Source organism: Thalassophryne amazonica, chromosome 11, assembly GCF_902500255.1.
Source record: "Thalassophryne amazonica chromosome 11, fThaAma1.1, whole genome shotgun sequence".
Lineage (NCBI taxonomy): Eukaryota > Metazoa > Chordata > Actinopteri > Batrachoidiformes > Batrachoididae > Thalassophryne > Thalassophryne amazonica.
Window position 1 is genome coordinate 49498019 of NC_047113.1, and position 126499 is coordinate 49624517.

Below are 126499 nucleotides of genomic sequence, written 5' to 3' on the forward strand. Positions count from 1 at the left end.
CTGGTGTTGGAGCAGGTGGTCAGAGAAACGTGGACTTTGAGCGAGTAAAGCGAAGGAGCTGAAATGGTATTCCACTCACCTTGAGCATGTAAAACACTATCCCTGTGGAAGCAGCATGAGGCGTTGGAGGAGGAGGAGGAGGAGGGGGTCAAACTTTTCTCCTTTGCCTCCACTAGATTACATAACTAGGTCAGCATGGGCTCCTGCTTCAGCTGCAGAGGTAAAACACCTTCTTTTGCACATTCATCTTGATGCTACCTTTAAATAAACTAAGCAGCTGTTTTGTTTTGTTTTTTTTATTTAATCAACATCAAATTACAAAGAGACTGGATGCATATGTGCTCCGTGCAAGGTGACACGTCTTAGTGCAGTTCTGATTAAATCAGATGAATGGCTGAATCCGCAGACATCACTATCTTATTCATTCCTCGCTAACACCCGTCACTGACCTACGTGTCAGTTTGAAGCAGCAGCATTCGAGGAATGTAACTTATGTAGTACGCGCCTCGAGGTCGCCACAGAAATTAAGCACATAGGTGTAAAGAAATGCCAGTCAGCCTCTCCATAGTTCCTTCAGTCCTGCTCCTGGCAGCGCACTAGGGAGGTTCAAGCCCAGGAATGCTGCGCCCATCTGTCAACACTGAGATCCTTTCCCGGGCAGATGCCACAGAGAGGAATTTGTAACCTGGCCCTGGGTGAATTTCATAACCTGGCCTGGTCTGAGTGCTGCAGGAAGATGACAGTATACGTATGTAAGATAAGATGGAGCTGCATGTGTTTGTTGTGCATCATGCATGAAGACAGTGGTTTGGACTTCAGGATTGTGGAGAGTTGACCACATGCCGTCAGTGGCCCATTTATTAGCTACCAGTCTTTAACTGCTCATTCGAGCAAGCGTCTAATCAGCCAATCACGTGGCAGAAATGCAATGCATTTAGGTATGTAGACGTGGTCAAGAAGATCTGCTGAAGTTCAAACCGAGCATCATAATGTGATCTAAGTGACTCTGAATGTGGCTTTGAGGATTTCACAAACTGCTGATCTACTGGGATTTTTACGCACAACAGACCATTTAATGGTCTGAAAAAGAAGACACAGTAGTCACAGAAACAGGCATGAACGCACAGCTAACTCAGCCGCGAGTGTAATAAACGCTAATGATGTAATTCCATTGTTGCAAAGACGATTCTAATAGGTATCAATATTTTAAAGCTCACATATTATGCTCCTTTTCAACAACTTTACATCAACCTCAGCAGTCCCCAAAACATTTCTTGCTAAAAATCAACACCGATCCTGGATTTGAAGCCGGCCTGTAAACCCGCCTGTTTCAGTCCTGCTCGGAACAGGCTGTTTCTGTGTCTGTAGCTTCAAATGCAAATGAGTTGTGTCTAACTACACCCCTCTTCAGATGAGGATATGGTTACAGCTAGTGTGTGTGTGTGTGTGTGTGTGTGTGTGTGTGTGTGTGTGTGTGTGTGTGTGTGTGTGTGTGTGTGGTGTGTGTGTTGTGTGTGTGTGTGTGTGTGGTGTGTGTGTGTGAGAGAGAGAGAGAGAGAGAGAGAGAGATGCACATCAGCAGCAGAAGTTGAGCAGCAATTCTGAAAGTGCTTTAGTTGTAAAAATAGCCAAGCGCATCAGCGCTGGCAGTCAAGCAATACACACGGTGTATTTCAGGAGCAATAAATGCATGCATGTGCATCAGTGGCGGCAGTCGAGTAACATGCACAGTGTTTTTCAAGAGTATTCTTGAAATTGTATTTATTATGTATTTTATATTTATGTATTTATGACTTAATACATAAACACACATCAGCGGTGGTAGCTGAGCAACACACACGCAACACAACGTGCGATGTGTCTTTCAGGTGTAACTTTACCCACATTAGCTCCCATGCTGACAACAGATTATTATTGTACACAACAGTAAAGCAACATAAAATTTTAAAACGTACAGCTCCCACATTTGAAGTTGGGTCACAGACAGTCGGTACTGATTCATGTTTTAACTTCAGAGTTGTAGCTAAAAAGTTAAATGGTTACTACACACAACACTTTAGGAGTTGTTGTGTGTACGTTTCCATCATAAGTGAAGTTAATACACTTGGTGTTCTGATCTTCTGACAAAGGCAGCAAAAAAATTTTTAATTCTTTTGCACAGCCAATGAGACAGAAGCCAGCAGGAGTTGCTGTGCATGTGGTAGTCAATAGGTCTCACTCCCCCGACAACCAAAGGAAACTCTGGCCATTCAAGCCAGGACCTGGGTTTTGGTCTTCTGGTTAGAAAGTCTGCCTCTCATGCCAGAGATCATGCGTTTGTGTCCCGAGGGGAGCAAATGGGAGGAGTCACAAACACAACACAATGCAAAGAGAAGCCGCTACATTGGTGCCGTGACCCGGATGGGAGAGTGGTTCAAGAGGGTGTGCGTGTGATGGAGGCCAGCAGGAGTCGCTGTGCAATAATAGTCAGTAAACCTCACTCCCCAACAGCTATTATATAACGGCTGAGTGGATCCTTGTCATTTGATTGGTCCGTTCTATGTCACATGACATGGATTCATTTGTCCCATTTGTGTTGCATTGCATTTAGAGCGCAGTTTGGTTCCATACATTTGGTACCATTGCACTCTGCACACGTGCGCACACATACATGCACGCACTCACGTACGTGCTTATGCACACATATGCGCGCACACACACACACACACACACACACAGACAAGTTCACTGTACTGTCTGGAGACTGTTAGCAGGAAGAAAAAATGAAAAGCTGGACTAATTTCTGACATGTTTTTTTTTTTTTTTCGCTGTACTGAGGATGTGCACAGTGTTTTTTTGGTAGTACACGCGAGCACAAGCGTCAGCCCGGTTGCATGTGTGCTCGCACGCGAGGGACAGCGATTGATTGAGCTAACTGATGCTGCTAATTCTTGTAACACACACATACAAAATCCACTCCGCTGTAAGCTGTCTGGATACATGAAGAGCTGTTCAGATGAAAAGCTGGCATGATTTTTGGCTGGACTGAGGAACTACACAAAGTCTTTTTTTCTTTTTTTTTATGGAAGTCCGAAGTCAGTGCACAGCATCACTGGACTTCTACTAATGTCGTTGATTGTAATTTGTTTTCTTTAATATGTTAATTTCACAGTGTTCTCTGCTAGGGTTATGCATATTTCTATTTTCTAGTGCAAAGTATAAAAGTACAACCCCAAATCAGAAAAGCTGGGACCGCTTGCAAAATGCAAATGTTAAAAACATAAAACCTTGCAGTGATTCTTACATTTACTTCAACTTCTATTTCACTGCAGACAGTATGAACCCAAGATATTTCATGTTTTGAGTGGTCAACATCATTAAAATCTTTAATATACATACATTTCTGCATTTCAGGTCTGGAACACATTCCAAAAAAAACAACTAGGGAAGGGGCTATTTAGAGCTAGTAATGAGGAAAAAAATTTATGTTATTTCAAATGCGTGATTGTAATCATGATTTGGTACAAGTGCAGTATACACAAAGGGCTGAGTCTTTGAGGAGAAAAGATTGGCAAAGGATCTCCAGCTCATCAACAAATGCATGAGAAATTTATTCAAATGTTTAACCCATTTATGCCCAGATTTTTTTTATAAGTGGAAAAAGTTGCATTAGTACCTTTGAGATTTTGTTATTGTGAGTAGAAAATGACAGTGATACACTTCGGCAACAATTGTTGCCAATGGGCCAAAATGGATTAATAATAATGCTGCTCAAAGAAAGATGGGAAGGGATTTGCATATTTCTCCCTATACAGTGTATAATATCATTAAACAATTCAAGGAACCTGGAGGAAATTCAGTGCGTAAAGGACAAGAGAACAAACCTAAGATGAATGCCCATGTGCTGTCCGATCTCTCAGACAGCACTGCATCATGAACTGGCATTCATCAATAACTGATATAGCCACATGGGCAAAGGATTACTTTGGGGAACCTTTGTCAAGTGCTACAATATGGAGTTACATTCACAAAGCTCATTTAAATCTTTACTGTGCAACAAAAGAAGCCTTATGTTAACGTCGTCCAGAATTGGCAACTTATGCGGGCTTGTAGGCATCTGGGTTGGTCCATCCCACAGTGGAATGTATTGTGGTCAGACAAATCAGTATTCCAGATCTTCTTGAGAAGAAATGTGCTCCTGACCAAAAGACAAAATAGGACCAACAAGATTATTCTGACCAAGACGCCCAAAAGCCAGAGTCTGCCATGATATGGAGTTGCGTCAGTGCCCTTAGCAAAAGCAATTTACACTTCTGTGATGGCAGCATTAATGCATTAAAGGACATTGAGATTTTAGAGTAACATATGCTTCCTTCAAGACTGCATATTTTCTAGCGACGTCCATACAGGCTTTTTTTAACAAAACAATGCAAAACCACATTCTGCGCACATTATGGAAGTATGGCTGTGGATGCAGAGGATATGGATACTGGACGTGTCTGCAGGCCCCAGCTGTAGAGCAAGTGCAGGGAATTTTGAAACGAAAAAATGCAATGCCAACAATCCCATACTGTTCTACACTTAAAGACATGAATGAAGGATGAATGGAACTAAATAATACCTAAAATGCTTCATTGCTTATATCTTCAATGCCAAGACATATTTTAAGGGTTGTGAGAAGGAGTGGCAGCATCGCAAAGTGGTAAAAACTGTAGCATCCCAGCTTTTTTTAAATGTGTTGCAGGAGTGGATCTGAGGAGTGGATCTTTATAAGTTTTGACCATGTTGTTAAAAACATGGGTTTATGCATCAAATAAAATAAACAGCAACATCAGTTCAGCAGTGGATCAGGGTGAAATGTAAGTTGTATGACCTGATGTGATGCTGTAGTCCAATTACCATTCAATAACACCTTGCTGAAGTTGACCTGCCATAATAAGTGAGGATTGGGTCTCCAGACAAGACTAAGTGGAACAAAAGTCCAAAAGGATACTTTGCTGCCTTAAGATTGTGTCAAACGTCTGCTACACTGAGGATGGTCTGTGCTTTTCTCCTGTAGCGCTGTGTGCAGGACCGTGTCCTCGGAGGGGAGGGGAGAGCCGATGATTCTCTCTGCAGTTCTGGTGACTGAGTGAAGAGATTTCTTCTCAGCTTGGCTGGTGCTGCCAAACCACACAGTGATGCCATTGGTGAGAATGTAAGTGTGGGAAGCCATCAAGACAGCTATGACAACTGTGAAGGAGTTACAATCTGAAGCCTCCAGAGTCATCATGGGTGTTTTGATGGCTTCCATATTAGGAATTATGTTGTGGGAACAAGTTGTTATGCTGGGCGCAGGATAATAACTTGTTCCCACAACATAATTATCTTGTGTACTAGATAATAGCTTGTTCCTGCAATGTGCAGCTTGTACACACAAGATTAGAAAAAACAATACCAGCCTGTGGGACTTTAAAGACTCTTTGTAATTGTAACATTTTGTGAAAATTTGTTTTTATTTTGACATGACATTTTTCTGCGTAAATAAGCCTGGCTTTTTTTCTTTTCTTTCATTAAAAAAAAGTCCAAGGGGCAGAGTACTTTGCAGCAGTCAACTATGGTGTATAAAGTTTCTCAGTTCTTATGTATTTAATGGCGTTAATGTCAGTATTACAAGCTCACAGGCAGCATGGTGGCTTAGTGGTTAACACGCTTGTCTCACAGCAACAAGTTTGAGGGATTAACTTTCTGTGTGGAGTTTGCATGTTCTCCCCATGTTTGCATGGCTTCACTCTGGGTGCTCCGGCTTCCTCCCACATCCAAAGACGAGGTTAGGTGAAATGAAAACTTGAAATTTACTGTAGGTGTGAATGTGTTTTTCTGTCTATAAGTGGCCTTGAGATAGACTGACATCCTGTCCAGGGCATACCCCGCCTCACGCCCTATGACTGCTGGGCTCCAGCCCCCCGTGACTATTAACTGGAGTACAGGTATATGGGGCATCTGGAAAGTATTCATAGTGCTTCATTTCAAGCAGAGGGACACCCCTTTGAGTCTGGTCTGCTTGAGGTTTCTTCCTCAGAGGGAGTTGTTCCTTACCACTGCTGCTCTGGGGTTTAGTAAGATTAGACCTTACTTGTGTGAAGCACCTTGAGGCAACTCTGTTGTGATTTGGTGCTATATAAATGAAAATAAATTGAAACAGCCTTCCAAAATGGATGAAATTAATTTTTTCCTCAAGCATCTACACACAATACCCCATAATGTGAAAAAAAGTTTTTGTTGTTGTTGTATTTTTTTTTTTTTTTTTTTTGGAATTTTGTAAATTTATTAAAAATCTAAGAAATCATATGTACATAAATATTCACAGCCTTTGCCATGAAGCTCAAGATTGAGCTCAGGTGCATCCTGTTTCCACTGATCATCCTTGAAATGTTTTTACAGCTTAACTGGAGTCCACCTGGGGTAAATTCTGTTGATTGGGGATGATTTGGAAAGACACACACCTGTCTACATATAAGGTCCCACAGTTGACTGTGCATGTCAGAGCACAAACCAAACATGAAGTCAAAGGAATTGTCTGTGGACCTCTGAGACATGATTGTCTTGAGGCTCAAATCTGGGGAAGGGTACAGAAACATTTCTGCTGCTTCAAAGATCCGAATGAGCACAGTGGCCTCCATCATCTGTAAAAGAAAAAGTTTTTTCACATTGTCATTATGGGATATTGTGTGTAGAAATTTGAGGAAAAAATGAATTTCCTCCAGTTTGGAATAAGGCTGTAACATAACAAAATGTGAAGTGCTGTGAATACTTTCTGGAGATACTGTACTTAACATTAGTTAGTACATACTACCCAGCATTAAAGTGGTACATACCAGTGGTATGTGAATAAGTAGTAGGGACACAATTTGGGTGTACAACGCTGTCACCATTTTACCTGTCCTTTGACAGGTGGCGCATATGCACATACCCAGATATGCCGCAACAATTATTTTAATTAATGGCGAATGTTTTTAAATGGCTCCTGATGTATAGTCGTGCAATGCCGCTGCCCCTCAAATGCTACTATTTCTTGCATGTACGCTAGCTTCTTTGAGTTCTTCTTTGGTTATCTGTCTACAGATGCATCATGGGATAGCGTTGTGTGCATTGCAAATGTAAATGCACATTCAGACGTCCTGTGTATTGCACTACGTACTGTTTTTTGCCTGCTTTATAGTAAGCTAGTATGCCTATTTGGATATGAAGTTCATGCAAACTTTACTGGCTGAATTGTGCTTCACTTCTGTCTCCGTCCCTTGAACTTAATCTGTCCTCCTCCTCTTCTTCTTGAATCACTGCCCACCATTCCTGCTGTCTTCGTGCAGGTCGAATACTTATAATGAATGCCACTCTCTGTGTGGGGCCTGTTATATGCGTGGTGGAGCTGAGGGAGCACCACCTTAGTGATGGGAACACAGGGTCTTACTGTGTTAGTTCTCTGTGGCAGGGGCAATTAGAAATGTCCAGACGGCGCACAAGCTCTCTTCTCATAATGTCCCCATTAGCGAGAGTGTGGGAGAGAGACAGGCAAGAAAACAGGGAGAGGGAGAGACGACACATTAGCACACACACTGTAGCCATAGATTAACCTTCCATAGCCCTGTGCTAAGCTGGCTTGCCGGCTCAAAGCACAGAGGAGCATTTACAGCAGAGTGCATTATATTTAGCATTATAGATTTACAGCTTTTTGTGGAAATATCCTGAGCCATATTCCTAGCTTTCACCTGAAATCCCATGATCCTTTGCACAAAGACTATATCTTCTGTGAAAGGTTTTGTTTTGACAGCGTTAACAAGTGCAAGGACTTGGGAAACTCAGCATATTTACACTTGTTGGTTGTAAAACTGGCATGTGTGCACACGCAATACGATTTATCAAGGCGAAAAGCAATTTCACAGCTTGAAATGGCATTTGTTATTTAGCACATTGTTTGGTACATTGTTGCGCAGTTAATACAGACAGATTTTAAGTTAGTCCCCGTGAGCTATTTGGACATGCATTTCTTTATTTTAAATTTCTTTAACAGACAAATCCACGATTAACCCCTTAACGCCCATCGTCGCATATATGCTACAATCTCTGACTCAAATATACAACTTTCCAAATTGACCTGTATGCCCGTTGTCACAAATTTGCAACATACCATCATTATTATTATAACATTATAACATAAAGTCATTACCAGAATACCCAATATTACTATCTAGTTTTTGTGCAAAAGTGAAATTAATAATCTCAACATTATTTACCATCTACTTAAAGGCAAAAACACACACAAAACATTTTTTTATATACAGCTATATAAATTTGGGCGTTAAGGGGTTAAACATTAATTTATTGTGGCCTATTTTTAACAAACCATCTGCTGCCTAAAAAAAATTAAATTTGACATTTATCATGACTTTCTATGTAGTAGAAATATTAAGTAGAAAGTTCTGACTGTCCAGCGCAGCCCCTGTGCGTGACAGTGCTAAAGTCTATGGTCAGGACCATAGACAGCAGCTGTGGACAGCCAACTACATCATACATAGATGAAATCATACATAGATGAGTCTTATTCAATATCACATTCTCTGCGATTATGAGACTGTGAAATGAATACATTAACCCTGGAGTGAAATACACCCTATCATGGAAACACACATTTGACGATCGTAGTCTTAAAGCATCAGTTAAAGGTGAGCAGTGCTGAATTTAGACTTTTGCCAAACACTGCACATATCCTGTGACAAACCATTTTCAAGGCACATTCCTTTTTTGATTTCATCATATTCAATAAACACCATTTTCAGTTAAAATGTGCCCTTTTGTCTTATGCTGCACATGGCTGCAGGTGGATGATTAAATTCCATTTTACACTCATTAACACAAACAAAATCCTTATTTACATTATGTTGTCTGTGTCATGTTACCACCTGCTGTCATGTGAGTGATTATTCTTAGTAAATCAACCCATAAAACATTCATCAACCCAACTTGCAAAAGTTTGGAACACCCACATAATTTAGTGCTCGTTATATGGGATCTTAGTAAATCAGGCCCACAGTTTAAAATTTTGTTGCCAGGGGCCTCATGTACAAATTGCGTGGATTTCCTACTGAAACATGGCATATGCCAAAACCCAGAAACTGGTGTAAGCACAAAAAAAAATTCAGATGTATCAAAGTGTGCGTACGCATGGATCCAAGCACATTCCTGTTGTACATCTCAACCAACATGGTATTGAGCACACATGCAGACGTGCCAAACTCCTCCCTGTCCATGCCCCTATTTAAATATGCAAATGTATTTAAACAGGCCCTTGCACCTGGGGATTTCCCTCCCTGTCCGGAATGATCACAACAAGAAAAGGAATTTAACCGAGTCTGAGCTATAGATGAAGTGGAGTAAATCAAGCAAATGAAGTAAATGAAGTGGAGATACACAGGGATATTTAATTTGTTACCCTGTCAACCGGAACAAACATGAAGCCGAAGCAGCGCGCACACACTAAATGTGCCACGGCTGACATCACAATTATACACATGCATTTATTGGCAAATACTGAACACAGGGAGACAATTGGGGGCCTGTTAAGAAGCTCTAGTTTCACTATCAAAAAACAAAAATAATAATAATAATAACAAAAAACATATTTGAATGAACACATGCACAAATGTGCCTGGTTTCATTCAGAACAATTACACAAATAAGCTATTTACTTATCATGCATGTGCTAGACAGGGGCACGAAATGCAGGGTGACATGGAGGTGGATCTGGGGAGGTTATGGTTAGGGTTAGTGGAAGGAAGACAGAGTTTAGAAATAGTAAAATGAAAATACACATCACGAAATGTGGGGTGACATGGAGGTGGTTCTGGGGAGGTTATGGTTAGGGCTAGGAAAAGGGGTTAGGGTTAGAAATAGTAAAATGAAAATCTGCATCACAGAAATGCCACTCACTTCGTGACAGGAGCACGAAAACAAAGCATGAGACTGGGCTGCCCCAACCACGCTGTTAGTCAGGATGAATGATTCATGCGTTGAACCAGGCCACCTCGCCACGATGTTAGTTACACTCTAAAAAAGGAACCGCTGTCTCAATGAGAAAAAGTGATGTAACAATTTGAATAGACTTTTTCTCGTTGAGACAGCGGTTCCTTTTTTAGAGTATATGATGTCCAGCAAGTTGTTGGGGATCTGAAGAATTTCAGGATGTTGAGAGAACAGCCTGGTCAAATGAATGAAAGGCTTTGCAAAAGTTAATATAGACTACAAAGAATCACTGCCAAAATTCACTCTTGCATTCAATGAGTACTTGTAGAGCTTAGCACAAACACACCCAATATATACTACCACTGAACTTAAATTTTTGCCATTTTGCCATGGATACATTGTCACAATTAATAAAACTGTAATGCTTTTGATGTCTTTTAAATATTGTAGAAGAGCAAGCCAGCTAGCATTTAGTGACACCTGGGGCTTCATGTACAAAGTGTGTGTATGTACAAAAAACATGGTGTATGTCCATCTTCACAATAACACTCAGATGTATCAAACGTGAAATGACCGTGGAAATGTGCGGTGCATCACACAAAAATCCTGGCTGCCGTGTGCACATTTCTACAGCTATTGGTCCACTGCTGACACTAGAGGTGATGGTAGGACACTAAGAATGTAAAAACAAGTAGTCATCAGAGTGATTTGCACATCAGAGACACACAGATGAACAATTAACACACCCACGTGTTTCTAGTTATATAGGTGAAAATGAAAACATGCCCAATTGATGTGTAAAATGGCATTAACAATGGCTGCATTAGCGTCACAGGACCTTGAAAATGGTGCAATTGGGTCAACCTTGAGTTGAGCCATGCCAGCTGTGTGGAATGCAACCATCCGAATGTCATCCAGGTACATCACATTCCAACATTAAAGCGCAATTTGTACCAAGAGCCAGTTTCCCTAATATAATTGGATCTATTGACTGCACACATAATGCAGTGAAGTCGCCATCACATGATGAATTTGTTTTTGTTAATAGGGAACTTTTTCATTCTGTCAATGTTCAAATATTATGTGATGATTTTTTTTTCATTTGTCTGAGCAACAAAAAGTGCATAGATTATTTTAAAATATTTCAACTTAACTAACGTTATTTCAACTTAACTGGAGAAGTCTTGTGGCATTAACTCAGTTGAAAGTTGAAATAACTTGAAGAAAAATCTATGCAATTTGTTATATCAATTTTTCTCGTTAAGACAGCAGTTACTTTTTTTAGAGTGTAAGATCCAGGAAATCGTTGAAACCTGCACAGGGAGAAATGGAAAATGTGCAGTACTTAGGGTCCTGCGGTCCAGGATTGGGAAACACTGTTGCAGAGAGATTCATTTATCTTTACTGTTTCTGGATGCTTTGAGCTTAAGAGATGCTTGAGAAGAACTTATAGAGTCATGAGGTCACTTGTCATCCAGGAACCAAGGTGGTTCCTCAGGGTAGTAGATGATGTAATGCACAGCAGCACTACATGCTCCAAGACCTGACCCAGAACTTTGTGTTGACTTTTATGGTCGATTTGGAAATGAGGCTAAAAGCTAATAAGAGATTATTTACTGTCAGCCAGAGTTGAATCCAGAGTTGTCCATCATAGAAAGAGATATCTAAATACGCATTATAGTTTCAGACTTTGGCATGGTAACAACTTTTACATTGCAAAAAATAGTGCAGTGTTAATGAACTTGAGGTGTGTTTGCACAAAGTTGTCTATCAACTTGAAGAATATGTAAAAGACCGATAACCTTACATTGAATGCTAGATGGATAGTTGTACCAAACTAGGCATCTCAATTTTAGATGAAGCTTTCCCCTGTTCAACTTAAACAAATGTGCTAAAAGCTAGTAAGGTAGTATAGTGCAAGTGAGAGTTGAACATTCAGGCCAGTTCAGGTCTGGCAGCATGCACACTATGGAATTGTCCTGAGTCTGATTTGACAACCACCAAGGCAGGCCATCGGTCCAACTCCTAAATGTATGCATCTCCTTGGCCTGGTGCTGGGATCCTCATGTGAGTTTTCTTAAGTAACTGCTCATTTGACAGAATGTTGTTCCAGTGGTACCCAAGGATCCTCTAAAGACATTTCCACTCATCACCTTTGGTCACTGGTCAACATCCAAACCTCACAACCATACATTAAGATAGAAAGCAGCAGGAACCTAAAGACTTGGACTTCCATTGTCCTGCAAACACCTCTGTCCAGGAACCTCACGACTCCATAAGCTTTTCCTAAGATTGTCTCAGCCTCAAAAGCCAAGACAAGGTCCCAGAGTAATGATATCTCCATTGAGATAAGTGAATCTCTCAATATGTTTGACACTTTCATCACAAACAGTCTGATGGCTGAGTAAAGGAAGTCACAGAAAGCCTTGATCCAGGACATTCACAAATCCAGATAATCCAAATCAAAGTCGCCACACTAAAAGGTATCCAAGATGCTGGACTCCACAACACCCACCAAACACCTATTCCATATAGGTACTGAAAAATAGAAAGCAAAACACATCCCAAACAGTTCCAGAATTCACTGGGAACAAGACAGACTTTTTGCCTGTACTTTGCACAACACTCATAGTACCTGTGTGCAAGCCAGCTTTGATGTATAGCAACTTAGTGGGCATACTGGAAATTTGGTTGATGCCCTGAAGTGCAGCTTGATCAAGAGAATTAAAGACTTGGCAAAAAATCTGTTTCAAATCAAGCTCTGCTGTTATTCACGTGTTTTCAGGCCAAGGATGCAGTCGACAGTTGACTTCTTGTTTGTGAAGTCTGACTGCTCTGATCGCTGACTGAGAAGTAGTTGGGAGTGAATCTAGTTGACAGTACCCCTTGCAAGTACTTGCTCATCACAGAGTAATGTAATACCCTTGCAGTTGTTGCAGTCCAGGTGATCACCCTTTCCTTTGCAGAGAGGGAAAACAAGTCCTTTCTTCCAGTCTCCTGGACGATACCTGTCTCCCAAATGGAAGCCAAGACTGCTTGCAATACCAGGAGAAGTGTGTTTGCACAGTTGTTCCGCTCTGATACTGCAGATCCCTGCAGCTTTGCTAGACCTCAGCTGTTTCACCACCTTTCAAATATGACTGACATGTGGTATTTTGCAGCTGTGACTAGTGGACCAACCTCCAGAACCCCAACACTGGAGAATCTGACATCTTGGCAGCAGGATCAGCCTTGTACACCTGCTCAAGGTTTAATACTGCATAATCAAAGGACAAAAACGTTAAAGACTAAGTAAAATCATTCCAGGTCGTGTAGCCCCCGGCTAATGCTTATCTTCAGTTTCTGTAGAGGGAATCAGATGAGTATGTGACTCCTCCTGGAATGGGTACTAGTCCAATGCAGGTTCCTCCCAGCCCATAGGCCGATGTCCACCTGTGTGGACAGGTATGTGTGGACAGAGACAGGTATTTTGGAATCATAGCATCTTCTGTTCATTTTAGTCTTTCACACATAAATTGCATTTTAGGCCACTGAAAACAGAGTGCTGGAAAACATTTGGGAGTTAACATCATTGCTGTCATTATATTTTGAATAATATTTTGGACAAAGACTGCGAGAGGTCACAGTGACCTGATGGTCTGATATCTTGCGTAATCAGGCAAAGAAGTCTTGGAACTGTTTGACAGTTGTTTAATAAATGTTCTGTAAAATTCCTTTCAGGGTGGAGAATTTAAAAAGGAAAAAACCCTCTCTCGGTGTCTATGTAGACAAGGAAAATGTAGTTTTTTTTTTTACTTAAAATGCATCATTATTACTTCATTGGAATCCACTGGTGCACATCATGTTGACTGGCATCGTGCCTGAGCTTTGTCAAATCCTGAAAGTAGTGGCAAGTCGAAGGATATTTCCTGCTCTGCAAAAAGTAGAGCCCAAAATTGATTCAGTCAGGCACTAACATGATAAGTAAATGATGTGTTTGTGTGCACATAAACAAACTGTACAAACCTGTAGTTGCATGCAACAGTGGCGTTGTGCACGTGACCCAGTGCACGTCTTTGAGATGCCTTCCCAGCGGCCTTTGTCTCCACATGAATTATCTATCAGGGCAAGTGTGGTAACCAAGCTGCTCTGGCACAGCCTTATTACAATGTTTGTCATTTATCCTATTAGCAGTGCTCTTACCTCATTTCTTGGTCAACTCCAGTTGCACGGAAAACAGAGCCGTCAGCATGTTAAATGGGTTTTAAGAAGGTCAGACAATTAAAGGACCAAAAGCAACGGCTGCTCATCAGAACTGGATTTGAGAACATCAAAGCAGGTCATGAAATGTAAACTGAGCCGTGTGAACAATAAAAGCATCATTCAAACAATATCATTTTTTTAAATGTGGTTGTTTGTGACACCAGCAGGATTATTCAAAGGCGGCGTTTAATATTGACAGTTGGCACACTTTAAACGAAGTCATCAGAATAACATGCTTATAATCAACAATGAGAATCAACAATGTGATGTGAATGTGGCACAACCTCTCTATATATTTTAAATCCTAAAAGATGTGACAGGGTTGAGTTATTGATGCTGGAGCATCAAGAAACTACTGGATGATGCTGCCCCCCTCTGGACAATTTGTGAATATCAGCTACATCCATTGTTTAATTACTTGCAATCTTGGCAAACAAAGCAATGTGAAATTGTGAATTCTGGTTCAGGTTAATTCGGGATTTTCCTTTCTTCGATTCTTTCATTTGATTAATTTTAGTAATAGAATCTCAGAGGTAGAGAAAAGAATGTCTGAAAGCTTAAAGTTTTTGTTTGTTTGTTTGTTTTTTAGCAGAGTTTTATTACTAATTCCTCCCTAAGTCTGCAGTCACCTGATCAAAGAATCTTACTGCAATTTATTTTGGCTCGAATATCATGTTGGCATCTAGTTTAGTGCAGTAAAATGAAGCACTGATGTTTAGCTATGAGTGATTTTATATATATAAATGTCCTCAGATGGCTGACAAAAATTCCAGTTAGGACAGTGTCAAAATGTGGGACCAGTGTTCATATACAGGAGTTATTTACAGTCAGGTACATAACTATTTGGAAAGTGACACCACTTTTGTAATTTGGCCTCTGTACACAACCAGAAAGGTGTTGAAATGATGCAATCAAGCTGTGTAAATTAAACAATTCACAAAAAAAACTGAATTAGCCATTAAGTACCCACAGCCATCTACCGTGCATCCGGAAAGTATTCACAGCGCCTCATTTTTTTTTTTCCACATTTATGTTACAGCCTTATTCCAAAATAGACAAAAAAAAATTTTCTCTTCAATTTTTTAAAAGTTTTTTTTTAATAAAAAATAAAAAATTAAGAAATCACATATTCACAATTTTGCCATGAAGCTCAAAATTTAGCTCAGATGCATCTTGTTTCCACTGATCATCCTTGAGATGTTTCTACAGCTTAATTGGAGTCCATCTGGGCTAAATTCAGTTGCTTGGACACATGGGTGCAATTTTGTGGGGGATAGGGGGGATATGTCCCCCCCCCACCTTTTCAACCAGGGGGGACAGAATATGGTATGTCTCTCCCCCCACCCCCACCTTCTGACATATATGTGTGTACTTGAGACATGCTATGGCAGTCTTATGTGCAAACCATGTCAGTCTTATGTGCAAAACCACAACACGTGTTTCTTGTTTGTCACATTCAGAATTTTCTGGGACTGCATTTGCCCAGATTTGAAACCAAAAATAGTTGCCTCTAGGGACTAGTGTCTACACATAAGTATCAATGGACCATATGCTAATTTACTAAATTCTGAAAGTTAGAAAAGGAAATCAGAAAAGCTATCTGGGACCTCAGAAAGCCCATCTGCAATTATTGCTTGATCTCCAAAATCAGTCTATGCAAGCGAAATTATGTTCAGTGTGAGTGTTGTCATTAGTGCCACTTCGAACATTAAATTCATGATAAGTAATTTATCCTAAACTTATGATCTGTTGTTTTTCAAACTTATGCAAAAACAAATCTTGAGAAAAAAAATACAGTATGCGATAGTTAATAATTATTAAGAGCCTGTTCTTTCATATTTATGAATACATTTTACTACATTGCAGTTGTTTTTTTTAATGAAAACTCAACCTATCATTCTTTCTGAGTTCTACACATGTGGTGATACCTTATTTACACCAGGATGTTAATAAAATCAATGCTGGCTATTCTCAGAATAAAGTACTTATATCCACAGTTTCAAATTGCATAAGTCAAATGGTGTCCACTTTATGGTCTTCTCAAAACATTAAAATTATTGTTCTGGATGCTCAGAATGCATCTGAGCTTATCTAGAAACTGCTGGCTTCTGGGGGCCTAAAGCGACCCCCAGACCCCCGACCTATGGGCTTCGGCCCTGCGGACCTCGCACTTAGTCCCCCCCACACACACAATTTCTAGTTCTAAATTGTGCCCTTGCTTGGACATGATTTGGAAAGACACACGCCTGTCTACATATAAGGTCCCACAGTTGACAGTGCATGTCAGAGCACAAACCAAATCAAAGGAATTTTCTGTAGACCTCTGAGACAGGATTGTCTAAAAGCACAAATCTGGGGAAGGGTACAGAAACATTTCTGCTGCTTTGAAGGTCCCAATGAGCACAGTGGCCTCCATCATCTGTAAATAGAAGTATGGATCCACCAGGACTCTTCCTTAGAGCTGGCCGACGTCTAAACTGAGCGATTGGGGAGAAGGGCCTTGTCAGGAAGGTGACCAAGAACCCAATAGTCACATAGCTACAGCATTCTTATGCAGACAGAGGAGAACCTTCAAGAAGGACAACCATCTCTGCAACAATCCACCCATCAGGCCTGTATAGTAGAGTGTCCAGACGGAAGTCACTCCTTAGTAAAAGGCACCTGAAGGACCATGAGAAACAAAATTCTCTGGTGTGATGAAACAAAGGTTGACCTCTTTGGAGCAAAAGGTTTGTTTGTTGGTGGTGGTGGTGGACTTAATAATGGTCTGTCTAGATGTGGCTCTGTTATATACTGGCGTCCTGTCCAGGGGGCACCCCACCTCACGCCCTACGATTGCAGGATAGGCTCCAGCTTCCCCGTGACCCTTAATCTGAGTCAGCAAGTATAGAACATGGATGGATAACTCCAGAACAGGACACACCTGGTCACTCAACAGCCTGTGTGTCAATTGTTAAATTACTTTTGGCCTCTGAAAATACCCTAACCCTTTGATCTTAGATCTCAGGAGACCTCCACAGGTCAAACGCAAGGTTATAACTGTTTAACGCCAACTGTTTGGAGCCAGTATGTATTAAACATGGTGCATGAGTTGTGTGATCGTCAAGGATAAAAACAGAGCCTGTCTAATGTCAAAACCACACAGAACCATGTGTTACTGCATCACTTAAAGCTACAGCATGTAGGATTTAGGGGTGTTTATAAGCATAAGTGGAACATAGCATTCATAAACATCTGTTCATTAGTGTGTAATTACCTGCAAGAACAAAGAAGAATCAGTGGCCACTCCCTTATGCACAGCCTACTGGTTGCTAGTGCAGGACAACAAGTTGAAGAACCCTAATTTTTGTGAAATGGAGGATCATACATATTGTTTATCACACGACAAGGTGAGGGAGCATGAATCCCCATTGCCAAGAAGCCACAACCTGAAGGAAATCAGTATCACGATTAGCAATGGCATGATGCATTCTGCAACCTCACCACAAGGTGACACTAAATCCTACACACTGCAGCTTTAGTCACAAAGAATTAATTTGTATAAATTGATGTCAAACGGGTAAGATGTGAGTGTTGCACTCTCTGGGTGTAAATTCCATGTCCATTTATTGCGTATTTCTCTGCACTGGTTGATGAACAACATGTATGTTAGCACTTGAAATTCACTTTAAAATGCATATTTGCACATTTTGAACAAATTGTGCTGCCTCATTGATGGAAAATTATGCAAAAAAAATACCCTTTGGCTGTGCCCCTGGTATCCTCCTTGTGACCTCTAACATCAGCTGTAGAAGTTTGTAGACAAAACTAAAGCAGGTGCCTTTTAAGAACCAGCCTCTTATGACCCCTGGGGGGCCGCGACACCACCTTGAACCAGCAGATGATTGTGTGAAGCTTTGCCAAGCCTGTGAACATGACCTGAGAGCGTGTGCGAGCAGCGGGGTGATGTCCCTGTGGAGGTAGAGGATGGAGTGTAGATGGAGAGGCTGCTCTTTCTACCACTGACAAGACAAACGACGCACAGACAGACGGCTCTCCACATATTCCGTTTCCAGTTACAATAACCCAACTGGTTACTTTCATCTAATATGATAAATGATGCAGCGTGCTGACCAATGAATGATCGCTGCCACAACACAACGTGTTCCAGTGTCGCTACTGTGTTAGGGCTCCAGGAGTGGCCACATGGTGGTAGTGGAGCTCAGGAGGGACAGGTGGAGTTTTGAAGTTTTAATTCTGTGCCCAGTAAACCACATTAGTCATGTCTAAAGAGAAGACAGTTCATCGTACCTCATCTTCAGTTATTAGCCCAAAAAACATCCAGAGGGCAGCAGAAATGGAGGTGTGAGAGCGCAGTTGGTGAGGCCTGGCCTTGGCCTGGAAGCGAAGCAGACCACAGCAGCCATAACTCACGAGGCGATATGACGCGCACTGGGAAATGAGCTCTTGAAGAGAATGAAAAAGAAACAGGTGGTGGTATGAAGGCCGAACGTATTAGAATACAGTTCTGGTGTGATATGTGATGTTACAGTGCGACCTGACTCAAAGTTTGTGGGTCATTCCCATGCATACTCTCATGCGCGCCACCACTAGCTTAGCCTATGGTAAGCTAAAAGTGGATGCTCTTGTTTTGGCTGAACAACTGTCCAGTTTCTGGACATTCTGTGTTAGTACGTGCCGACGTGCTTGATGAATTCCTGTGCAAAAAGTAGTTGCCAGATAATTAGCTCATCTAAATGAATTCCAAAACTTACTAGTAATAAAATTATAACGATAACTGAAGTTTTAAGAGTGGCCGTGATAAATATTTTAAAAACTTAAAGTTTACGAGCAACTTCACCTGTTATTGCTCAAGCACACTGTAAACATTGACACGATGGAGTTTGGTGCGTAAGAGTTCAGAAAGATATGATTGAAATGTTTTGATTACCATTTACAGTTGGCGGTGTAACACTTGGGTGTTAACTTCGTGTTAAAGTCAGAACAAGAAGCTGCACTGAAAGAGATCTATCTGGGACAAAGAGACACATTCTGTGTGTTGTCGCTCCAATGAGAGCAGCACACTGAGCAGTTTCACAAAAGTAGTCCGGTGAGCTCAATCTGTGGGCGCGAACTATCCCAAAATGCTAAAATAGCAGAGAGGTCGGTCCAATGAGAGCGGCACGTTGAACATGGTGATTCCCGTGTAGAGTTCTGCTCCTTTACAGCAATAAAGTTATAACTTAGACACTGAAATCTGATCATTTTCTCCTTGTTCAGTGGTGGGTGTAGTTCAGTGAATCAGCTAACAGCTAATTACGGAAGCTAACCTTGCCGTTAGCCAATTAGCGTGTCAGCTAATGTTGAAAACCATTAGCGGAGCAGTTAGCTTCATGAAATTTAGCTCCACTAACTTTAAGTCAGCTAATACATTTTGAATCAAACTTAATGGTCAAAAATGGTTGTAATCCTTAAAATTACATTTGTTGCTGTTGGAGCTTATATGTATGTGTGTAAATGCAACATGCATATGTGTATTTTTCCCCATGTGATTTTCAATTTCTTATTTCATACTTTCTGTACTGTGAACAAACACAAACAGTATGTTAAATGGAAACTAGTGTTTAATCTCATTTGTTGAATTAGTTATTTATCTAAATCTTAATCATCTGATCTTGGCATTGGGAACCTCCATGTTTACACTGTTTAGGAGAGGTGATGGTCTCATGGTTAAGCCTTGGGCTTGAGACCAGAGGATGCAGCCTGACCAGAAAATCACTAAGGGCCCTTGGGCAAGGTCCTTAATCCCCTAGTTGCACCCGGTGTGTAGTGAGTACCTTGTATGGCCGCACCCTCACATTGGGGTGAATGTGAGGCATTATTGTAAAGTGCTTTAAGGGTCTGATGCAGATGGAAAAGCGCTATATAACTGCAGTCCATTGTAACATATTAAGATTTCAGCTATTTTGGTCTGTTTTTCTGGGTTTTGAGCTAAAAAAAAAAAAAGCTAAAGCAAAATTCATGTTATAAAAGGTAGCAGTTATCATTGACTTCAGCCAAATGTTTCAACAGTTTATTGGTTTAGCGTTATCACAGTTAATTATCAGATTAACAATTATTGATGCTAAATTTTAGGTTAGCGCTCCGTGTTTCATATGACACTAGAGCATTTTTGTTAACATACAATTAAGGTCACAGCTTTACTTTGACTGGGACTATCAATTTTCAAGCTCAGTTTTCCTCAAATCCATTCATTCATTCATTTTCTGCTGCTTATCTGGGCCCGGGTCACGATGGCAGCAGACAACCCACTCTCACGGCAGTTTGTGGTGTTATTACATAAAGTACATTAATCTATGGGTTTGTGACGGGGGCACAAAAACCTGGTGCTTTTGGTGGAGGTCTGGGGTGTTATGGTTAGGTTTAGAGGAGGGGGACATGCTTGCACTATGTTATGGTTAGAGTTAAGAGAAGGGGGAGGATTATAAAGAGCAAAATGAAAAAAATTGTGTCATGAAAATGGGGCGCTTTTCGTGGCAGTCGCACAAACAAAAACATGTAACTCTTCCCGGGGAATCCGGAGGTTTTCCCAAGCCAGGTGGGAAACAATCCCTCCAACGTGTTGTGGGTCGTCCCTGGGGCTTCCTCACAGTTGGATGTGAGTGGTTGAGGTGTTTGTGTGCTCCAGTGATCCTGGGAGCTGTGTTGTCTGGAGCATTAGCTCTTGGTAGGGCCAACCTTGGAAAATTGGTCTCAAGTGAGGAAGCAGACAAAGGGCGACCCATTTGAGCATTTATGATGGGCAGACATAAGGATGGAGTTACCTCGCTGTTATTAGAGATACCGGGGCTGTGTCCTGTTGTCAGTGTTGTGAAAGTGTAGGAACACGGACCCACAACAGGGGGCGCAAATGAACGGACAATGGAGAAAGTCAAATAACAAAGCTTTACTGTTGTGAAACTTGCACAACAAACACAACAGATTACAATTTCGGGAACAAGCCGAATTCCAATGGTGTCGTGTGGGCAGGCTCGAAGGTAGGAGACGTCTGTCAAAGTCGAACCGGAACCACCCGATTTCCACCGCCACCGAACCCCGGGAATACTGGAGCCGCCAAGTCCCGAATTCCCAGGTGGCCACTGCCTCCGCTCGTCGGATCCGGTACTGCTGGCGAGGAACAGAAACAGTCAGATGTGGGTGCGGCTGCACCCAGCAACACGTAGGGTGGAAACACCACCTCCACCTCTCGTCAGATACAATACTGCAGTGTAGGAATGTGAGTACTTATCCAATAACGTCCAACACAGTCTTCAGCTGTCCTATACACAAGCAATAAGGTATTAAGGTTTTAATCAACAGAATGATTGGCTGAGTTCGTTACCTCCTTGGTAGTGCGATATCTCGGCAATGAGGTGGAGATGCCATCCTGCTGATATATCCCTGCAGATCCGGTGATTGATGACAGCTGTCGCAGGTGATGGGTGACAGCTGTCACCCTGGCTGCTCCTGTGAGGCGGCAGCGCCCTCTGGTGCCTGGAGCCCGCACTCCAGGCAGGGCGCCCTCTGGTGGTGGTGGGCCAGCAGTACCTCCTCTTCAGCGGCCCACACAACAGGACCCCCCCCCTCAACGGGCGCCTCCTGGCGCCCGACCAGGCTTGTCCGGGTGGCGGCGGTAGAAGTCGGCCAGGAGGGCCGGGTCCAGGATGAAGCTCTTCTTCACCCAGGAGCGTTCTTCGGGGCCGTACCCCTCCCAGTCCACCAAATACTGGAAGCCCCGGCCCATCCGTCGGACATCCAAGAGCCGGCGCACAGTCCAAGCCGGCTCGCCATCGATGATCCGGGCAGGAGGTGGTGCCGGACCCGGTGTACAGAGGGGTGAGGTGTGATGTGGTTTGATCCTTGACACGTGAAACACGGGATGGATCCACAGTGAGGCCGGCAGCTGAAGCCTCACTGCGGCGGGACTGATGACCTTGAGGATCTTAAAGGGACCTATGTACCGTTCTTGTAGTTTCGGGGAGGCCACTTGAAGTGGAATGTCCTTAGTTGATAACCACACCTCCTGCCCAGGACGATACGTAGGGGCCGGGGTCCGCCGACGGTCTGCATGGGCCTTTGTCCTCATCCGGGCCCTCAGCAAAGCAGAACGGGCGGCACGCCACACCCGACGGCACTTCCGCAGGTGGGCCTGGACCGAGGGCACACCGACCTCTCCCTCAACCACCGGAAACAACGGGGGCTGGTACCCTAGACACACCTCAAAAGGGGAGAGGCCGGTGGCTGAAGACACCTGGCTGTTGTGGGCATACTCGATCCAGGCCAGATGGGTACTCCAGGCCACCGGGTGCGCGGCTGTCACGCAACGCAGGGTCTGCTCCATCTCTTGATTGGCCCGTTCTGCTTGCCCGTTGGTTTGGGGATGATACCCGGATGAGAGACTGACCGTGGCCCCCAGTTCCCGGCAGAAGCTCCTCCAGACGTGTGAGGAGAACTGGGGACCGCGATCGGAGACGATGTCTGTAGGGATCCCATGCAGCCGGACGACGTGGTGGACCAGGAGGTCCGCTGTCTCCTGGGCCGTTGGGAGCTTCGGGAGGGCCACGAAGTGGGCCGCCTTGGAGAATCGGTCCACTATCGTGAGGATGACGGTGTTGCCCTGGGACGGCGGGAGGCCCATGACAAAATCCAGGCCGATGTGAGACCAGGGGCGATGAGGCACGGGCAGCGGCTGTAGCAGTCCTGAAGCCTTGCGATGGTCGGTCTTGCCCCTGGCGCAGGTGGTACAGGCCTGGATGTAATCCCGGACGTCGGCCTCTAGGGACACCCACCAGAAGCGCTGCCGGACAACTGCCACGGTTCTTCGCACCCCTGGATGACAGGAGAGCTTAGAGCCGTGACAGAAGTCCAGGACCGCAGCCCTAGCCTCTGGTGGGATGTAAAGTCTATCCTTCGGCCCGGTTCCGGGGTCCGGGTTTCGTGCCAGGGCCTCCCGGACGGTTCTCTCTACGTCCCAGGTGAGGGTGGCCACGATAGCGGACTCCGGGATGATGGGTTCCGGTGGATCCGACAACTCCGTTTTCACTTCATCTTCGTGTACCCGGGACAAGGCATCCGATCTCTGGTTTTTGGTCCCGGGACGGTAGGTGATCCGGAAGTCAAAATGGCCAAAGAACAGTGACCAGCGGGCTTGCCTGGGGTTCAGCCGCTTGGCGGTCCTGATATACTCCAGGTTCCAGTGGTCAGTGAAAACCGTGAATGGCACGGACGTTCCCTCCAACAGATGTCTCCACTCTTCAAGGGCCTCTTTCACCGCAAGGAGTTCTCGATTGCCGACGTCATAATTCCGTTCGGCCGGGGTCAACCTGTGGGAAAAATAGGCACACGGGTGAAGGACCTTATCGGTCTTCCCGCTCTGGGAAAGCACAGTTCCTATCCCTGAGTCCGAGGCGTCCACTTCAACCACTAACTGGCGACTAGGATCGGGCTGCACCAGAACGGGTGCAGATGAGAAGCGCCGTTTCAACTCCTTGAACGCGGCCTCGCAACGATCCGACTAGGTGAAGGGGATTTTTGGTGAGGTCAGGGCTGTCAGGGGGCTAACTACCTGACTGTAGCCCTTAATGAACCTCCTGTAGAAATTAGCAAAGCCGAGGAACTGTTGCAGCTTCCTACGGCTAGTGGGTTGGGGCCAGTCTCTCACCGCCGCAACCTTGGCCGGATCAGGAGCGACGGAGTTGGGGGAGATGATAAACCCCAGGAAGGACAAAGATGTGCGGTGGAACTCACACTTCTCGCCCTTCACAAACAGCCGGTTCTCCAACAACCGCTGCAGGACCTGACGTACATGCCGGACATGAGTCTCAGCATCCGGAGAAAAGATGAGTATATCGTCTAGATATACGAAGACGAATCGGTGCAGGAAATCCCGCAAGACGTCGTTAACCAAAGCTTGGAACGTCGCGGGGGCGTTTGTGAGGCCGAACGGCATGACCAGGTACTCAAATTGACCTAAGGGGGTGTTAAATGCCGTCTTCCACTCGTCTCCCTTCCGGACCCGAACCAGATGATACGCATTTCTAAGATCTAGTTTGGTGAATATTCGGGCTCCATGCAGGGGCATGAACACTGAATCCAACAGGGGCAACGGGTATCGATTACGAACCGTGATTTCGTTCAGTCCCCTATAATCAATGCATGGACGAAGTCCGCCGTCTTTTTTACCCACAAAAAAGAAACCTGCACCCATCGGGGAGGTGGAATTCCGGATCAACCCGGCTGCTAACGAGTCCCGGATGTAGGTCTCCATTGATTCGCGTTCAGGTCGTGAGAGGTTGTACAGCCTGCTAGACGGGAACTCACAGCCTGGAACCAAATCAATGGCACAATCGTATGGACGGTGGGGGGGAAGGGTGAGTGCCAGATCCTTACTGAACACATCTCCAAGGTCGTGGTACTCCACCGGCACCGTCCCTAGATTGGGCGGGACTCTGACCTCCTCCTTAGCCTGGGTACCGGGAGGAACCGAGGAACCTAAACATACCCGATGGCAGGTTTCGCTCCACTGAACCACTACCCCGGACGGCCAATCGATCCGGGGATTGTGTTTCAACATCCAGGAGAACCCTAAAATCACACGGGAGGTGGCCGGAGTCACAAAAAACTCGATCTCCTCCCGGTGATTTCCCGACACCACCAGGGTTACTGGTGGTGTCTTGTCAGTGATTGGAGGGAGTAGGGAGCCATCTAGTGCCCGCACCTGCACAGGCGAGGTAAGCGCCACCAGAGGGAGCCCTATCTCCCTGGCCCATTTGCTGTCTAGCAAATTCCCTTCAGAGCCCGTGTCCACCAGTGCTGGGGCCTTCAGGGTTAAATCGTCATAAAGGATTGTAACTGGGAGTCGAGTGGCAATGTGGGTGTGTCCCACGTGAATGTCTCGGCCCACCCCTAGCCCAGTCTCTAGGGGCGGGCGTTGGTGTTTAACCGCTCGGGGCAGTCTCTCAATTGATGCTCTATCGAGCCACAAACAAAACACGCCCGCGGTCCAGCCTCCTCTGTCTACTTGGTGCTCTAAATGTGGCCCTGCTCGTGTCCATAGCTTCGTCAGCAGGGGGAGCTGTAACCACACGAGGCGCAGGGGCCGTGGAGCGTGGGGAGGGCGGAACGCGATCAGAACCGGAAGGGAGAGGGACGGCGCGTGCCCGGCCACGCCCTTCGTCTCGTTCCCGACGGCGTTCTTCCAACCGATTGTCTAATCGTATGACGAGATCGATAAGCCCATGTAAATCCCGCGGTTCATCCTTAGCCACCAGGTGCTCCTTTAGAACCAATGACAGTCCGTTTACAAAGGCGGCGCGGAGGGCAGTGCTATTCCAGCCTGACCGCGCAGCCGCGATGCGGAAGTCGACTGCATAGGCAGCTGCGCTCTGGCGCCCCTGTCTCATTGACAGTAGCACGGTCGAAGCGGTCTCTCCTCTATTTGGGTGATCGAACACTGTTCTGAACTCCCTCACAAACCCATCATATGTCTGAAGGAGCCGTGAATTTTGCTCCCAGAGCGCTGTAGCCCAAGCGCGTGCCTCACCACGAAGCAGATTTATCACATAAGCTACTTTGCTAGCATCAGTCGCGTACATAACGGGACGCTGTGCGAAGACGAGCGAACACTGCATAAGGAAATCCGCGCACGTCTCCACACAGCCTCCGTACGGCTCTGGGGGGCTTATGTATGCTTCCGGGGAAGGTGGGAGGGGTCGTTGAACGACCAGTGAAACGTCACTGTTACGCACAGGGTTGACGGGAGGGAGAGCCGCAGCGGCGCCCGGAGGGCGCGCTTCCACCTGCGTGGCGAGAGCCTCCACCCTGCGGTTCAGGAGGACGTTCTGCTCGGTCATCAAATCCAACCGAGTCGTGAAAGCGGTGAGGATCCGCTGCAACTCACCGATCACCCCTCCTGCGGACGCCTGTGCGCCCTGTTCTTCCATTGGCCGTTCAACAGCCGGTTGACGCCCCTCGGGATCCATGACGTTGGCCGAGATATCCTGTTGTGAAAGTGTAGGAACACGGACCCACAACAGGGGGCGCAAATGAACGGACAATGGAGAAAGTCAAATAACAAAGCTTTACTGTTGTGAAACTTGCACAACAAACACAACAGATTACAATTTCGGGAACAAGCCGAATTCCAATGGTGTCGTGTGGGCAGGCTTGAAGGTAGGAGACGTCTGTCCAAGTCGAACCGGAACCACGCGATTTCCACCGCCACCGAACCCCGGGAATACTGGAGCCGCCAAGTCCCGAATTCCCAGGTGGCCACTGCCTCCGCTCGTCGGATCCGGTACTGCTGGCGAGGAACAGAAATAGTCAGATGTGGGTGCGGCTGCACCCAGCAACACGTAGGGTGGAAACACCACCTCCACCTCTCGTCAGATACAATACTGCAGTGTAGGAATGTGAGTACTTATCCAATAACGTCCAACACAGTCTTCAGCTGTCCTATACACAAGCAACAAGGTATTAAGGTTTTAATCAACAGAATGATTGGCTGAGTTCGTTACCTCCTTGGTAGTGCGATATCTCGGCAATGAGGTGGAGATGCCGTCCTGCTGATATATCCCTGCAGATCCGGTGATTGATAACAGCTGTCGCAGGTGATGGGTGACAGCTGTCACCCTGGCTGCTCCTGTGAGGCGGCAGCGCCCTCTGCTGCCTGGAGCCCGCACTCCAGGCAGGGCGCCCTCTGGTGGTGGTGGGCCAGCAGTACCTCCTCTTCAGCGGCCCACACAACAGTCAGGGCTTTGGGGCAACAGGGGGAGAACCTTGCAGGTGAGCGCCTGGTGGCCAGGTTTACAACCGTGTGACTCGATCGCACACCCACTCTGATAAAACAACACGTGTCACCTCCATGTACAGGCGCACCACCCCTGGAGAGTCTGGAAAGGGTCTGATGCACTGTTTTCCTGGCAGTGGACAGTGCAAAGCTGTTTAAAAAAATCATAGCTACAAAATAGATTTATTTCATTTTTTATCCACTGTTCCAGATTTTCAGTCACTGGTTTACATACACCAAGCTGACTGCCTTTAAAAATATTATGGAATATTCCATAATTTAGCATCATTACTTTTAAAATGTTCTCAATGATACAGTAAAGTACTCTGTGGTAATTCTTTTTAGAGTAGTCTCACTTCAAAAATAAGATTATGAGGCTGTTATTGGAGAAACTAGGCATGAGCCGCTTTTGTGTGTTGCTTCACCAGTTATATATTCATGGTAAAGTTAAGCAGAGAAGGTGATTATTACAGAAAAAGTGATCAAATCTAAGCTTGAATCTCCCTGTCCATCCATCTCCATGGCAAACTGAGATGTCACAGCTTGTTTTTGATTAAGTCCTTTAATCAGGCTTTTACAATCATTTCATCAATTAGGAATCAGTGCACCTATACAATGAAATAAGTGGATTTTGTGGGTTTTCTGTTTTATGTCAATAGTTAAAACAATATTTGATTACTTTGGAGGTGATGGTCTAGTGGTTAAGGATTTGGGCTTGAGACCAGAAGATCCTCAGTTTAAATCCCTGCCTGACTGGAAAATCACTAAGGGCCCTTGGGCAAGGCCTTTAATCCCCTATTTCTCCCGGTGTGTAGTGAGCGCCATGTATTGCAGCACCCTGACATCGGGGTGAATGTGAGGCATAATTATAAAGCACTTTGAGCGTCTGATGCAGATGGAAAAGCACTATACAAATGCAGTCCATTTACTTTGTAGATTTACAATAAATGTGTTTAATTTTTGTTGGAATTGGCTAAATTCATTTTCTTTTAACTTATTAAGAAAAAAAATCACCAAACTAATTTTTTTTATCAAAATATGGGAAAATGTGAAAATATAGAGTATGTAAGCAAAACTGCACAACACAACACTGCATGTGCATTTCTCTTTATCTCAACATCAGCATGCTCATATATGTATTTGTGTTATTGTAGTTACTGCATGTGGATTTATGCATATTTTAATTTAATTTGTGAGGTTTCCTTTAAAATTTCATAGGTTTGTTACATAATGTTTAATTTTACATATACTTCCCGTACACCCTTACACTGAGTGTGGAAACAAATCTCTACAACATAATACAAAATCAATATAAAAAATATTAAAGCCAAAATAATAAAATGCATTAGTTTGAACACTCTCTCGCAACTATGTGGTTGTGTGCTCTCTGGCAAACTGTAACTGACATTCCACTAATTCTTTTTAAGAAAAACCTTTTCTATGATGTCTAACTGTCTACAGTTAGATGTGTCACAAAGTACCACACTGTTTTATTTTTTAGTGATTGATGTAATTGAAGTCCAGGACCTACTCAGAGACTTTAAAATGTTATGTATCATCCCCTGAATTATCTAAAGAAAACTGGCTGTAAAAGTGATGATTATTTGTGTTACACTAAAGAGTGCCGATATCTATGCTACCTATGATTAGCAATTTCATACATTAATTTAATTTATATTATATTACACAGATTTGTTTTCACTATGGGCCTACAATGTATAATTTTAGAAATTTTAATATTGGCAGCCCAGATTTTTTTTTTTTTTTTTAAATGACAAAAACAGTTACCAGTGTTTATGCCCAACTGGATCCCAAACTTTTGTATGCCACTATATTTATACTGTATTTAGCATGATGTACTGTGAAACTTTTCTACTAATTTCTGTTTATCTATATGCATATGTTTGTTTTATTTTTGTACTCTGAAGTCTGTGCTGCTGTTATTTGAATACATTATTTATACACATCATATTGGCTCATTCACATGTAAATGAGCTCAACTAAATATTAAAAACCTTTTGCTTTTTATATATAATACAGTCCGATAAAGAACATCCATTAAGTATTAACTTAAAGTGCACAATAAAATTGAGTAAACACACAAATACAAGTAGCAATGCAAAGAAAGAATAACAGAACATTTTAGATAAAGTGATGTTTATTGCTGCACTTTTATTTTGTGTGTGTGTGTGTGTGTGTGTGTGTGTGTGTGTGTGTGTGTGTGTGTGTGTGTGTGTGTGTGTGTGTGTGTGTGTGTGTGTGTGTGTGTGTGTGTGTGTGTGTGTGTGTGTGTGTGTGTGTGTGTGTGTGTCACTGTACAACCCAGTCTCAGGGTCACCCATCCCATCCCAGGACCGCCTCATCCCTCACCTAATGTTATTGGTGTTTGTCTTTCGTCACTCCGGTACAGATCTGCATTGGGATTTGGTACAGGTTTTACGCAGGTGCTGTTCCTGGCACAATTCCAATTGCACATGGAGAAACACACACAGCCCCTGGTGTTCCCAAAAGGTCTCCCAGCCAAGTATCAGGATCTGCTCTGCTTCAGTTCTGAGATGTGACAGAATCAAGTGCAGCATCTTCACCAAATAACTTCAAGGTGTATTTTTATCATGACCAGTCCGGCACGTGTGCAATAATCATGCTGTTTAAGAAATATCTTGCCTCAAAGATCATCTTGGCAAATGTGAAGTGCTCAACACGGATCTTAAAAAAATGTGAACAAATTTCAATGAAATTAAACATTTTGTGTTTATAAAAGTCTTATTTACTTCAAGTCATGCAAAGGATAATGAAAATGTTGCATACGTTTTTTGTTTTTTTTTAGTACACTTAATGCAATCAGAACCAAAGCTCAGCACTCGGACCTTGACTGAAAAGCCAACCTTGTTTTTTTTTTTCTCTAATAACACACCTTTGCGGATTTTGCTTTTTAGTTATTCATTCATTCATTATTTATTTGCGTTTTCAAGTTGATACGATTTTTTCACCTACTTGGAGCATTTTGCAATTCTTAATCCGTCTGCTGCAAATACCACCTGATGGATCTAAGGTACCAAAATGCTTACGGGACAAAGAACAGTTTTAAAAGCACTCTACGCCACCAGACAAAACAGTTCTCACGTACACACACAGATCCGTCACACAGCCCTCAAAATACTCGCACTTTTTTTTTTTCTTTTTTGTGCTTTTGCTTGCAGCGGAAGTTTTTAAGCAGGCTTATCTGAGGCTTTATCAGAGTCGGAGATGTGCTGCAGAAAGACAGGTCAAAGGGGAGCACAGCATTAAGGAAATGAAACACATGCCAGACCTGTCACGTGCCGTTTGGTGCAGCTCGAAGGCATTCAAGCCGGGTTTTTATTATTATTATTATTCATGGTTCTAGCAGTTATTTCAGTTTATTTATTTTTACATTTAACTGATATTTAACCAAAAAGGTTCGTACAAACCAGCCAGCATTTTGTACGTTTACATTATTACACCAATTATTACAGCCAGTGTTGACTCTCACGCGCAACCGAGAAAGATTTATTACTACCATTCGTCAGTTCGCTGAACGCACACATCGTCTTTAAAACTGTAAACATGGCTCGGTCGGAGACAGGGGCCCCATTTAGCTCGTCGCTGCGCTAAACGCTGCAGATAAAACAAACGATAATACTGTCTGTCTCCTGTGAGCGTCTCCACAGGCATTAACAGCGCGCTTTGTGCCAAGAAGCGGTGCGTCATTGCGCACAGCTTTCTCCGCTCCTAACGCCACCCAACGAAATGCTGCGTGACCTCGAGTGAAGTCACTGACTGTGCTGCTGGAGAGCACGGCTGGAGGTCAGTAGGTGCAGAAAAAGCATCTAATAACATACTGGAAAAGTTTAACACGACTAAATGATGGTTTAAAACCTGTGAGTGCCACATGTGACACATTTTGGGATAAGTGGCCTGCAGCGTGGGGGGAGGGTGTGTGCACGTTTGTTGTCGTCTGTTATCGCGTGCTGATAAGACAGACAGTGGCTCCAGATTCTCTTGGAGGCAGACAGCAGAGTGTGTCGGGCCTGCAGGTTTCAGGTTCCCCGCTCGGAGACCAACACGTTGCCTGTTCCGTTTCCCGTCGGATGCGCGCGCGCCCAGAGGGTTATCACTCCCATTAACCCCATGTTTGACTCACTCAGTTAATATTATGCCCCATAATTGCGCACGCGGATGATGTATGAGGTAATCTGTTGAACAACTGAGACTTAAAACAGTGCAGTTACATTGTGCATAAAGACAAGTCAGTGAGGCTTTCATTTAAAGGGGTCATATTACACACGTGCAGCAAGCTAATATGTGTCATAAAAAATGAAATATACATTTGGAATTAAAACAGCCCCCAATGAAGAGATTGTCCTAAAGACAAGAATGAACCTATTTTAAGTGCTTGTCACTTCAAATTGAAGAGCTGCTCCAGAAAAGAGCAGATTACCACAGAATCCCATGTAAACAAAACAGGTTTTTATATATATATATATATATATATATATATATATATATATATATATACACATAACAGTGGAGTTAAACAGATCAAATCCGAGCTTGCATCTCTACCTTCTGGATTTTTTTTTTTTTAAGAAATCCTTCTTTATACCATTTCACAATGAAGCTCGATACGTAAAAGTAAGTCCCTTCGGCTGCTCCCTTGTTTGGACTCGGGGTCGCCACAGCAAATCCAAGGTGGATCTGCATGCTGAATTTGCACAGGTTTTACGCCGGATGCCCTTCCTAACGCAACTCCACATTACATGGAGAAAAGTGGCAGGGGTGGGATTTGAACCCGGAGCCTTCTGAACTGAAACCAAGCGCATTAACCACTTGGCCAAGCTCGATAAGTGGTGATGTAAAATGAAAAACTTGCACTATGCACAATTTCTCCAGTCACAGGCACAGAAGCCGATAACATCTTCAGTGTTGTCTTTTCGTCTTGGTGGCTTTCCTCTCTAGTCACCTTCTTGCACAATCAATAGGTTTTTGGGAACTGCCGCTTCCAGGCAGATTGCTCTAAACAGTACCATCCTGTTTGTATTTCTTAATATATGAAGTAAATGAAGTCCAAGACATAATTAGTCTCTTAGAAATATTCACGTCTCCCCTGACTTGTCTGAATGCAATTGGATGTGAAAAGGTGCACTATTCACACCATCATTTTGGGTTTTAGATGATTTATTTTAATTCATGATAAGCCTGATTTTTATTTATTTTTGACGTCATAAAAAATTCACACGTAAAAGCACAAGGGTGCACTAACTTTTCACATCACTGGATCTCCTACTTGGAGGTGGGCAATACCAACTTCAATGAGTCAAAGTCCTTACCAGCTAAACCAGCCGATTCTAATGAGTTCAACTCTTCATGCAGTCAGGTAGACGAGTCAATCAGTGAAATTATCTGTTTTAGGTCCACAGATAGAACCAACACATGGTAGGACTTTTACTCGCTGAAGCCAGTGATACTCACCTCTGCTCCTAGTTTCCTCCAGAGATGCAGACGAGTCCCACAGAGGAGTTGGTGTGTCTTTGAGTTGACAGGGATCCAAAACTGGACTTCTGTTACATATGTTGGTATGCAACAGGTTGGTAAGGTTAGACCTACTTGTGTGAAGCACCTTGAGGCAACTTTGTTGTGATTTGGTGCTATATAAATGAAAATAAATTGAAATTAAATTGAAATTGAAAGATGTCACAGATGGTGCTGGTTCAGGACAAAACACTACACTATGCTGGGAATAGGGCCCTTACTGCTTGCTATTACTTTTTTATCCACTTTTTCCATTATATGGCAATATTAGTAGTTTTTATTGTTCAGTTTTAGTCATTTTCTGTTGTTTTTCTCCCCTTGGGGGGGGGGGGGGGGTCAACCAGCCCCCCGGCTGGTTAACCACAATGGAAATAAATCTTGTACTTATGTTGACCTCAAATTTTACATGTAGCTGTTGAATGAATTTCCAAATAAATGTATTGATTGAATTTATTTAGTCAATTTCAGTGCCTACACCTGAAATAAACCTGCCTATACTTAAAAAAAAATAGGTGGATGGCACAAGAAAGTGAAAATACTTACTTTCATTGTAGTCAATAAATATTGAATGAATAAATCCAATTAAATATTTTTCAAATATTTGCTTTATTTTACATTTAATGTGATGTTTATTATCTGATGTTTGTGTGTGTAGCTGGAATTTCTTGTCATTCTTGTGCAAAAATAAATTGAACATGCTGATTAAAAGCTTTATTTATTTATTAGCATTGCAAACTGTGGGCCTTTACGTCATCTCAACAAATGGCTCCATCCAGAGGGTCCCACCGGCTCCCCCTCCCATCTCAGCACAATCTCACGCTTTTTAGGGGGGAGGGGGGGTTGCCCACCTCCATGCGTCACCAAGAGAGGGAGGCGAAGAAAGAAAGAAAAAAACCTTGGGGACAGAGTTGACATTCAAAATGCATGCTTCACTCAGGATAGGTCTTGTGCCCCAAACTGATACTTAAATCGTGTAAATATTACCAGGAAGGAGGTCGAGTCTGTTGGTCTCCATATGACAGCCCAATAGCTCTTGACCATGTTCCCAGCTCGAGTGCGTCCACTCCCTTCTCTGTCAAGGACATATTAAACTTAGAGCAGAGCCACAACGCGATGGTGTCTTCTGTGGATGTTTGTTCCCGGTGGGACTGCACCGTGCCAACCTCCTCCTGCATGCTGGCGCGCCTGAAGCAGGAGCCCCTCCGTGACCCGCCGCCCGCCGCGTCCCTGTTTGGAGAAAAAGTCCAGGAGGCCAAAAGCAGCAGAGGAACCGCTGCTGCCTTTTATGGCAAATCATTCCTAGAGATGGACATAGTCAAGGATGGAAAATCAGAGGGAAATCACTGCAGGAAAGGTGAGTTATGATCAGCTGTAGGCCTCATGTTCACTGAAGTCAATAAAATATTTAAGAAAAACGTAGATTTTAAGGTTAGAATTTGTGTGCATGTAATAATATTATAATATAATGGAGCTGACAATTTAAAACCTGATAATTTAGTTCATTTCAAATGTTTTAATGTAATTCGTTGCATAGTTAACTAAAATAATTCAAGCATTAAAATGTACTTAATTTAAATCCGATTCACTTGATTATTTTTATTTTAATCCTGCATAATTTCACTGAAAAAAATACATGACTTACAGCATGTGATCAGAATGTATCCAAATCACGTAATGTTCTTAAGTTCTCTCAATTATAGACAAGAGAAAACTGTTATTTTGGCACATTCTGGTCATGTGCAAGCAATATATGTACTTAAATCATGTAAATCCAACATACTTTTTCACTGTATGTTTGTAATTGAGAAAACTTAAGAAAATGATGTTATTTGGACACATGGAAATGTAAGTCGTGCATTATTTTTGTCAGTGTTGCTGCACCACTCCTACTGCAAGTACATAAACCTGTCCTCCCGCAAAGACACAAAACAACAAATTACATCTATAATGAATTATTTAAATCCTTATCAGGTAAAAATTGTGCCGGGTTAGCATGCACTGAAAAAAAATAAACCCTGATAAAACCATGGAAATTGCTGACAATTAAATTAATTAGGTTTGTCCAAATTAACAGCTTAGTGGTGTAAACATTAACAAAATCTGGATGGAAGTGTTCCCAATTGATGCACTCTTTTGTTTAGTACAGTAGGACATCTGACTATAAAACCTTTAAACTTTTACAAAGGAAAAAAATTAAAAATCGCCCCCACATAGAAGTGACAAAAATATGTCCTTATGATTATGTCACTTAATTCAGATCAAATAGATATTAAACATTCCAGATTGATTGATGCATATATATTGTGAATTAATGCAAAATATTTCAAATTACATTACTGGGTCGTATGAATTATTGTAATAAAAAAAATCAACTTCATTTTATGTTAAGTGTTTTAAGCAATTAGTTTTCTCTAACACCGAGATGAAGGAACTAATCAAGTTTTACAGTTTAGAATAACAAGACGTTATTACTGGATGGTTTAAGAAGTTAGAATAAATTAAAAAGTTTAAATAATAAATGTGCGCTTCTCTGATCGCGTTTGCAGGAATGTTTTTAATTCCTCTTTTTCTGGTTTGATCAGAGGAGTTCACTTCTCCGGCCAGCCGGTGACGACCTAAAGTCCGAGGATCAGGGCCGAGCCAAGCCTCGGAGGCGCAGGAAGCCCCGGGTCCTCTTCTCCCAGGCCCAGGTGTACGAGCTGGAGCGTCGTTTCAAGCAGCAGAGGTACCTGTCCGCCCGGAGAGAGATCACCTGGCCGGCGTGCTCAAACTCACCCCGACCCAGGTCAAGATCTGGTTCCAGAACCGGAGGTACAAGTGCAAGCGGCAGCGGCAGGACCAGAGCCTGGAGATGGTGTCTCTGCCACCGCCGCCCCGGAGGGTGTCGGTGCTGGTGCGCGACGGGAAGCCGTGCCTTGCGGAATCAGCGGCGTATAGTCCGTCCTACAGCATGGCGCACATCAACCACTTCACCTGCAACAACTACACCCCGTTCAGTAACTACACGGGCCCGGCCTGCAACACGAACTACCCCTGCAATTATCCTGTACCCGCGATGCAAAGCAGGCAAACGTCTCCGGGCGACGGCTACGTGAACTTTGGGGAGCTGAATAACGTGCAGAACACGTTCAGCTCCAGCAGCGGCGTTGTCCTCGTTACACGGCATCAGGACTTGGTAAAAAAAAAAAAAAAAAAACTGCGTTAACTTGGTTTAACTATTGCATGTTTTTGTGGCAAAACTTTGTGGAGTCTTGTGGTATTACATATTTACTACTTTTTTATTTTAAGGCACCGCTTTTTGCCGAAATATTGTTTCATATAATTTCAAGACATTAAAAGCAAAGTTATGTCATAAGTTGATCAAGTCTTTAGATAGCGAATTACAGGTTACAGTTTATCCTTAAGAAAATCTGTTTATTGGCCAACAAGGAAATCACAGCCTATTGTTTTCTAATAATAATAATGTCTAACAATTTAAATATATATTATTGCCTAGACAGCCATCTATTGGCAATATATGTATGTGTGTGTGTTGGACGGAGGGTATCTGACACAAAACATATGACAGGGCAGTACCACTGCACCTCCCCCTCCCCCCAAAAAAGTTTTAGGCATCCAACAAAATCCGATTTTTTTTTTTTTTAAACCAGTATATTAAAGGAAATTCCAATTTGGATTGGGATGTCCATACATGCCTGAAAAAACTTTAAATAAATAAAATGTTTAATTACTAAGTTGCAAGGTGTCACTTAAAAAAACTGTATTTCTTTGTAGGTGCACTGCACAGCTAAAACAAAAGTAGTTGCCAATGATAATGGAATCAAAATTAACAGCTGTTAAAAAACTCAATTCATACATTTAATCATTCATTTATGAATCACAGAGTGCACATCCGTGATTATTTTTAAAGATAAAAAGTGGTCACTCATTTTACACGTTCATATTGTTCTCCATATAAATATTTAGCTGCATGTCATGATTTGCATATGTTTTCGGTATGCAAAGCACCTAAAGTATTTGCACAGTACTGTGTTGAACTGTGCAACATGGGTGACCTGGTTACAACTCTAAATCAACAATATGACCAAACATTACAACTGCCACATGGTTTGTGTCTGGTTAAACTGCTCAAGTGGCTATTAGGAAGCTTCTGTCACTATACTTCAACAGGTTGAAAAGTTTACACATTTTACAACCCTGCAGTTTGCCACACATGCACGTTAACTGTGACCCATGACCTTTACCTGTATTAATAATTATATTTATTGTTAAGACAAGAATTGTCTAACTGCAAAACCAAAAACAGTCAGTTTTTTACTATTACTTGATCCAAAGCATTTATATTTGGTGTGAAAATATTTCAGAATATCTGATTTGATAGTTTACTATATTTCAAATCCTTTCCATTTTACAACTGTTTCAGTCAAGAATGCAAACTAAGTGAAAATGAACACTGACATCTTTCAAACATCAGTATTTACGACATACATCTAGGTTTTTTGCAGACGTCCGCTTCCTATTTACACATTCAGATTGGCCCCCCTGAGATGGAAACCTACTTGTCCATATATGCAAACACATGACTGACACTCTCCTTGTGCTATACACAATAGTCCCATTGCTTGACATAGAGTCCGATGCTTTGATAAAGTGTTAAATGAACAGGTTTGTTCAACTGCCACAACTTTAAATAAGTAAGAGATGCTCTGGAATCTCTTGAGCCTCTACACATGTACACCTTGTGGTGCGCATTGGAAAAAAAATACACTGCATACAAAGATAAAGGTGGATAATTAATATTTATTAGCAGTCATTCCCATATTCAGCAAAAACATCAATTCCAGGTAAATGTGGATGGGACAGTAAGTCACATCTGCCCCAATGGGCCACCCTCTGCCCCAAGGTGTTGAAAGCCAACGTCAGATAACAAAGGCACACACACCTAAAATATCCACCCTCACCTTCCACCCACACTGGAAAGGGAGAGGGAAACGGGTCGGAATAATCTGTTCGTCCGGGTCTTATCTGAACCCAGGCATGACGCATGCTACTCTATCTCTGCCACCTTAACCCGCTGCCGCTCTGCTGCAGACACAAAACCAACGTGGACAAACATCAAATGGAACGCACAGTCTGAAACTCATTTTCTTTTTAATGGTCTGTGCATCAACTGGATATAATAAACAACTGTAAATAATGAGATTGGTCTTAAAACATTTTAAAAGTTACAAGATACATTTCAGTTCCAAAACAAACCAGTAGCTACAATGGAATTATAATCCAAATCTATTATATAATGGCTGAGTGGATCCTTGTCATTTGACTGGTGCTCTGTATGTCACATGACATGGATTATTCATCCCATTTGTGTTACATTTCATTTAGAGTTCAATTTTGTTCCATTTAGCATGCAAATTTGGTTCCATACATTTATGAAACCCGCCCACTAGCATGGGCAGCGTTTAGTTAAACATGCAGAGTTTGTTTAGCTGATGGACAACGATTTGGAGGAGCTAACTGACGGTGCTAATTCTCTGAACACACGCAGGCACACACACACGCACACATACACACAAAACAAATCCACTGTGCTGTAAGCCGTCTGGAGGCATAAAGAGCTGTTAGTAAGTTAGAATGAAAAGTCGGACTAATTTCTGATGTGATTTTTTTTTTTCGCTTATTTTTGGACTCCTATTAAAGGTCGTATTGGATTGTTGATGTCAGTGCAGCAGTGATGCACCAAAGCTGGACAAATTTCTGACGTGATTTTTTGCTGGAGTGAGGAGGTACTCAAAGTCTTTTTCCTTTTTTTTTTTTTTGGAAGTACACAAAGTCATGCAGTGACGCACCAAAATGCAAGTCCCTTTTCTATTGTTTATAAATTAATAATATGACATAAAATGACATGGATCTATTTTAGCCATTATATAAACAAATAATTAATGTTTTTACATTCTTTCAATGGTACAAATATCGCCTTGTTGAATGGTATGTTCCAGCTTTCACCTCATGAAATATTCGTACCGTTGAATTCATAAACATCATTATTTGTATATTATTGGAGAAAATAACAACAAAAACAATAATAATAAATCCACAAACGTTTGCACAAATCACAATTTGTGCCTTTAAATGAAAAGAGTAAACTATAAGAGTAACGGTTAAATTCGTATTTATTTCAGAATTTCTCTATTTCCAGGAGGCCTCTTATCATGGTCTCACGTCATCCAAAATAAAAAAAGGCCTAATTAAGGCAATTAAAGGTGTGATAATGCAAAGCTAAAATTCAAATTAATATACTCTTGTCAGGGTTAATGCAGTCTCAGTCACTTTCTCCTTTAAAAATCTCTGGAACTATCCTGTTCACTTTTGACACATACAAAAAAGAAATCTTTCAGAAATTCCTAGAAATGTAAAATGTTAAATGAGCCAACGATCTCACCTCACATCCAACCTCAATAAAAGCAATGCACAGCATCACTTACACAACTGGCACAGTTTGCTGTGCTTACAGGTACATATGAGTAAAAAGTTCTTAGCCCCACCTGGAAACAAAGGTGTACCTTCCTGAAGATGTGACCTTCTTTGTGTGAAGGCATAGCGAAGCTTGAACATTGGTGGACCGAGTGCACTGGAGCTAAGGGAGACTATTTTGAAAACTAATGCAAGAATCTTTCTCATGTGACGGTTTCTGGGTGAGGCTGAGAACTTTTTGAGGTACCCTGGTATTCTGACAGAAAAAACAAGTCCTTCGATTGTATAATTAACATCATGTACATGAAATAATTCTATAAATAAAACTGCATGAACCTGTGCAGTTTACCGTCATGTTATAGGACACTGTTCAGTCTATACAGCAGGAGGTAAAGTGTGGTGAAGGTTTAGAGATTTTGAGACATTTGAGGACACAGTAGACTGAATACACTGTGCCAGCAGTCTAGAGGAAAGGAACAGTCTCTTCTTCAGGATATAAAGAACTGTGGCAAGAAAAAGTGCTAACGCCAGGAAAATAAGCAGTTTGTCAGTGAGTTCTCTGCGGTTGTACTTGGTGATAAGCTTCCTCCCAAGCTGAATGGTCCCCGTCATCGCCTTAAATTCATCACTGGTCTCTTGGATTGTCTTTGAGGAGGTGGCTACAAAGAGAGGAGCCAAAATTGGGTGAAGGGAAGTCAGTGTTTTGGTTTAAGACTTGTATGTCTCTGCCCTGCCTGCGATAGACTGGCCACCTGTGTGGGTTGTACTCCATCTTTTGCCCTGTGGCTGCTGGGATAGGCTCCAATCCCTCACCCCAACCCTTAACTGGAATAAGCTGGTTCTGAAAATGGTGGATGGATAGATGTTGGTGCGACTTGTGGCACTAAATCATTTACAACTCCTTTAACCGCCAGCAACAGTGCCTCCCAGTGGCACGACATGGTATTCATGTCATAAAGCCATGCACATTATGGATAACTTTAAAAATTTCTATAATCTGCACCAGGTGTTGTCTTATTTATTCCTTCTTTAAAGACACGTTTTAAGGGGTTACCTTTAGCTATAAACTGTATTTGTGGTCTATTTGAATGTATTTACAGTGTTCAAATTGTATTTGTTGGTTTTCACTATGACAATTTTCATGTTATTGTTTTAATAAAGCATCTTGTTTGTCTGAAAACTACTAATTGACTAGTTTATTATACACTGGAAATTAAAACTATGTTTTTAAAAGAACCTCAGCTTATACCCTGACTGTGACACATTGGGACATGCTGGCACTTTTGGTTAATTAGATTGTTTCACTTTTGTCCACTATGGCTGTGTTGTAATAATTTAACTGTATTGTTTTATGTTGTTTGCAAAAATCTCCGCACAAAAAAAAACAAGCAATATTTATTTTCAATTTTGATCTTTATAGATTTAAAATAAATAAAATAACTTTTTGGGCCTAAAACAAAACATGAAAATATTCAGTAATATGTCCTCTACAACTTTCATGAACCATCGTTCTCAAACTGTGGTACGTGGGCTCCCTCTTGTACACCAAATCAACCAAACAAACTCATTTTTTTTTAATAGCGTAATCAGCTGCTTTACTTCACATAATGTTAAGGCTAACTCAACAATTCTCATTGAATCAATACAAACAAATGGAGCAGACTATCCACAATGAAGGATTTAACGACTTTGATCCTTAAACAAAACCAATCTGGCGCCAGTCTTTGCTGATGTTCACGCTCAACACCACAAATTCGTATCCCTCGCCTGGTGATGGACGCAACCACCATCGCCCAGTGTGTCGCTCTGCTTGAGCCGTGTTCACACCGGAGCCACACGACACCAGAAATTCATCATTTGCTGCAGGAGCTGCGTCTGGATGACGGCCGCTTTTAGTGGTAATTATGCCTCTCCAGGACCCAGTTTGACGACCTCCTGTCCCATTCGCGTGCGCACGTGTGAGCAATAAAAATAAAAAATAAAAAAACTGGCTGCCGCTGCTGCTCGCTCTCCCCTCAAACTCTGTCATAATTGTGTTATAAACCAGTCACCATTTGTTTTATTATACATCTCTGTAGTTAAAAAAATTATCTTCACGGACGATTCGTTCGTGCGTGGACGTGAAAAAAAAAAAACTGGCTGCTGCTGCGGTGCTGCTGCTCGCTCTCCCTTCCAACTCTGTCATAATTGTGTTATAAACAGTCACCATTTGTTTTATTATATATTCTGTGTAGTTAATAAATAAAATAATTTTCACGGGGAATTCGTTCGCGCGCACGTGAAAAAAAAAAATAACAACTGGCTGCTGCTGCAGTGCTGCTGTTCTCTCTCTCCTCAAAACTCTGTCATAATTGTGAAATAAAGGACAAAAGGGACATAAGTCCTGCTCACAGGCTGGCTGCCAGAGACAGGATATGTCCACATCAAGTATAAACTCCAGACATCACCACATCACTACATATCCAGTCCCTGATTGGTCATCGCGACGTGACAAGACGAAAAAGTTCAGATTTTTCAACTTGTGGAGGAGGGCAACGCGAGGCGATATTGCGCCACAAACGAGCCATTTGCTCAAAACTGCTTCATTCGCGTCCATCACATCACATTGCGTGGCTTGAACTTTTGTGGCGCCACAACGCGTCCTTCCATAGGGATTACATGGCAACCTGTCGCCGCCGTCGCTCGTGTGTCGTCCGGTGTGAACGCGGCATGAAAGTGAAGCGAAATGAAGGAATATTCTTAAGAGTCAGAATCAGCTCTGCAAACGAACTGAAATGAAGCAATGCTTCATAAGAGACGGGCTCAGGCCATCAAGTTATATTATAGAAATATACTATAAAAGAGTTATATCTATGACTCGGTCATAGAGTTATGGGCTCGGTTCTGTAAGCGAAGCAAAATTAATGTGTGCTAATACACACTTCAGATGCCGAGCTGCAAATCAGTTTCTGTTGTAAAAAACAACGTGATGGAGAGCAATTATAAATTGACAAAAATCTCCTACATGCGTCTAGGCTTATTTTGTTACATGTACAGGGTCCATCACTGTCAATACATGTAGGTGCGCACCAATTAATAATTCTCAAGCTTTTAACGCACGCTTCTTTGTTGATTCAATTTCCACAATAAAGATTTAAATATTTCCAGACGTCATCTTCCAGAAACAAGGGCGTCTTATGTGGGCAACAATTTCCGTCAGGAGGTGACGATGAATCTGTCTGAAAGGATGCACGAGGTCAGAATAAGACTTTTTATTTGCTCTGTGTGCTACAAACACAATGCTATCTACCACACTTCAGCATTCTGCTTACAAAAGTATATTAAATTACACAGTTAACAACAATAACGTCAGTAATTATAAGCAGCTGAGGTTACAAAGGCAGTGTTGTGACACTGTTTCACAAATGTTCTGTACGCTCAGGTCTTTGTGCTGACGTGACCGAACCCGACCCAACCAGAATATCATTTTGAAATATTTGTCTGAACCTGACCCATCAGGCCCAGATCGAGTATCAACGCTCTAATTGCAAAGACATTGCAGTCATTTTGACAACTTCTCTGCCCTGCTCCTCTGTCAAAACGCACTGCAGATTCTGGACCGATGTGTATGTGAGAGAACTGTTTTTTCTTTACTGCCAGACACAGTCCTGGATGTCACTGATGGTCCACGATGAATACAAAATGCTTTAAGCCCTCAACTTCATTTTAAATGGTTCTAACTCATCATAATCCGTATGCTTTCTTCTATTTCGAGCTGTTGTGTTGTAACCAAGATCCCTCTACATGTTCATTCTTCCAGGGAGTTTTTCCTCACCACTGTTGCCAATGTGCTTGCTCAGCGGGTGGGAAGGTAAATCTTAGCCTTGTGAAGTGCCTTGGGACAACTATCTTGTGATTTGGTGCTATATAAATAAATTGAGTGAATTATTTGAATTCCGGTTGTAATGGTGGTATTTGGAAAGCCAACTATTTTCTAAGGTGGTACTTACTGTAAAAAGATTGAGAACCACTGCTCTAGAATATAAACTACAGTTCTCACACACACATACACACCTTATTTTATATAGAGCCTACGGATGCTTGTTGGTTCAGTTAAACTGCATGTTATATCAAGTGACCACAGATTTCAGGAAAAGACGTGCAGCACAAAATATATTCTGTAAGGAGGAGGAGGGGTCACTCTTTATGAAGTGATGTCTGTATTTTCTGTAGTTGTCAGCCATCAAAATTTGGACGTAGATGTAAGAATTTGATATCTGTGGCCTTCTATTCAAAGCTGGACATTAAAAATTTAGGTGAATTAAAAAAAGAATAAAAAGATTGATAGAAGGATTTTTGGATTTTTGTTTTATTACATAAAGGGTATTTGAACTTTCTGAATGTTTATATCTGCAAAGAAGAAAATATTTTCAGTTAAGTTTAACAACAGGGCATTTCAAAAAGACACAAATGGGGACTACTGAAGTTTGATGGAGAGACTGACTTCAGGTTAAAGAAAGGTTGAATAGTTTTTTAGGTGGATGCAGATCCAGGAGTAACATTTCAATGATGTCATAATTTGGTGAAGCACCACTGTGAAGTGTGCACCCCAATGCCGTGCACAGCTGATGACTGATAAAGAAAACACGGTTGGGCCTTGGTGAAAGTATACACTGTCTGAGTAAAGTCATGGTGCAGCATTTTTTTAAAAACAGAAATAACATTTTTAATTTAATTTTCCATTTTCTGTTTAGATGGAAACAAAAGTTGCCATTCATTTTGATGAGTCTCACTAACCTAGTGTGGTCATGGTCTCCTCGCTCTGCTGAACCTGCTGGGCCATCATTCGGCTGATACTCATCAGATTCTCAGTAATGCTACTGGCTGTTTGGCTCATCCCCTCTTTGGTCATCTTCCTAAAATAGAAAAGGAAATTTCAGAAAGTGAAGGCACAGCTGCTTAAAGCAGTACGACATATTGGCAGCTCACCTTTGTCTCACGTCACTGTTGGCGTTGTTCAGAAGTGCTTGCTTTTCCATGTTGTCAATAGACAGTTTGCAGGCCAGGTTGGATTTCCTCCAAGCAGTCTGATTACTGCAAAATGGACACAAAATAAATCAATACATTTATTAGGCAATTATTAATTATAGCTAAGCAAGAGAGCTTTAGCAAATACTAACAGAGACAAGAGGACACGCCTCCTTCATGTCTAATGCTGGTGTAGTCTCCTTCAACACAAGTTCATCCATACCATACACACATTTTTGGTGGATGAAGGTTGTCTGCATTTAGTGCATATGACAAAAAAGACTGGATGGGACGCCATCAGCTGGTCACCAAATGACATTTCACTGGATTAAATAACACACGTCCCCAAAGTCAGTACGGAAAAAATACTGCAATTCTTCATGATATATGAATGAAAACTGTTTATTTCGAACATTTGATACAACAACAATTACAAGATAGATCAGTAAAGACAATACAAAAAAGTTCCTACTGTGTACCCAACATGTCCGAAAAGGGGTAGGGTGAAGCATCAGCTTATTTATCCCTACCCTTCTTCCCCACAACCAGTAATACCCTTTGCCACATATACACATAGATTCCTACACACCTAAACTGATATCAATATATATATATAATATATATATATATATATATATACAAATATATATATATATATCACACATATATATATATATATACACATATATATATATACTATACACACCATCAACATACATACACATATACATACACATACACATATATATATATATCTATACACATATATACACAAACATAAATATACACCTACACATACCTACTTACATACAAAATACTATATTTACAAGCGAAGCAAAAAACAAAAACACCCTAACCCTCATTACCCTTCCTCCTCCCTATACCTAGAAAAAAACATATTTTTGTACCGCTGTTGAATGGTTCATGCTTGGACATTGCTTGAGCCCCACTCCCAATCTGTTCCACATCCTCACCCCACAGACAGAAATACAGAAACCTTTTATGTTGTTCGTGTCCCACTGATGCTTTAAATTAATTTCCCCCCTCAGACTGTAATCCCTGATCTGTTAAAAACATATTTTTAATATTGCTGGAAGTAAATGTTTATTGCTTTATACACAATTTGTACTGTTTGAAAATGAACCAAGCTCTGTGAATTTTAGAATTTGGATTGTAAAAATAGTGGATTTGTATGATCTCTATAGCCCGTATTATGAATAATTCTTATAGCTCTTTTCTGCATTACTGATAGGATTGTGTTGTACCTTTATAAGTATTACCCCATACCTCTGCACAGTACTGTAAATATGGTAAAACCAGTGAGCAGTAAGAATGCGGAGTGAGTTGTGGTCCAGAATATGTTTTCGCTTTGTTTAGACACTGAAATGCTTCTTGACAGTTTACTTGTATATGTTTTATATGAGTCTTCCAGTTTATCTTATCCTATTATCACCCCAGAAACTATTTTCATGTACCCTTTCAATATCTACCCCCTCGACTTGTAACTGAACCTGTATGTCTGTATTACAATAGCCAATAACATGTATTTTGTTTACTTAAGTTAATGATAATTTGTTTCTGCTCAAACCATATTTTCAATTTCCCATTTCTATACTGAGCCTGCTCAGTAACTCCTGCAAATCCCCCCCTGAACAAAAATGCTTGTGTCATCTGCAAATAATACTAATTTTAATGATTTTGGAAACATTGACAATATCATTTATATAAATTAGAAACAGTTTTTGGACCCAATACTGACCCCTGTGGGACGCACACCAAGCACTGTCCAAGCATGATGATGTATATTCCCCCCAACTTCACAAACTGTTTTCTGTTACTTAAGTAGCTTCTCACCCAGTGCAACACCAACCCCCTAATCCCATACTGTTCAAGTTTATTGATTAATATGTCATGATTGATTGTACAAAAGCCTTTTTAAGGTCTATAAATATTCCAACTGAATGTAATTTGTGGTCTATGGCGTTTGTAATCTCCTCAACTGATTCTATTAATGCAAGTGATGTTGAACTATGTGCTCTGAATCCATATTGACTATCAGTAAGTAATTTATGTTTATTTATGAATTTGTCTAATCTATTATTGAATAACTTTTCTAATAATTTGGAAAATTGTGGAAGCAAAGAAACAGGTCTATAATTTGTGAAGTGGTGTCTCCCCAGTCTTATACAGCGGCACAACCTTAGCTATTTTCATTTGATTGGGAAATTTACCGGTTTGAAATGATAAGTTACAGATGTATGTTAATGGTTCTACAATCCATTCAATGACCTGTTTACCACCACCATATCAATTTCATTTAAATCGGTAGATGTTTTATATTTACAATTATTCACAATGTCTATAATTTCTTTTCCATCCACTGCTGTGAGGAACATTGAACAGGGATTTCTTTCTATGAGATTATTATCCCAATCCTCAGGTTGGGAATCGGGAATTTTTTCTGCCAAGCTTGGTCCAATATTTACAAAAAAATAATTAAAACCGTTGACTACCTCATCCTTATTTTCCTTCTTGACATTATTATCAATGAAATACTGAGGGTAACTCTGTTTTTTATTACCTTTTTGATAATGCTATTAATATATCCCATATTCCTTTAATATTGTTTTTGTATATTAATATGTTACTATAATTCCTTCCTACATACCCGTATAATATTAGTTAATCTATTTTCTATTTCTTATATCTATTTTCTGCCTCTTAGTCTTTAGTTTTATGAATTCTCTATACAGTGTATTTTTCTTATTACATGCATTTCGTAACCCTTTCGTCATCCATGGTCGGTGCCTGGAGCCCGCACTCCAGGCAGGGCGCCCTCTGGTGGTGGTGGGCCAGCAGTACCTCCTCTTCAGCGGCCCACACAACAGGACCCCCCCCTCAACGGGCGCCTCCTGGCGCCGACCAGGCTTGTCCGGGTGGCGGCGGTAGAAGTCGGCCAGGAGGGCCGGGTCCAGGATGAAGCTCTTCTTCACCCAGGAGCGTTCTTCGGGGCCGTACCCCTCCCAGTCCACCAAATACTGGAAGCCCCGGCCCATCCGTCGGACATCCAAGAGCCGGCGCACAGTCCAAGCCGGCTCGCCATCGATGATCCGGGCAGGAGGTGGTGCCGGACCCGGTGTACAGAGGGGTGAGGTGTGATGTGGTTTGATCCTTGACACGTGAAACACGGGATGGATCCACAGTGAGGCCGGCAGCTGAAGCCTCACTGCGGCGGGACTGATGACCTTGAGGATCTTAAAGGGACCTATGTACCGTTCTTGTAGTTTCGGGGAGGCCACTTGAAGTGGAATGTCCTTAGTTGATAACCACACCTCCTGCCCAGGACGATACGTAGGGGCCGGGGTCCGCCGACGGTCTGCATGGGCCTTTGTCCTCATCCGGGCCCTCAGCAAAGCAGAACGGGCGGCACGCCACACCCGACGGCACTTCCGCAGGTGGGCCTGGACCGAGGGCACACCGACCTCTCCCTCAACCACCGGAAACAACGGGGGCTGGTACCCTAGACACACCTCAAAAGGGGAGAGGCGGTGGCTGAAGACACCTGGCTGTTGTGGGCATACTCGATCCAGGCCAGATGGGTACTCCAGGCCACCGGGTGCGCGGCTGTCACGCAACGCAGGGTCTGCTCCATCTCTTGATTGGCCCGTTCTGCTTGCCCGTTGGTTTGGGGATGATACCCGGATGAGAGACTGACCGTGGCCCCCAGTTCCCGGCAGAAGCTCCTCCAGACGTGTGAGGAGAACTGGGGACCGCGATCGGAGACGATGTCTGTAGGGATCCCATGCAGCGGACGGTGGTGGACCAGGAGGTCCGCTGTCTCCTGGGCCGTTGGGAGCTTCGGGAGGGCCACGAAGTGGGCCGCCTTGGAGAATCGGTCCACTATCGTGAGGATGACGGTGTTGCCCCTGGGACGGCGGGGAGGCCCATGACAAATCCAGGCCGATGGAGAACCAGGGGCGATGAGGCACGGGCACGGCTGTAGCAGTCCTGAAGCCTTGCGATGGTCGGCTCTTGCCCCTGGCGCAGGTGGTACAGGCCTGGATGTAATCCCGGACGTCGGCCTAGGGACACCACCCAGAAGCGCTGCCGGACAACTGCCACGGTTCTTCGCACCCCTGGATGACAGGAGAGCTTAGAGCCGTGACAGAAGTCCAGGACCGCAGCCCTAGCCTCTGGTGGGATGTTAAGTCTATCCTTCGGCCCGGTTCCGGGGTCCGGGTTTCGTGCCAGGGCCTCCCGGAGCGGTTCTCTCTACGTCCCAGGTGGAGGGTGGCCACGATAGCGGGACTCCGGGATGATGGGTTCCGGTGGACTCGACAACTCCGTTTTTCACTTCCTCTTCGTTTTACCCGGGACAAGGCATCCGATCTCTGGTTTTGGTCCCGGGACGGTAGTGATCGGAAGTCCAAAATGGCCAAAGAACAGTGACCAGCGGGCTTGCCTGGGTTCAGCCGCTTGGCGGTTCCTGATATACTCCAGGTTCCATGTGGTCAGTGAAAACGTGAATGGGCACGGAGACGTTTCCCTCCAACAGATGTCTCCACTCTTCAAGGGCCTCTTCACCGCAAGGAGGTTCTCGATTGCCGACGTCATAATTCCGTTCGGCCGGGGTCAAACCTGTGGGGAAAAAATAGGCACCACGGGTGACGGACCTTATCGGTCTTCCCGCTCTGGGAAAAGCACAGTTCCTATCCTGAGTCCGAGGCGTCCTACTTCAACCCACTAACTGGCGACTAGGATCGGGCTGCACCAGAACGGGTGCAGATGAGAAGCGCCGTATCAACTCCTTGAACGCGGCCTCGCAACGATCCGACTAGGTGAAGGGGATTTTTGGTGAGGTCAGGGCTGTCAGGGGCTAACTACCTGACTGTAGCCCTTAATGAACTCCTGTAGGAAAGTAGCAAAGCCGAGGAACTGTTGCAGATTCCTACGGCTAGTGGGTTGGGGCCAGTCTCTCACCGCCGCAACCTTGGCCGGCTCAGGAGACGACGGAGTTGGGAGGAGATGATAAACCCCAGGAAGGACAAAGATGTGCGGTGGAACTCACACTTCTCAGCCCTTCACAAACAGGCCGGTTCTCCAACACCGCTGCAGGACCTGACGTACATGCCGGACATGAGTCTCGCATCCGGAGGAAAAGATGAGTATATCGTCTAGATATACGAGACGAATCGGTGCAGGGAAATCCCGCAAGACCGTCGTTAACCAAAGCTTGGAACGTCGCGGGGGCGTTTGTTGAGGCCGAACGGCATGACCAGGTACTCAAATTGACCTAGGGGGTGTTTAAATTGCCGTCTTTCCACTCGTCTCCCTTCCGGACCGAACCAGATGATACGCATTTCTAAGATCTAGTTTGTGTGAATATTCGGGCTCCATGCAGGGGCATGAACCTGAATCCAACAGGGGCAACGGGTATCGATTACGAACCGTGATTTCGTTCAGCTCCCCTATAATCAATGCATGGACGAAGTCCGCCGTCTTTTTACCCACAAAAAAGAAACCTGCACCCATCGGGGAGGTGGAATTCCGGATCAACCCGGCTGCTACAGAGTCCCGGATGTAGGTCTCCATTGATTCGCGTTCAGGTCTTGAGAGGTTGTACAGCCTGCTAGACGGGAACTCACCGCCTGGAACCAAATCCAATGCACAATCGTATGGACGGTGGGGGGGAAGGGTGAGTGCCAGATCCTTACTGAACACATCTCCAAGGTCGTGGTACTCCACCGGCACCGTCCCTAGATTGGGGCGGGACTCTGACCTCCTCCTTAGCCTGGGTACCGGGAGGAACCGAGGAACCTAAACTACCCGATGGCAGGTTTCGCTCCACTGAACCACTACCCCGGACGGCCAATCGATCCGGAGGGGATTGTGTTTCACATCCAGGAGAACCCTAAAATCACACCGGGAGGTGGCCGGAAGTCACAAAAAAACTCGATCTCCTCCCGGTGATTTCCGACACCCCCAGGGTTACTGGTGGTGTCTTGTCAGTGATTGGAGGGAAGTAGGGAGCCATCTAGTGCCCCACCTGCACAGGCGAGGTAAGCGCCACCAGAGGGAGCCCTATCCCCTGGCCATTTGCTGTCTAGCAAATTCCCTTCAGAGCCCGTGTCCACCAGTGCTTGGGGCCTTCAGGGGTTAAATCGGCATAAAGGATTGTAACTGGGAGTCGAGGTGGCAATGTGGGTGTGTCCACCGTGATGTCTCGGCCCACCCCTAGCCCAGTCTCTAGGGCGGGCGTTGGTGTTTTACCGCTCGGGGCAGTCTCTCAATTGATGCTCTATCGAGCCACAACAAAACACGCCCGCGGTCCAGCCTCCTCTGTCTACTTGGTGCTCTAAATGTGGCCCGCCTCGTGTCCATAGCAGTCGTCAGCAGGGGAGCTGTAACCACCACCGAAGGCGCAGGGGCCAGTGGAGCTTGGGGAGGTGTCGGAAACGGATACAGAACCGGACGGTGAGAGGGACGACGCGCGTGCCCGGCCACGCCCTTCGTCTCGTTCCCGACGGCGTCTTCCAACCGATTGATCTATCGTAGACGAGATCGATAAGACCCAGTGGGTAAAATTCCCGCAGGGTTGCATCCATAGCCACCGGTGCTCCTTTAGAAACCATGACAGTCCGTTTACCAAGAGCGGCAGCGGAGGGCAGTGCATTTCCAGCCTGGAACGCGCAGCCGCGATGCGGGAAGTCGACTGCATAGGCAGCTGCGCTCTGGCGCCCCTGTCTCATTGACAGTAGCACGGTCGAAGCGGGTCTCTCTCTATTTGGGTGATCGAACACTGTTCTGAACTCCCTCACAATACCCAGCATATGTCTGAAGGAGCGTGAATTTTGCTCCCAGAGCGCTGTAGCCCAAGCGCGTGCCTCACCACCGAAGCAGATTTATCACATAAGCTACTTTGCTAGAATCAGTCGCGTACAAACGGGACGCTGTGCGAAGACGAGCGAACACTGCATTAAGGAAATCCGCGCACGTCTCCACACAGCCTCCGTACGGCTCTGGGGGGCTTATGTATGCTTCCGGGGAAGGTGGGAGCTGGTCGTTCAACGACCAGTGAAACGTCACTGTTACGCACAGGGTTGACGGGAGGGAGAGCCGCAGCGGCGCCCGGAGGGCGCGCTTCCACCTGCGTGGCGAGAGCCTCCACCCTGCGGTTCAGGAGGACGTTCTGCTCGGTCATCAAATCCAACCGAGTCGTGAAAGCGGTGAGGATCCGCTGCAACTCACCGATCACCCATCCTGCGGACGCCTGTGCGCCCTGTTCTTCCATTGGCCGTTCAACAGCCGGTTGACGCCCCTCGGGATCCATGACGTTGGCCGAGATATCCTGTTGTGAAAGTGTAGGAACACGGACCCACAACAGGGGGCGCAAATGAACGGACAATGGAGAAAGTCAAATAACAAAGCTTTACTGTTGTGAAACTTGCACAACAAACACAACAGATTACAATTTCGGGAACAAGCCGAATTCCAATGGTGTCGTGTGGGCAGGCTTGAAGGTAGGAGACGTCTGTCCAAGTCGAACCGGAACCACGCGATTTCCACCGCCACCGAACCCCGGGATAACTGGAGCCGCCAAGTCCCGAATTCCCAGGTGGCCACTGCCTCCGCTCGTCGGATCCGGTACTGCTGGCGAGGAACAGAAAATAGTCAGATGTGGTGCGGCTGCACCCAGCAACACGTAGGGTGGAAACACCACCTCCACCTCTCGTCAGATACATACTGCAGTGTAGGAATGTGAGTACTTATCCAATAACGTCCAACACAGTCTTTCAGCTGTCCTATACCAAGCAACAAGGTATTACGGTTTAATCAACAGAATGATTGGCTGAGTTCGTTACCTCCTGGTAGTGCGATATCTTCGGCAATGAGGTGGGAGATGCCGTCCTGCTGATATATCCCTGCAGATCCGGTGATTGATAACAGCTGTCGCAGGTGATGGGTGACAGCTGTCACCCTGGCTGCTCCTGTGAGGCGGCAGCGCCCTCTGCTGCCTGGAGCCCCGCACTCCAGGCAGGGCGCCCTCTGGTGGTGGTGGGCCAGCAGTACCTCCTCTTCAGCGGCCCACACAACAGTCAGGGCTTTGGGGCAACAGGGGGAGAACCTTGCAGGTGGAGCGCCTGGTGGCCAGGTTTACAACCGTGTGACTCGATCGCACACCCACTCTGATAAACAACACGTGTCACCTCCATGTACAGGCGCACCACCCCTGGAGAGTCTGGAAAGGGTCTGATGCCCTGTTTTCCTGGCATGGCAGTGCAAAGCTGTTAAAAAATCATAGCTACAAAATAGATTATTTCATTTTTTATTCCACTGTTCCAGATTTCAGTCACTGGTTTACATACACCAAGCTGACTGCCTTTAAAAATATTATGGAATATTCCATAATTTAGCATCATTACTTTGTAAAATTGTTCTCAATGATACAGTAAAGTACTCTGTGGTAATTCTTTTAGAGTAGTCTCACTTCAAAAATAAGAATTATGAGGCTGTTATGGAGAAACTAGCATGAGCCGCTTTTGTGTGTTGCTTCACCAGTTATTATTCATGGTAAAGTTAAGCAGAGAAGTGATTATTACAGAAAAAGTGATCAAATCTAAGCTTGAATCTCCCTGTCCATCCATCTCCATGGCAAACTGAGATGTCACAGATGTTTTTGATTAAGTCCTTTAATCAGGCTTTTACAATCATTTCATCAATTAGGAATCAGTGCACCTATACAATGAAATAAGTGGATTTTGTGGGTTTTCTGTTTTATGTCAATAGTTAAAACAATATTGATTACTTTGGAGGTGATGGTCTAGTGGTTAAGGATTTGGGCTTGAGACCAGAAGATCCTCAGTTTAAATCCCTGCCTGACTGGAAAATCACTAAGGGCCCTTGGGCAAGGCCTTTAATCCCCTATTTCTCCCGGTGTGTAGTGAGCGCCATGTATTGCAGCACCCTGACATCGGGGTGAATGTGAGGCATAATTATAAAGCACTTTGAGCGTCTGATGCAGATGGAAAAAGCACTATACAAATGCAGTCCATTTACTTTGTAGATTTACAATAAATGTGTTTAATTTTTGTTGGAATTGGCTAAATTCATTTTCTTTTAACTTATTAAGAAAAAAAATCACCAAACTAATTTTTTTTATCAAAATATGGGAAACATGTGAAATATAGAGTATGTAAGCAAAACTGCACAACACAACACTGCATGTGCATTTCTCTTTATCTCAACATCAGCATGCTCATATATGTATTTGTGTTATTGTAGTTACTGCATGTGGATTTATGCATATTTTAATTTAATTTGTGAGGTTTCCTTTAAAATTCATAGGTTTGTTACATAATGTTTAATTTTACATATACTTCCCGTACACCCTTACACTGAGTGTGGAAACAAATCTCTACAACATAATACAAAATCAATATAAAAAATATTAAAGCCAAAATAATAAAATGCATTAGTTTGAACACTCTCTCGCAACTATGTGGTTGTGTGCTCTCTGGCAAACTGTAACTGACATTCCACTAATTCTTTTAAGAAAAACCTTTTCTATGATGTCTAACTGTCTACAGTTAGATGTGTCACAAAGTACCACACTGTTTTATTTTTTAGTGATTGATGTAATTGAAGTCCAGGACCTACTCAGAGACTTTAAAATGTTAGTATCATCCCCTGAATTATCTAAAGAAAACTGGCTGTAAAAGTGATGATTATTTGTGTTACACTAAAGAGTGCCGATATCTATGCTACCTATGATTAGCAATTTCATACATTAATTTAATTTATATTATATTACACAGATTTGTTTTCACTATGGGCCTACAATGTATAATTTTAGAAATTTTAATATTGGCAGCCCAGATTTTTTTTTTTTTTTTTAAATGACAAAAACAGTTACCAGTGTTTATGCCCAACTGGATCCCAAACTTTTGTATGCCACTATATTTATACTGTATTTAGCATGATGTACTGTGAAACTTTTCTACTAATTTCTGTTTATCTATATGCATATGTTTGTTTTATTTTGTACTCTGAAGTCTGTGCTGCGTTATTTGAATACATTATTTATACACATCATATTGGCTCATTCACATGTAAATGAGCTCAACTAAATATTAAAACCTTTTGCTTTTTATATATAATACAGTCCGATAAAGAACATCCATTAAGTATTAACTTAAAGTGCACAATAAAATTGAGTAAACACACAAATACAAGTAGCAATGCAAAGAAAAGAATAACAGAACATTTTAGATAAAGTGATGTTTATTGCTGCACTTTTATTTTGTGTGTGTGTGTGTGTGTGTGTGTGTGTGTGTGTGTGTGTGTGTGTGTGTGTGTGTGTGTGTTGTGTGTGTGTGTGTGTGTGTGTGTGGTGTGTGTGTGTGTGTGTGTGTGTGTGTGTGTGTGTGTGTGTCACTGTACAACCCAGTCTCAGGGTCACCCATCCCATCCCAGGACCGCCTCAATCCCTCACCTAATGTTATTGGTGTTTGTCTTTCGTCACTCCGGTACAGATCTGCATTGGGATTTGGTACAGGTTTTACGCAGGTGCTGTTCCTGGCACAATTCCAATTGCACATGGAGAAAACACACACAGCCCCTGGTGTTCCCAAAAGGTCTCCCAGCCAAGTAATCAGGATCTGCTCTGCTTCAGTTCTGAGATGTGACAGAATCAAGTGCAGCATCTTCACCAAATAACTTCAAGGTGTATTTTTATCATGACCAGTCCGGCACGTGTGCAATAATCATGCGTTTAAGAAATATCTTGCCTCAAAGATCATCTTGGCAAATGTGAAGTGGCTCAACACGGATCTTAAAAAAATGTGAACAAATTTCAATGAAATTAAACATTTTGTGTTTATAAAAGTCTTATTTACTTCAAGTCATGCAAAGGATAATGAAAATGTTGCATACGTTTTTTGTTTTTTTTTAGTACACTTAATGCAATCAGAACCAAAGCTCAGCACTCGGACCTTGACTGAAAAGCCAACCTTGTTTTTTTTTTTCTCTAATAACACACCTTTGCGGATTTTGCTTTTTAGTTATTCATTCATTCATTATTTATTTGCGTTTTCAAGTTGATACGATTTTTTCACCTACTTGGAGCATTTTGCAATTCTTAATCCGTCTGCTGCAAATACCACCTGATGGATCTAAGGTACCAAAATGCTTACGGGACAAAGAACAGTTTAAAAGCACTCTACGCCACCAGACAAAACAGTTCTCACGTACACACACAGATCCGTCACACAGCCCTCAAAATACTCGCACTTTTTTTTTTCTTTTTTGTGCTTTTGCTTGCAGCGGAAGTTTTTAAGCAGGCTTATCTGAGGCTTTATCAGAGTCGGAGATGTGCTGCAGAAAGACAGGTCAAAGGGGAGCACAGCATTAAGGAAATGAAACACATGCCAGACCTGTCACGTGCCGTTTGGTGCAGCTCGAAGGCATTCAAGCCGGGTTTTTATTATTATTATTATTCATGGTTCTAGCAGTTATTTCAGTTTATTTATTTTTACATTTAACTGATATTTAACCAAAAAGGTTCGTACAAACCAGCCAGCATTTTGTACGTTTACATTATTACACCAATTATTACAGCCAGTGTTGACTCTCACGCGCAACCGAGAAAGATTTATTACTACCATTCGTCAGTTCGCTGAACGCACACATCGTCTTTAAAACTGTAAACATGGCTCGGTCGGAGACAGGGGCCCCATTTAGCTCGTCGCTGCGCTAAACGCTGCAGATAAAACAAACGATAATACTGTCTGTCTCCTGTGAGCGTCTCCACAGGCATTAACAGCGCGCTTTGTGCCAAGAAGCGGTGCGTCATTGCGCACAGCTTTCTCCGCTCCTAACGCCACCCAACGAAATGCTGCGTGACCTCGAGTGAAGTCACTGACTGTGCTGCTGGAGAGCACGGCTGGAGGTCAGTAGGTGCAGAAAAAGCATCTAAATAACATACTGGAAAAGTTTAACACGACTAAATGATGGTTTAAAACCTGTGAGTGCCACATGTGACACATTTTGGGATAAGTGGCCTGCAGCGTGGGTGGGAGGGTGTGTGCACGTTTGTTGTCGTCTGTTATCGCGTGCTGATAAGACAGACAGTGGCTCCAGATTCTCTTGGAGGCAGACAGCAGAGTGTGTCGGGCCTGCAGGTTTCAGGTTCCCCGCTCGGAGACCAACACGTTGCCTGTTCCGTTTCCCGTCGGATGCGCGCGCGCCCAGAGGGTTATCACTCCCATTAACCCCATGTTTGACTCACTCAGTTAATATTATGCCCCATAATTGCGCACGCGGATGATGTATGAGGTAATCTGTTGAACAACTGAGACTTAAAACAGTGCAGTTACATTGTGCATAAAGACAAGTCAGTGAGGCTTTCATTTAAAGGGGTCATATTACACACGTGCAGCAAGCTAATATGTGTCATAAAAAATGAAATATACATTTGGAATTAAAACAGCCCCCAATGAAGAGATTGTCCTAAAGACAAGAATGAACCTATTTTAAGTGCTTGTCACTTCAAATTGAAGAGCTGCTCCAGAAAAGAGCAGATTACCACAGAATCCCATGTAAACAAAACAGGTTTTTATATATATATATATATATATATATATATATATATATATATATATATACACAAAACAGTGGAGTTAAACAGATCAAATCCGAGCTTGCATCTCTACCTTCTGGATTTTTTTTTTTTTAAGAAAATCCTTCTTTATACCATTTCACAATGAAGCTCGATACGTAAAAGTAAGTCCCTTCGGCTGCTCCCTTGTTTGGACTCGGGGTCGCCACAGCAAATCCAAGGTGGATCTGCATGCTGAATTTGCACAGGTTTTACGCCGGATGCCCTTCCTAACGCAACTCCACATTACATGGAGAAAAGTGGCAGGGGTGGGATTTGAACCCGGAGCCTTCTGAACTGAAACCAAGCGCATTAACCACTTGGCCAAGCTCGATAAGTGGTGATGTAAAATGAAAAACTTGCACTATGCACAATTTCTCCAGTCACAGGCACAGAAGCCGATAACATCTTCAGTGTTGTCTTTTCGTCTTGGTGGCTTTCCTCTCTAGTCACCTTCTTGCACAATCAATAGGTTTTTGGGAACTGCCGCTTCCAGGCAGATTGCTCTAAACAGTACCATCCTGTTTGTATTTCTTAATATATGAAGTAAATGAAGTCCAAGACATAATTAGTCTCTTAGAAATATTCACGTCTCCCCTGACTTGTCTGAATGCAATTGGATGTGAAAAGGTGCACTATTCACACCATCATTTTGGGTTTTAGATGATTTATTTTAATTCATGATAAGCCTGATTTTTATTTATTTTTGACGTCATAAAAAATTCACACGTAAAAGCACAAGGGTGCACTAACTTTTCACATCACTGGATCTCCTACTTGGAGGTGGGCAATACCAACTTCAATGAGTCAAAGTCCTTACCAGCTAAACCAGCCGATTCTAATGAGTTCAACTCTTCATGCAGTCAGGTAGACGAGTCAATCAGTGAAATTATCTGTTTTAGGTCCACAGATAGAACCAACACATGGTAGGACTTTTACTCGCTGAAGCCAGTGATACTCACCTCTGCTCCTAGTTTCCTCCAGAGATGCAGACGAGTCCCACAGAGGAGTTGGTGTGTCTTTGAGTTGACAGGGATCCAAAACTGGACTTCTGTTACATATGTTGGTATGCAACAGGTTGGTAAGGTTAGACCTACTTGTGTGAAGCACCTTGAGGCAACTTGTTGTGATTTGGTGCTATATAAATGAAAATAAATTGAAATTAAATTGAAATTGAAAGATGTCACAGATGGTGCTGGTTCAGGACAAAACACTACACTATGCTGGGAATAGGGCCCTTACTGCTTGCTATTACTTTTTTATCCACTTTTTCCATTATATGGCAATATTAGTAGTTTTTATTGTTCAGTTTTAGTCATTTTCTGTTGTTTTTCTCCCCTTTGGGGGGGGGGGGGGGTCAACCAGCCCCCCGGCTGGTTAACCACAATGGAAATAAATCTTGTACTTATGTTGACCTCAAAATTTTACATGTAGCTGTTGAATGAATTTCCAAATAAATGTATTGATTGAATTTATTTAGTCAATTTCAGTGCCTACACCTGAAATAAACCTGCCTATACTTAAAAAAAAATAGGTGGATGGCACAAGAAAGTGAAAATACTTACTTTCATTGTAGTCAATAAATATTGAATGAATAAATCCAATTAAATATTTTTCAAATATTTGCTTTATTTTACATTTAATGTGATGTTTATTATCTGATGTTTTGTGTGTGTAGCTGGAATTTCTTGTCATTCTTGTGCAAAAATAAATTGAACATGCTGATTAAAAGCTTTATTTATTTATTAGCATTGCAAACTGTGGGCCTTTACGTCATCTCAACAAATGGCTCCATCCAGAGGGTCCCACCGGCTCCCCCTCCCATCTCAGCACAATCTCACGCTTTTTAGGGGGGAGGGGGGGTTGCCCACCTCCATGCGTCACCAAGAGAGGGAGGCGAAGAAAGAAAGAAAAAACCTTGGGGGACAGAGTTGACATTCAAAATGCATGCTTCACTCAGGATAGGTCTTGTGCCCCAAACTGATACTTAAATCGTGTAAATATTACCAGGAAGGAGGTCGAGTCTGTTGGTCTCCATATGACAGCCCAATAGCTCTTGACCATGTTTCCCAGCTCGAGTGCGTCCACTCCCTTCTCTGTCAAGGACATATTAAACTTAGAGCAGAGCCACAACGCGATGGTGTCTTCTGTGGATGTTTGTTCCCGGTGGGACTGCACCGTGCCAACCTCCTCCTGCATGCTGGCGCGCCTGAAGCAGGAGCCCCTCCGTGACCCGCCGCCCGCCGCGTCCCTGTTTGGAGAAAAAGTCCAGGAGGCCAAAAGCAGCAGAGGAACCGCTGCTGCCTTTTATGGCAAATCATTCCTAGAGATGGACATAGTCAAGGATGGAAAATCAGAGGGAAATCACTGCAGGAAAGGTGAGTTATGATCAGCTGTAGGCCTCATGTTCACTGAAGTCAATAAAAATATTTAAGAAAAACGTAGATTTTAAGGTTAGAATTTGTGTGCATGTAATAATATTATAATATAATGGAGCTGACAATTTAAAACCTGATAATTTAGTTCATTTCAAATGTTTTAATGTAATTCGTTGCATAGTTAACTAAAATAATTCAAGCATTAAAATGTACTTAATTTAAATCCGATTCACTTGATTTATTTTATTTTAATCCTGCATAATTTCACTGAAAAAAATACATGACTTACAGCATGTGATCAGAATGTATCCAAATCACGTAATGTTCTTAAGTTCTCTCAATTATAGACAAGAGAAAACTGTTATTTTGGCACATTCTGGTCATGTGCAAGCAATATATGTACTTAAATCATGTAAATCCAACATACTTTTTTCACTGTATGTTTGTAATTGAGAAAACTTAAGAAAATGATGTTATTTGGACACATGGAAATGTAAGTCGTGCATTATTTTTGTCAGTGTTGCTGCACCACTCCTACTGCAAGTACATAAACCTGTCCTCCCGCAAAGACACAAAACAACAAATTACATCTATAATGAATTATTTAAATCCTTATCAGGTAAAAATTGTGCCGGGTTAGCATGCACTGAAAAAAAATAAACCCTGATAAAACCATGGAAATTGCTGACAATTAAATTAATTAGGTTTGTCCAAATTAACAGCTTAGTTGGTGTAAACATTAACAAAATCTGGATGGAAGTGTTCCCAATTGATGCACTCTTTTGTTTAGTACAGTAGGACATCTGACTATAAAACCTTTAAACTTTTACAAAGGAAAAAAATTAAAAATCGCCCCCACATAGAAGTGACAAAAATATGTCCTTATGATTATGTCACTTAATTCAGATCAAATAGATATTAAACATTCCAGATTGATTGATGCATATATATTGTGAATTAATGCAAAATATTTCAAATTACATTACTGGGTCGTATGAATTATTGTAATAAAAAAAATCAACTTCATTTTATGTTAAGTGTTTTAAGCAATTAGTTTTCTCTAACACCCGAGATGAAGGAACTAATCAAGTTTTACAGTTTAGAATAACAAGACGTTATTACTGGATGGTTTAAGAAGTTAGAATAAATTAAAAAGTTTAAATAATAAATGTGCGCTTCTCTGATCGCGTTTGCAGGAAATGTTTTTAATTCCTCTTTTTCTGGTTTGATCAGAGGAGTTCACTTCTCCGGCCCAGCCCGGTGACGACCTAAAGTCCGAGGATCAGGGCCGAGCCAAGCCTCGGAGGCGCAGGAAGCCCCGGGTCCTCTTCTCCCAGGCCCAGGTGTACGAGCTGGAGCGTCGTTTCAAGCAGCAGAGGTACCTGTCCGCCCCGGAGAGAGATCACCTGGCCGGCGTGCTCAAACTCACCCCGACCCAGGTCAAGATCTGGTTCCAGAACCGGAGGTACAAGTGCAAGCGGCAGCGGCAGGACCAGAGCCTGGAGATGGTGTCTCTGCCACCGCCGCCCCGGAGGGTGTCGGTGCTGGTGCGCGACGGGAAGCCGTGCCTTGCGGAATCAGCGGCGTATAGTCCGTCCTACAGCATGGCGCACATCAACCACTTCACCTGCAACAACTACACCCCGTTCAGTAACTACACGGGCCCGGCCTGCAACACGAACTACCCCTGCAATTATCCTGTACCCGCGATGCAAAGCAGGCAAACGTCTCCGGGCGACGGCTACGTGAACTTTGGGGAGCTGAATAACGTGCAGAACACGTTCAGCTCCAGCAGCGGCGTGTCCTCGTTACACGGCATCAGGACTTGGTAAAAAAAAAAAAAAAAAAACTGCGTTAACTTGGTTTAACTATTGCATGTTTTTGTGGCAAAACTTTGTGGAGTCTTGTGGTATTACATATTTACTACTTTTTTATTTTAAGGCACCGCTTTTTGCCGAAATATTGTTTCATATAATTTCAAGACATTAAAAGCAAAGTTATGTCATAAGTTGATCAAGTCTTTAGATAGCGAATTACAGGTTACAGTTTATCCTTAAGAAAATCTGTTTATTGGCCAACAAGGAAATCACAGCCTATTGTTTTCTAATAATAATAATGTCTAACAATTTAAATATATATTATTGCCTAGACAGCCATCTATTGGCAATATATGTATGTGTGTGTGTTGGACGGGAGGGGTATCTGACACAAAACCATAATGACAGGGCAGTACCACTGCACCTCCCCCTCCCCCCAAAAAAGTTTTAGGCATCCAACAAAATCCGATTTTTTTTTTTTTTTAAACCAGTATATTAAAAGGAAATTCCAATTTGGATTGGGATGTCCATACATGCCTGCAAAAAACTTTAAATAAATAAAATGTTTAATTACTAAGTTGCAAGGTGTCACTTAAAAAAAACTGTATTTCTTTGTAGGTGCACTGCCAGCTAAAACAAAAGTAGTTGCCAATGATAATGGAATCAAAATATAACAGCTGTTAAAAAAACTCAATTTAATACATTTAATCATTCATTTATGAATCACAGAGTGCACATCCGTGATTATTTTTAAAGATAAAAAGTGGTCACTCATTTTACACGTTCATATTGTTCTCCATATAAATATTTAGCTGCATGTCATGATTTGCATATGTTTTCGGTATGCAAAATGCACCTAAAGTATTTGCACAGTACTGTGTTGAACTGTGCAACATGGGTGACCTGGTTACAACTCTAAATCAACAATATGACCAAACATTACAACTGCCACATGGTTTGTGTCTGGTTAAACTGCTCAAGTGGCTATTAGGAAGCTTCTGTCACTATACTTCAACAGGTTGAAAAGTTTACACATTTTACAACCCTGCAGTTTGCCACACATGCACGTTAACTGTGACCCATGACCTTTACCTGTATTAATAATTATATTTATTGTTAAGACAAGAATTGTCTAACTGCAAAACCAAAAACAGTCAGTTTTTTACTATTACTTGATCCAAAGCATTTATATTTGGTGTGAAAATATTTCAGAATATCTGATTTGATAGTTTACTATATTTCAAATCCTTTCCATTTTACAACTGTTTCAGTCAAGAATGCAAACTAAGTGAAAATGAACACTGACATCTTTCAAACATCAGTATTTACGACATACATCTAGGTTTTTTTGCAGACGTCCGCTTCCTATTTACACATTCAGATTGGCCCCCCTGAGATGGAAACCTACTTGTCCATATATGCAAACACATGACTGACACTCTCCTTGTGCTATACACAATAGTCCCAATTTGCTTGACATAGAGTCCGATGCTTTGATAAAGTGTTAAATGAACAGGTTTGTTCAACTGCCACAACTTTAAATAAGTAAGAGATGCTCTGGAATCTCTTGAGCCTCTACACATGTACACCTTGTGTGCGCATTGGAAAAAAAAATACACTGCATACAAAGATAAAGGTGGGATAATTAATATTTATTAGCAGTCATTCCCATATTCAGCAAAACATCAATTCCAGGTAAATGTGGATGGGACAGTAAGGTCACATCTGCCCCAATGGCCACCCTCTGCCCCAAGGTGTTGAAAAGCCAACGTCAGATAACAAAGGCACACACACCTAAAAATATCCACCCTCACCTTCCACCCACACTGGAAAGGGAGAGGGAAACGGGTCGGAATAATCTGTTCGTCCGGGTCTTATCTGAACCCAGGCATGACGCATGCTACTCTATCTCTGCCACCTTAACCGCTGCCGCTCTGCTGCAGACCACAAAACCAACGTGGACAAACATCAAATGGAACGCACAGTCTGAAAACTCATTTTCTTTTTAATGGTCTGTGCATCAACTGGATATAATAAACAACTGTAAATAAATGAGATTGGTCTTAAAACATTTTAAAAGTTACAAGATACATTTCAGTTCCAAAACAAACCAGTAGCTACAATGGAATTATAAATCCAAATCTATTATATAATGGCTGAGTGGATCCTTGTCATTTGACTGGTGCTCTGTATGTCACATGACATGGATTATTCATCCCATTTGTGTTACATTTCATTTAGAGTTCAATTTTGTTCCATTTAGCATGCAAATTTGGTTCCATACATTTATGAAACCCGCCCACTAGCATGGGCAGCGTTTAGTTAAACATGCAGAGTTTGTTTAGCTGATGGACAACGATTTGGAGGAGCTAACTGACGGTGCTAATTCTCTGAACACACGCAGGCACACACACACGCACACATACACACAAAACAAATCCACTGTGCTGTAAGCCGTCTGGAGGCATAAAGAGCTGTTAGTAAGTTAGAATGAAAAGTCGGACTAATTTCTGATGTGATTTTTTTTTTTTCGCTTATTTTTGGACTCCTATTAAAGGTCGTATTGGATTGTTGATGTCAGTGCAGCAGTGATGCACCAAAGCTGGACAAATTTCTGACGTGATTTTTTGCTGGAGTGAGGAGGTACTCAAAGTCTTTTTCCTTTTTTTTTTTTTTGGAAGTACACAAAGTCAGTGCAGTGACGCACCAAAATGCAAGTCCCTTTTCTATTGTTTATAAATTAATAATATGACATAAAATGACATGGATCTATTTTAGCCATTATATAAAACAAATAATTAATGTTTTTACATTCTTTCAATGGTACAAATATCGCCTTGTTGAATGGTATGTTCCAGCTTTCACCTCATGAAATATTCGTACCGTTGAATTCATAAACATTCATTATTTGTATATTATTGGAGAAAATAACAACAAAAACAATAATAATAAATCCACAAACGTTTGCACAAATCACAATTTGTGCCTTTAAATGAAAAGAGTAAACTATAAGAGTAACGGTTAAATTCGTATTTATTTCAGAATTTCTCTATTTCCAGGAGGCCTCTTATCATGGTCTCACGTCATCCAAAATAAAAAAAGGCCTAATTAAGGCAATTAAAGGTGTGATAATGCAAAGCTAAAATTCAAATTAATATACTCTTGTCAGGGTTAATGCAGTCTCAGTCACTTTCTCCTTTAAAAATCTCTGGAACTATCCTGTTCACTTTTGACACATACAAAAAAGAAATCTTTCAGAAATTCCTAGAAATGTAAAATGTTAAAATGAGCCAACGATCTCACCTCACATCCAACCTCAATAAAAGCAATGCACAGCATCACTTACACAACTGGCACAGTTTGCTGTGCTTACAGGTACATATGAGTAAAAAAGTTCTTAGCCCCACCTGGAAACAAAAGGTGTACCTTCCTGAAGATGTGACCTTCTTTGTGTGAAGGCATAGCGAAGCTTGAACATTGGTGGACCGAGTGCACTGGAGCTAAGGGAGACTATTTTGAAAACTAATGCAAGAATCTTTCTCATGTGACGGTTTCTGGGTGAGGCTGAGAACTTTTTGAGGTACCCTGGTATTCTGACAGAAAAAAACAAGTCCTTCGATTGTATAATTAACATCATGTACATGAAATAATTCTATAAATAAAACTGCATGAACCTGTGCAGTTTACCGTCATGTTATAGGACACTGTTCAGTCTATACAGCAGGAGGTAAAGTGTGGTGAAGGTTTAGAGATTTTGAGACATTTGAGGACACAGTAGACTGAATACACTGTGCCAGCAGTCTAGAGGAAAGGAAACAGTCTCTTCTTCAGGATATAAAGAACTGTGGCAAGAAAAAGTGCTAACGCCAGGAAAATAAGCAGTTTGTCAGTGAGTTCTCTGCGGTTGTACTTGGTGATAAGCTTCCTCCCAAGCTGAATGGTCCCCGTCATCGCCTTAAATTCATCACTGGTCTCTTGGATTGTCTTTGAGGAGGTGGCTACAAAGAGAGGAGCCAAAATTGGGTGAAGGGAAGTCAGTGTTTTGGTTTAAGACTTGTATGTCTCTGCCCTGCCTGCGATAGACTGGCCACCTGTGTGGGTTGTACTCCATCTTTTGCCCTGTGGCTGCTGGGATAGGCTCCAATCCCTCACCCCAACCCTTAACTGGAATAAGCTGGTTCTGAAAATGGTGGATGGATAGATGTTGGTGCGACTTGTGGCACTAAATCATTTACAACTCCTTTAACCGCAGCAACAGTGCCTCCCAGTGGCACGACATGGTATTCATGTCATAAAGCCATGCACATTATGGATAACTTTAAAAATTTCTATAATCTGCACCAGGTGTTGTCTTATTTATTCCTTTCTTTAAAGACACGTTTTAAGGGGTTACCTTTAGCTATAAACTGTATTTGTGGTCTATTTGAATGTATTTACAGTGTTCAAATTGTATTTGTTGGTTTTCACTATGACAATTTTCATGTTATTGTTTTAATAAAGCATCTTGTTTGTCTGAAAACTACTAATTGACTAGTTTATTATACAGTGGAAATTAAAACTATGTTTTTAAAAGAACCTCAGCTTATACCCTGACTGTGACACATGTGGGACATGCTGGCACTTTTGGTTAATTAGATTGTTTCACTTTTGTCCACTATGGCTGTGTTGTAATAATTTAACTGTATTTGTTTTATGTTTGTTTGCAAAAATCTCTCGCACAAAAAAAAACAAGCAATATTTTATTTTCAATTTGATCTTTATAGATTTAAAATAAATAAAATAACTTTTTGGGCCTAAAACAAAACATGAAAATATTCAGTAATATGTCCTCTACAACTTTCATGAACCATCGTTCTCAAACTGTGGTACGTGGGCTCCCTCTTGTACACCAAATCAACCAAACAAACTCATTTTTTTTAATAGCGTAATCAGCTGCTTTACTTCACATAATGTTAAGGCTAACTCAACAACTTCTCATTGAATCAATACAAACAAATGGAGCAGACTATCCACAATGAAGGATTTAACGACTTTGATCCTTAAACAAAACCAATCTGGCGCCAGTCTTTGCTGATGTTCACGCTCAACACCACAAATTCGTATCCCTCGCCTGGTGATGGACGCACCACCATCGCCCAGTGTGTCGCTCTGCTTGAGCCGTGTTCACACCGGAGCCACACGACACCAGAAATTCATCATTTGCTGCAGGAGCTGCGTCTGGATGACGGCCGCTTTTAGTGGTACTTATGCCTCTCCAGGACCCAGTTTGACGACCTCCTGTCCCATTCGCGTGCGCACGTGTGAGCAATAAAAAATAAAAAATAAAAAAACTGGCTGCCGCTGCTGCTCGCTCTCCCCTCAAACTCTGTCATAATTGTGTTATAAACCAGTCACCATTTGTTTTATTATACATCTCTGTAGTTAAAAAAAATTATCTTCACGGACGATTCGTTCGTGCGTGGACGTGAAAAAAAAAAACTGGCTGCTGCTGCGGTGCTGCTGCTCGCTCTCCCTTCCAACTCTGTCATAATTGTGTTATAAACCAGTCACCATTTGTTTTATTATATATCTGTGTAGTTAATAAATAAAATAATTTTCACGGGGAATTCGTTCGCGCGCACGTGAAAAAAAAAAATAACAACTGGCTGCTGCTGCAGTGCTGCTGTTCTCTCTCTCCTCAAACTCTGTCATAATTGTGAAATAAAGGACAAAAGGGACATAAGTCCTGCTCACAGGCTGGCTGCCAGAGACAGGATATGTCCACATCAAGTATAAACTCCAGACATCACCACATCACTACATATCCAGTCCCTGATTGGTCATCGCGACGTGACAAGACGAAAAAGTTCAGATTTTTCAACTTGTGGAGGAGGGCAACGCGAGGCGATATTGCGCCACAAACGCGCCATTTGCTCAAAACTGCTTCATTCGCGTCCATCACATCACATTGCGTGGCTTGAACTTTTGTGGCGCCACAACGCGTCCTTCCATAGGGATTACATGGCAACCTGTCGCCGCCGTCGCTCGTGTGTCGTCCGGTGTGAACGCGGCATGAAAGTGAAGCGAAATGAAGGAATATTTCTTAAGAGTCAGAATCAGCTCTGCAAACGAACTGAAATGAAGCAATGCTTCATAAGAGACGGGCTCAGGCCATCAAGTTATATTATAGAAATATACTATAAAAGAGTTATATCTATGACTCGGTCATAGAGTTATGGGCTCGGTTCTGTAAGCGAAGCAAAATTAATGTGTGCTAATACACACTTCAGATGCCGAGCTGCAAATCAGTTTCTGTTGTAACAAACAAACGTGATGGAGAGCAATTATAAATTGACAAAAATCTCCTACATGCGTCTAGGCTTATTTTGTTACATGTACAGGGTCCATCACTGTCAATACATGTAGGTGCGCACCAATTAATAATTCTCAAGCTTTTAACGCACGCTTCTTTGTTGATTCAATTTCCACAATAAAGATTTAAATTATTTCCAGACGTCATCTTCCAGAACAAGGGCGTCTTATGTGGGCAACAATTTCCGTCAGGAGGTGACGATGAATCTGTCTGAAAGGATGCACGAGGTCAGAATAAGACTTTTTATTTGCTCTGTGTGCTACAAACACAATGCTATCTACCACACTTCAGCATTCTGCTTACAAAAGTATATTAAATTACACAGTTAACAACAATAACGTCAGTAATTATAAGCAGCTGAGGTTACAAAGGCAGTGTTGTGACACTGTTTCACAAATGTTCTGTACGCTCAGTGTCTTTGTGCTGACGTGACCGAACCCGACCCAACCAGAATATCATTTTGAAATATTTGTCTGAACCTGACCCATCAGGCCCAGATCGAGTATCAACGCTCTAATTTGCAAAGACATGCAGTCATTTTGACAACTTCTCTGCCCTGCTCCTCTGTCAAAACGCACTGCAGATTCTGGACCGATGTGTATGTGAGAGAACTTGTTTTTTCTTTACTGCCAGACACAGTCCTGGATGTCACTGATGGTCCACGATGAATACAAAAATGCTTTAAGCCCTCAACTTCATTTTAAATGGTTCTAACTCATCATAATCCGTATGCTTTCTTCTATTTCGAGCTGTTGTGTTGTAACCAAGATCCCTCTACATGTTCATTCTTCCAGGGAGTTTTTCCTCACCACTGTTGCCAATGTGCTTGCTCAGCGGGTGGGGAAGGTTAAATCTTAGCCTTGTGAAGTGCCTTGGGACAACTATCTTGTGATTTGGTGCTATATAAATAAATTGAGTTGAATTATTTGAATTCCGGTTGTAATGGTGGTATTTGGAAAGCCAACTATTTTCTAAGGTGGTACTTACTGTAAAAAGATTGAGAACCACTGCTCTAGAATATAAACTACAGTTCTCACACACACATACACACCTTATTTTATATAGAGCCTACGGATGCTTGTTGGTTCAGTTAAACTGCATGTTATATCAAGTGACCACAGATTTCAGAAAAGACGTGCAGCACAAAATATATTCTGGTAAGGAGGAGGAGGGGTCACTCTTTTATGAAGTGATGTCTGTATTTTCTTTAGTTGTCAGCCATCAAAATTTGGACTGTAGATGTAAGAATTTGATATCTGTGGCCTTCTATTCAAAGCTGGACATTAAAAATTTAGGTGAATTAAAAAAAAGAAATAAAAAGATTGATAGAAGGATTTTTGGATTTTTGTTTTATTACATAAAGGGTATTTGAACTTTCTGAATGTTTATATCTGCAAAGAAGAAAATATTTTCAGTTAAGTTTAACAACAGGGCATTTCAAAAAGACACAAATGGGGACTACTGAAGTTTGATGGAGAGACTGACTTCAGGTTAAAGAAAGGTTGAATAGATTTTTTAGGTGGATGCAGATCCAGGAGTAACATTTCAATGATGTCATAATTTGGTGAAGCACCACTGTGAAGTGTGCACCCCAATGCCGTGCACAGCTGATGACTGATAAAGAAAACACGGTTGGGCCTTGGTGAAAGTATACACTGTCTGAGTAAAGTCATGGTGCAGCATTTTTTTAAAAAACAGAAATAACATTTTTAATTTAATTTTCCATTTTCTGTTTAGATGGAAACAAAAGTTGCCATTCATTTTGATGAGTCTCACTAACCTAGTGTGGTCATGGTCTCCTCGCTCTGCTGAACCTGCTGGGCCATCATTCGGCTGATACTCATCAGATTCTCAGTAATGCTACTGGCTGTTTGGCTCATCCCCTCTTTGGTCATCTTCCTAAAATAGAAAAAGGAAATTTCAGAAAGTGAAGGCACAGCTGCTTAAAGCAGTACGACATATTGGCAGCTCACCTTTGTCTCACGTCACTGTTGGCGTTGTTCAGAAGTGCTTGCTTTTCCATGTTGTCAATAGACAGTTTGCAGGCCAGGTTGGATTTCCTCCAAGCAGTCTGATTACTGCAAAATGGACACAAAATAAATCAATACATTTATTAGGCAATTATTAATTATAGCTAAGCAAGAGAGCTTTAGCAAATACTAACAGAGACAAGAGGACACGCCTCCTTCATGTCTAATGCTGGTGTAGTCTCCTTCAACACAAGTTCATCCATACCATACACACATTTTTGGTGGATGAAGGTTGTCTGCATTTAGTGCATATGACAAAAAAGACTGGATGGGACGCCATCAGCTGGTCACCAAATGACATTTCACTGGATTAAATAACACACGTCCCCAAAGTCAGTACGGAAAAAATACTGCAATTCTTCATGATATATGAATGAAAACTGTTTATTTCGAACATTTGATACAACAACAATTACAAGATAGATCAGTAAAGACAATAACAAAAAAGTTCCTACTGTGTACCCAACATGTCCGAAAAGGGGTAGGGTGAAGCATCAGCTTATTTATCCCTACCCCTTCTTCCCCACAACCAGTAATACCCTTTGCCACATATACACATAGATTCCTACACACCTAAACTGATATCAATATATATATATATATATATATAATATATATATATATATACACATATATATATATATATATATACACACATATATATATATATATATACACATATATATATATACATACACACACACATCAACATACATACACATATACATACACATACACATATATATATATATATACACATATATATACACAAACATAAATATACACCTACACATACCTACTTACATACAAAATACTATATATTTACAAGCCGAAGCAAAAAACAAAAACACCCTAACCCTCATTACCCTTCCTCCTCCCTATACCTAGAAAAAAACATATTTTTGTACCGCTGTTTGAACTGGTTCATGCTTGGACATTGCTTGAGCCCCACTCCCAATCTGTTCCACATCCTCACCCCACAGACAGAAATACAGAAACCTTTTAATGTTGTTCGTGCCCACTGATGCTTTAAATTAAATTTCCCCCTCAGACTGTAATCCCCTGATCTGTTAAAAAACATATTTTTAATATTTGCTGGAAGTAAATTGTTTATTGCTTTATACACAATTTGTACTGTTTGAAAATGAACCAAGCCTGTGAATTTTAAGAATTTGGATTGTAAAAATAGTGGATTTGTATGATCTCTATAGCCAGTATTATGAATAATTCTTATAGCTCTTTTCTGCATTACTGATAGTGATTGTGTTGTACCTTTATAAGTATTACCCCATACCTCTGCACAGTACTGTAAATATGGTAAAACCAGTGAGCAGTAAAGAATGCGGAGTGAGTTGTGGTCCAGAATATGTTTTGCTTTGTTTAGAACTGAAATGCTTCTTGACAGTTTACTTTGTATATGTTTTATATGAGTCTTCCAGTTTATCTTATCTATTATCACCCCCAGAAACTTATTTTCATGTACCCTTTCAATATCTACCCCCTCGACTTGTAACTGAACCTGTATGTCTGTATTACAATAGCCAAATAACATGTATTTTGTTTTACTTAAGTTTAATGATAATTTGTTTCTGTCAAACCATATTTTCAATTTTCCCATTTCTATACTGATCCTCCTCAGTAACTCCTGCAAATCCCCCCCTGAACAAAAAATGCTTGTGTCATCTGCAAATAATACTAATTTTAATATTTTGGAAACATTGACAATATCATTTATATAAATTAGAAACAGTTTTGGACCCAATACTGACCCCTGTGGGATGCCACAAGCATTGTCCAAGCATGATGATGTATATTCCCCCAACTTCACAAACTGTTTTCTGTTACTTAAGTAGCTTCTCACCCAGTGCAACACCAACCCCCTAATCCCATACTGTTCAAGTTTATTGATTAATATGTCATGATTGATTGTATCAAAAGCCTTTTTAAGGTCTATAAATATTCCAACTGAATGTAATTTGTGGTCTATGGCGTTTGTAATCTCCTCAACTGATTCTATTAATGCAAGTGATGTTGAACTATGTGCTCTGAATCCATATTGACTATCAGTAAGTAATTTATGTTTATTTATGAATTTGTCTAATCTATTATTGAATAACTTTTCTAATAATTTGGAAAATTGTGGAAGCAAAGAAACAGGTCTATAATTTGTGAAGTGGTGTCTATCCCCAGTCTTATACAGTGGCACAACCTTAGCTATTTTCATTTGATTGGGAAATTTACCGGTTTGAAATGATAAGTTACAGATGTATGTTAATGGTTCTACAATCCATTCAATGACCTGTTTTACCACCACCATATCAATTTCATTTAAATCGGTAGATGTTTTATATTTACAATTATTCACAATGTCTATAATTTCTTTTCCATCCACTGCTGTGAGGAACATTGAACAGGGATTTCTTTCTATGAGATTATTATCCCAATCCTCAGGTTGGGAATCGGGAATTTTTTCTGCCAAGCTTGGTCCAATATTTACAAAAAAATAATTAAAACCGTTGACTACCTCATCCTTATTTTCCTTCTTGACATTATTATCAATGAAATACTGAGGGTAACTCTGTTTTTTATTACCATTTTTGATAATGCTATTTAATATATCCCATATTCCTTTAATATTGTTTTTGTTATTATATAATATGTTACTATAATATTCCTTCCTACATACCCGTATAATATTAGTTAATCTATTTTTCTATTTCTTATATCTATTTTCTGCCTCTTTAGTCTTTAGTTTTATGAATTCTCTATACAGTGTATTTTTCTTATTACATGCATTTCGTAACCCTTTCGTCATCCATGGTCGAGCTTGGATTTTTTGTTTTCTGTAGTCTTGTTTAATTGGACAATTTTTATCATATAATGATGTAAATATTTGTAAAAAAAGTTTCATATGCACTATCAACATCACTTTCACTGTATACCTTTTCCCAGTTTTGCTCCTGTAAATCCTTCTTTAGTGTGTTCATGTTTTCCTCTGTCCGCACTCGCCTGTATTTTATTTTCTCCTCTGGCTGATTCCGCCGATGGTTTCTATTATAAACGATGAAAACTGGTAGATGATCACTAATGTCATTGATTAATAATCCACTCACAGTGTTATTCTCAATATCATTGCTGAATATATTATCAATTAAGTTAGCACTATGGGATGTAATTCTGCTTGGCCTGGTGATTTTTGGATATAAACTCATACTGTACATTATACTGATAAATTCATCTGTTATTTTATGCTTATTTGGATTGAGCAGATCAATATTTAAGTCACCACAAATGAACACAGTTTTTTGATTAGTTTTTGAGAACATTTTTCCCATACAGTCAGTGAATGTTTCAATACAAGATCCTGGTGCTCTATATATACAGCTGACTAATACATTTTTGCTTTTTTCTTCACATATTTCAATAGTTATACATTCTAATAAGTTATCAATCACAGTTGTCATATTGTCTACTATTTTATAATCCATGTTCTTATCCACATACACAGCCACTCCTCCTCCACTCTTATTCTTTCTGTTTACACAATTAAATTCATATCCATCCAGTTCAAAATCCATTCCTTTATCTTCATTGATCCATGTTTCTGATATAGCAATTATGTTAAATATTTTTTTAAACTGACTTAAATATTCTTTAATGTTGTTAAAGTTTGCATATAGACTTCTGCTGTTGAAATGGATTATTGATAATTTGTTATCCGTTCTAATGATCCGATTAAACTGTTCATCTGTATAATAGCAACAACTGTCATTGATATTTGAGAAGAAATTATTGTCCGGGTCTATATTGTGCTCCAAGTCCAGTACATTGTGGTCTGTGTATTTAAATGTTCTCAGTTCTACTTTTCCATGATCAGCAATCCTTTGAGTTATATCCTTCTTGTCTCCAGATGTAGATGAATAGGTAGTAGATGAATAGGTTCCTCTGGTCTGTGTCATGGTGTTGTGATGTGTTTGTGTCCTCATACCTTATTGGTCATATTTGTCCAGATCCTCGATGTTCCTGATTACCATAACCTTCGCTTGTTCTGGTGTTCCATTCAATTTGATAAATGTTTTGCAGTTGGATGTCCATGTCTGTTGAATTTTTCCCTGCTTTTTTAAGAAACGAGCTTTCCTGGCGATGTCTGCGTTTCTTTTGGTCAGATGTTCATTGATGAATACGTTTGTTCCTTTGAGTTTCCGTCCCTGTTTTAACAATGCCATTTTATGTTTTCTGTTGACAAACCTCATTATAACTGCTCGCTTGTCTCCATCCTCTCTCCTGGGCAGGGGGTGGCACGCTTCAATGTTATTACAGTCCATTTGAATACCTTTAGATTGCAGGAAGTCAGCCACCTGTTGTTCCACTGAGCTGGCCTCCTGCTCGCTGGCCTCCCCTCCGCTGTCTTCTGACACCGCCCGTGCGTAGGATCGAGGTTTAATATGAATTCCTGTAATAATAACGTCGTTCATCCTTGTGTACTGTTCCAACTCCGCAACACGGTTCTCCAGGTACACCAGACGCCGGTCTTTCTCGGCATTCTGGATCCGGAGAGCCTTCACTTCTTCCACCAGCTCCATAATGGATTTCTGCTGCATTTTAACCACAGAGATTTCCTCAGACAAAAAGTCCAGGGACTTCTTTATATCGTCTCCCTCCTCCGCCGTCAGTGCCTTCTTCGGACCCATGGTCAGATAACTCCGCGCTGGCGCCTCGGGCCTCGGTAAAGCCGCGCCGGTGGAACTGCGCTGACGCCTCGGGCTTCAGGTGGAGCCGCGCCGGTGGATGTGCGCTGACGCCTCGGGCCTCGGTAAAGCCGCGCCGGTGGAACTGCGCTGACGCCTCGGGCTTCAGGTGGAGCCGCGCCGGTGGATGTGCGCTGACACCTCGGGAGACAGTCCAGGGTCCGGTTTGGATTGTCGGTTTGGGCGTAATGATCAGTCCTGGAGTCTGAGATGCACTGAGGGTTGTTGTTATTCTGTCTGTCACAATAACAGACGAACATGCCTTCCTCGCTCCCCGTCGTCCTCTCACAGAGTCTCAGTGTTTGTGGACTGTCCTGCTGGCACTATATGAAAAACCCCTTTTTAAAACGTGTCAATTTTCCACTGATCATCCTTGAGATGTTTTTCATTTTTTGTAATTTACACGTAATGTACATGACCATAGCCATTAAGGAACCACAGCCACCTACGGTGCATCCGGAAAGTATTCACAGTGCCTCACTTGTTCCACATTTTGTTACGTTACAGCCTTATTCCAAAATGGATGCATTTTTTTCATTAAATTTCTACATACAATACCCCATAATGACAATGTGAATTTTTTTTAATTTTTGCAAATTTATTAAAAATAAAAAACTAAGGGAGTATAAGTATTCACAGCCTTTGCCATGATGCTCAAAATTGAGCTAAGGCACATCCTATTTCCACTGATCATCCTTGAGATGTTTCTACAGCTTAAGTGGAGTCTACCTGGGTTAAATTCAGTTGATTGGACACGATTTGGAAAGGCACACGCCTGCCTACATATAAGGTCTGACAGTTCACAGTGCATGTCACAGCACAAACCAAATCAATGGAAGTGTCTGTAGACCTCGAGACAGAATTGTCTTGAGTCAAGACACAAATCTGCGGAAAGGTACAGAAACATTTCTGCTGCTTTGAAGGTCCCAATGAACACAGCGGCCTCCATCATCCTTAAATGGAAGAAGTTCGGCTCCACCAGGACTCTTCGTAGAGCTGGTCGCCTGTCTAAACTGAGCGATCATGGGAGAAGGGCCTTGGTCAGGGTGACCAAGACCCTGATGGTCATTCTGTCAGAGCTTCAGCATTCCTTTGTGGAGAGAGGAGAACCTAGCAGAATGACAACCATCTCTGCAGCAATCCACCAATCATGTGTGTACGGTACAGTGGGATTGAGGGAAAGATGAATGCAGCAATGTACAGAGACATCCTGGATGAAAACCTGCTCCAGAGTGCTCCTAACTTCACACTGGAGTGACAGTTAATCTTTCAGCAGGATAATAACCCTAAGCAGACAGCCAAAAAATCAAAAGGAATAACTTCATGACAACTCTGTGAAAGTCCTTGAGTGGCCTACCTACAGCCCAGACCTGAATCCAATTGAACATCTCTGAAAAGATATGAAAATGGCTGTGCACCAACATGGGCGCAATTTGGTGGGGGATAGGGGAGACATGTCCCCCCCCCCACCACCTTTTCAACCGGGGGGACAGAATATGGTATGCCCCCCCCCCCCCACCTTCTGACATATATGTGTGTACTTGAAACATGCTATGCCAGTCTTATGTGCAAACCATGTCAGTCTTATGTACAAAACCATGTCAGAATAGTATCTTTGTTTATGCAAGTTTGTATTTTTAGCAGCACTGACTTGTTTACAACACCTGTTTCTTGTTTGTCACATTCAGAATTTTCTGGGACTGTATTTGCCCAGATTTGAAACCAAAAATAGTTGCCTCTAGGGACTAGTGTCTACACATAAGTATCAATGGACCATATGCTAATTTGCAATTATTGCCCATCAGCAATTATTGCTTGATCTCCAAAATCAGTCTATGCAAGCGAAATTATGTTCAGTATGAGTGTTGTCATTAGTGCCACTTCGAAAATTAAATTCATGATAAGTAATTTATCCTAAACTTATGATCTGTTTTTTTCAAACTTATGCAAAAACAAATCTTGAGAAAAAAAAAATATAGTATGCGATAGTTAATAATTATTAAGAGCCTTTTCTTTCATATTTATGAATACATTTTACCACATTGCAGTTGTTTTTTAATGAGAACTCAACCTATCATTCTTTTTGAGTTCTACACGTGGTGATACCTTATTTACACCAGGATGTTAATAAAATCAATGCTGGCTATGCTCAGAATAAAGTACTTATATCCACAGTTTCAAATTGTACAACCCCTGGCAAAAATTATGGAACCACCGGCCTCGGAGGATGTTCATTCAGTTGTTTAATTTTGTAGAAAAAAAAAGCAGATCACAGACATGACACAAAAATAAAGTCATTTCAAATGGCAACTTTCTGGCTTTAAGAAACACTATAAGAAATCAGGAAAAAAATTGTGGCAGTCAGTAACAGTTACTTTTTAGACCAAGCAGAGGGAAAAACATATGGAATCACTCAATTCTGAGGAAAAAAATATGGAATCACTCAATTCTGAGGAAAAAATTATGGAATCATGAAAAAGAAAAGAACGCTCCAACAGATCACTAGTATTTTGTTGCACCACCTCTGGCTTTTATAACAGCTTGCAGTCTCTGAAGCATGGACTTAATGAGTGACAAACAGTGCATTGATTGATGATGTGACAGCCATCTCCCCAGTGCCTTTACCTGACATGCAGCCCCATATCATCAATGACTGTGGAAATTTACATGTTCTCTTCAGGCAGTCATCTTTATAAATCTCACTGGAACGGCACCAAACAAAAGTTCCAGCATCATCACCTTGCCCAATGCAGATTTGAGATTCATCACTGAATATGACTTTCATCCACAGTCCACGAATGCTTTTCCTTAGCCCATTGTAACCTTGTTTTTTTCTGTTTAGGTGTTAATGATGGCTTTCTTTAGCTTTTCTGTATGTAAATCCAATTTCCTTTAGGCGGTTTCTTACAGTTCGGTCACAGACGTTGACTCCAGTTTCCTCACATTCGTTCCTCATTTGTTTTGTTGTGCATTTTCGATTTTTGAGACATATTGCTTTAAGTTTTCTGTCTTGACACTTTGATGTCTTCCTTGGTCTACCAGTATGTTTGCCTTTAACAACCTTCCCATGTTGTTTGTATTTGGTCCAGAGTTTAGACACAGCTGACTGTGAACAACCAACATCTTTTCCAACATTGCGTGATGATTTACCCTCTTTTAAGAGTTTGATAATCCTCTCCTTTGTTTCAATTGACATCTCTCGTGTTGGAGCCATGATTCATGTCAGTCCACTTGGTGCAACAGCTCTCCAAGGTGTGATCACTCCTTTTTAGATGCAGACTAACGAGCAGATGTGATTTGATGCAGGTGTTAGTTTTGGGGATGAAAATTTACAGGGTGATTCCATAATTTATTCCTCAGAATTGAGTGAGTCCATATTTTTTTCCCTCTTCTTGGTCTAAAAAGTAACCGTTACTGATTGCCACAATTTTTTTTTCCTGATTTCTTATAGTGTTTCTTAAGCAGGGGTGTTGACCAAGTGGTTAATGCACTTGGTTTTCAGTTCAGAAGGTTCCGGGTTCAAATCCCACCCCTGCCACATTTCTCCATGTAACGTGGAGTTGCGTCAGGAAGGGCATCCGGCGTAAAACCTGCGCCGATTCAACATGCAGATCCACCTTGGATTTGCTGTGGCGACCCCAAGTGCAAACAAGGGAGCAGCCAAAGGGACTTACTTTTTATAGTGTTTCTTAAAGCCAGAAAGTTGCCATTTGAAATGACTTTAGTTTTGTGTCATGTCTGTGATCTGCTTTTTTTTCTACAAAATTAAACAACTGAATGAACATCCTCCGAGGCCGTGATTCCATAATTTTTGCCAGGGGTTGTATAAGTCAAATGGTGTCCACTTTATGGTCTTCTCAAAACATTAAATTTACTGTTCTGGATGCTCAGAATGCATCTGAGCTTATCTAGTAGAAACCATTGGCTTCTGGGGGCCTAAAGCGGCCCCCAGACCCCTGCCTTCGGCCCTGTGGGCCTCACACTTTGTCCCCCCAATTTCTAGTTCTAAATTGCGCCCTTGAGCACCAACACTCCCCATCCAACCTGATGGAGCTTGAGAGGTGCTGCAAAGAGAAATGGGCAAAACTGCCCAAAGATAGGTGTGCCAAGCTTGTGGCATCATAGTCAACAAGACGTGAAGCTGTAATTGCTGCCAAAGATGCATCAGCAAAGTATTGAAGAAAGGGTGTGAATACTTATGTACACGTAATTTCTTAGTTTTTTTTTTTTTAATAAATTTGCAAAAAAAAAAAAAAAAAAAAGCTTTTCATGTTGTCATTATGAGGTGCTTGAGTAGAATTTTGAGGGAAAAAAATTATTTACTCAATTTTGGAATAAGGTTGTAACAACAAAATGTGGAAAACGTGAAGCGATATGAAGACTTTCCAAATGAACTGCATGTCAACACCAAGATTCAACTGTTCCATGATCCAAGAACAACCTGGCCATATTTTACGTATGTCCCCCTTTTTTCAACATACTGAACACAAATGGATAGAGGTGATCAGGTGATTTCTGGCCACCATTCAGATGACAAGGTAAGTATTAATGTGAACATTTAGAAAAATCTGAATATTTCAAATTAAGTTCAAAACATTACCTCAACATCTGTTTTCTGTGTCCCTCTACCTGATTCAACAAAGCTTGCTTGTCTGACTCTTTGTCCTGTTCCATCGCCATCTGTGCTAAATCCTGTCAGAAACAAAACACATGCATTTTTATATCATATTTTCACACCAGAATCAGGTACAAGAATATGGAGCTAAATCAAGGCCAAAAGTTTTGTAATCTGAAAATAAAAAAGATTGAAAAAATAAATTTTGAAACTGAAAATTAAAGTTTTGTAATCTGAAAATAAAAAAAGATTGAAAAAATAAATTTTGAAACTGAAAATTCAATGTTTGTTCTTGAATTTTATAATCATTTGAAAAGTGTTATCAAAATAAAAATAAGTGTAAGATATATATTTTTCAGTTTAAATAAATTTTGGATTCAGCTCTGTAATTTTTTGATCAAATAATTTTTTTCATTCATACGAGTATTTCTTTTTTTCACTTTCAGATCTTATTTTTTTACTTTCAAACTTTTGACCCCGTTCTGGCATGGGAGGGCGTGGCTTCGATTGAAGAGGGGCGTGGAATTGTGAGTGACAGGAGAGCAATCAGTCCTCACATGATGTTGCTTTCAGGAAATATGGGTACTTTATACAATTATAGACTTTTGATGAGGTGTACCCGTGATTATGCGGACCTGGTTCGCATAATCCTGATTCCTGTGACGTCATGACGACGCAGGAATGTCTGCGTCAGGTGCGCGCAGCAGGGGGCAGAGAGAAGGTGAGAACGCAGCCTGCAGGTTCTCTGCCCAGAGGAATCAGAGTGCACAGTCTGTCTGTGCACTCTGATTTATCTTCTAGTTTACGAGTATATTTGTGCTGAGCTGCAGGTCTGCGCTCTGGCTCTAACTTCTTAATAGGACTAGCTGTTAAAAATCCCAAATAATCAGCAAATCAATTGTTGGAGGTGCCCTCTTAGATGGGATGGGATCAATGATCACAAGGTGCCACCACCATGCCACATCTTCAGTTGTTTGCCCCGAACGTCATTGGGTGTTTCGGCCACTTACAACAAGACACCCTCTGCCGAGGTTGGCCCATCCCAGGCTGATCAGACCCGGGCATGCAGCATATGGGAGGGGGCACCTGGCGGTCATTTGGAAGCCCAAGTTGCCTCTTTGCATTTCAGCCACAACCAGTGACTGCTCCGCTCTGCTACAGTGGCAAGTTCTTTGATTAGCTTCCTTTGGGCCTGCCCTCTGATCCCTACTTCTTTCAGGAACTTTGTGGTGGATCTGGCTACAAAGCCTCTACAGCCGACCTCCACTGGCCACACCTTCACACTCCAGCCCCGCCCCTCTGCTTCAGCTGCTAGGTTGGAATATCGCAGTCGCTTCCTTTCAAATGCCTCATCGATGGCATGAGTTCTGTTATAGTTTATCTTTCCTACTTTGACAGCGAGATGCGCGTGAGATGTCTGGAGTTATACTTGATGTGGACATGTCCTGTCAATCAGTCTGTGAGCAGGACTTTTATGGACTGTATTTAAACACATTTGTGAGAGAAGACCGAGGAGCTGCTGCAGCCAGCAGCTTTTTTTTCTGTGCCCTTAGTTTTTACAGCATTGTTTACACGGCGTCGTCATGACGACGCACAACGCAACTCGAAGCGGGCCAAAGTAGGTGTTGTATCGCGTTATCTGATTGGTCGTTATCGATAGAAGGCATTGCTCGATTGGCTAGCACTATGCTGCACGCGAGGTGTACTCGGCTCCACCAGCGGTCAACTCGGCATGTGGTACAGCTCAGAAAGTGGTGAAAGGGGCCAATCAGAAGTTGGCAAAATCACATACCATATAATAATGATAGATAATGACTTAGCACTTTCGCTCCACTGTATTGTCTTGATACCTGTAAATAAAGTGATGCTAAAGATGTCTATTACAAGTAATTCTAGACTACTCTTGGTCATTTTTGATGTTTAAAAACTGGAAAATATGCAAGATTGTAAAGTTTAACACCTATACCAAAAAAACGATGTGTCCCAAATCCACACAAGACCATGAACGCAGCGCAGCATCACCGCATGGAAATGAGGCAGGTTGCTCATTTTACAGGCTGCAGTGGAGTGTTACGAGCTTTCTAAGTGACACACAGAGACCTGGCTCAGCAGATCTGAAGGAAGCTTTAATATGGACATAACCAAACAGACCACCGGTAAATCTAAATCCAGAGCCGCCCGGAAGAGTGCTCCGGCTACCGGCGGTATGAAGAAGCCTCGCCGTTACAGAACACTGGCACTGTGGCACTCCGCCGTTACCAGAAATCCACCGAGCTGCTGATCCACAAGCTGCCCTTCCAGCACCTGGTGAGAGAAATCGCTCAGACCGACCTCTGCTTTCAGAGCTCCACTGTGATGCTCTGCAGGAGGCAGCAAGGCACCTGGTCGACAGCTTGCGGATCAGCAGCTCGGTGGATTTCTGGTAGCGGCGGATCTCTCTCATCGCCTCAGTGCCGGGCCTGTAACGGTGAGGCTTCTAAACCCTGCTGGTAGCCGGAGCGCTCTTCCGGGCGGCTTTGGATTTGGATTTATGGGCGGTCAACTTTGTTACATCATCATTAAATTCACTATCCGGTACAACATACGGATCCAATGAACCAACTGCTACACATCGATCACAATAAACAGCTTTATCTGGAGGGTTTAAAGCCTCATAATAAGCTTTCATTCTCTCTATTCTTTCACGTGCCAGCCGTGTAGTAAATAAATGATGGAGACAGGAGCAGAGTCATTATCTATCAAAGTACCCACGTTTCCTGAAAGCAACATCATGTGAGGACTGATTGCTCTGCTGTCACTCACAATTCCACGCCCCTCTCAATCGAAGCCACGACAGAACGGGGACAAAAGTTTGAAACTGAAAAAATAAGATCTGAAAGTGAAAAAAGATCTGAAGGTGAAAAAAAGAAATATGAATGAAAAAATATTTGATAAAAAAAAATTAGAGCTGAATCAAAAATTTATTTAAACTGAAAAATATATATTACACTTATTTTTTTGATAATACTTTTTAAATGATTATACAATTCAATAACAAACACTGAATTTTCAGTTTCAAAATTTATTTTTTCAATCTTTTATTTTTAGATTACAAAACTTTTGGCCTTGATTTAGCTCCATACAAGAAGCCAACTCAACATTCAACATTGGGCTCTATAATGTCTAATTTACCTGAATCCGCAATCTGAGACTGTGGAAGCTATTTTTGACATCCACATTCAGTTCTGTCAGCTTACTCTGTGGTCCTGCGCACTCAGTAATATCCTGGTGAGACAGAAATATGTACAATAACGTATGGAATATGTGTCTTTCACTGAGCACAATTTTCTGACTTGCAACCAAAATGGAATCTTTGTTGACTATTTGTAGACAACTGGAGTGACTTTCAAGTCCAGCTGACACGGGGGGGATGTTTTTGAAAGGGACTAGTTCCTCATACAAGCTATACAATGACAAAGGTTTCATAAACTAGGAAATTCTGTCAAGTATAAAATATATATATATATATATTTTTTTTAAGCAAATGTTCTATTCCTTTGCTGTCCTGATTCCTTTACTGGCTGCTCCTTCAAGTGATGGAGTCAGACGTTAATATTAGCATTATCTGACAGCAAAGCAGGAAGGAAAAAAAAAAAGCAACTTCCTCTGTCAGTGTTACCTACCAACGTGTCCTGCCGTAACGTAGCATTATGTAACCTTACCAGTTAAATATTCGCACCTGGATAAGAGCCTTTATTTCCAAGTCATATTTGACTATTTCTTGTTCACATATTCGAACGTGAACATCTGACGACGCCATGTTGCCAACGTAGCCAGGCGACGAGCCGGCGGAAACTACGGCAGCCGGAGGAGGCCAGTGGACACAACGACATTTGACGAACTGACACTTGAAAAATAACAAAACCTGAACGGATCGAAAGCAGCAGTTTATTAATAAAACATACTCTGCTCACCAAATTTGATTTACTCATCTATATATGAAACTTTTATATTACACACATATATATTAGTAGTACATTAGCCAAATGAAAATAATGTTAAAATGTAAATTAGAGGAAATAAAAGACTTGCGTTAATGAAAGTTTACAGGTATCACATTTGTCCTATTGTGCACGACCCGTGGTGCAAGAGCACGATAAACACCCAAAGATTGTATTACTATTATTATGACAAGATTCACTGTAATGTTTTTAGTGTTAAATTAGATTTAATAAAAAAAATAAAAAAAAAACAGCCCAAGGAAAAGCTTTTCACTTCTTTTTAGGGTCAAAGTTCAAAACGTGTTCAGTTGTATCAAATAGAACCTTAGTCTTTAGCCTCAACAGTTACTGATATTTGTGAAGCGTATACATTTTATTTAGCAACAGTGCTCATGTATAATGTTTTATTTATTTATTTCTCACCAAAATTAACACACGTCAACAGACACACACACATACACAAAACCCTAGGTCACATGTTTGTAAAAAGTTTCTTCCTTCCACTTTCATATGACAACCAGGAAGTGGGCTTTACTCACCAAAAGAAATTAAATTAAAACGAAGTGCTGGAACACACTTAAATTCATACGGACATTGACAGTCATTGACAGACTCTGCGCAAACATATTGCGCTATATTTCCCTTCCTGAATATTTTGAGGGGACGGCGCCCTGGCGCCCTCTAATGACCAGTCGCCCTTGATGGTAAACAAAGATATTGTGGCACTGTCTTTCTGGGTCAAATGGAAATGTTTATTTACAACCCCCCCCATCCCAAGGGTGGGAAAACCCTATACTCTGCTGTCTCCCTGCACACTTGTACGGTAGGTGGCAATATCACGTTAATGTCAATTGCTATCTTGAAATTCAATCATTAACTGCTAACAATTGTGAAAAGAGGAAAAAAGTCACAAAGTCACACGCACAACTCACTGGTAACTGATTATTTTATTAAAGATACAGAATAAACAATGAAGTCAAACAACAGACCAGTTTGTTTTGTTTTCTTCTTAGAATTAAGGCAAATTATAAACAGCAATAATAATAACAACAATAGTAATAATGTATAAATTACTTCACGAAAACACCATGTGAATGTTGAGCTCATTAAAAAAAACAAACAGCAAGGCTACGATAAATCAGGTATGTCCAAGGCACCATTGTGGACGTCCGTCAACAGCCACAAAGGGATCTGGATTTAAAGAGATTCAGAGTGTGAGACATCAGCGTGGATTTAAGGGAAAATGCACTTCTGGTAAACAACAGCGTCACGTCCATCCCTGTTGCGAGAATGCACAATAAAATCACCACAAGGAGTTTTTATGGGAAGGTGTGTCAAGGAAGAAACATCATGTGCTGATAAATTAAAAGTTTAATATTTTTCTCTTTCACAGGGAAACACTTTACCTGCACTGTTAGCAGTCCTGATGAGGTGAATCAAGACCAGTGATGGTACAGGTACCATATGGTGTCAACGGAGAGTTGGGGCCCAAGAAGTGGGTTCAGTTGGGCCAGATATGCTATTAACCAGCTGTCAGACAGAGCACATAAAAATATCAATTCTAACTACTCAACATGCATTTCAGAATGTGACGTTTATTTGTTTTGTGAAATGTTTTGTAATTTGAGTTGATAGCATGACCCAAGCAGAGGGTCACCCCTTTGAGTCTGGTCTGCTTGAGTTTTCTTCCTCAGAGGGAGTTTTTCCCTTACCACTGTCACCTGTGTGCTTGCTCTGGGGGTTAGTAAGGTTAGACCTTACTTGTGTGAAGCACCTTGAGGCAACTTTGTTGTGATTTGGCGCTATATAAATGAAAATAAATTGAAATTAAAAATTGATCTACAAAAGTACATAATGTGGTTTATTTACCCTTTTGTAAGAAATGCTTATATAACTTCTGTTTATATAACTTTTTCAAAAGATTAACATTTTTTAGAACGTGTGGACATAGCATTAAAACTGAGAATCTTCAGAAAATATCCTCAGTTGGCTGCAGAATTCTGTATTGTTTTATGTTGTTGTTACTATTTTTTCCCTTGACTGCCCTTTTTTCTACATCTGGTGAAACATGACACTGTCTGCACATGGACCAAGTGTGTCAGAAAGAAATTAAGCAATTCCTGTTTTTCATCACAGTGGAACACAAGCCCATCATTTGTTATTTATAATATATATGCAATTAATTCTGGTTATACCATCGTTCACATTCTAAGAACACACACGCTGTTAGAATGCAAACATAAAAACACATACCAACACATAAAGCAATTGTAACAGGTGAACTTACAACAGGTAACAGCAGACTGCCGTTAATACCAACATGGTAACAATCACTCTGTAGGAAACAAAAGCAAAAACAATTACAAATGGGAATCAAGTTCATGTCAAATGATCATAAAAATGTTCCACATTATATTTGTGATGATCTTCTCAGACAAGTCACAAACAGCTAAAGAAGGGAAGTTGCTCAATGTGGAATGTTTTCCATATTGGGACTAAACACAGAGAAACAGTCTAGACATGACAAAGGTCAGCATTAGGAAATCACACTTGATTTAATTTGATATGGTAAAATGACTTCCAATGCCCAAAATGCAATACAAATACTGCTACCAGGTAGGTCTGGAAGGAATGGATGAAAAGTTTTGCTGGAAGATATAATGCATCAGAATATATCACGATAAACAATAATATTGTCATTGTTTTAAGACCATTTTATCCATCCATGCATTTTTTTTTTATACCCGTTTACTCCAGTTAAGGGTCATGGAACCCTGCCCCAGCAGTCATAGGGCATGAGGCAGGTTACACCCTGGACAGGACGCCAGTCTATCACAGGGTCACATATAGACAAACAAACATTCACACCCGCATGCACACCAACGGACAATCGAAAGTTCCAATCCACCTAACAAGCATGTCTTTGTATGTGGGAGTAGCTGAAGCACCCGGACATAACCCACACAAACATGGGGAGAATATGCAACTCCACACAAAAGACCTCACGTGGGTAGCGATCCCACAATCTTCTTGCTGTGAGACAACTGTGCTAACTGTGCTGCCAAGATAAAGGATAAGGTGTAAAATTTGTGCCAATTACCAATGCAGGTCTGGCTATATCCACTGTGGTGACCCTAAACAAACGGTTGCAGTCAAAAGAACAACATATGTGGTTGTTTGTTTTTTCTTCTTTTTGATTTGTTGCACCAGACTGCCTTCAATATTTTGTCAATTTTAGGTTTGGTTGATTTTTGCACAAATGACGGCATCCCACAAAACGGCTCTATGTACAGACTTGAAATCATAGCAGGTAGCGTTGCTATTCAGCGACTATCCCATCTGTGAAATCTAAAACAAATTCACATATAAAACTTCAACTATTGTAATAACTTGGTACAGTTGTATGCCTAACTAACATGCAGCCTGAACTCATACGGGGGGACAGTGACTCAATATAAATGTGGATAGGTACACTTTGGCTTTGACATTCATATTTCAGACAAAAGGGGTTACTGCTTTTATTCTATCAAACTTTCTGGATGGAATAATGCAGTCACTTTGCTTCAAATGCCTGGTTTGCTCGTTGCAGCATGTGAGAGCAGAGCTGAGCCCACCTCCGACAGAGAACGGGACGAGATGGACAGCAGCAGTGCAACTCTGCAACTCGCTGAAATGCATGTAAAGGAAGACACAATACACACAGAAAGACTTGATTGAAATCGGACGTTGCATCCCGATCAGGAATCTGATATAGACTTTATCCTCATGATTTTGATCAGCGCTATTTCAAGCTCATTATTGCAGATTAAAGGGCCTTTCATACGTCGGAAGCGTCAGAGGTATCAAGAATCGGTCTAAAAAGCATTATTTTCAATGAGACACATTGCTTTTTAGAGGCGTTAGAAGCGCCGCATCAAAAGCCGAGCTAAAGCGACACTTCTGACAGGAGCACGCATTGCCGCTTGTCGGCAGGGGCCGATGCGGTCAAAATTAAACCCAATCCAACTTTCGACGCTCTTGAGCTGTGATGTAGCTTCGCACTGTCCAACAGGAACGACGTGTCGGGCCAAAGCAGGGAAGACTAGTGGAAGAAACCACTGATCTGTACAAAACAGAAACGTATCACAGGACTGCTCATTTACAACCCCTGGCAAAAATTATGGAATCACCGGCCTCGGAGGATGTTCATTCAGTTGTTTAATTTTGTAGGAAAAAAGCAGATCACAGACATGACACAAAACTAAAGTCATTTCAAATGGCAACTTTCTGGCTTTAAGAAACACTATAAGAAATCAGGAAAAAAAATTGTGGCAATCAGTAACGGTTACTTTTTTAGACCAAGCAGAGGGAAAAAAAATACGGACTCACTCAATTCTGAGGAATAAATTCTGGAATCACCCTGTAAATTTTCATCCCCAAAACTAACACCTGCATCAAATCAGATCTGCTCGTTAGTCTGCATCTAAAAAGGAGTGATCACACCTTGGAGAGCTGTTGCACCAAGTGGACTGACATGAATCATGGCTCCAACACGAGAGATGTCAATTGAAACAAAGGAGAGGATTATAAATCATCACGCAATGTTGGAAAAGACGTTGGTTGTTCACAGTCAGCTGTGTCTAAACTCTGGACCAAATACAAACAACATGGGAAGGTTGTTAAAGGCAAACATACTGGTAGACCAAGGAAGACATCAAAGCGTCAAGACAGAAAACTTAAAGCAATATGTCTCAAAAATCGAAAATGCACAACAAAACAAATGAGGAACGAATGGGAGGAAACTGGAGTCAACGTCTGTGACCGAACTGTAAGAAACCGCCTAAAGGAAATGGGATTTACATACAGAAAAGCTAAACGAAAGCCATCATTAACACCTAAACAGAAAAAAACAAGGTTACAATGGGCTAAGGAAAAGAAATCGTGGACTGTGGATGACTGGATGAAAGTCATTCAGTGATGAATCTCAAATCTGCATTGGGCAAGGTGATGATGCTGGAACTTTTCTTTGGTGCCGTTCCAATGAGATTTATAAAGATGACTGCCTGAAGAGAACATGTAAATTTCCACAGTCATTGATGATATTGGGCTGCATGTCAGGTAAAGGCACTGGGGAGATGGCTGTCATTACATCATCAATAAATGCACAAGTTTATGTTGATATTTTTGACACTTTTCTTATCCCATCAATTGAAAGGATGTTTGGGGATGATGAAATCATTTTTTAAGATGATAATGCATCTTGCCATAGAGCAAAAACTGTGAAAACATTCCTTGCAAAAAGACACATAGGCTCAATGTCATGGCCTGCAAATAGTCCAGATCTTAATCCAACTGAAAATCTTTGGTGGAAGTTGAAGAAAATGGTCCATGACAAGGCTCCAACCTGCAAAGCTGATCTGGCAACAGCAATCAGAGAAAGTTGGAGCCAGATCGATGAAGAGTACTGTTTATCACTCATTAAGTCCATGCCTCAGAGACTGCAAGCTGTTATAAAAGCCAGAGGTGGTGCAACAAAATACTATTGATGTGTTGGAGCGTTCTTTTGTTTTCAATGATTCCATAATTTTTTATTCAGAATTGAGTGATTCCATATTTTTTTCCCTCTGCTTGGTCTAAAAAAAGTAACCGTTACTGACTGCCACAATTTTTTTCCTGATTTCTTATAGTGTTTCTTAAAGCCAGAAAGTTGTCATTTGAAATGACTTTAGTTTTGTGTCATGTCTGTGATCTGCTTTTTTTCTACAAAATTAAACAACTGAATGAACATCCTCCGAGGCTGGTGATTCCATAATTTTTGCCAGGGGTTGTATAGAGCAGTTTTCTGAAGAAAAATCCTTGGAAACGTTTTTTGTTGTTGTTGCTTGTTACCTCAAAATTTCTGATTACTGTTAAAAAAAGTTTAGAACACTTGTAATTAAAATAGCTAAATCAATAAATGGTTCTTTAAAAACCTTTGATCTGTAAATTAAACCCACCTGTTATTTCAGATTAGATAATTTCTTGTTTAACATAAGGAACCTTGGACATTTATTTTTAGACAAATAAAATAACATGGAAATTTGTACATTTTTTAAGTCTGGTAGATTATTACTAGATTGTTCAAGCTATCTCAAGGAGAAGTGCACTGTTTAAGTGATAAATAATAAAATAAGGTGATTAAAATGAAAATATTATATATTTGGCATTTGTTCCTTGTTCATTCAGTTTTTTTAAAGTATCGGATCGGGACTTGGTATGGGCAGATACTCAAAATCAGATGACTCGGAATCGGATCGGGGCCAAAAAAAACCTGATAGGGACATCCCTACCCACGACCCACATAAATACACACTTAAAAAAATATACACACACACACACACAAAAAGACATGCAGGTTAGGTGAACTGGAACCTTTATACTTGTAATTGCCCAGGTCTCCCTTGCAAAAGAGATCTTTATCTCAAGGGGACTAACCTGGTTTTATATACATACATACACACACACACACATATATATATATATATTGAACAACGTGTTGATCTATCGTGGCAGGCCTAGTACCGGGATTATTTGAAGCATCTCTGGGACAAAAGAGACCTTTCAAATTAGTTTCAGTAAAGTTTGCAAAGCTTACAATGGCAGACATCTGAAAAGGCTACAGCGAATGTAAGTGTAAAATATATACACACACACACTAGTTATTTAATATTTTGTAAATCTGTTCGGATTAAAGGAGTCACGAGACTGTACAAAGTTAGCTCGCCGTTAGCTAGTGAAGCTAACACTCACCCTCTGTTTGGTCCTTTGGGAATAAACCACGGCACCACTCCTCCAACAATGCCCCAAAACAGGGTCATAACAGTTACAGCGACCACGATACCTTGTTCTACCATGTCGGTGCTCCGTTCAGAACCAGGAATATTACCAAAAATACAAACTTCTAACTTGAGAGAACTTTCTGTCTGAGGAGCTAAAGGAAGCGAGGTCACATGACCGTCAGCCAGAGGAGGAAGTTAACGAGAGAGAGAGAAAATAAACTTTTAGCTTTTTTGTATTATTTCAGCCGCAACTATTACCATGGGCTTAGGACGTTTTTCTGAAGTATGTATTACTACCCACACACACAACACGGTGGCTTAATTTAATTTAATTTAATTTATTTCATTTATATAGCGCCAAATCACAACAAAGTTGCCTCAAGGCACTTCACACAAGTAAGGTCTAACCTTACCAATCCCCAGAGCAAGCACACAGGCGACAGTGGTAAGGAAAAACTCCCTCTGAGGAAGAAACCTCAAGCAGACCAGACTCAAAGGGGTGACCCTCTGCTTGGGCTATGCTCCCGCCACAACTGGCAAACCAATTTACAAAACAAATATACAGGAAATCTTGCCGGTGCACAGGACTGGAGGGCTGCAGAAGTAGACACCACGGCCATCTCCGGATGGAGCCGCACCTCAAACAGAGAGAAAAAAAACAGAATCAGGCATCGGAAAGACAACAAGTACAGTATAATTTCTCAGCATTAAGCAACAAGAAAAACAGAAGAAATACCGGCCACTAGCCCTAAGCTTCACTAAAAGACCCAGACTTTAGATAAAGTTGAGCCCGCTGCATGCTCTGTTTCCTAAAAAAAATGAATTTAAAAGAGTAAAAAGCATAGTACCATACTATGCCAGTATGCTCGCCATACAAAAGGGAAAATAAGTGCAGCTTAAATTTGGACTTGAAAGTCTCTACAGAATCGGGCTGTTTTTTTGATGCAGGGAGATCATTCCACAGAACAGCGGTATGATAAGAGAAAGCTCTGTGACTCACAGACTTTTTATTCACCCTAGGGACACAAAGTAGTCCTGCATCCTGAGAACGCACAGCCCGGGCCGGTACGTAGGGTTTAATTAAGTCATCATGTGACGTGCATGTGGTCCCCCCCCCCCCGCACCCCCCAACATATGTGGCATGCAGGGGGAGAGCATACTTGCATGAGATGCTGATATGTATTTACAGACATGATCACATGGGGGCCGGACAGCCACGTCTGAGTGCACACAGCCGGGCTGCAGCAGCCGCATACAGGGCACCTCAGCAGGCTGCTCCTTGTGAAACGGACCGTCAGATCACGCAGCAGGCGATCCGAATGTTACGCGTGTCTGGCAGAACACCCGCGCCGCAGGACTATGACAATATGACAAGCCAACAGTGCCACAAATACGCCACTTTCAGTCATGTATCACCAAAAATACTCCGTAACAAACACTGTTTTGTCAGTTATTACAGTACTTTTTTCTCTTTTTAAAAAAATTACATTTATCTCTTTGTTGATTTTAGGCATTTTATGCTGCTGTTATAAGATAGTGTAGTTGTAAAGATTCCGTCTGGTAATCTGAGCTTTTGTAAATTGCAGGTTCGAATTCTGCGAGTGGCATTTATTTTTTATTTAACCAGTTATTTTACTGCAGGGTTCTGTACTGCGTCCCCTTTAATTTCTTATTTATATCAACCCAGTGATTTTCACTAATTATACAGCTGGTTTTTATTTTATTTTTCTCTACATCAGCAGCGTGATGTGGTGCAACACGTTCCAGCTGCTCGCACTGTGTTCGCGCACGAGCATGCACAAAACCATCGCAGACGTGTCGTGCACAACCCAGTCTCACGGATTGTCGTGATTCAGCAGCACGAAATATACATTAATCTATTGATTCGTCATATTGTCACGAAAAGTGCAAAATTTTCATCATGGGACCACAAATTCTACATTAACAAAGTTGGTTGCACACATTGTTCTGAGGTAGAAAGACACTGCTCTGAAGCTGTAGAATATCTTACAGTAAAATGACGCCCTCACTACGAGGTCTGTTAGAAAACTATCTGACCTTTTTATTTTTTTTAAAAAACTATATGGATTTGAATCATGTGCGCTTGCATCAGCCAAGCTTGAAACTTCGTGCGCATGCGTGAGTTTTTTCACGCCTGTCAGTTGCGTCATTCGCCTGTGGGCAGGCTTTGAGTGAGCACTGGTCCACCCCCTCGTCGGATTTTCATTGTCAGGAAAATGGCTGAGCACGTTGGAAGCATGTTGGAAACCATTCGGAAGATTCAGATGGCTTTCGGTGGCTTTTCATTCGAGTGAGTATACGAGAAATTGTGTAACAGCTGGGCATGTCACAACTTGTCCTGTGAGACTTCCAACACGGACGTGCTTTTTGTTGTGCGCCATGAGCGGCTCCGTCCCGACGCGCGAATTCCTCCGCACGTCTTTCATTACAAAATCTCCTGTAACAGTGGAATGTGCCGCAAAAGTGCTGATGTACACCTCTTCTGCAATTTCTCTGGTAGTCAGACGACGTCCCGGATCAACACAGCCTTCACTTTGGAAATGATCTGGTCATTTCAGCCTGTCGATGGCCGCTCGGAGTGCTGTGGGCCGTCTGTCGCCAGTTTCTGGCAAAATTTGATTCGGCACTGCTCCAGTCGTTCCGTTTTTTTCCTTGAAATGAAAATCCGCCGAGCGCACAACACATGTCCACACACAAAGGCTGCTTACCAGAAAATGATGCAATCGACAGGCGTGAAAAAGTTCACGCATGCGCACGAAGGTTCAAGGTTGGCTCATACTAGTACACGTGATTCAAATCCATCAGATTTTTGCAAAAAATAAAAAGGTCCGATACTTTTCTAACAGACCTCGTATATATATTCTGTGGCCACAGGGGTGCGCATATTGTACATTGCAAAACTTTATACAATAGGTTAGGTTTAAAAAAATTGTCCCAGTTAACTACACCAAGACCTGGACAAACTGCATTTTGTTCTGCCTGTAAGGGTCGAGTGACAATAAAAGTGAGTCTGAGTCTGAGTCTGAAATTCATTCTAATTCATTCCGTGATGGCTGCACCGTAATTAAAAGTGCAGCAGGGGGTCGGGGTGGTTATGATTAGGGTTGGGGGAAGGAGCAGGATTAGGTTATGGTTAAGGTTAGGGTTGGGGGTAGGAGTACGGTCAGTAATAGTGACTTAAAAAAAAACCCAATTTGAACCATTTTGTGACGGGAGGACGAAAAAAAACGTGACTGGGCTGGTCATGTACGCCTGTGCGACCGTGCGTCCCTCACGACAGCAGGTGGATGGTTCATGGCTCCCCATTTCGTGTTTGGCTCACGGATTTTCTTTCGGTTTCTGCTTCTTTTCTGTTATGTGTGAAGGGGCCCGAACATTGGCTTCAGTATGTGCTTACCTAAGGATTTGAATACCTCTGTTTTTCCTTATTTTTTTAAAATCCCATTTTGTATGCTTGTACCATTCTGATCGATTGCTTGAATCTATTTATTAAAATAATACACAAAATACATAAGTAATTGCAAATTAAAATACACGGATAGCACAAAAAGTCAAAAAATACAATAAGACAACAAACAAAGGTAATACAAAATTAATAATTATGACAAATTATATAAAATAAAAAACCATGAACTAATGTATAACATAAAGTAAAAATAATACCCATAGTTAACCTAAATACCTATGATACAAAAAATACTCATCTTCATCTTCAACCGCTTTTCCGGGTTTGGGTTTGGGGACCCCACACTTCCCTTTCCCATGCCACATTGACCACCTCTGACTGGTGGATCCCGAGGCATTCCCAGGCCAGTGTGGAGATATAATCTCTCCACCTAGTCCTGGGTCTTCCCCGGGGTCTCCACCCAGATGGACGTGCCTGGAACACCTCCCTTGGAAGGCACCCAGGAGGCATCCTTACCAGATGCCCGAACCACCTCAGCTGGCTCCTTTCATCACAACGGAGCAGCAACTCTACTCCAAGCCTCCCACGGATGACCGAACTTCTCACCCTATCTCTCAGGGAGACACCAGCCACCCTCCTGAGGAAGCCCATTTCGGCCGCTTGTACCGTGATCTAGTTCTTTCAGTCATGACCCAACACTCATGACCATAGGTGAGAGTAGGAACAAAGACTGACCAGTAGATCGAGAGCTTCGCCTTTTGGCTCAGCTCCCTTTTCATCACAACAGTACGGTAGAGCGAATGCAACACCGCCCCTGCTGCGCGAATTCTCTGGCCAATCTCACACTCCATCGTCCCCTCACTCGTGAACAAGACCCCGAGGTACTTGAACTCCTTACGGCCTTGCCCCACGTGAAGGACTTCAAGTACGAAACATAGTGATAAAATAAATAATACTAATGAACAATACTGTTCCTAAGTAATAGAAATAACAAAAGTGTCAACAAAACAAAGAAAAAATAGTAAAACAATAAAATAAAAATAAATATACGAAAATAGAATAAAAGGTTTACATGACTGTTGATAAAACTGATCATATAAAAAACATTTCACCCCTTTTTTAAAAGCACGATTGGACTCAATTGACTAGATTGGGTAACTCATTCCAGCCAGTGATACTGGTGTATTTAAAAGAGGAATGACCGAACTACTTTACAGACGGAATAGAAAGGTACAGGGGACCAGAACGGGTATTGTAGCAGGAATTGAGAGCACTAACAGAGGAAGTTAGATACTGTGGGGCATTACCATGTATAACGGTATGCATGATGTTAAGTTTTAGTTACTTTACTCGAGGATCCGCTGGCAGCATTTTGACCTGCCTGAACTTAGCATGCCCAATATGGGCAAATCTTAATTAGAATCATCAGAGCTCCCCAGTACCCCCTTTATTTCAACCATGGTTCAGTAAACTCTGTCATGGTGCTAAATGAAGTTGTTCAACTCTAAGAAATCCTTTCTATTATGATAGAGAAAGTTGATTTCACTCTGGAACAGAGCCTATTTAACTTTATAAAACTCTGACAATGTTCAAGCTGGTTCTACACGATCTTTTCAAAATGGCCATTTTATGTTTTGAATAAACAATCATTAGTTTGCCGATAGAATATTAACTTAATTGGGACACTGAGGGCTTGCTATTATGCTGGGTTATGCTGGGTTACGCTGGTCTTCTGAAATGTACTGTTTTTACCACCTGATGGGTCTACTCACTCATCGTGTAGGATTTACAGATCATAAATGTAGAAAGGTTTAAATTAATAACAGTGTTAAAAATAATATGTGACATAAAGTAAGCCAACACCACTCACACAGTTCTGAGATGTGGGCAGAGAGTGCCCGCAGTGGCATGACATAATGGAGAACAACACGTACCACAACGTCATCTGAGCATCTCTATTCTTTCATGCTAACTTGCACAATTCCTCAGCAAAATTAGAGCTTTTCACATGATCAGATGTGATGTGATTTTCTCCTTGATGTAGTGGTTTTGGCTCATCAGTAAAGCTGGGCACTAATGCCCCTCTCCCCAGCAACCGTTTGTGTAGAACCAGCTGAGCAATTGTCAAGGGGCTGTGTCATCATAACATCACAGGTCTAGTTGAAGTGGGACCAAATGCAGTCAAAGAAGAGTCTGCTTTGCTCTGCTGAATTTACTGAAAGTTTGTGACTTTAAAGTGATGCTTTTCTGCAGGGCGGGACTCAGCACAGAGTGGAGAAAGCTGAGATGTTGGAGCACATGGTCCTTTTCCTGCAGCACACAAGACACCAAACAAGAACTGCAGGTGGGGCCACAAACTGCCCTTCCAAGATGGCTTCCACACCTGCCTGCAGAGAGCTGCCCAGTTCCTGGGACCCGACAGCACTGAATGCTACTTTTGCTGCTCGCTTTGCCCGTCCTGACCTGGATCCTGATGCCATCCACTGGAGCGCTGAAGCCCACTCCTCCACCGCTCTGCTGCATGTGAAGTTCTCCCAGTCCATTCTGCAGTAACTGAGGCTAAAGACCCAGTGTAGACTGCATGCATGTACCCACAGTGTGAACATTTTGACTTATCCAGTTTAGCTTAGTGCCACAGGGAGTCGCCAAACTTCCACAACGTCCTCAAAGACAAGATCTTCTTAAAACCAGTGTAGAAAGAAGAGCAACCAAGAAGAATCAGTCCCAGAGCCCCTCAGTCAGCCTGTCTTTGTGGAGGCCCTGGCCCTGATCGCTGCATTTGAAACATGAACTTTCAATAACTGTGACATGGTTCTAAGATGGGCTGCTGACAGTTTAGGCAGGCCAGCTGACAGTCTTGTCTGGGCCCGGGACAAGATAATGTTGGATGGGCCCTCCCCTCCACCACCACCAGGTTTTTTTTGTCAGTAAACATCACCAGTTATGTCTGATATATTGTGATAATGCAATAAATAAGGTATTCTATACGAGGGAAAATCTTAGCTCTCCATGGCAGCTGAGATTTTAGTTAAATATGACATTTATATACTTGTCACAAAGGACCTGCTAATATTATTAAGAGTTGTGCATACACATTTTCTAATTCTTATACATGCAGGAAAAACAGACCAGGAAAGAATAAATTAGGCATTTTATTTTGAAGAATTTTCTCTTTGTCAACTGATAATACAGTAAATAAGCATGTATAACAAACTTTAAATGAAAACTTTATCAGTTCAACGTCATGCTAGAATTGTCAGTTCTGTAATTTCAAAACCAAATGAACATCTCACAACTGACTGTTCCTCTCTTCTCCTGTCTTCCTCTCCTCACCTCTGCTGTCTTCCTCTCTTCTCTTCTTATCTGCTCCTCCTCTCCTCTTCATAAAAAAGTGACAGGCATTGACAATACATTAACAAACTACCACATAAACTCTTCATATGTACTGAAATTTTGTGCCTGATAATCAGTCTCTTGATTCCTGCTCAGTGGACAGCTCGCGCTCTACTTCGGTAAAGTTAGAAAGATATTCACAGATTCAAAGTTCACGGCTCAATAGATCTTAAGAGAAACGTTGTAGAAAGACAAACACCACTAGTTTCTAACCTCAGGAAGGTAGACAATGAGCTACAACCTTATTTTTATCCATATGAGCCGTCCTCTGAGCTGAAAAAATTAACACTGATCTGAACGGGCAGCCGGCAGAGAAACGGAAGCTTAGAGACCGTCTACAAAGTGCATACATGGGAAAAAAAAAGAAGACACCAGAAAATTATTGAATAAATCATTGTAATAAGGAGTGATATAACCAGATTCACTGTACACGTCAGTGGGGTCCTGCTGATTATACTACTCAGTTTGGAAAAATGCCATTATGAAAAACTGCAGAATTTTTAATTTTTTTAATTTTTAATAGCATCAAAGTCACAAGGTGTGGTGTCACCAAATTCACTGCACACAACAGCCATGTCCTGTTGATTATACTACAACACTCAGTTTGGAAAAAAGTAATTTTAAAAAAATTTGGAGAATTTTTCAATAGCATCAAAGTCATAAGGTGTAGTGACAAAAAATTTACTGCACACAACAGTGGTGTCCTGCTGATTATACTACAACACTCACTTTTGGAAAAAGTCATTTTCAAAAATTTTGGAGAATGTTTTATTGTTTAAATTTTCAATAGCATCAAAGTCATAAGGTGTAGTGACACAAAATTTACTGCACACAACAGTGGTGTCCTGCTGATTATACTACAACACTCACTTCAGGAAAAAGACATTTTAAAAAATTTTGGAGAATTTTTTATTGTTTTAATTTTCAATAGCATCAAAGTCACAAGATGTGGTGTCGCCAAATTCACTGCACACAACAGCCATGTCCTGTTGATTATACTACAGCACTCAGTTTGGGAAAAAGTAATTTTTAAAAATTTTGGAGAATTTTTTATTGTTTAAATTTTCAATAGCATCAAAGTCATAAGGTGTGGTGTCGACAAATTCACTGCACACAACAGTGGTGTCCTGCCGATTATACTACAACACTCAGTTTTGGAAAAAGTCATTTTCAAAAATTTTGGAGAATTTTTTTATTGTTTAAATTTTCAGTAGCATCAAAGTCATAAGGTGTAGTGACACAACATTTACTGCAGACAACAGTGATGTCCTGCTGATTATACTACAACACTCACTTTGGGAAAAAGTCATTTTAAAATTTTTTGGAGAATTTTTCATTGTTTAAATTTTCAATAGCATCAAAGTCATAAGGTGTGGTGTCGCTAAATTCACTGCACACAACAGTGGTGTCCTGCCGATTATACTACAGCACTCACTTTGGGAAAAAGTAATTTAAAAAAATTACTGGAGAATTTTTGATTGTTTATATTTTCAATAGCATCAAAGGCATAAGGTGTAGTGACACAAAATTTACTGCACACAACAGAGGTGTTCTGCTGATTATACTACAGGACTCAGTTATGAAAAAAGTAATTTTAAAAAATTTGGGGGGATTTTTCACTATTTAAATTTTCAATAGCATCAAAGTCATAAAGTGTAGTGACACAAAATTTACTGCACACAACAGTGGTGTCCTGCTAGTTATACTACAGTACTTAGTTAGGAAAAATGTCATTGTTTAAAATTTGAGAATTTTTTTGTTGTTTACATTTAAAATGACTTTTTCCCAAAGTGAGTGTTGTAGTATAATCGGCAGGACACCACTGTTGTGTGCAGTGAATTTGGTGACACCACACCTTATGACTTTGTTTTTATTTTCAATAGCATCAATCAAAAATTCTGCAATTTTTTTTACAATGACTTTTTCCCAAAGTGAGTGTTGTTGTTATATGGCTGGGGGGGCCTGACTGCCAGTGTGTTTGTCTTTTGGTTTCCTCCCAGGTGGCGTGCATTTGGGACTGAGTGGCTGTGTTGCTGAGGCTGTCAGGACCTCACCCTGATCACCTGTGACTCGTCAGGACTCACAGCTGAGGTGCATCTGGATGGATTGGAGCATGTTGGCATTTAAGACTGGAGTGCACAGTGTGTATTTGCCAGAGACTCGACCTTGTGACCAGACGGGTGAGATCGTCGTCTTGGGAGCCATCTCATCAGCAGCGGATGCTGAGAACGTCCAGGTTTGATGCACAGTCTGTGAAAGAGGAGGGGGTGAGGTCTCACGCTCGTCAGCACACTTCCTGAGGTACGTTGGATTTTGTGACTAACAGTTATACAGTCAGTAAATGTGGTGTCCCTCACACCTTATTGTATTGAGCTGTATGTTAGTCATGTATCAGCTTCCACTGCGGTGGAGTTTTGTGAACGGGATGTTCCATGCCTGCAGGTTGGGAAGCTGATCAGTAATCAAGCCAGGAAGTGTTTGCTGTTTGTACACCTTTAAGTGTTCTGTGTGTAGAGTGTGGACTCACATAATGGTTCCTTCTTTCACAGACTCGGTTGTTGCGGCCACCTGGGGGGTGTCGGCGGGGTCCTTGGGTCCGAAACAGCTTCTGGCTCCGGACCGTTAGCGCTGCTGGGAGCGCACCACGCCAGGCCGCACCTTTTATTATTATATTATCACTGTTATGTATTAAATTCAGTTAGCCTTTGAACCGTGCTCTGCTTATTTCATACTGGGTCCTTCAAACGCTGGTCGGTTCTCCGAGCTGCGTCCGACACATAACAGTTGTAGTATAATCGGCAGGACACCACTGTTGTGTGCAGTGAATTTGGCGACACCACACCTTATGACTTTGTTTTTATTTTCAATAGCATCAATCAAAAATTCTGCAATTTTTTTTACAATGACTTTTTCCCAAAGTGAGTGTTGTAGTATAATCAGCAGGACACCACTGCTGTGTGCAGTAAATTTTGTGTCACTACACCATATGACTTTGATGCTATTGAAAATTGAAACAATAAAAAATTCTCCAAAACTTTTTAAAATGACTTTTCCCAAAGTGAGTGTTGTAGTATAATCAGCAGGACACCACTGTTGTGTGCAGTAAATTTTGTGTCACTACACCTTATGACTTTGATGCTATTGAAAATAAAATCAATCAAAAATTCTCCAAAATTTTTAAAAATTACTTTTTCCAAAACTGAGTGCTGTAGTATAATCAACAGGACACGGCTGTTGTGTGCAGTGAATTTCGCGACATCACATCTTGTGACTTTGATGCTATTGAAAATTTAAGCAATAAAAAATTATTCAAAATTTTTTAAAATGACTTTTTCCCAAAGTGAGTGTTGTGGTATAATCAGCAGGACACCACTGGTGTGTGCAGTAAATTTTGTGTCACTACACCTTATGACTTTGATGCTATTGAAAATTTAAACAATTAAACATTCTCCAAAATTTTTGAAAATGACTTTTTCCAAAAGTGAGTGTTGTAGTATAATCAGCAGGACACCACTGTTGTGTGCAGTAAATTTTGTGTCACTACACCTTATGACTTTGATGCTATTGAAAATATAATCAATGAAAAATTCTCCAAATTTTTTTTAAATTACTTTTTTCCAAACTGAGTGCTGTAGTATAATCCACAGGACATGGCTGTTGTGTGCAGTGAATTTGGTGACACCACACCTTGTGACTTTGTTGCTATTAAAAATTAAAAAAATAAAAAATTCTGCAAAGTTTTTCACAGTGGCATTTTTCCAAACTGAGCTCTGTAGTATAATCAGCAGGACCCCACTGACGTGTACAGTGAATCTGGTTATATCACTCCTTATTACAATGATTTATTCAATAATTTTCTGGTGTCTTTTTTTCCCATGTATGCACTTTGTAGACGGTCCCTAAGCTTCCGTTTCTCTGCCGGCTGCCCGTTCAGATCAGTGTTATTTTTTCAGCTCAGAGGACGGCTCATATGGATAAAAATAAGGTTGTAGCTCGTTGTCTACCTTCCTGAGGTTAGAAACTAGTGGTGTTTGTCTTTCTACAACGTTTCTCTTAAGATCTATTGAGCCGTGAACTTTGAATCTGTGAATATCTTTCTAACTTTACCTAAGTTCCTGCTCTCTCTCTCTCTTCTCCGTCTGCGGGAGCCTCACTCTGCCCACCGTGACACAATCCGCCTCTCTCTTCTCCGTCACCCGTACCCTGACTCCACACACCTGCCTGCTGCTCGCTCTCCCTCCTCTGTGTTTCTGTCAAAGATAACGTATTTTGTCAGGCTTTGTACAAGCTAAGCTAATGGCCGTTAACATTAGCGCTGGTCACTTAGGCTGCGTTACAAGTTTGGCTGCACTTCTTACCTTGCTCTATTCCACTCGTCCCAGCATCACTGTCGGCACATTTTTAAAAATATTTGTTTAGAGCATTTCTCAACCCTTTGTTTTCCTCTTCTCTTTTTCTCTTTTCTTTCGTTTCTGGGCATCGGACTTAAGCTTACCAGACATACTGATTGCAGACCCGCGCACCTTCTCAACGCCAAATTAAAAACATCAAAGGTTGATCCAGGCCAAACCATTTTTGTGTTTGGGGTGGGAGGGTTCATGATCACTATTTCTCATGGACAACTAGGAGAATACAAATAAAAAAGCTGTAATGTGATTGAAATAATAGTTTTCCACAAATAGGACTATTCTGACAATTTTTTAAAATCCACAATTTAATGAGGGCCCAGTTGTGGGCCCCCCTCTCCCTGGGCCCGGGACAGCAGACCCCTTTGTCCCCCCCTATCGGCGGGCCTGGTTTAGGTGTTCCTCAGGTTTATCAAAGAGCATTTGTTGGAATATAGACACAGATGTGTTGGTTTTGTGCATGTAACCCTGTAAATTATGTAAAAAGCTCATGCTGTTGACTCATGTAAAGAATAAATGAAAATATATGCTATTTTACTCATATTTAGCTTTGCATGCTAACAATGCTAAAAGTTACCAAACTGAATAAAAGGTTTTGTGTTCATTATTTTCAAAAAGTAACAAATATTTAGAAGTATGTACACCACACAGGTTTAAATGAACTAGATATTGTATTGAATGAATGAAGCTGAATAGAGTGTATACTTGTGCCATAATGTGTTTAAGGGTTTTATCATGTCAAATGAATGAAAATGTGTATGCCTATGCTTTGATAGGTGTTCAACTGATTTATGATGGTTTTGAAATGATACAATATTATACGGTTTGATTAATGATTGAAATATGTGCTTATGATGAATTGTATTGAGCATGTTGAACTGCTGACAGATTTGTTGACTCTCAAATCAGTAAAGTGTTTTGGTTTAAGGTTTTCATAAATAACATATGATTAAGTAGGGTGTAACATGTTGGTTTAAAACATGTCAGACATTGACCATTTTTAATAAAGTCATGACTAATGCCTGACATGATGTTTCATGATATGTTCAAAGGTCATGAGGTCAAGATGTGGACTGTAAATAATAATGTTGTTGCCTCTGTTTATAATCAAATGGTTTGTACATTTATGTTTGAACTATGCTGATCAATAATGAACAGTTGAATGACTGTATTGTTCAAAATTAATTGCTGCTTCTGCATTCTGTAAAATGTGAGTGATTTCATACTTTGACTGTATGAAAGAACTTTGCTTTCACAGGGAGAACAATGACTGGGTTATTTGTTATCTAAAGCCAACCTTGAGAGTGTCTGGAGAAACACAATAACGCCACTAAACTGAACACATGGACCTGTTCTCATACTGAGCTGAAAACAAGAAAACGGTGATTCTTCAACACTGTTTTACATTAATTAGTTACACTTTGCTGCAAAGGCAGAAAGTGGGGGTGTATGTGCTGGCAAACCTCTGCACCCAGGGCGATTATCAAATCAGTTCCCATCACATCGTTGGACGATTAAGGATTAACAACAATGTCTGCTTTATTTCTTCTTTTTACCATGGAGTTACATGTTTGTGCTCAGACCGAGGACGTGTGGGACTGGGAGCCCCGCCCGGACAGATTTCTGAACTGCAAGCTTAAAAACTCTGTTTTTAAAAAGAAGAGGGTTCTTTTTGCTGCACGTGCTGTAGGTATCAGTTTTGTGGCATTATTAAAGATGTGTATGCATTCTGGACCATTTTCAATTTCAATTTATTTTCATTTATATAAAGCCAAATCACAATAGAGTTGCCTCAAGGCGCTTCACATAAGGTCTAACCCCCAGAGCAGCAGTGGTAAGGAAAAACCCCCTCTGAGGAAGAAGCCTCAAGCAGACCAGATTCAAAGGGGTGACCCTCTGCTTGGGCTATGCTACAGACATAAATTACAGAACAATTCACAAAATGAAAATACAGGAAATGCTGTTGGTGCACAGGACAGGAGGGTCTGCAGCACAAATACCACACCCATCTCTGGATGGAGCTGCACCTTAAACAGAGAGAAAAAACAGAATCAGGCATCAGAAAGACAAGAAATATAGTATAATTTGCCAGCATTAAACAACAAGAAAAAAAACAAGAAATACTAAGGTGATAGCTTCACTAAAAGACCCAGAATTTAGGTAAAGCACGCTGTTTACTAATAAAATGAATTAAAAGAGTGAAAAGTGTAGAACTATGTAAGTATGCTGAAAGGGATGGCTAGCATACTGGCGATTTCTCTCTCTCTCTTTCTTTCTTTTCTTTAATTACAACTATCATTTTTTATTTATTCAATAGAAATCAATCAATCAATTTTTTTATATAGCGCCAAATCACAACAAACAGTTGCCCCAAGGCGCTTTATATTGTAAGGCAAGGCCATACAATAATTATGTAAAACCCCAACGGTCAAAACGACCCCCTGTGAGCAAGCACTTGGCTACAGTGGGAAATCAATGATTACAACACCTTGATTATCATGAATTAAAAAAACATGTTTTTGTGCATTAATGCGTCTCCTGATTTATTTTATTAGGTTTATATAAAATTCTGAATGAAATAGCTCACATTTTAAAGAGAATTATTGAAGAACAGATTATTTATGTATTTTCAAAAAGTCAGGCATGATGTGTATTTTACATTGTTTATTATATATTTATTTGTTTGTTTAGCAATTTTTATGCAATTCTTGTGGGAAAAGGAAATTTTGAAATTCTGATTCTGTAATTAGGATTTGCATTAATTTAACACCTGACAAAATTCTATGTGATCTCTGTGTGTGTGTGTGTGTGTGTGTGTGTGTGTGTGTGTGTGTGTGTGTGTGTGTGTGTGTGTGTGTGACTTTGATTATTATTATTATTATTATTACAGTATGTAACACAATTTTTGTTCCTGGCTTCTAAGTGTTATATTTCAACTGCTTATGTCTAAAGTCTATGGAAAAATGACTACATTCAGCACAAACTTTGATTTTATTTTTTATTTTTTTTTTACGGTCTAGAAAGTTCTAAAAGTTTCTTGAAATTTCTAGATAATTCTGGAAACTTCTAGAAAATTCTGGACAGTTCTGGCAGTTAAAGAATATTCTAGAATACTACTCAGTAGTAGTGAAGGCAAATCGAGAATATTCTTGAAAACAGACAAATTTCAAAATATCATTGTCCTGATCACAGAAGCAAAGTTTCTGTGGAATAACAGATATTTTCTATTTATTTAAGGCATAACAGGTTAGGAAAACACACTGTGTACCCAGGAACAAAACAAAAATAAAAATTTGTTACATAGTGTTATTATTATTATTATTATATGCATGGCTTAAATTATGAAAACTTTTTCTTAAAACTTTTTTAAAAAGACAATGGCCTTCACTTAAAAAAGTTTCCTTCCACACCAAAAATTAGATTAAAAACTAAAGGTGACAGAGCCTTTGTAGCTGCGGCCCCTAGGCTCTGAAACAACCTGCCCTGGCACGTCCACTCTGTAGGATCAATCGAGGTTTTTAAATCCTCTCAAAAAACTCACCTCTTCTCTCTAGCTTTTAATCAAGTTTAAGTGGGCTTCTGGCAAAATTTTATTTTAATTTTGTTTGAATTTTTTTTAATTCTACTTTAATTAATTTATTCAATTCTATTAATAGCACTGTGTTATGTATTTTATTACTATTTATTGCAATTGCTGCATTTTATTGATTATCCTAAAAATAAAGTTTGAGGTGAGTTGAGTTGAGTTGAGTTGAGTTGAGTTGAAGTTACTGTCAAGTCATTTTCACTTCATCAATCTACAAGTCCCAAGTCAAGTCTCAAGTCAGCTTGCAAACAATTGGTGGTCATTATGACTTGAGACTTGACTTGGGACTTGCTGATTCATGACTTGAGAGTGACTTGATGGTGACTTCGTCCCACCTCTGTTCATTACTCTAACTCAAGAACAGAGTGTGAGACTGACCCTCATATAACCAGACATTAACTCCACGTTCCATCAGAGTAAATCTTGTCCCTTGATGATCTTGACTGCCTGGATGATATCAGCTGTTTATCTTGTCTATTCAAGAGTTTTAAGTTGACATGAGAAAGACGATCTGGATCATAGCGATGAGGCCAGGAACCACTCTCGTAGCTTGGATCCGTAACAGATCTCAGTCCTTGGGTCACCTTGGGTTTCGGGAGAGAGAGAGATAGATAGATAGATATTTATATGTCCCAGTGAGATGTGAGTAATTGAGAATAGAAGGCAAGAAAGTGTCAAAGTAATAAAACAAAGAAAGGAAAATAAATCAAATAGCTAATCTTGGCAGGCATAGATTAGGAGGGATCAATCTTACATTATCCAAAGAACAAAAATAAGTAAATGAGAGAATCAGCTGTTTTTATTTGAACTTGTTGACATTCTAATAAGCTGTCTATGTGCAGTCAGCATAAGTTAGGAGTGGTAAGAGTGGCCGCCAGTTTGCTTCAGCGAATTGTACGGAGGGTGTGGGCCAATAACATCACTTATCATTTAAGCTTTAAAATTCACAAAACACACATACACACACAAAAATAAACAAAAGAGATTTCACTTGGTCCAAATCGTGGCTTTGCTGAAATAATGAACAATTTGAAAGTAGTTTATTGTCAAACAACATGCTAACCTTGTAACAAACTCTTTAACAATTTTAATATAGCTGTTTTCTTACAATACAATGTATTTGAACATCTAAGGTTTTTTTTAGCTTGTTCTCTGTTGTAAAAAAAAAAAAAAACCTGTTAAAAAAAAATAAATACTGGTTTTAATCAGCCTTTAAAACCGGTTTGGGAACCTGATCTGGGTTCATGGTTCACATTTAGTCCTGAAGATGTGCAATGAGATTTTTTTCCAAAACATATTTAATTTCTTCAAAGAAAAGAAAAAAATTAATGGTTTTTAAAATATGACATTGACATGTTGCTGTTGTAAAAAGTAGCCTACATTTGATCTAAAGCTTCTGAAAATGAATTCATTCTGTGATTCAAAAGATTCCCAGGAAACAAATATGTTTATTTTTTATTTGTAAACCAATTGTCTCTCTGCTTGATTCTATAAATAAGGTATTCTGGTAAAAACAATTTTAATCATTCTGTGACAGATGTCACAAATGCATTTTGCCACTGGAGAAATTCCCATAAATGGGATACATTCTGGAGGCTCTGGAAACCATTTGTTGACACTGAAGGACACCAGTGTACTGGTTCATATCTAAAATACTAGATGCACTGCATTTTTATAGCACTTTTCAGTCTGATTGCTCACATTCACAGCCTGCTGCCATGCATGAGGCTTAGTCTTTAATATGAATGAAAACCCCACAAAATAAATCAATCCAGTCAAAAGGTTCAAATAATTTATTATCATCTTTGAATAAATGTAAAGCCATGTCCAGTGATGGGCAGCACGGTGACTTTATGGTTAGCACTGATCGCTTCCTGCCCTCTCTGTGTGGAGTTTGCATGTTCTCCCCGTGTTTGTGTGGGTTCCCTCTGGGTGATCCGGCTTCCTTCCACATCCAAATCATGCAGGTTAAGTGAATTGGAAAGTTTGAATTGACCGTAGGAGTGCATGTGGGTGTGAATGTGTTTGTCTGCCTATATGTGGCCCTGCGACAGACTGTCCAGGGTGTTCCCTGCCTCACACCCATGACTGCTGGGATAGGCTCCAGCCCCCTGTGACCCTTTATTGGAGTAAGTGGGTATAGAACATGGATGGATGGATGTTCAGTGATGTCCTGGTGCTTCCTGTCTTACTGTGTGGTGGTGAGACTTGGGCTCTAACCAGTGAAGGTGATGACTGGGTGTCTTTGGTACCAGGTCTATTTAGAGGATCATTGGGTACTGCTGAAATAACTTTGTGTCACATGAACGGTTAGTATCACTGGCACTGACAGGGCTGGTTCTGACAACTGGTCCAGTTATATGAAGATCATAGTGACAGCGGCTCCTTGACTTCATAAAACATCATTGACTGTAAGTTGTTGGATCCTGTTTCCAGCCTCCAGTGGTTGATTGAGATAGCTGGTGTGTTGCTCAGTGATCAGTCCTTCTTGTGGAAAACTCAGAGGTGGGACGAAGTCACTGTCAAGTATCTCTCAAGTCATGAATCGGCAAGGCTCAAACTTGAGGCTTGAGGCTCAAACACCAGTAGAGGCCAACCACCAGGCCTCTACTGGTGGTTGGCTCTCACTGCGGTATTGTATCACTTCCTGTTCCGGAGCACAGCGGTGTTTTTCTGTATCTGTTAGCTGTTTACTCTGCGCAGTTAGATTGATCTAGTTATCTAGATTACGATTTGTTTCCCAGTGTAATCTTTACGTGCCTTAACTAAAGCACTCCTTCTGCTGAATCACCTATAAATTATTTACACATTATTCACTTTGCGTGTTTTTAGGAATCCGCTAGCTTAGCGTAGCTACTAGCTCTTAGCCGATTTAGTATGGCGGCTTCTCCTGTCTCTCCCGCACTTTTCTGCTCTGGGTGTGAAATGTTTAGTTATTCCTCGGCCTCCTTTAGCAGTAACGGTACTTGTAATAAGTGTAGCTTATTCGTAGCTTTGGAGGCCAGGCTGGGCGAATTGGAGACTCGGCTCCGCACCGTGGAAAATTCTACAGCTAGCCAGGCCCCTGTAGTCGGTGCAGACCAAGGTAGCTTAGCCGCCGTTAGTTCCCCCCTGGCAGATCCCGAGCAGCCGGGAAAGCAGGCTGACTGGGTGACTGTGAGGAGGAAGCGTAGCCCTAAACAGAAGCCCCGTGTACACCGTCAACCCGTTCACATTTCTAACCGTTTTTCCCCACTCGACGACACACCCGCCGAGGATCAAACTCTGGTTATTGGCGACTCTGTTTTGAGAAATGTGAAGTTAGCGACACCAGCAACCATAGTCAATTGTCTTCCGGGGGCCAGAGCAGGCGACATTGAAGGAAATTTGAAACTGCTGGCTAAGGCTAAGCGTAAATTTGGTAAGATTGTAATTCACGTCGGCAGTAATGACACCCGGTTACGCCAATCGGAGGTCACTAAAATTAACATTAAATCGGTGTGTAACTTTGCAAAAACAATGTCGGACTCTGTAGTTTTCTCTGGGCCCCTCCCCAATCGGACCGGGAGTGACATGTTTAGCCGCATGTTCTCCTTGAATTGCTGGCTGTCTGAGTGGTGTCCAAAAAATGAGGTGGGCTTCATAGATAATTGGCAAAGCTTCTGGGGAAAACCTGGTCTTGTTAGGAGAGACGGCATCCATCCCACTTTGGATGGAGCAGCTCTCATTTCTAGAAATCTGGCCAATTTTCTTAAATCCTCCAAACCGTGACTATCCAGGGTTGGGACCAGGAAGCAGAGTTGTAGTCTTACACACCTCTCTGCAGCTTCTCTCCCCCTGCCATCCCCTCATTACCCCATCCCCGTAGAGACGGTGCCTGCTCCCAGACTACCAATAACCAGCAAAAATCTATTTAATCATAAAAATTCAAAAAGAAAAAATAATATAGCACCTTCAACTGCACCACAGACTAAAACAGTTAAATGTGGTCTATTAAACATTAGGTCTCTCTCTTCTAAGTCCCTGTTGGTAAATGATATAATAATTGATCAACATATTGATTTATTCTGCCTAACAGAAACCTGGTTACAGCAGGATGAATATGTTAGTTTAAATGAGTCAACACCCCCGAGTCACACTAACTGTCAGAATGCTCGTAGCACGGGCCGGGGCGGAGGATTAGCAGCAATCTTCCATTCCAGCTTATTAATTAATCAAAAACCCAGACAGAGCTTTAATTCATTTGAAAGCTTGTCTCTTAGTCTTGTCCATCCAAATTGGAAGTCCCAAAACCAGTTTTATTTGTTATTATCTATCGTCCACCTGGTCGTTACTGTGAGTTTCTCTGTGAATTTTCAGACCTTTTGTCTGACTTAGTGCTTAGCTCAGATAAGATAATTATAGTGGGCGATTTTAACATCCACACAGATGCTGAGAATGACAGCCTCAACACTGCATTTAATCTATTATTAGACTCTATTGGCTTTGCTCAAAAAGTAAATGAGTCCACCCACCACTTTAATCATATCTTAGATCTTGTTCTGACTTATGGTATGGAAATAGAAGACTTAACAGTATTCCCTGAAAACTCCCTTCTGTCTGATCATTTCTTAATAACATTTACATTTACTCTGATGGACTACCCAGCAGTAGGGAATAAGTTTCATTACACTAGAAGTCTTTCAGAAAGCGCTGTAACTAGGTTTAAGGATATGATTCCTTCTTTATGTTCTCTAATGCCATATAACAACACAGTGCAGAGTAGCTACCTAAACTCTGTAAGGGAGATAGAGTATCTCGTCAATAGTTTTACATCCTCATTGAAGACAACTTTGGATGCTGTAGCTCCTCTGAAAAAGAGAGCTTTAAATCAGAAGTGTCTGACTCCGTGGTATAACTCACAAACTCGTAGCTTAAAGCAGATAACCCGTAAGTTGGAGAGGAAATGGCGTCTCACTAATTTAGAAGATCTTCACTTAGCCTGGAAAAAGAGTCTGTTGCTCTATAAAAAAGCCCTCCGTAAAGCTAGGACATCTTTCTACTCATCACTAATTGAAGAAAATAAGAACAACCCCAGGTTTCTTTTCAGCACTGTAGCCAGGCTGACAAAGAGTCAGAGCTCTATTGAGCTGAGTATTCCATTAACTTTAACTAGTAATGACTTCATGACTTTCTTTGCTAACAAAATTTTAACTATTAGAGAAAAAATTACTCATAACCATCCCAAAGACGTATCGTTATCTTTGGCTGCTTTCAATGATGCCGGTATTTGGTTAGACTCTTTCTCTCCGATTGTTCTGTCTGAGTTATTTTCATTAGTTACTTCATCCAAACCATCAACATGTTTATTAGACCCCATTCCTACCAGGCTGCTCAAGGAAGCCCTACCATTATTTAATGCTTCGATCTTAAATATGATCAATCTATCTTTGTTAGTTGGCTATGTACCACAGGCTTTTAAGGTGGCAGTAATTAAACCATTACTTAAAAAGCCATCACTTGACCCAGCTATCTTAGCTAATTATAGGCCAATCTCCAACCTTCCTTTTCTCTCAAAAATTCTTGAAAGGGTAGTTGTAAAACAGCTAACTGAACATCTGCAGAGGAATGGTCTATTTGAAGAGTTTCAGTCAGGTTTTAGAATTCATCATAGTACAGAAACAGCATTAGTGAAGGTTACAAATGATCTTCTTATGGCCTTGGACAGTGGACTCATCTCTGTGCTTGTTCTGTTAGACCTCAGTGCTGCTTTTGATACTGTTGACCATAAAATTTATTACAGAGATTAGAGCATGCCATAGGTATTAAAGGCACTGCGCTGCGGTGGTTTGAATCATACTTGTCTAATAGATTACAATTTGTTCATGTAAATGGGGAATCTTCTTCACAGACTAAAGTTAATTATGGAGTTCCACAAGGTTCTGTGCTAGGACCAATTTTATTCACTTTATACATGCTTCCCTTAGGAAGTATTATTAGACGGTATTGCTTAAATTTTCATTGTTACGCAGATGATACCCAGCTTTATCTATCCATGAAGCCAGAGGACACACACCAATTAGCTAAACTGCAGGATTGTCTTACAGACATAAAGACATGGATGACCTCTAATTTCCTGCTTTTAAACTCAGATAAAACTGAAGTTATTGTGCTTGGCCCCACAAATCTTAGAAACATGGTGTCTAACCAGATCCTTACTCTGGATGGCATTACCCTGACCTCTAGTAATACTGTGAGAAATCTTGGAGTCATTTTTGATCAGGATATGTCATTCAAAGCGCATATTAAACAAATATGTAGGACTGCTTTTTTGCATTTACGCAATACCTCTAAAATCAGAAAGGTCTTGTCTCAGAGTGATGCTGAAAAACTAATTCATGCATTTATTTCCTCTAGGCTGGACTATTGTAATTCATTATTATCAGGTTGTCCTAAAAGTTCCCTAAAAAGCCTTCAGTTAATTCAAAATGCTGCAGCTAGAGTACTGACGGGGACTAGAAGGAGAGAGCATATCTCACCCATATTGGCCTCTCTTCATTGGCTTCCTGTTAATTCTAGAATAGAATTTAAAATTCTTCTTCTTACTTATAAGGTTTTGAATAATCAGGTCCCATCTTATCTTAGGGACCTCGTAGTACCATATCACCCCAATAGAGCACTTCGCTCTCAGACTGCAGGCTTACTTGTAGTTCCTAGGGTTTGTAAGAGTAGAATGGGAGGCAGAGCCTTCAGCTTTCAGGCTCCTCTCCTGTGGAACCAGCTCCCAATTCAGATGAGGGAGACAGACACCCTCTCTACTTTTAAGATTAGGCTTAAAACTTTCCTTTTTGCTAAAGCTTATAGTTAGGGCTGGATCAGGTGACCCTGAACCATCCCTTAGTTATGCTGCTATAGACGTAGACTGCTGGGGGGTTCCCATGATGCACTGTTTCTTTCTCTTTTTGCTCTGTATGCACCACTCTGCATTTAATCATTAGTGATCGATCTCTGCTCCCCTCCACAGCATGTCTTTTTCCTGGTTCTCTCCCTCAGCCCCAACCAGTCCCAGCAGAAGACTGCCCCTCCCTGAGCCTGGTTCTGCTGGAGGTTTCTTCCTGTTAAAAGGGAGTTTTTCCTTCCCACTGTAGCCAAGTGCTTGCTCACAGGGGGTCGTTTTGACCGTTGGGGTTTTACATAATTATTGTATGGCCTTGCCTTACAATATAAAGCGCCTTGGGGCAACTGTTTGTTGTGATTTGGCGCTATATAAAAAAATTGATTGATTGATTGACTATGGAACACGAGAACAAGCACTGGAGAGAAGGCACAAGGTGCACCAATATGATGAGGAACAAACACACCCATTGACCTTATATTGGTGCTGGTCATATAGAATATCATGAAAAGTTGATTTATTTCAGTAATTCCATTCAAAAAGTGAAACTTGTACATTATATTCATTCATTACACACAGACTGATATATTTCAAATGTTTATTTCTTTTAATTTTGATGATTACAACTGACAACTAATGAAAATCCCAAATTCAGTGTCTCAGAAAATTAGAATATTGTGAAAAGGTTCAGTATTGAAGACACTTGGTGTCACACTCTAATCAGCTAATTAACTCAAAACACCTGTAAAGGCCTTTAACTGGTCTCTCAGTCTAGTTCTGTAGGCTACACAGTCATGGGGAAGACTGCTGACTTGACGTCTTGCCTGGGCTAAAGACAAAAAGGACTGGACTGCTGCTGAGTGGTCCAAAGTTATGTTCTCTGATGAAAGTAAATTTTGCATTTCCTTTGGAAATCAAAGTCCCAGAGTCTGGAGGAAGAGAGGAGAGGCATAGAATCCATGTTGTTTGAGGTCCAGTGTAAAGTTTCCACAGTCAGTGATGGTTTGGGTGCCATGTCATCTGCTGGTGTTGGTCCACTCTGTTTTCTGAGGTCCAAGGTCAATGCAGCCGTCTACCAGGAAGTTGTAGAGCACTTCATGCTTCCTGCTGCTGACCAACTTTATGGAGATGCAGATGTCATTTTCCAACAGGACTTGGCACCTGCACACAGTGCCAAAGCTACCAGTACCTGGTTTAAGGACCATGGTATCCCTGTTCTTAATTGGCCAGCAAACTCGCCTGACCTTAACCCCATAGAAAGTCTATGTAGTATTGTGAAGAGGAAGATGCGACACGCCAGGCCCAACAATGCAGAAGAGCTGAAGGCCACTATCAGAGCAACCTGGGCTCTCATACCACCTGAGCAGTGCCACAGACTGATCGACTTCATGCCACGCCACATTGCTGCAGTAATTCAGGCAAAAGGAGCCCCAACTACGTATTGAGTGCTGTACATGCTCATACTTTTCATGTTCATACTTTTCAATTGGCCAGCATTTCTAAAAATCCTTTATTGTATTGGTCTTAAGTAATATTCTAATTTTCTGAGATACTGAATTTGGGATTTTCATTAGCTGTCAGTTATAATCATCAAAATTAAACGAAATAAACACTTGAAATATATCAGTCTGTGTGTAATGTAAGAATATAATATACAAGTTTCACTTTTTGAATGGAATTACTGAAATAAATCAACTTTTTCATGATATTATAATTATATGACCAGCACCTGTATAACCCCAGGTGACAATCAGCAAATCAGGAAGAAGTGTGCATGGATAGCACCAGAACAAGGGCCAGAGAGAAGGAAACACCCATCACCAAGAACCAAGAGACAAACAAGAGAGATAGCAACAGACAGACCCAAGCAAAAAACCCAGCAAGAAAATGAACACACAGAAAAGCAATGAAACAGCAAAAAGGAAAAAACAAAACAGAAAACCAGACAAAATATCAAACCCTGACATTATTTTTTGTTCTTATCCTTTTCAGTCTCTGATTTCATTTGATTGAAAGCCAAATCTTTAATCACTTCTCAGTTTATACAGTAAATGTTTTAGTAAAGAAAATGCATACACTGCCCCCACCATTCATTTTTCTTCACTTTCTGTAAAGTAATAAATTTTTCTTCCTGTTTTGATTTGGAATAGAATGAGCAGTGTTCTCGGTGCATTTGCATATATGGAAATAAAAGCTATTTTAAGGATTTTGGTCTTTACTCATTTTTTAAACACACTATTATTTTGAACACAGATCAATCAATCAATCAATCAATTTTTTTATATAGCGCCAAATCACAACAAACAGTTGCCCCAAGGCGCTTTATATTGTAAGGCAAGGCCATACAATAATTATGTAAAACCCCAACGGTCAAAACGACCCCCTGTGAGCAAGCACTTGGCTACAGTGGGAAGGAAAAACTCCCTTTTAACAGGAAGAAACCTCCAGCAGAACCAGGCTCAGGGAGGGGCAGTCTTCTGCTGGGACTGGTTGGGGCTGAGGGAGAGAACCAGGAAAAAGACATGCTGTGGAGGGCAGCAGAGATCGATCACTAATGATTAAATGCAGAGTGGTGCATACAGAGCAAAAAGAGAAAGAAACAGTGCATCATGGGAACCCCCAGGCAGTCTACATCTATAGCAGCATAACTAAGGGATGGTTCAGGGTCACCTGATCCAGCCCTAACTATAAGATTTAGCAAAAAGGAAAGTTTTAAGCCTAATCTTAAAAGTAGAGAGGGTGTCTGTCTCCCTCATCTGAATTGGGAGCTGGTTCCACAGGAGAGGAGCCTGAAAGCTGAAGGCTCTGCCTCCCATTCTACTCTTACAAACCCTAGGAACTACAAGTAAGCCTGCAGTCTGAGAGCGAAGCGCTCTATTGGGGTGATATGGTACTACGAGGTCCCTAAGATAAGATGAGACCTAATTATTCAAAACCTTATAAGTAAGAAGAAGAATTTTAAATTCTATTCTAGAATTAACAGGAAGCCAATGAAGAGAGGCCAATATGGGTGAGATATGCTCTCTCCTTCTAGTCCCCGTCAGTACTCTAGCTGCAGCATTTTGAATTAACTGAATGCTTTTTAGGGAACTTTTAGGACAACCTGATAATAATGAATTACAATAGTCCAGCCTAGAGGAAATAAATGCATGAATTAGTTTTTCAGCATCACTCTGAGACAAGACCTTTCTGATTTTAGAGATATTGCGTAAATGCAAAAAAGCAGTCCTACATATTTGTTTAATATGCGCTTTGAATGACATATCCTGATCAAAAATGACTCCAAGATTAGATCAACAGTATCAAAAGCAGCACTGAGGTCTAACAGAACAAGCACAGAGATGAGTCCACTGTCCGAGGCCATAAGAAGATCATTTGTAACCTTCACTAATGCTGTTTCTGTACTATGATGAATTCTAAAACCTGACTGAAACTCTTCAAATAGACCATTCCTCTGCAGATGATCAGTTAGCTGTTTTACAACTACCCTTTCAAGAATTTTTGAGAGAAAAGGAAGGTTGGAGATTGGCCTATAATTAGCTAAGATAGCTGGGTCAAGTGATGGCTTTTTAAGTAATGGTTTAATTACTGCCACCTTAAAAGCCTGTGGTACATAGCCAACTAACAAAGATAGATTGATCATATTTAAGATTGAAGCATTAAATAATGGTAGGGCTTCCTTGAGCAGCCTGGTAGGAATGGGGTCTAATAAACATGTTGATGGTTTGGATGAAGTAACTAATGAAGATAACTCAGACAGAACAATCGGAGAGAAAGAGTCTAACCAAATACCGGCATCACTGAAAGCAGCCAAAGATAACGATACGTCTTTGGGATGGTTATGAGTAATTTTTTCTCTAATAGTTAAAATTTTGTTAGCAAAGAAAGTCATGAAGTCATTACTAGTTAAAGTTAATGGAATACTCAGCTCAATAGAGCTCTGACTCTTTGTCAGCCTGGCTACAGTGCTGAAAAGAAACCTGGGGTTGTTCTTATTTTCTTCAATTAGTGATGAGTAGAAAGATGTCCTAGCTTTACGGAGGGCTTTTTTATAGAGCAACAGACTCTTTTTCCAGGCTAAGTGAAGATCTTCTAAATTAGTGAGACGCCATTTCATCTCCAACTTACGGGTTATCTGCTTTAAGCTACGAGTTTGTGAGTTATACCACGGAGTCAGGCAATTCTGATTTAAAGCTCTCTTTTTTAGAGGAGCTACAGCATCCAAAGTTGTCTTCAATGAGGATGTAAAACTATTGACGAGATACTCTATCTCACTTACAGAGTTTAGGTAGCTACTCTGCACTGTGTTGGCATATGGCATTAGAGAACATAAAGAAGGAATCATATCCTTAAACCTAGTTACAGCGCTTTCTGAAAGACTTCTAGTGTAATGAAACTTATTCCCCACTGCTGGGTAGTCCATCAGAGTAAATGTAAATGTTATTAAGAAATGATCAGACAGAAGGGAGTTTTCAGGGAATACTGTTAAGTCTTCTATTTCCATACCATAAGTCAGAACAAGATCTAAGATATGATTAAAGTGGTGGGTGGACTCATTTACTTTTTGAGCAAAGCCAATAGAGTCTAATAATAGATTAAATGCAGTGTTGAGGCTGTCATTCTCAGCATCTGTGTGGATGTTAAAATCGCCCACTATAATTATCTTATCTGAGCTAAGCACCAAGTCAGACAAAAGGTCTGAAAATTCACAGAGAAACTCACAGTAACGACCAGGTGGACGATAGATAATAACAAATAAAACTGGTTTTTGGGACTTCCAATTTGGATGGACAAGACTAAGAGTCAAGCTTTCAAATGAATTAAAGCTCTGCCTGGGTTTTTGATTAATTAATAAGCTGGAATGGAAGATTGCTGCTAATCCTCCTCCCCGGCCCGTGCTACGAGCATTCTGACAGTTAGTGTGACTCGGGGGTGTTGACTCATTTAAACTAACATATTCATCCTCCTGTAACCAGGTTTCTGTAAGGCAGAATAAATCAATATGTTGATCAATTATTATATCATTTACCAACAGGGACTTAGAAGAGAGAGACCTAATGTTTAATAGACCACATTTAACTGTTTTAGTCTGTGGTGCAGTTGAAGGTGCTATATTATTTTTTCTTTTTGAATTTTTATGCTTAAATAGATTTTTGCTGGTTATTGGTAGTCTGGGAGCAGGCACCGTCTCTACGGGGATGGGGTAGTGAGGGGATGGCAGGGGGAGAGAAGCTGCAGAGAGGTGTGTAAGACTACAACTCTGCTTCCTGGTCCCAACCCTGGATAGTCACGGTTTGGAGGATTTAAGAAAATTGGCCAGATTTCTAGAAATGAGAGCTGCTCCATCCAAAGTGGGATGGATGCCGTCTCTCCTAACAAGACCAGGTTTTCCCCAGAAGCTTTGCCAATTATCTATGAAGCCCACCTCATTTTTTGGACACCACTCAGACAGCCAGCAATTCAAGGAGAACATGCGGCTAAACATGTCACTCCCGGTCTGATTGGGGAGGGGCCCAGAGAAAACTACAGAGTCCGACATTGTTTTTGCAAAGTTACACACCGATTTAATATTAATTTTAGTGACCTCCGATTGGCGTAACCGGGTGTCATTACTGCCGACCGTGAATTACAATCTTCCAAATTTACGCTTAGCCTTAGCCAGCAGTTTCAAATTTCTTCAATGTCGCCTGCTCTGGCCCCGGAAGACAATTGACTATGGTTGCTGGTGTCGCTAACTTCACATTTCTCAAAACAGAGTCGCCAATAACCAGAGTTTGGTCCTCGGCGGGTGTGTCGTCGAGTGGGGAAAAACGGTTAGAGATGTGAACAGGTTGGCGGTGTACACGGGGCTTCTGTTTAGGGCTACGCTTCCTCCTCACAGTCACCCAGTCGGCCTGCTTTCCCGGCTGCTCGGGATCTGCCAGGGGGTAACTAACGGCGGCTAAGCTACCTTGGTCCGCACCGACTACAGGGGCCTGGCTAGCTGTAGAATTTTCCACGGTGCGGAGCCGAGTCTCCATTCGCCCAGCCTGGCCTCCAAAGCTACGAATAAGCTACACTTATTACAAGTACCGTTACTGCTAAAGGAGGCCGAGGAATAACTAAACATTTCACACCCAGAGCAGAAAAGTGCGGGAGAGACAGAAGCCGCCATGCTAAATCGGCTAAGAGCTAGTAGCTACGCTAAGCTAGCGGATTCCTAAAAACACGCAAAGTGAATAATGTGTAAATAATTTAGAGGTGATTCAGCAGAAGGAGTGCTTTAGTTAAGGCACGTAAAGATTATACTGGGAAACAAATCGTAATCTAGATAACTAGATCAATCTAACTGCGCAGATTAAACAGCTAACAGATACAGAAAAACACCGCTGTGCTCCGGAACAGGAAGTGATACAATACCGCAGTGAGAGCCAACCACCAGTAGAGGCCAGCAGGATACCCAAACCTACATACAACAAGACTAAAGGTTGTGAAGTACAAATGTCTGCTGGTTCAGAAAACAGAAATACAATTTAGGAATATTTCCATGACTGTTAAGCTATATCTTAATCTAAAAAGCACTTTCAAATTATTTAGTTCTTTAAGAAAAGTGTTTCACAGGTGTTTTGACTCACGTGTGTAAAGCCGCACCTGAGGATGAAAACTGATCACAGGATCAGAGCTCTGCAGATAAGCCGAAATGACTGACAATGATTAATGGATATTTGCAATTATTTTCCCATACTTTGTTTATATATATATATATATATATATATATACGAAGTCTATTAGAAAAGTATCCGACCTATTTATTTTTTCAAAAACCTGATGGATTTGAATCACGTGTGCTTGCATGAGCCAACCTTGAACCATTGTGCGTATGCGTGATGTTTTTCACGCTTGTTGGTTGCGTCATTTGCTTGTAAGCAGCCTTTGTGTGAGGACATATGCAGTGCGCTCAGCGGATTTTCATCTCAAGGAAATGGCGGAACGACTGGAGCAGCACGACTGCACCAGACCCTGCCACAAACTGAGCAACAGCCAGGCGGAAACCATTCGGACCACTCAGATGGCCTTCGGTGACGATCCCCCGGGCACCACACAGACCAAGGAGCGGCACAACCGGTCCAAAGACGGCCGCACAACGGTGGAGGGCGCGCCGCGCTCCGATCGGCATCAACACGCCGAAACGACCAGATCATTTCCAAAGTGAACGCCGTGGTGATGCGGGACCGTCGCGCGACCATCCGAGAAACTGCGGAAGAGGCGGACACCAGCACCCCCTCGGCACATTCCACCGTGAAAGAAGAACCTGTCCCGGAAAGAGCGGTGGTCGAAATTCATCGGCACGAAGCTGCTGGCGCAGCAACAGCGCCTCCGTGTCGAAGTCTCACAGGACATGTAACGTGTCAACCACTCGGACGATTCAGACGGCTTTCGGTGGCTTTTCAGTCGTGTGACTATCCGAGAAATTGTGGACAAGCTGGACATGTCAGGGCATGTTACAACATGTCCTGTGAGGGTTCATCACGCAGGCGCTGTTGCTGCATGTTCAGCATCGAGCCGATGAATTTCGCCGCCACTCCTTCCACGGCAAAATCCTCCCTCACAGTGAAATGCGCCGAAAAAGTGCCGACGTCCACCTCCTCCGCAGCCCCCCGGACAATCACACGGCGGTCCCACATCAGCACAGCGCCCACCCCGGAAATGATCCGGTCGTTTCAGCGTGCTGATGCCGATCGGAGCACGGCGCGCCCTCCACCGCTGTGCGGACGTCCCCAAACCGGCCGCACCGCTCCTCAATCTGCGCGACGCCCAGAGGATCGTCACCGAAACCCATCCGAACAATCCAAATGGTCTCCACCTGGCCGTCGCCCAGCCTGCAGCAAAACTCGATGCAGTCACGCTGCCCCAGTCGCTCCGCCACCTCCCCGCAAAGAAAAAACGACAAGTGACTCCACCCATCCTCACACAAAGGCAGCAACACATCACTAGTATTTTGTTGCACCACCTCTGGCTTTTTTAACAGCTTGCAGTCTCTGAGGCATGGACTTAATGAGTGACAAATAGTACTCTTCATCAATCTGGCTCCAACTTTCTCTGATTGCTGTTGCCAGATCAGCTTTGCAGGTTGGAGCCTTGTCATGGACCATTTTCTTCAACTTCCACCAAAGATTTTCAATTGGATTAAGATCCGGACTATTTGCAGGCCATGACATTGACTCTATGTGTCTTTTTGCAAGGAATGTTTTCACAGTTTTTGCTCTATGGCAAGACGCATTATCATCTTGAAAAATGATTTCATCATCCCCAAACATCCTTTCAATTGATGGGATAAGAAAAGTGTCCAAAATATCAACATAAACCTGTGCATTTATTGATGATGTAATGACAGCCATCTCCCCAGTGCCTTTACCTGACATGTAGCCCCATATCATCAATGACTGTGGAAATTTACATGTTCTCTTCAGGGAGTCATCTTTATAAATCTCATTGGAACGGCACCAAACAAAAGTTCCAGCATCATCACCTTGCCCAATGCAGATTCGAGATTCATCACTGAATATGACTCATCCAGTCATCTACAGTCCACGATTGCTTTTCCTTAGCCCATTGTAACCTTGTTTTTTTCTGTTTAGGTGTTAATGATGGCTTTCGTTTAGCTTTTCTGCATGTAAATCCCATTTCCGTTAGGCGGTTTCTAGACTAAGACATGATATAAGCATACATACCACGTGCTTCTTCTTGACAGCATTTCCTGGATCTTTTTGCCAATCCTCCAAACAGTCAACCTCATCCAGGGAAGCTAAAGGAAAGTCGATGTCTGGAGGCATCTCCACAACTGGCTCAGATGCAGCGCTTGACCTTGATATCAGTAGAATGACCATCGTTGACAGTTGGTTAATTTGATGCTTCATTTTTTTTCCCAAAAGGGTGAGCATGTGGAGGTCAGCAGCTACAAAAACACCACCAAATTTACAGACACAATGAGAATTCTAAATGTAGCAGAACCAGACAGTTACACAGAAAACATCACATAATTGAATTGAAATGATGTTAACAGAGAGATATTGTTGATCATACCACAGAATTCACCATATCAGTTACTCAAACCTTAATGTTAGGGTAGGTATTTTTATTTAGAACCTGTTTTTTGTTTGTTTGTTTGTTTAATGTTTCTGAGTGATTGAATTTCTCAGTGTTTAAATTATCAGTGCTGGTTTTGTTGATATGATTCATGTGATTCAACATTGTGTGACCTGAAGTGATCATTCATGCTAATGTCAGCACGAGTCAGTCAATTTATTCAGTTTAATTCAATTCAATTCATTTCATTTATATAGCACCAAATCACAACAGAGTTGAGTCAAGGCACTTCACACAAGTAGGTAAACCTTACCAACCCCTAGCTCAAGCACAGGTGACAATGGTAAGGAAAAACTCGCTCTGATGATTTGAGGAAGAAACCTCAAGCAGACCACGACTCAAAGGCTGCTTGGGCCATGCTACCGACACACTTAACAATACAGATATACAGGAAATTTTGGGAGTCCATGCTGGTGTCCAGGGTGGGAGGCCTGCAGACGAAGACACCTACTCCCATCTTTGGATGGAGCTACAAAAAAAACAAATCAAACATCAGAAAGACAACAAATACAGTATAATTTGTCAGCATTAAGCAACAAGAAAAACAGAAGAAATATTAAAATGATTGCCGGCCACTAGCCCTAAGCTTCACTAAAAGACCCAGACTTTAGATAACATTGAAGCCATGGCCCGCTCCATTTCCTAATAAAATGAATCTAAAAGAGTAAAAAGCATAGCAACTATGCCAGTGTGCTAGCCGTATGAAAGGGAAAATAAATGCGTCTTAAGTCTGGACTTGAAAGTCTACAGAATCTGACTGTTTTATTGATGCAGGGAGATCATTCCACAGGACAGGGGCTCTGTGACCCACAGACTTTTTATTCACCCTTGGGACATAAGGGCAAGTATTTCACTTATGTGTGCAGATAAGTGTCTCCTTCCCAGAATGCTCCAGTTTAACAGTAGGCATGAAGATTACCATAAAATTAGTGGATGGCGATCAAAGGATGGCAGTGATGGCTGTCATGCTGACTGAGATGGTATAAGGCAAATGAAGACATCCCAGGAGGAGGTGGATGGCATGATGACCGCCAAGGAGTTGAAGAGTGCAGCTCAGTGAGTGAGTGATCAGTAGATGAACAGTAAGATAAATGCTGAGGAGAAATTGCAGTTGTAATCCTTCTCCTTATACCCCCTTTTCTGCACCTTTGACAGTAGGTGGCAGCATTCCCTTACTATCTGCCACTTAACCCAATAAAATTTTGAAATGTTTCAGATTTAAAAGTCATGTTTCAAGTTGGACATTGCCGTAGCAATGGAAGGTTTTGGTATCATCCACAGCCACACAAACTGTTGTTGGAAAATGAATCATTAACTGCTAACAATTTTTAAGAGGGTAAAAAGGGTGAAAAGCTCATAGATTTCACAACATCACATACACAACTCACTGGGAATTAATTCTTCATTTTATTTTTATGCTTTTAAGAATATAAACAGAATAAACAATGAGAATACACAGACCATAGCTTTAGGTCCTCTTTTTCTTAGAATGAAGGCAAATTCTAACAGCAGTAATAATAATACAGTATAAAGTACTAAACCCAAACACCTCCAAGTGAAAGTTGAGCTAAAAAAAAAAAAAAAAAATAAATCAGCAAGGCTATTTTGAAATGGGAGGTACTACAAGGCATCAGTGTGGGCAGTCAACAGCCACAAAGGGATCTGGATTTAAGGAGATTCAGAAGGTGAGACATCAGTGTGGATTAAAGGGAAACTGCACCTGGGTATACAAGTATCACATCCATCCCTGTTGACAGAAATTACAATAAATCACCACAAGTAGTTTTATAGGAACGTGCATCAAGCAAGAAATATCATGTGCCAATAAATTAAATACAAACTTAATATTTTTTTCTTTCATGAGAAAACACTTTACCTGCACTGTTCACAGTCCTGAATTAAACCCATACATGGTACAAGTACCATATGGCGTAAGCGGGGATTTTGGGTGCAAAATCTGGGTTCAGCTGGGTTAGATATGCTATTACCAAGCTGCCAAACAGAGCACATAGAAATAATATGTATCAGTTCAATAAAGTGCATTTGTTGAACCCGATAATGTAATAATTTCTTGATATTATAATAACTCCCAATAGTAAGACCCTTTGGCTGCTCCCTTGTTTTCACTCGGGGTCGCCACATCAGATTCAAGATGGATCTGCCTGTTGATTTGGCACATGTTTTATGCCGGATGCTCTTCCTGACACAACTCCATATTACATGGAGAAATGTGGCAGGGGTGGGGTTTGATCTGAAACCAAGCACACTAGACACTCGGCCACATGATAATAACTACTGATAGTGTCATAAAATGCCCTCATAAGTCCAGAAAACATGTAATAAAACCTGATAATGTAAAAAAAAAGGGTTCTACATTAACAGAACCGGATAGTGTAATAAGTTCCCAATACTGCAATAACTTTGGCCAATGTTGTAGTCGCAGGCCACCAATTTCTGGGGTCTAAGTGATGAAGGCAACTGACAGGAGTATGGTGAAATGCAACCATCTGCACATGGAGTATGTGCGTCAGAAAAAAAAAAAAATTATCTTGTAAAAAAAATAAAGTACTTGCTGTTTTACTCACAGTAAAACACAAGTCCACCATTTGTAGATGTTACTTAATTGTGGTTATACCATCATTCATACAGAACTCAGTTTACGTACATCAATATTGTTAGAATACAAATATAAAAACACAGACACATAAATCAATTGTAACTGATTAACTTACAGCACGTAAAAGGTGAGTGAAGTTGATATTGCCATGGCAATAGACATTCTGTGGGGGGGAAGGGGGGCAAAAACAATTACAAATGCAGAAAAGCTTGGTGTGAAATGATCATTTAAATGTGATCATAATTGTTCCACAATATATCCATGGCGATCTCCTGATACAAGTAACAAATATAAATAAGGTAAGGTGCTCAATGTGGAATGTGTTCTATACTTAATTTGGGGTTTAGGACTAAACATGAAGAAACAGTACAGATGTGACAAAGGTCAGCAGTCTGAGATAACATTTGATTTAATTATGTATGGTTAAACGATTTCCAATGCCCTACATACACACACACAAAACACACAGTGCTACCAGGATGACACACACACATTGATACGGGACCGTACACAAACTGTGAATTACTATTATAATTATTACTTAAAGCTTCTCTAGAATGAAACAGATCTTTCACATCAGATCCAATAAAGTTTGCTAAATTTACACAAACACCCGAAAAGGCTAGAATATGTAAGTGTAAAACAGAGTAGACAAAAAAAGTGTTACTTCATATTTTATAAGTTTGTTCTGATTAAAGGAGTCATAAGACCGTACAAAGTTACAAAGAGTAAAAACTCACCCTCTCTCTGGTCCTTTGGGAATAAGACACAACAAGAATCCTACAGCCACCAGGGTCATAAAGGTTAGAAAGAGCACGAACATGACATCTTCCATCTCCATGCTTCCTTCAGAACCAGGCATATTAGGAAAAACACAAACTTTTGACTGGGAAGTTTCTGTCTGTAGTACTACAGAGGAGCTGGAGGCAGCGAAGTCACATGATGGTCAGCCAGAGGAGGATGTGTGTGAGTGAGAGAGAGAGAGAGAGAGGAGAGAGAGAGAGAGAGAGAGAGAGAGAGAGAGAGAGAGAGAGAGAGAGAGAGAGAGCGCGCGCTCTAATATAGAGCTTTTACCATTATTGTTATTATTACTATTACAGCCACAACTATTTTCATGGGCATAGGGTCGTATCCCCATGGATAGGATACATAGTAGAGGACCTAGCTGAGACATGTATGCACATCATTTAGGAGAGGATAACTCAACCGTTCCAGATTACTATGACCCCAATGAACAACTTGGGATATGTAACAAAATCTCTATCCGGGACAAACAGCCCAAAACTGACCACACCCTTTTTCATCCCGTGTATTACTTCAAATACAGTTGTATTTTCTAAACTGCAGAATACCTTTTCCAAGGTATTCAAAATGTCCAGAGAGGCCAGTACATGTTGGGATGGTCACAGAAAAGTGTAAAATTTCTATTTTGTTTTTTTTAAGGGAAAATGGCTAAAATAAGTGGGTCAACTTATTACTGTACATCAAAAGAAAACTAACATTTGCCACATATAATGACATGTTATTTTCAGTCATTGTTATCAGTGGAATACTGATTTAAAGTGAAAAATATAAAACAAAACTTGTTTCTTTGGCAGACAGTAGTATCGAGAGATTTTGTATAATTTAAAGATTATCAGGGAAATTTCCCAGCAGACAATAATACAACTTAAAACACCACATTACAGTTTTTTTTTTCAAACACGTAAATACAACAACATCCAGATCATTTGACCTAATTTGCAGCTTTCTATTAAAATATCAAAATGAGACGTTTTACACTCTTCTATGACCCTTCTAAACATGTATTGGTCATTCTGAACATATTGAGTACCTTGGAAATTCAGTAGCTGCTGCAGTTTAGAAAATACAGCTGTATTTGAAGTAACACTCAGGACAAAAAAAGGGCATGGTCATTTACGGGCAGTTCGTCCCAGATAGACATTTTGGCACATATCCAAAGTTGTTTATTGGGGTCATAGTAGTCTAGAACAGTTGAGTTATCCTCTCCTAAATCATGTGCATGCATGTCTCAGCTAGGTCGGAGACTAAAATGAAATGTACTGCCCAGACACGTGATGCATGCAGTTTACCACTCAGTACCAGTGAACCCAAATGAAACAGTTAACCTAGTGGCATATGGGGAGAGACAATCACAATAGACAGCACGGCAACATTGCACTATATCAATTCAAGTTTAACATGGTCAGTAGGGATGTGAAGCCCATACAAGGACTACAAGATGGTGTTGCCACTGGATTCATACATCTTGGCCGTGATGTCCATACATTACAACATGAGGCTCTGGAAGTTCAGGAGTACGAAGACCTCTTTGACACCACTGTCACCATAGATAAATTGCCTGTTATACACTACATGAGGCGAGACGACACTGTTCCTCCCACAATATGCGCTCCCCGCAAGGTTCCAATTGCCATGAAAGATAAGTTTAAAGCAAATCATGACTGAATGACTGCCCTGGGAGTCATAACAGCAGAAAATGATGCAATGGCGTGGGTGTCTGTCATGGTCGCAGCGAAAAAAAAGATGGAACTGTGCGAACCTGCATTGACACACTGCATCTGAACAAGACCCTTCTCAGACCCCGTCACCCTCTCAAATCAACTGACTAAATAATTGCAGTATTGCCAGGTGCCAAAATCTTCAGGATGCCAAATATGGCTTTTGGCAGATACCCCTTGATGATGCCTCCTTGAAGCTCAGGACTTTCATGTCACCCAATGGCCACTACAGGTTCCTGACAATGCTGTATAGCATATGAACAGGCAGTGAGGTGTTTCACAACAGATGCAATGTTTGCTCTGGGAGTGCTGATGGAGAAATATAGAGAAGGCCAGAAGGAGTTACATTGTTTACATTGTGTGTTTGTGGATTTAAAGAAAACTTAAGACAGGGTGCCAAGAGAAGAGTTGTGGTATTGTATGAGGAAGTATGTGAGGGTGGTGCAGGACAGGGGCGTAGGTTTGCATATGGACCATAGGGACAAGTCACAACCAATATTTTGGGATGGCAAAATAGTCCCTACCAATATTTAGCATTTTTGTTTATATAACAAAATCATTCACTATTTTTCTGCGAACTCGATACTATAATTTTAGTCGTCATGTTTTGTGTTTCGACGTGCCAGAGTGACAGGGTTACCATGTTGCAATTTCATTAGCTCACGTTCTTCTCACATGGACGTAAACAAAGTGCATCTCGTGGCAGGCAGTGCTTCATTTGTAAAGTGGGAGGTCCCGGAGCACAGAGGATGGGTGGCTCCGGTGCAGTGTTGCCAGATGTACGATAATTATCGTATTTGTACGATAGTTGTACCCTCTGTACGATCAATAATGGGAAAAAATCCAATATGTACGATAATTTCAGTTGGTTGCCCAAACACGCATCTCTCTCTGACACCCAAGAATCATTTTGCAGGCGTTGCACTCAGGCGGCATCAAAGACACACCACACACAGGGCTGCTGCTGCTGCTGGCTTTCGGCGACCGTCATTTGAGAGCCCGCCCCCTCTCATACAGAGTAATGAGTTCCATCCAATCTCTGCCGTGACAGGAAGATTCCCCAGCCAACTTTTTTTTCGAAACTTTATTTCAACAAATGCAATAACAAACGAACCAAACACAAGAGCAAAGAGATATACAA

The 126499-nt window shown here is 41.4% G+C and overlaps 5 protein-coding genes across 5 annotated transcripts; 2 read left to right on the forward strand and 3 right to left on the reverse strand.

The window, feature by feature from the left end:
• The first annotated feature begins 31225 nt into the window (after positions 1-31225).
• On the forward strand, positions 31226-35754 carry LOC117519678 (homeobox protein Nkx-2.5-like). Its single transcript, XM_034180943.1, is given in 6 exon segments — positions 31226-31234; positions 33518-33929; positions 34547-34566; positions 35158-35308; positions 35311-35720; positions 35722-35754. Coding segments are annotated over 6 exon segments (1035 nt in total).
• A 3471-nt stretch (positions 35755-39225) lies between these two features.
• Positions 39226-44235, reverse strand: LOC117520013 (vesicle transport protein SEC20-like). Its single transcript, XM_034181303.1, has 3 exons — positions 44018-44235; positions 43826-43944; positions 39226-39708 (listed from the first exon to the last, which is right to left on the reverse strand). The coding sequence occupies exons 1-3, from the start codon at positions 44065-44067 to the stop codon at positions 39425-39427; spliced, it is 453 nt and encodes a 150-aa protein (XP_034037194.1). The 5' UTR covers positions 44068-44235; the 3' UTR covers positions 39226-39424.
• A 14508-nt stretch (positions 44236-58743) lies between these two features.
• Positions 58744-62684, forward strand: nkx2.5 (NK2 homeobox 5). Its single transcript, XM_034181564.1, has 2 exons — positions 58744-59089; positions 60323-62684. The coding sequence occupies exons 1-2, from the start codon at positions 58774-58776 to the stop codon at positions 60919-60921; spliced, it is 915 nt and encodes a 304-aa protein (XP_034037455.1). The 5' UTR covers positions 58744-58773; the 3' UTR covers positions 60922-62684.
• A 1447-nt stretch (positions 62685-64131) lies between these two features.
• On the reverse strand, positions 64132-82512 carry LOC117520251 (vesicle transport protein SEC20-like). Its single transcript, XM_034181565.1, has 6 exons — positions 82370-82512; positions 81823-81915; positions 78637-78728; positions 69232-69336; positions 69039-69157; positions 64132-64904 (listed from the first exon to the last, which is right to left on the reverse strand). The coding sequence occupies exons 1-6, from the start codon at positions 82448-82450 to the stop codon at positions 64708-64710; spliced, it is 687 nt and encodes a 228-aa protein (XP_034037456.1). The 5' UTR covers positions 82451-82512; the 3' UTR covers positions 64132-64707.
• A 1539-nt stretch (positions 82513-84051) lies between these two features.
• On the reverse strand, positions 84052-89624 carry LOC117520716 (V-type proton ATPase subunit e 1-like). The gene is made up of 3 exons (XM_034182017.1): positions 89400-89624; positions 84919-84966; positions 84052-84161 (listed from the first exon to the last, which is right to left on the reverse strand). Exons 1-3 carry the CDS (start codon positions 89501-89503, stop codon positions 84068-84070), a joined length of 246 nt encoding a protein of 81 aa, XP_034037908.1. The 5' UTR covers positions 89504-89624; the 3' UTR covers positions 84052-84067.
• Positions 89625-126499: the final 36875 nt, after the last annotated feature.

What these genes read in the sequence shown, in the direction of transcription:
- LOC117520013 (XM_034181303.1), bottom strand. Translation starts at nt 44,067, where the DNA reads ATGGAAAAGCAAGCACTTCTGAACAACGCCAACAGTGACGTGAGACAA. An exon ending in AACAGTGACGTGAGACAAAG is followed by an intron (nt 43,945 to 44,017) that starts GTGAGCTGCCAA and finishes TTTCTATTTTAG; the next exon opens with GAAGATGACCAAAGAGGGGA. An exon ending in GGAGACCATGACCACACTAG is followed by an intron (nt 39,709 to 43,825) that starts GTTAGTGAGACT and finishes CTCTCTTTGTAG; the next exon opens with CCACCTCCTCAAAGACAATC.
- nkx2.5 (XM_034181564.1), top strand. Translation starts at nt 58,774, where the DNA reads ATGTTTCCCAGCTCGAGTGCGTCCACTCCCTTCTCTGTCAAGGACATA. An exon ending in GGGAAATCACTGCAGGAAAG is followed by an intron (nt 59,090 to 60,322) that starts GTGAGTTATGAT and finishes TGGTTTGATCAG; the next exon opens with AGGAGTTCACTTCTCCGGCC.
- LOC117520251 (XM_034181565.1), bottom strand. Translation starts at nt 82,450, where the DNA reads ATGGCGTCGTCAGATGTTCACGTTCGAATATGTGAACAAGAAATAGTC. An exon ending in AAATAAAGGCTCTTATCCAG is followed by an intron (nt 81,916 to 82,369) that starts GTGCGAATATTT and finishes CTGTCTCACCAG; the next exon opens with GATATTACTGAGTGCGCAGG. An exon ending in CACAGAAAACAGATGTTGAG is followed by an intron (nt 69,337 to 78,636) that starts GTAATGTTTTGA and finishes TCCATTTTGCAG; the next exon opens with TAATCAGACTGCTTGGAGGA.
- LOC117520716 (XM_034182017.1), bottom strand. Translation starts at nt 89,503, where the DNA reads ATGGTAGAACAAGGTATCGTGGTCGCTGTAACTGTTATGACCCTGTTT. An exon ending in CCCAAAGGACCAAACAGAGG is followed by an intron (nt 84,967 to 89,399) that starts GTGAGTGTTAGC and finishes TGTTTCCTACAG; the next exon opens with AGTGATTGTTACCATGTTGG. An exon ending in GCAGTCTGCTGTTACCTGTT is followed by an intron (nt 84,162 to 84,918) that starts GTAAGTTCACCT and finishes TCTGTCTGACAG; the next exon opens with CTGGTTAATAGCATATCTGG.